This window comes from Taudactylus pleione, unplaced genomic scaffold (assembly GCF_031769625.1).
Source record: "Taudactylus pleione unplaced genomic scaffold, aTauple2 ptg001205l, whole genome shotgun sequence".
Taxonomy (NCBI): Eukaryota; Metazoa; Chordata; class Amphibia; order Anura; family Myobatrachidae; genus Taudactylus; species Taudactylus pleione.
Window position 1 is genome coordinate 287879 of NW_028285606.1, and position 144179 is coordinate 432057.

General features: G+C 44.3%; 1 protein-coding gene across 1 annotated transcript; it reads left to right on the forward strand.

Annotated features, from left to right (window-relative positions):
• Positions 1–42349: 42349 nt before the first annotated feature.
• Positions 42350–96499, forward strand: LOC148451033 (transcription factor LBX2-like). The gene is made up of 2 exons (XM_088462354.1): positions 42350–42620; positions 96045–96499. Exons 1-2 carry the CDS (start codon positions 42350–42352, stop codon positions 96497–96499), a joined length of 726 nt encoding a protein of 241 aa, XP_088318480.1.
• Positions 96500–144179: the final 47680 nt, after the last annotated feature.

A 144179-nucleotide genomic window follows, 5' to 3' on the forward strand; every position in this document is an offset into this window, starting at 1 on the left:
AGAATTATAAAAAGGGAAAATGCTGGATGGAAAATTCCTCTCATCCAAACCGCCTCATTTCAAACTCCATCAATTCCAAGTAGATAGATCACTTTTGTGCTTAAACATAACCAACCCCAATAGACCCGGAAGTTGGGAAGTGATGGGGAATAATCAGACGATGACCTTCTCACTAAGAGCTGATAATGAGCCTATGAATCATGATCTGTTACGCTCAATTAGACCTAATGGGAGACAGTTTAGGTATCGGTATACAGTAAGTTCCACCAAAGAAATGATTGGTAAGGTACCAGATGGTTATTGTGCTAAAAAAATATAGCCAGAAACTTGCATTTACCAGATGGAAGACCCAGAAATAGGATTGTTTGCAAGGGAAATGTGTTTAATGATAATGATGCATACTATTCCTTATGTTCTCCCCGATGATGTATATTTTATATGTGGAAGGAAAGCGTATAAGTGGCTCTCCCCAAGTTCCGAAGGTTTGTGTTACCTGGGAAGAGTAGTCCCAGAAGTTATGACCCTCACACATGTTGAAATGCTTGGTATTCCTAAAAACACACCATCACCATATCTTCACATGCAGTATGAACGCAGAGACAAAAGAAATATGATACCTGGTGACTTGCATAAAGCCACACAGTCAATTAGTGAGACAACTGGCTTTCAAGTTTTGTTAGCATTGGATCCAACCAGGATCACTCGGGGTACACTAAATTTTAGATATATCCAACATCTTGCTAAATTGATAGATAATATCACCGAGATGTATGATGACACATTCAGGTATACAGGTAGGGAATTGCAAGTGTACAAGAAAGAACTGGTGCAACACAGACTAGTGTTAAATTACTTAACAGCTGTCACTGGAGGGTATTGCGTAACTTTGGCCACCCAATTTGGAGTGAAGTGTTGCACTTATATTACAAATGATACCAGCAACCCCAAGGAGGTGATAGACCGGAAGATGGATGAAATTCTGCAGCTAAATGGGAATTTCAAAAGAACCATAACACTTCAGTGGCTGAAGTCGAGGAGAAGGTAGAGGAATGGGTTTCATGGTTGAACCCAGCAAAATGGTTCTCAGGTCTAGGAGAGTGGGTCCAGGAAATGATCACAAGCATAGGTAAACTCCTGATCCTCATACTTGTTGTCATCATAGTAATTGGCATATGTGTCAAGTGTGTGTTCCTACTGTGTTGAAGTGTGGAAGATGTAGAAATAAGGTAAACCGGAAGAACAAAATTATGATGGTGGTCAGTAATGACAATATGAATACTGAGGTAAATGTAGAACTGCATTACAACCCTGAACTAGGAAATACCATCATATAATGTATTATATTTAGACATGCATAAAATGTATTATTAAAATGTTTTCCTAAAAAACACCTCAAATAATGCAAGTCCCTATCTCCCCCACAAGACTTCCTTTATAGGATAGGTGCATCACCACACCTTTCCCATGATCCTCCAGGATCTGTGGTGTGCGTATAAAGGTAGTTTTATGTCCCCTCATAGAGACACATTATTGATGGATTAAGAACCACCGTGTGCCATCCCATACTATAACATTACAATGATATGTCAAAATGTAAGCCTAAAATAAATGTAAAACCAGTGTATGATAGCATGTTGGTTGCTACCAAAGGGTGGACTGTCTAAGCTGAATGATTGGCTGAGACAGAATCAGTTTAAAAATAGATTGGTACGATGCCATCTTGCGAAAGGCCACAAGACACCATCTTAGAAAATTAGATCTGCAAGACGCCATTTTGCAAATGGCCGCCCAGCGCCATTTTAGAGAAACTCACACTAAAGTACATACAGCGATGCTATTATTAGCATCATGTGATTGCATATTTCATCATACCCCATACACACATTAAATACACACAGTTGCGGTGTTAACATGACGCACATTAGCGAATGCATAAAATCCTGCAGGCGAATGCTGTTTATTAGCTTCATGCGTATGCATCCTCCCTAAGTTACATATAACTAACTAGCAGCTTTTCCCAAACCCCCTCATACTTACACACTGTACACTCACATAAAAGGTTCCATAGCTCCAAAGTGTAATATTCAAGGGTTATCCATTTATTACTAATGTTGTGAAATAAAACACTATTTTGATATCTAAGGTTAGTACATGATAAGTAAACTGTGTTTAGTGTTGTACTGATCTACTCTGTCTCAACAGCTTTCCGGTATCATCGGTGAGAAGATCGCAACATGCGTTCTCAACTTATGGACTGTAGAGAGTTAAAACACTAAAATGTACTGTAATGTTAGCAGCTTAGATTTGCTTGTGGTGGGAAAAAGGATACAAAGGGAGTTTGGAGACCGTTTGTAACCATTTGAAATTGTCCAATAAATGACCCTGTAACCAAGACAACTTTAAGAAGAACCAATGGAATCATGCCAAACTTATCTATAGTATTCCCAATCCCTGTAAGGGTATAAATGTGCGTACAGACTCCCATCTGGAGTCTTCTCGCTGATGCTGTTGACGGAGGTCTCTTGTTGATGCTGGTAACTGGTTGCAGTGTGCGTATGTATGTATAACTGTACCTTGGGTCTGTATAATTTCTTTGCGCTAAATTGTCTTTAGATCACAGCATGCAACCTACTGTTTTTATGTGGAATAATATACTTTGTGCATTGGAAACACATTTCAATGTCTGAAGGCTTTTATTTTACTGTATGACTGCGTACGCAAATAGCGTCAACCTAGAAGGTATAGGCAGGAGCGTATAAAGGTTTAGAAAGGTATAGGCAGGATTGTACAAGGTTTAATTACATTATAACACCTCCTATTACTCCATATATCCCCTCCCTATAACTCCTCCTATTACTCAATATATCCCCTCCCTATAACTCCTCTTATTACACCATATATCCTTTCCCTATAACTCCTATTACTCCTTATATGCCCTCTCTGTGACTCCTATTACTCTACACATAAATTCCTTATAACTTCTTTTATTAATCCATATATTCCCTCCCTATATCTCCTCCGATTACTCCATATATCCCCTACCTATAATTCCTTCTATAACACCATATATTCCCCTCCCTATAACTCCTCCTATTAAATCTTATATAGCCTGCGTATAACTCATCCTATTACTCCATATATCCCCTCCCTATAACTAATCCCATTACTCCATATATCCTTTCCCTATAAATCCTCCTCTTACTCCATATAACTCCCTCTTCTACTTAATATATCCCCTCCCTATAACTCCTCCCATTACTCCATATACATCCCATCCCTATAACTCCTCCTATTACTCCATATAACCCCTCCCTATAACTCATCCTTTTACTCCATATATCCCCTCCTTATAACTCCCCCTATTACTCCATGTATATCCCTTCCCTATAACTCCTCCTATTACTCCATATATCTCCTCCCTATAACTCCTCCTATTACTCCATATATCTCCTCCCTATAACTCCTCCTATTACTCCATATATCTCCTCCCTATAACTCCTCCTATTACTCCTTATATCCCATCCTTATAACTCCCCCTATTACTCCATGTATATCCCTTCCCTATAACTCCTCCTATTACTCCATATATCCCCACCTTATAACTCCTCCTTTGTGTCCCCTCCCTATAACTCCTCCTTTGTGTCCCCTCCCTATAACTCCTCCTATTACTGATTATATACTATCCCTATAACTCCTCCTATTACTCCATATATCCCCTCCCTATAACTCCTCCTATTACTCCATATATCCCCTCCATATATCTCCTCCTATTACTCCATGTATATCCCCTCCCTATATCTCCTCCTATTGCTCCATATATCCCCTCCCTATAACACCTCCTACTACTCCATATATCCCCTCCCTATTACTCCTCCTTTGTGTCCCCTCCCTACAACTCCATTTATTACTCCATATATCTCCTCCCTATAACTCCTCCTATTACTCCATATATCCCCACCTTATAACTCCTCCTTTGTGTCCCCTCCCTATAACTCCTCCTTTGTGTCCCCTCCCTATAACTCCTCCTATTACTGATTATATACTATCCCTATAACTCCTCCTATTACTCCATATATCCCCTCCCTATAACTCCTCCTATTACTCCATATATCCCCTCCATATATCTCCTCCTATTACTCCATGTATATCCCTTCCCTATAACTCCTCCTATTACTCCATATATTCCCATCCTATATCTCCTCCTATTGCTCCATATATCCCCTCCCAATAACACCTCCTACTACTCCATATATCCCCTTCCTATAACTCCTCCTTCGTGTCCCCTCCCTACAACTCCATTTATTACTCCATATATCCCCTCCCTATAACTCCTCCATTTTGTTCCCTCCATTAAGCATGCATCATGAACATTGGAAGTTACTGAGGGGGTCATTGTTCCCATTGCCCCCCCCCCACACATTGCAGTATACAGCGTCACACACAATATTATTTTTTTATTTTTGGGGGACGCAACACAGCACACCATATAAATACCCTTCCCTTTTGTCCTATATTTTGCCAGAAGAAAGGAGTCAACCCTAGCAGTTGCTTATCAAAACAAAGGTTTAGAAAGTCACAATAGTATCACTAGCAGCGAGCAAATTGAAAATCAAACATTTTTGCTTCATAATAAGGGAATATAGCAGCCTCAGGAACAGATACAGGAAAAGTCATAGGATAGTACACACTAAAAATGCAAAAAAAATTACTTCACTGTAACTAGCCTGGTGTGCAGATGAGTCCTCCCTCTCAGTAACTGTAACCAGCCTGGTGTACAGATGAGTCCTCCCTCTCAGTAACTGTAACCAGCCTGGTGTGCAGATGAGTCCTCCCTCTCAGTAACTGTAACTAGCCTGGTGTGCAGATGAGTCCTCCCTCTCAGTAACTGTAACTAGCCTGGTGTGCAGATGAGTCCTCCCTCTCAGTAACTGTAACCAGCCTGGTGTGCAGGTAACCTCCTCCACCACAGTAACTGTAACTAGCCTGGTGTGCAGATGGCCCCTCCCTCTCAGTAACTTTATACAGTCTGGTGTGCAGCTGACGCCTCCCCCATAGTAACTGTAATCTGCCTGATTTGCAGGTAACTTCTTCCCCATAACAACTGTAACTAGTCTGGTAAGCAGATGACCCCTCCCTCTCAGTAACTGTAACCAGCCTGGTGTGCAGATGAGTCCTCCCTCTCAGTAACTGTAACTAGCCTGGTGTGCAGATGAGTCCTCCCTCTCAGTAACTGTAACTAGCCTGGTGTGCAGATGAGTCCTCCCTCTCAGTAACTGTAACTAGCCTGGTGTGCAGATGAGTCCTCCCTCTCAGTAACTGTAACCAGCCTGGTGTGCAGGTAACCTCCTCCACCACAGTAACTGTAACTAGCCTGGTGTGCAGATAGCCCCTCCCTCTCAGTAACTTTATACAGTCTGGTGTGCAGCTGACGCCTCCCCCATAGTAACTGTAATCTGCCTGATTTGCAGGTAACTTCTTCCCCATAACAACTGTAACTAGTCTGGTAAGCAGATGACCCCTCCCTCTCAGTAACTGTAACCAGCCTGGTGTGCAGATGAGTCCTCCCTCTCAGTAACTGTAACTAGCCTGGTGTGCAGATGAGTCCTCCCTCTCAGTAACTGTAACTAGCCTGGTGTGCAGATGAGTCCTCCCTCTCAGTAACTGTAACTAGCCTGGTGTGCAGATGAGTCCTCCCTCTCAGTAACTGTAACCAGCCTGGTGTGCAGGTAACCTCCTCCACCACAGTAACTGTAACTAGCCTGGTGTGCAGATAGCCCCTCCCTCTCAGTAACTTTATACAGTCTGGTGTGCAGCTGACGCCTCCCCCATAGTAACTGTAATCTGCCTGATTTGCAGGTAACTTCTTCCCCATAACAACTGTAACTAGTCTGGTAAGCAGATGACCCCTCCCTCTCAGTAACTATAACCAGCCTGGGTTGTAGGTGACCCCTCCCCCACAGAGACAGAGGCGAACATCCCTGGTGAAAATGCGATGTGTTCGATATTTATTTATAAACCTCACTTATTATAAGAAGAAATGAAATACTTCAAACCAATACAGATTCTAAAATAAATGACAATGCTTTTACTCAAAGATGGCATAATTATACATGGATTTTGCCAGTACAGAGTTACAACAAAAACATAACACTTAGGTTATTTCAGCAGCAGTAGGAATACTTGTAAAATAAATCTGTGACACCCAGTGCAGCATATCAATCAGACAATTTCATACATACGTACAGCAATGGCACCAGCACCCCCGTTGTGTGCTCCCTCCTCCTTCCTCTAAATGTTCCCCAAATGCTCCCCCCCTCCCTGTCTCTCTGGGAAGTTTTATACATAATCATGGCTATACCTCCAATTAACCCAATATGGAATATTAATTTATTTAATATTCGTACGTGCGAGACCTTAATAGGTTATGTGTCTCTTAACCAAAATATTGACAATATAATATGTTATCTTCTTTTTCTCTGTTCCCATGTAGCTTCTAGCTGCTGCTTTTTGCAGGCCAAGGCTATCTTATTTATAAAGTCTGAGACTTGTAGTCTGCTGTTCTGCACACGCTGAAAACTGACATTTTAAACCCATAATTCCTACTGCTAGAACAAAATGGCTTCCAATTCTTATTGCTAACCACTAAACAAGATGGCTGCTGCATCAGACACAGGATTTGCCTACTTTAAAGGGAATAGACAAGGCCCTATCCACTCTAAGCTGAAGCCATTCAACAAATACAGTCTTCTGCAACTCAAACAACTAATTTATATATTCTCAATTATTTCTATACATTCTTCATTCCAATAAAAATAAAAGTGATGTACATAAGCATGCATATATTCCTGAATTGCTGACGAGACATGTACAGTCCGCATATTCCTGTGTTATCACTGAGAGAGAGACCATGCAATAAAGTCTGCAACAGAAAGTGCCTGTAACCAGCCTGGTGTGCAGGTAACCTCTACCCAACAGTAACTGTAACCAGTCTGATGTACCTAGGTCGCACTCCATCCCAGGTAGGTGGAGGTGATTTGGGAACACTAATAAAGTGTCTATGTCTGTGTCAGTGTGCCCCACTAAGCTGCAACCTGCCCTTAGTGCCAGTGAAGCAAAGAACTGGTAAAGTTGCAGCTATAACAAAGCCAGGATCCAGGCTGTGATCTGGAGATACTGACCACAAGGGAGCAGCAATGATGGCCTTTATGATTGGCAAAATACCACAGTCTTCTATACCTGTCTCTGGGCAGGATGTACTAAGCACATTCCGGTGCTTCATCCCAGTGGGTAACGCCATCTTTAGTAACCATCAGTCTAGTGTCACATACAGTAGCTGATCCCTTCTCCACCACCAACACCTGCATCATCATCAACATCCTCAATCGAGATAAGTAGTCCTGCATCCAAATTCAGAAGAATGACTGACTCCTCTCCTATCCGTGGTTCCTTAGAAGGATCCTTGAGTGCTATGCCTGCTGCTGCTATGAGTGAATCTTCATCCCAGAAGGGGACCAGGAAGAAGACTACTTTTAGTAGTTTAACAAAACAATTGGCTGTCAAACAATCCTTTGCAATGGGGAACAAGTATGACAACAGTCACCCAGTTGCACAGCTGATTACTGACGCCATAACAGCTATGCTGGTATTAGATGTGCATCCAGTATCCGCCATTAATGCAGTGGGTGTTAGACAGTTAATTGAAGTCCTGTGTCCCCGCTACCATGTCCTTTCTAGATTCCACTTCACTAGAATAGCATTCCCAATCTGTACAAGGACATTAAAAAACACCTTATTAGTGTCCACCGAAATGCCGTCGTGCCACTGTCCACTTAACCACAGATATGTGGACAAGTGGGACAGGGCAAACTAGAGATTACATGACACTGACAGCCCACTGGGTAGGTGCTTTGCCTCCAACAGTGCAAACAGCTGCAGCGGCAGCATCTAACAAATGCCAGTTCATTTAGAGGCAGACTACTCTGTGTATCACTGGTTTCAGTAAGAGGCATACCACTGAGAACCTATTAGAGAAACTCAGGGAAATCATTGCAAAATGGCTTACCCTCATTGCAAAATGACTCTCTTTGTGATTTGTGATTTCTGACAATGCCAGCAATATTGTGTGAGCATTACATCTGAGCAAATTCAGACTCGTCCCATGTTTTGCTCACACAATGAATATGGTGGTGCAACATTTTTTTTTAAAAAGACAGGGGCGTGCAGGAGATGCTCTTGGTGGTCCGAAAAATTTCGGGACATTTTCGACATTCAGCAAGAACTGTTGAATTTGCCCTGCCATCAGCTGAAGCAAGAGGTAGTAACTAGGTGGAATTCTACCCTCTATATGCTTCAGCGGATGAAGGAGCAGCAAAAGGCCATCCAAGGCTACACTGCGGCCTATGACATAGGGAAAGGAGCGGGAATGCACCTTAGTCGAGCGCAGTGGAGAATAATTTCTGTGCTGTGCAAGGTTCTCAAACCCTTTCAACTTGCCACATGTGAAGTTAGTTCAGACACTGCCAGCTTGAGTCAGGTCATTCCCCTCATCAGACTTTTGCAAAAGTGGCTGGAGAAACTGAAGGAGGAGCTGAAATAGAGTGATTCCGCTAAGTATGTCAGACTTGTAGATCAAGCCCTTCATTCGTTTCACCAGGATCCAAGGGTTGTCAATCTCTTGAAATCAGATCACTATATTTTGGCGACCATACTTGATCCTAGATTTAAGTCATACCTTGTGTCTTTCTTTCCGACAGACATAAATCTGAAAAGATGCAAAGAGCTGGTGGTGAAAAAATTGTCATCTCAAGCGGAATGTGACAAGGCAGCATCTCCTCCTTCAATTTCTACAGCTGCCAGGAAAAACTTAAATTTTCCTAAGAGACCCATTGCTGGTGGTGATGCAGATCAGTCAGCAAAAACTAATGTCACTCATTGTGGGCAGTTCTTTCAGAAACAACCAGATGTCATGTCTACCATGACTTTGTGTGATACGGTCACCATTCAGAGAATGGTGGATGACTATTTTAGAGATAGCATCCAAATAGGAATGTCAGACAGTCTGTTTCACTACTGGCAGGAAAAAGAGGCAATTTGGAGTCCCTTACACAAACTGGCTTTGCTGCACTTAAGTTGCCCACCCTCCAGTGTGTACTCTGAATATTCAGCGCAGCCGGGAACCTTGTCAGTGATCATCATAGGAGGTTACTACCACAAAATATGGAAAAGATGATGTTCATCAAAATGAATTACAGATTCCGTGAGGAAGACCTTTACCAGCACTTAAAGAAGCATCTGACTTTGTAATGATGGATTCCAGCGGGGACAAATTCATATTGTGTGAAGAAGAGGAGGATACACACATTGATGAGGATGACGATGACGATGATGACATCTAATGAATTGTAAAGCCAGTTTGTGTATGGGATCATTGCCACCAATGTCCACTGTGCATTGGCAGCTTGTTTTGTGGGAGGTCCAAACAAACCAATAATTTCAGCCACAAGTGTCAGTCCCTGTTGCCGAAGTGATTGGTTTGTTATACTGTGAATGTCCTGTTTCATATATACAACATGAGGGTGGGTGGGAGGTCCCAAGGACAATTGCATCTTGCTCCTTTTTTCTTTCCATTATGTGCTGTTGGGGCATTGCTGCCTGACATTTTTAATGTTATGGTTTATGAATGTCCAGAAATTGTAATGGCCACAGACAGCATCTCCTGCATGCCCCTTTCTTTTTTTTTTAAAGAAAATTCTGAACCAATGGCTGCTTGTTGTGTCAACCCGACGGCACAAGACACACAACGGTGACATTCAGCCAAGGGTTCTCAGCCTTTAAGGCTGCTACATGGCAAAAAGGCCACAATATACCTCATGGCCCAAAGGCCGCCTGTCATCACTCCTCACCAGCCCTCAAGGCTGTAATGGCCCCAACTTGCCAAGAGTTCTAGGCCTCAAGGCTGTTGAAGGACTAATCATAGCTCTGTATTCCACTACTACTCAGCCGGATGCTGCATCAACAATTAACTATCAACTATCAATTCTTCAGCCAGGGGCTGCACCAATTATCAATTCTTCAGCCAGGGGCTGCACCAATTAGCAATTCTTCAGCCAGGGGCTGCACCAATTATCAATTCTTCAGCCAGGGGCTGCACCAATTATCAATTCTTCAGCCATGGGCTGCACCAATTATCAATCTAGTCAGTGACTGCACCAATTATCAATTCTTCAGCCAGGGGCTGCACCAATTATCAATTCTTCAGCCATGGGCTGCACCAATTATCAATCTAGTCAGTGACTGCACCAATTATCAATTCTTCAGCCAGGGGCTGCACCAATTATCAATTCTTCAGCCAGGGGCTGCACCAATTATCAATTCTTCAGCCATGGGCTGCACCGATTATCAATCTAGTCAGTGACTGCACTAGTTATCAATTTTTCAGCCAGGGGCTGCGCCTACTATCAATTCTTCAGCCAGGGCTGCGACAATTTATCAATTATCAACTATTCTTACTTCAGTCAGTGGCTGCGCCAACTATCAATTCTTACTTCAGCCAGTGATTGTATCAATAATCAACTATCAATTCTTACTTCAGCCAGTGATTGTATCAATAATCAGCTATCAATTCTTCAATCCTCAAGGAAGGGGTACCCCAACCATCATCATTGCACAGTCCTCAACTCTATTTATCACTTAGTTTTGAGCCAGCTAGCTGGAATGCAACCTTTTGGCCCTTTAGATGAAAAAATCAATATTGTGAGGTGGTCAATATTTACTGGAAATTAATGTTATTGAGGTTAATAATACTGCAGGAACAGAAGCAGGCCCATTTTATGTGATTTTAGCTGTTTTTATGATTTTTTTTAAGAAAAAAATCCAGATCCAAAACCAAAAAACAAAATACGGATGTGAGGTTTTGGCAAAACCAATCCAGATCCAAAACCAGGGGAGATCCAGATCCAAAACCAAAACATGAAAACAAAACACGGATGTGAGGTTTTGGCAAAACCAATCCAGATCCAAAACCAGGGGAGATCCAGATCCAAAACATGAAAACAAAACACGGATGTGAGGTTTTGGCAAAACCAATCCAGATCCAAAACCAGGGGAGATCCAGATCAAAAACATGAAAACAAAACACGGATGTGAGGTTTTGGCAAAACCAATCTAGATCCAAAACCAGGGGAGTTCCAGATCCAAAACCAAAACATGAAAACAAAACAGGGATGTGAGGTTTTGGCAAAACCAATCTAGATCCAAAACCAGGGGAGTTCCAGATCCAAAACCAAAACATGAAAACAAAACACGGATGCGAGGTTTTGGCAAAACCAATCTAGATCCAAAACCAGGGGAGATCCAGATCCAAAACCAAAACATGAAAACAAAACAGGGATGTGAGGTTTTGGCAAAACCAATCTAGATCCAAAACCAAAACACGGGGTTCAGCGCACGTCTCTAATCCTAAAATCTGCACTATTCCCCGTGCACAATGTCCCAGAGGAAGAGGTGGATGGATAGACAGATAGAGGAAAGAGATTCACAGATGGAGCAGTTTAGGGATAATGTATCTCTGCTATCAGAGGGCTATTTGTACAGGATTTTATAGTGTGTAACTGAAACCTCTCTTCCCCTAATCACTCCCAGCCTCATCTGCTCTTACAGCTATGTACAAAGGGAGCGCCATAACTGTATGTGTAGCAGAACCTGCTGGAGCATGGGGGAGGTGGGACCCTGACTGACCTGAGCCTGTGTTCCCTATACAACCTGACAATAGCTGCTTTCCATCACCACTGAGCTCTTATGAGACTTTCATAAAAAAGAATGTTTAAAAGGAATTGATCTATAAAATGCATTGTATCCTGAGAGGTGGGAGAAATAAAAGTCAGGACAGGATAAGACGGAGAAATGGAACTTTGGATTCACTTATATAAAGAGATGGGACCCAGACATCAGAGGAATCACTGACCAAAAAACAATACAGACAGGTAATGTCCATAGACTTTACCTCAAACCCTGTGCTGGGAACAACATGGGAGGGAAGAAGTGTTATCTGCCTGCCATGTCTGTGTGCATAGCCAATAACAATTACACCAATTCAGGATTATATCAGGGATTAATAGCCAACGTGTGGGTAGCTCCAAGGCACAGTCAAGATAGTGCTAGCTATTGGGGCTAAGCTCCACTTACTGTAGGATATTGGAGGCTGCATAAGATATCTCTGATGGTAGCATGGTGGAGATTGGGATAAGAGAGGACTAAATAATGGTCTGCTGGAGATTACAGAGAGGTGAGAGGGCTGAATGGTAATGTACAGCAGATTACAGGGTAGTGAGAGGACTGAATGAAGGTTAGGGGGGTGATTACAGAGAGGTGAGAAGAATGGCGGTCAAGTGGAGATTAAAGGGTAGTGGGGGGCTGATTGATGGTCTGGTGATTACAAAAAGTGACAGGATTGAATTGCTTTCAGGTGGAGATTACAGGGAGGTGAGAGAACTAAATTATGGTTTTGTGGAGATTACAGGGTAGTGAGAGGACTGAATGATGGTCTGGTGATTACAAAAAGGCGACAGGACTGAATTGTGGTTGAGTGGAGATTACAGGGAGGTTAGAGGTCTGAATGGTGGCCTTGTGGAGATTACAGGAAGGTGAGTAGACAATCATGGCCTAGTGGAGATTGCATGGTGGGGAAAGGACCAAACGGTGGTCTGGTGGAGATTATAGGGAGCTAAGAGGTCTGAACAATGATCTAGTGGAGATTACAGGGAGGTGAGGATTGGATAATTGTATGGTGGCGATTACAGAGAGTTGAGAGGACTGAATGATGGTCTGGCGATTACAAAAAGGCAACAGGACTGAATTGTGGTTGAGTGTAGATTACAGGGAGGTCAGAGGTCTGAATGGTGGCCTTTTGGAGATTACAGGAAGGTGAGTAGACTGAATCATTGTCTGGTGAAGATTACAGGGTGGTGAAAGGACCGAACAGTTGTCTGGTGGAGATTACAGGGTGGTGAGAATTGGATAATGGTATGGTGGAGATTACAGGGAGTTGACAGGACTGAATGATGGTTTTGTGGAGATTACAGGGTAGTGAGAGGACTGAAAGATGGTCTGGTGATGACTACAGAGTGGTGAGTGGAGTTTAAATGGTGCTTTGATGGAGATTGTGGAGATAACAGAGAGGTGAGCGGACTGAATGGTAGTCTGGTGGAGATAACAGAGGTGAGAGGTCTGAACAATGGTCTAGTAGAGATTACAAGGAGGTGAGAGCATTGAATAATAGTTTTGCGAAGATTACAGGGAGGTAAGAGGACTGAACGATGGTCTGGTGGAGATTACAGGTAGTTTACAGAACTGAATGATGGTCTAATGGAGATTACAGGGAGGTGAGAGGACTGAACTGTCATCTGGTATAAATTACAGAGAGGTTAAATTACTAAATGCTGCTTTGTTAGAGATTACAGTGTAGTGAGAGGATTAAGCAGTGGTCTCATGAGGACTGGATGCTGCACTGGTGGAGATTACAGGGAGGTGAGAGGACTGAATAGTGGTCTGGTGGTTATTAATGGGAGGTTCGAAGACTTAACTGTGCTTTGGTGGAAATTACAGGGTAGTGAGAGGACTGAACAACGGTCTATCTTGTTGGTAGAGGTGTAGCATGGAGCCTCGACACCTGGATCATGTGCATCATATGGTCAACTAAGAGACATTACATCATTTTCAATCATAATGGATAAGCATTAAAACAATTTGCTGCTTATTCATTTTTATTGTAAATAAAATAATATGTGCATTATCTGCCTGCTTAGTTGGCGTACAGGATTAAATAAATGGTCTTTTTGCAAATAGCAGTTATTATAAGCAATATAAACTATAAAATACTATATATATATATATATATATATATACTGTGTGTGTGTATATATATATAGAGAGAGAGAGAGAGAGAAGTAGATATATATATATAGAGATATATATATATATATATATATATATATATATATATAGATATACAGTATATTATATAGTCTCCCTAATCCTTAAAGTGTATCATATACAGTGATTTTCAAGACAGCTATGATTTCATAATAGATCAACCTGGCAGTACAGTATGCACCTTGGGGCAGAGCAGAGGAAAGTAAAAGAAAGAAAGAAAAATACTGCAACCCCAGTGGTGCCCCTGGCTGGAGCAGGTGCATGGAGACGGCACTGGCTGGAACAGAGCATTACCAATCTGTATTCTTTCTACCATTGGGCCAGATTCAGAGGTGAATTCAATGCTGAGCTTCATGTCGTTTAGCGATTATATGCAACTACACATGTGTGAAACCACCTACAACACAGGTGTTACATGGATCTGAATAGGTGGCCATGCCTGGCTGGTGACTGGAAGGTTATCAGAATTAAATGCAAAAAAATACATCACATGGGCAGGTTATATGGAGTTTCATAGGTGTGTCAGTGACGATAGATGCACAGATACAGCCATAGGGTGCCAGGGCCACACAGAGAACCTCCTTCTAATACATGATCCTGTCTTCAGTTATACCACATGCCTGCTTCAGTTATACTAGTTCCCTGCTTCAGTTATACTAGTTCCCAGCTTCAGTTATACTAGTTCCCTGCTTCAGTTATACTAGTTCCCAGCTTCAGTTATACTAGTTCCCTGCTTCAGTTATACTAGTTCCCAGCTTCAGTTATACTAGTTCCCAGCTTCAGGTATACTAGTTCCCTGATTCAGTTATACTAGTTCCCTGCTTCAGTTATATTAGTTCCCAGCTTCAGTTATACTAGTTCCCAGCTTCAGTTATACTAGTTCCCTGCTTCAGTTATACTAGTTCCCAGCTTCAGTTATATTAGTTCCCTGCTTCAGTTATACTAGTTCCCTGCTTCAGTTATACTAGTTCCCAGCTTCAGTAATATTAGTTCCCTGCTTCAGTTATATTAGTTCCCAGCTTCAGTTATACTACTTCCCTGCTTCAGTTACACTAATTCCCAGCTTCAGTAATATTAGTTCCCTGCTTCAGTTATATTAGTTCCCAGCTTCAGTTATACTACTTCCCTGCTTCAGTTACACTAGTTCCCAGCTTCAGTTATATTAGTTCCCAGCTTCAGTTATACTAGTTCCCAGCTTCAGTTATACTAGTTCTCTGCTCAGTTATACTAGTTCCCAGCTTATACTAGTTCCCAGTTTCAGTTATACTAGTTCCCTGCTTCAGTTATACTAGTTCCCTGCTCAGTTATACTAGTTCCCTGCTTCAGTTATATGAGTTCCCACCTTTAGTTATACTTATTTCCAGCTTGTTTTACTTGTCCCCAGCTTGTTATACTAGTTCAAAGCTTTAGTTATACTTGATTCCAGCTTCAGTTATACTAGTTCTCAGCATCAGTTATGCTAGTTATCTGATTCAGTTATGCTAATTCCCAGCTTGTTATGCTAGTTCCCAGCTTCAGTTACACTAGTTCCCTACTTCAGTTATACTAGTTCCCTGCTTCAGTTATACTAGTTCTCTGCTTCAGTTATGCTAATTCCCAACGTCAGTTATACTAGTCCCCCGCTTCAGTTATACTAGTTCCCAGCTTCAGTTATAACAGTTCCCAGCTTCAGTTGTACTTGTTACCAGCTTCAGTTATACTTGTTCCCAGCTTCAGTTATACTAGTTCCCAGCTTCAGTTATACTAGTTCCCTGCTTCAGTTATACTAGTTCTCTGCTTCAGTTATGCTAATTCCCTGCTTCAGTTATACTAATTCCCTGCTTCAGTTATGCTAATTCCCAACGTCAGTTATACTAGTCCCCCGCTTCAGTTATACTAGTTCTTGCCTTCAGTTATACTAGTTCCCAGCTTCAGTTATACTAGTTCCCAGCTTCAGTTATACTAGTTCCCAGTTTCAGTTATACTAGTTCTCTGCTTCAGTTATACTAGTTCTCCGCTTCAGTTATAAATGTTTCCAGCTTCTGTTATACTAGTTCTCTGCTTCTGTTATACTAGTTCTCTGCTTCTGTTATACTAGTTCCCAGCTTCAGTTATACTTGTTTCCAGCTTCTGTTATACTAGTTCTCTGCTTCTGTTATACTAGTTCTCAGCTTCTGTTATACTAGTTCCCAGCTTCAGTTATACTTGTTTCCAGCTTCTGTTATACTAGTTCCCTGCTTCAGTTATACTAGTTCCCAGCTTCAGTTATACTAGTTCTCTGCTTTAGTTATACTAGTTCTCTGCTTCTGTTATACTAGTTCCCAGCTTCTGTTATACTAGTTCCCAGCTTCAGTTATACTTGTTCCCAGCTTCAGTTATACTTGTTCCCAGCTTCAGTTATACTTGTTCCCAGCTTCAGTTATACTAGTTCCCAGCTTCAGTTATTCTAGTTCCCAGCTTCAGTTATACTTGTTCCCAGCTTCAGTTATACTTGTTCCCAGCTTCAGTTATACTAGTTCTCTGTTTCAGTTATACTAGTTCCCAGCTTCAGTTATTCTAGTTCCCAGCTTCAGTTATACTAGTTCCCAGCTTCAGTTATACTAGTTCCCAGCTTCTGTTATACTAGTTCCCAGCTTCAGTTATACTAGTTCCCAGCTTCTGTTATACTAGTTCCCAGCTTCTGTTATACTAGTTCCCAGCTTCTGTTATACGTGTTTCCAGCTTCTGTTATACTTGATTCCAGCTTCAGTTATACTAGTTCCCAGCTTCTGTTATGCGTGTTTCCAGCTTCAGTTATACTAGTTCTCTGCTTCTGTTATACTAGTTCTCTGCTTCTGCTATACTTGTTCCCTGCTGTAGTTACCACCAGTCACGGCTGTACCTAATCTGCTCCTCTAATCACCTCGGTCTGCCTTAGCTAATAAACGAGACATTGTGGTCTGATTTAGAGGTGTACACAAATCCTGTCACAACTACAAATTCTGGCCCTGATTCAGAGCCGGACGCTCTGACAAAGCGCTCGCTCTGAATCAGGGCCGGCCCTCTGTTTATTTTGAGCAGCCTCCTGGCCGCTCGCATAGGTGTGGGTGACCACCCACAGCTATAGCGAGCGGCCATGAAGATAGTCGCAATGGTCTTGACCATCGCGACCATCGGGCTTGTGCCGAGACCCTTGTGGTAGGGTCTCGTTGCCGCAAGCCCTATAGTGCTTTCGGCTCTAACAGAGCCAAAAGAACTCCCACTGACATCACTTGTGATGTCAGTGGGGCCGGCCCCAGACGGTAGGCATTCCCATGGGAACGCCTCCGTCTGGCCAGCCACGCCCCTGGGCCGCCCACCAAAGGGGGCGTACTGTCACTAAACATCGACAGCAGGCCCCCTTTGGTACGAGACCCGGAGCGACGGCTTGCCAGTCGCTATCCGGATCTTGCGCATGCGCACGTCGGAGCCGGCTCCGTCATGCGCATGCGCACTGGGCCAACATTGACCCGCTTGCGAGTGCTCAGCGCTCACGAGCAGGTCTGAATCAGGCCCACTGTACGCAGTGAATATACGCTGATGACTTAGCTGAGCACAGGGACGTCCACCTCTGGCGCCTCACACCTGATGCTTGTGTACAATACACGAAACATTGGAATCACCGGTCGCACATAAGAAAACTGAGCACCCCATGCTGTCTCACAAAGCGCCCAATTCAAAGGTGGACGCAGATGCATTTCCAAGTGTGATTTTGGAAGTAGGGGGCCTGTGAATATATGCTAATTACTTAGCTGAAGTCTTGTGCACAGAGACGCCCTCCTCCAGCATCTCATATCCACCGCTAGCGTACATATTATGAAACATCGGCCGCACATCAAACGCACATAGAACATATAAGCAACCATACGCTGTCTCAGAATGTCTGTCTCTCCTAAGATGCCGGGGCCTCGCTAGCTGCTCATGAATTCACAGAGGCTCACTAGGGCTCGCCCAGAAAATGGTCCCAGCCCACCTGCGTTTTTGTTACCTGTCACTCACTGCGAATAAGTCCTCACTGTCAGGGGCGTAGCCAGACCCCATAGCAACATTTTGCAGGTGATCTCTCCCTAATACTTCCTGAGAGACACCTCTCTCCACATAGGTTGTTCATTTTATGCCCCATACAGTAGTAGTGCCCTAGTTCATTTTATGCCCCATACAGTAGTAGTGCCCTAGTTAATTTTATACCCCATACAGTAGTAGTGCCCTAGTTCATTTTGTACCCCATACAGTAATAGTGCCCTAGTTCATTTTATACCCCATACAGTAGTAGTGCCCTAGTTCATTTTATACCCCATGCAGTAGAAGTGCCCTAGTTCATTTTGTACCTCATACAGTAATAGTGCCCTAGTTAATTTTATACCCCATACAGTAGTAGTGCCCTAATTCATTTTATACACCATACGGTAATAGTGCCCTAGTTCATTTTATACCCCATACAGTAATAGTGCCCTAGTTCATTTTATACCCCATACAGTAATAGTGCCCTAGTTTATTTTGTACCCCATACAGTAGTAGTGCCCTATTCATTTTATACCCCATACAGTAATAGTGCCCTAGTTCATTTTATACCCCATACAGTAGAAGTGCCCTAGTTCATTTTGTACCCCATACAGTAATAGTGCCCTAGTTCATTTTATACCCCATACAGTAGTAGTGCCCTAATTCAGTTTATACCCCATACAGAAGTAGTGCCCTAGTTCATGTTAAACCCCATACATTAATAGTGCCCAAGTTCATTTTATACCCCATACAGTAGTAGTGCCCTAGTTCATTTTATACCCCATACAGTAATAGTACCCTAGTTCATTTTATACCCCATACAGTAATAGTACCCTAGTTCATTTTATACCCCATACAGTAGTAGTGCCCTAGTTAATTTTATACCCCATACAGTAGTAGTGCCCTAGTTAATTTTATACCCCATACAGTAGTAGTGCCCTAGTTCATTTTATAGCCCATACAGAAGTAGTTCCCTAGTTCATTTTATACCCCATACAGTAATAGTGCCCTAGTTCATTTTATACCCCATACAGTAATAGTGCCCTAATTCAGTTTATACCCCATACAGAAGTAGTGCCCTAGTTCATGTTAAACCCCATACATTAATAGTGCCCTAGTTCATTTATACCCCATACAGTAATAGTGCCCTAGTTCATTTTATACCCCATACAGTAATAGTGCCCTAGTTCATTTTATACCCCATACAGTAGTAGTGCCCTAGTTAATTTTATACCCCATACAGTAGTAGTGCCCTAGTTCATTTTATAGCCCATACAGAAGTAGTGCCCTAGTTCATTTTATAGCCCATACAGAAGTAGTGCCCTAGTTCATTTTATACCCCATACAGTAGTAGTACCCTAGTTCATTTTATACCCCATACAGTAGTAGTGCCCTAGTTCATTTTATACCCCATACAGTAGTAGTGCCCTAGTTCATTTTATACCCCATACAGTAGTAGTGCCCTAGTTCCTATATGAACCTTAATATTGTCCTAGTTCACATCATACCACACATTGCTCCCAGTTAATATTGTAGAACATTGTATTCCCCCAGTTCACAATAAGCCACATTGTAGAGCTGCCAGTATACATTATGCCACACAATGCCCTAGTTCACATTGTGACACACAGTGTCCCCAGTACATATAGTGCATATAAAAGTGCCCCAGTTCATAATGTGTGACATTGTACAGTCGTGCCCCAGTTCATAAAGTATTATGCCACACTGTAGTGATTTCAGTTCACATTGGGTAACATTATAGTGCCTTCAGTTCATTTTATACCAAATTAAAGTGCCCCATGTTCATATTATGCCACAGTACAGTGCCTCCAGTACATATGCCTCCAGTACATATTGTGCAACATATCAATGCCCTCCAATTCATAATATGCTACATTACAGTATCCTTATTCAGCTTATGCCTCATTAATGCCCAAGGTCATAATATGCCACTCTATTATGCAAGCTTTCAGTGCCCCAAGTTGACATTATGACACATTATAGTGCCCCAGTATAAAATCCATTACACACAGAAAGCACTGAAAATTGAATAGCGTTATTAGGCAGCATTATCTTACATAGACGTCTGATAAGAGATTATGGGCCTGATTCAGACCCACTCGCGAGCGGCTGTCCGCTCGCAAGTGGGTCGATGGTCTGCACTGAGCATGCGCACGACGGAGGGAGCTCCGTCGTGCGCATGCGCCAGACACGACGAGCGAAGGACTGTCCTTCGCTCGTTGTGTCCGATCAAAGGGGGCGTGCTGTCAATGTTGATTGACAGCACACCCCCTTTGGTGGGCGTGCCGGGGGCGTGCCTCCCTGACGGGGGCGTTCCCACGGGAACGCCTCCCGTCAGAAGCCGGCCCACTGACATCACTAGTGATGTCAGTGGGAGTGATTTTGGCTCTGATAGAGCCAAAATCACTCCGGAGCTTGCGGTTGAAAACCTCAACCGCAGGCTCCGGCTCGCAATTTCGATGGTCGCGATGGTCACGACCATCGCGGCCATCAAAATGCACGCTCGTATAGCCTGTGGGTGGTGACCCACAGCTATACGAGCGTCCAGGAGGACGCTCCATGAAAATGGAGCCCGGCCCTCATTCAGAGCGTGCGCTCTGCTCAGAGCGTACGGCTCTGAATGAGGGCCTATATCCCATTAAACTCTTATCACCTTATTTTAAGTGCTCCATCCCTTTAGGCCGCTACAGCCCCACATCGTCAGGGCCTTCAGTTAAAGAAAAGTTAGGGGATGAGGAGGGGGGCAACCAGGTCCTACCTGAGGGGGATGCTTCCTAATGCAGGAGATTCCACTGTCCCTTTCTCACTTTACAAGGGCTGTGTTCTGGGAGAAGCCTCCTCTCCGGCAGTGCCGGGCTCACTAATCAGCTCAGCTGGGCCTGTGAGGGTGAGACAGGAGTGTGGGAGATGGATCATATCAATGTGGAGCTTTACACCTGTATGAACTAGGGGTGAGCGGGTTCGGATTTCTGAAATCCGAACCCCCCCGAGCCTCCCCGATCCGAGTCCGATCCGAGTCAGGCTCGACTTTTCCCGCCTGACTCGGATTCTGAAATCGAGGCAAAACGTCATCTTCCCGCCTTCCGAGTCTCGCGGGTTTTGGATCCTATATAAGGTACCCGCGTCGGCGCCATTTTCTCACTCGGCTGTGGACAGTGAAGAGGGAGGGTGGGAGTTAGGGCTGGCTGGGCTGTGTAGTGTAGTGTAGTGTAGTGCAGAGTAGTGTTGTGCTGTGCTGTGCTGCGCTGTGCTGCTGTTGTCCACTACTTCAAAGTCCATAGGGGCTGGCTGTGTTGTGCTGTGCTGCTGTTGTTAATAGGGGCTGTGTCCACTACTTCAAAGTCCATAGGGGCTGGCTGGACTGTGTTGTGCAGTCAGTTCTCCATAGGGGCTGTGTCCACTCCAAAGTCCTGTGCAGTGTCCCAGTCCTAAAGGGGTGCTGTAGTGTTGTCCAGGGGGTGCTCTGTCCATCAGGGGTGCTCCCCCCAAGTGCTAAAAAAATAATATTTTTTGTGTGTTTGTGAATTGTGTGCGCAGTAGCCGCACGTGCATCAACAAAGTAGTGCCAAGCGTGCGCCTGTGTCATAAGTAAAGGGCTGGCTGGCTTGACCGTTAAAGGGTGCTGTAACCCCCAAAGTACATTCCAGTCCAAACCCAAAAAAAAATTATTTTCTGTGTTTGTGAATTGTGTGCGCAGTAGCCGCACGTGCATCAACAAAGTAGTGCCAAGCATGCGCCTGTGTCATAAGTAAAGGGCCGGCTGGCTTGACCATTAAAGGGTGCTGTAACCCCCAAAGTACACTCCAGTCCAAACCAAAAAAAAAATTATTTTCTGTGTTTGTGAATTGTGTGCGCAGTAGCCGCACGTGCATCAACAAAGTAGTGCCAAGCGTGCGCCTGTGTCATAAGTAAAGGGCCGGCTGGCTTGACCGTTAAAGGGTGCTGTAACCCCCAAAGTATACTCCAGTCCAAACCAAAAAAATATATATTTTCTGTGTTTGTGAATTTTGTGCGCAGTAGCCGCACGTGCATCAACAAAGTAGTGCCAAGCATGCGCCTGTGTCATAAGTAAAGGGCCGGCTGGCTTGACCATTAAAGGGTGCTGTAACCTCCAAAGTACACTCCAGTCCAAACCAAAAAAAAAATTATTTTCTGTGTTTGTGAATTGTGTGCGCAGTAGCCGCACGTGCATCAACAAAGTAGTGCCAAGCGTGCTCCTGTGTCATAAGTAAAGGGCCGGCTGGCTTGACCATTAAAGGGTGCTGTAACCCCCAAAGTACACTCCAGTCCAAACCAAAAAAATATATATTTTCTGTGTTTGTGAATTGTGTGCGCAGTAGCCGCACGTGCATCAACTAAGTAGTGCCAAGCGTGCGCCTGTGTCATAAGTAAAGGGCCGGCTGGCTTGACCATTAAAGGGTGCTGTAACCCCCAAAGTACATTCCAGTCCAAACCAAAAAAAAATAATTTTCTGTGTTTGTGAATTGTGTGCGCAGTAGCCGCACGTGCATCAACAAAGTAGTGCCAAGCGTGCGCCTGTGTCATAAGTAAAGGGCCGGCTGGCTTGACCATTAAAGGGTGCTGTAACCCCCAAAGTACATTCCAGTCCAAACCAAAAAAAAATAATATTCTGTGTTTGTGAATTGTGTGCGCAGTAGCCGCACGTGCATCAACAAAGGAGCAGCGCCAAGCGTGCGCCTGTGTCCCATAAGTAAAGAGCCGGCTGGCTCATTTCTTAAAGGGTGGTGTAACCCACAAAGTGCACTACTCTCCAGCAAAAATAAAAAAATATTTTCTGTTTGTGTGCGCTTTAGCCGCACGTATATATCAATATAACATAAATGGAGGACCAAACTTTCTCCGATAAAAATAAAATAGGGAAAGATCAAGAACCACTTCCTCCTAGTGCTGTTGCTGCTGCTGGGAGTTGGTCATCATCTCAGAGAGGAAGTAGGAACATCACTACTTTTACTAAACAATTGACCCTCCAACAGTCCCTAGCGATGAGGATGAAGTACGACAGCAGTCATCCTGAAGCAAAACGTATAACTGAGGCCTTGACTGCTATGTTGGTGTTAGACGTGCGTCCAGTATCCGCCATTAGTGCAGTGGGATTTAGACAATTGATGGAGGTAGTGTGTGCCCGGTTCCAAATCCCGTCTAGATTCCACCTGCATCCTCAAAGCAGCAGCGACAAGCGTGCGTCTGTCTGTTAAAGGGTGGTGTAACCCTCAAAGTGCGCTCCACAAACAATAAAAATATTCTTCTTTTTTTTCTGTCTTTGTGAAATGTGTGGGCTGTAGCCGCACCTGCATCCTTAAAGCAGCAGCGACAAGCGTGCGTCTGTCTGTTAAAGGGTGGTGTAACCCTCAAAGTGCTCCAAAAAATAAAAAACTATTTTTTTAATGTGTTTGTGACTTGTGTGCGATGTAGCCGCACTTGCATCCTCAAAGCAGCAGCGACAAGCGTGCGTCTGTCTGTTAAAGGGTGGTGACACCCTCAAAGTGTGCTACACAAACAATAAAAATAATCTTTTTTCTGTCTTTGTGAATTGTGTGGGCTGTAGCCGCACTTGCATCCTCAAAGCAGCAGCGACAAGCATGCGTCTGTCTGTTAAAGGGTGGTGACACCCTCAAAGTGTGCTACACAAACAATAAAAATATTGTTCTTTTTTTTTCTGTCTTTGTGAATTGTGTGGGCTGTAGCCGCACTTGCATCCTCAAAGCAGCAGCGACAAGCGTGCGTCTGTCTGTTAAAGAGTGGTGTAACTCTCAAAGTGCTCCAAAAAATAAAAAACTATTTTTTTAATGTGTTTGTGACTTGTGTGCGATGTAGCCGCACTTGCATCATCAAAGCAGCAGCGACAAGCGTGCGTCTGTCTGTTAAAGGGTGGTGACACCCTCAAAGTGTGCTACACAAACAATAAAAATATTCTTCTTTTTTCTGTCTTTGTGAATTGTGTGGGCTGTAGCCGCACTTGCATCCTCAAAGCAGCAGCGACAAGCATGCGTCTGTCTGTTAAAGGGTGGTGTAACCCTCTAAGTGTGCTCCACAAACAATAAAAATATTCTTCTTTTTTTTTCTGTCTTTGTGAATTGTGTGGGCTGTAGCCGCACTTGCATCCTCAAAGCAGTAGCGATAAGCGTGCGTCTGTCTGTTAAAGGATTACATCGGTGACAGCATCCAAGTAGGCATGTCAGACAGTCCGTACCTGTACTGGCAGGAAAAAGAAGCAATTTGGAGGTCCCTGTGCAAACTGGCTCTATTTTACATGAGTTGCCCCCCCTCCAGTGTGTACTCCGAAAGAGTGTTTAGTGCAGCCGGGAACCTTGTCAGCGAAAGGCGTAGGAGGTTGCTTCCACAAAATGTGGAGAAGATGATGCTCATAAAATGAATTATCAACTCTTCCAGGGAGACCAGCCTCCAGAACGTACAGAGGGACCTGTGGTTGTGGATTCCAGCGGGGACGAATTAATACTCTGTGAGGATGAGGATGTACACAACACTGAAGAGGGTGAGGAATCGGTGGATGAGGAGGATGAGGACGACATCTTGCCTCCGTAGAGCCAGTTTGTGCAGGGACAGATTAATTGCCAGCTTGTTTTGTGGGGGCCCAAACGAACCAATCATTTCAGCCACAGTCGTGTGGCAGACCCTGGCGCTGAAATGTTTGGTTTGTTAAAGTGTGCATGTCCTGTTTATACAACATAAGGGTGGGTGGGAGGGCCCAAGGACAATTCCATTTTGCACCTCTTTTTTTTCTTTGAATTATGTATAGTTTGGGGCCTAGTTTTTCAAACTGCCATCCTGTCTGCCACTGCAGTGTCACTCCTAGATGGGTCACGTGTTTGTGCCGCCCACTCGTATCTCTTAGCATAGTCATCCAGCTACCTCGGTGCAACCTTTTGGACATAAAAACACTATTGTGAGGTGTGAGGTGTTCAGAATAGACTGGAAATGAGTGGAAATTAAGGTTATTGAGGTTAATAATAGCATAGGAGCAGAAAAACCCACAAATTCTGTGATTTTAGCTGTTTTTATGCTTTTTTTCAAAAAAATACAGATCCAAAACACAAAACCCAGAACCCAAAACACGGAAGGGTGGTTTTGGCAAAACCAATCCAGATCCAAAACACGAAGAAAGATCCAGATCCAAAACCAAAACACAAAACACGAAAAGTGGCCGGTGCACACCCCTAGTATGAACACTGACCAGTCCCCTTTATCAGGCCGTGCAACTTGGGAGACAACTATATGAGCTGGGGCTCACAGCAACGGTGCCCCCTGCAGTACGGCCATACTCACTGCATCTGCTGACATTAATACATCGCCTTGTGCGTGCGCAGCAGCAAAACATTGCTCCACACCTAAGATGCGGGGGGGCTCTCAGGCTGTGCACAAATTCACAGCGACTCACTACGGTACACCCAGAAAATGGTCCTGGCCCATCAGCGTTTTTGTAGCCACCCTGTTACCTCCCCCAAACACTGAATACCTGTCACTCATTTTGCGAATGAATACTCATAGCGTCCGCCATTGCTCACCCATCATCACACATGCACAATGCCACCTTGGCACATGCACAGTAGCAAAACATCGCTCCGCTTCATCCAAGATTGCATCCACCTCTGAGTCAGGCCCTAAAGCTGGGTACACACTGACAGGTATATCGCCCGTTCCATTGAATGAGCGATATAAATCTATATTGCATCGCCGGGTAAAGAACAGTGGATATGTCTGTGAACGTCAACGGTCACATACAGATCCAGCCGATGACCGATATATCAGTCATCTGCTGGTGTGTATGGGTGACCCACCGATCGCCCGTACACATACTGCAGGGACCTGGCGGTGATTGACAGCTCAACTGGGAGGGCAATTTAAATGCCCAATTGTGACATCCGCCCTGACACATCGGGCAACAATTGTTAAGTGTGTATACACGTGCCAATCATCAGAGAGGGTGGCGGTTTACCTAGTATGTACCCAGCTTAAGTATTCCTTATCTGTTTTATTATGTTACCAATTCAGTGCACAAGCGATTACCTATGCAACGTTATAGGACTATTTCTCTATACCCACTCCAGAGGGGGATACTTCCTATAATACCATACCAGAGGGGGATACTTCTAATTACCACGCCAGAGGTGGATACTTCCTATAATACCATACCAGAGGAGGATACTTCTAATTACCATGCCAGAGGGGGATACTTCTAATTACCATACCAGAGGGGGATACTTCCTATAATACCATACCAGAGGAGGATACTTCTGATTACCATACCAGAGGGGGATACTTCCTATAATACCATACCAGAGGGGGATACTTCTAATTACCATACCAGAGGGGGATACTTCCCATAATACCATACCAGAGGGGGATACTTCTAATTACCATACCAGAGAGGGATACTTCTAATTACCATACCAGAGGGGGATACTTCCTATAATACCATACCAGAGGGGGATACTTCTAATTACCACGCCAGAGGGGGATACTTCTAATTACCATACCAAAGGGGGATACTTCTAATTACCATACCAGAGGGGGATACTTCTAATTACCACGCCAGAGGGGGATACTTCTAATTACCACGCCAGAGAGGGATACTTCTAATTACCATACCAGCGGGGGATACTTCTAATTACCACACCAGAGGAGGATAGTTCTAATTACCACGCCAGAGGGGGATACTTCTAATTACCATACCAGAGGGGGATACTTCTAATTACCATACCAGAGGGGGATACTTCTAATTACCATACCAGAGGGGGAAACTTCCTAATACCATACCAGAGGGGGATACTTCCTAATACCGTACCAGAGGGGGAAACTTCTAATTACCATACCAGAGGGGGATACTTCTAATTACCATACCATCATTATCATACCAGAGAGGATACTTCTAATTACCATACCAGAGGGGGATACTTCTAATTACCATACCAGAGGGGGAAACTTCTAATTACCATACCAGAGGGGGATACTTCCTAATACCATACCAGAGGGGGATACTTCCTAATACCGTACCAGAGGGGGAAACTTCTAATTACCATACCAGAGGGGGATACTTCTAATTACCATACCATCATTATCATACCAGAGAGGGATACTTCCTATAATACCATACCAAAGGGGATACTTCTAATTACCATACCAGAGGGGGATACATCTGATTACCATACCAGAGGGGGATATATCTATTACCATACCAGAGGGGGATACTTCCTAATACCATACCAGAGGGGGATACTTCCTAATACCATACCAGAGGGGGATACTTCCTAATACCATAACCAGAGGGGGATACTTCCTAATACCATACCAGAGGGGGATACTTCTAATTACCATACCAGAGGGGGATACTTCCTAATACCATACCAGAGGGGGATACTGCCTATAATACCATACCAGAGGAGGATACTTCTAATTACCATACCAGAGGGGGATACTTCCTAATACCATACCAGAGGGGGATACTTCTAATTACCATACCAGAGGGGGATACTTCCTAATACCATACCAGAGGGGAATACTTCATAATACCATACCAGAGGGGGATACTCTTAATTATCATACCAGAGGGGTATACTTCCTATAATACCATACCAGAGGGGATACTTCTAATTACCATACCAGAGGGGGATACTTCCGAATACCATACCAGAGGGGGATACTTCCTAATACCATACCTGAGGGGGATACATCTGATTACCATACCAGAGCGGGATACTGCCTAATAGCATACCAGAGGGGGATACTTCCTAATACCATACCAGAGGGGGGTGCATCTGATTACCATACCAGAGGGGGATACTGCCTAATACCATATCAGAGGGGGATACTTCCTAATACCATACCAGAGGGGGGTACTTCCTAATACCATACCAGAGGGGGATACTTCCTTATACCATACCAGAGGGGGATACTGCCTAATACCATACCAGAGGGGGATATTTCCTAATACCATACCAGATGGGGGATACTTCCTAATACCATACCAGAGGGGGATACTTCCTAATACCATACCAGAGGGGGATACTGCCTAATACCATACCAGAAGGGGATACTGCCTAATACCATACCAGAGAGGGATACTTCCTAATACCATACCAGAGGGGGATACATCTGATTACCATACCAGAGGGGGATACTGCCTAATACCATACCAGAGGGGAATACTGCCTAATACCATACCAGAGGGGGATATTGCCTAATACCATACCAGAGGGGGATAATTCCTAATACCATACCAGAGGGGGATACTTCTAATTACCATACCAGAGGGGGATACTGCCTATAATACCATACCAGAGGAGGATACTTCTAATTACCACGCCAGAGGGGGATACTTCCTAATACCATACCAGAGGGGGATACTTCTAATTACCATACCAGAGGGGGATACTTCCTAATACCATACCAGAGGGGGATACTTCTAATTACCTTACCAGAGGGGGATACTTCTAATTACCATACCAGAGGGGGATAATTCCTAATACCATACCAGAGGGGGATACTCCTAATTATCATACCAGAGGGGTATACTTCCTATAATACCATACCAAAGGGGATACTTCTAATTACCATACCAGAGGGGGATACTTCCGAATACCATACCAGAGGGGGTTACTTCCTAATACCATACCTGAGGGGGATTACCGTACCAGAGCGGGATACTGCCTAATAGCATACCAGAGGGGGATACTTCCTAATACCATACCAGAGGGGGATACTGCCTAATACCATACCAGAGGGGGATACTTCCCAATACCATACCAGAGGGGGTACTGCCTAATACCATACCAGAGGGGGATACTTCCTAATGCCATACCAGAGGGGGATACATCTGATTACCATACCAGAGGGGGATACTGCCTAATACCATACCAGAGGGGAATACTGCCTAATACCATACCAGAGGGGTATACATCGTAATACCATACCAAAGGGGAATACTGCCTAATACCATACCAGAGGGGGATACTGCCTAATACCATACCAGAGGGGGATATTTCCTAATACCATACCAGAGGGGGATACTTCCTAATGCCATACCAGAGGGGGATACTGCCTAATACCATACCAGAGGGTAATACTGCCTAATACCATACCAGAGGGGGATACTGCCTAATACCATACCAAATGGGGGATACTTCCTAATACCATACCAGAGGGGAATACTGCCTAATACCATACCAGAGGGGGATACTGCCTAATACCATACCAGAGGGGGATACTTCCTAATACCATACCAGAGGGGGATACTTCCTAATACCATTCCAGAGGGGAATACTGCCTAATACCATACCAGAGGGGGATATTTCCTAATACCATACCAGATGGGGGAAATTTCCTAATACCATACCAGAGGGGGATACTGCCTAATACCATACCAGAGGGGGATACTTCCTAATACCATACCAGAGGGGGATACTTCCTAATACCATATCAGAGGGGGATACTGCCTAATACCATACCAGAGGGGGATATTTCCTAATACCATACCAGTTTCCAAAGAAAAATCATTACACCGGCTCACTTCAGGTAACAATGAATCTGACACTAACAGGGCACAAGCCACCAACTAACTACAGAAGATGCCTTGCTAACTAATGCGGATGTAAGTAAAGGTAAGGGGCCGCCTTTATGTCGTGCTGGGCGTCTGCATCCAGTGCATCAGCGGCAGTGCGATCTCATTCATTTGCATAATTTTGAATCAGCTGGGTGCGTGCGATTGTAGGCTTGCAATCCGTGCTTCTCTTTTTTTAGAACGGCCTCCTGGCCGCTCGCATAGCTGTGGGTTACCACCCACAGCTATAGCAAGCGGCCAAAAAGATGGTCGCGATGGTCAAGAACATCGCGATCATCGGGACCGTCGGGCTTGCGACGAGACCCTTGCGGTAGGGTCTCGCTGCCGCAAGCCCTGGAGTGCTTTCTGCTCTATCACAGCCAAAGGCACTCCCACTGACATCACTTGTGATGTCAGTGGGGCCGGCCCCAGACGGTAGGCGTTCCCATAGAAACACCTCCGTCTGCGCAGCCACGCCCCCGGCACGCCCTCCAAGGGGGGCGTGCTGTCACTCACCATCGACAGCACGCCCACTTTGGCACGAGACCCATAGCGATGGCTTGGCCATCGCTATCCGGGTCGTGCGCATGTGCATGACGGAGACGGGTACGTCGTGCGCATGCGCACTAGGCCAACAACGACCCGCTTGCGAGCATTCAGCGCTCGCGAGCGAGTCTAAATTAGGCCCTCAGACCCATAGTAGAAAAGGCATCCAGTCCCTCCATATCACTATATACATAGTTCTCTCCCTCCATATCACTATATAGATAGTTCCCTCCCTCCATATCACTATATAGATAGTTCCCTCCCTCCATATCACTATATACCTAGTTCCCTCCCTCCATATCACTATATAGATAGTTCTCTCCCTCCATATCACTATATAGATAGTTCCCTCGCCCAATATCACTATATACATAGCTCCCTCCCTCCATATCACTATATACATAGTTCCCTCCCTCCATATCACCATATACATAGATCCCTCCCTCCATATCACTATATACATAGTTCCCTCCCTCCATATCACTATATAGATAGCTCCCTCCCTCCATATCACTATATACATAGTTCCGTCCCTCCATATCACTATATACATAGTTCTCTCCCTCCATATCACTATATACAGAGTTCCCTCCCTCCATATAACTATATAGATACTTCTCTCTCTCCATATCACTATATACATAGTTCCCTCCCTCCATATCACTATATAGATAGTTCTCTCCCTCCATATCACTATATAGATAGTTTCCTCCCTCCATATCACTATATAGATAGATCCCTCCCTACATATCACTATATAGATAGTTCCCTCCCTCCATATCACTATATACATAGTTCCCTCCCTCCATATCACTATATACATAGTTCCCTCCCTCCATATCACTATATACATAGTTCCCTCCCTCCATATCACTATATACATAGTTCCCTCCCTCCATATCACTATATACATAGTTCCCTCCCTCCATATCACTATATAGATAGTTCTCTCCCTCCATATCACTATATACATAGTTCCCTCCCTCCATATCACTATATAGATAGTTCCCTCCCTCCATATCACTATATACATAGTTCCCTCCCTCCATATCACTATATACATAGTTCCCTCCCTCCATATCACTATATACATAGTTCCCTCCCTCCATATCACTATATACATAGTTCCCTCCCTCCATATCACTATATACTTAGTTCCCTCCCTCCATATCACTATATAGATAGTTCCCTCCCTCCATATCACTATATACATAGTTCCCTCCCTCCATATCACTATATACATAGTTCCCTCCCTCCACATCACTATATAGATAGTTCCCTCCCTCCACATCACTATATACTTAGTTCCCTCCCTCCACATCACTATATACTTAGTTCCCTCCCTCCACATCACTATATACATAGTTCTCTCCCTCCATATCACTATGTACATAGTTCCCTCCCTCCATATCACTATATACATAGTTCCCTCCCTCCACATCACTATATACATAGTTCTGTCCCTCCATATCACTATATAGATAGTTCTCTCCCTCCATATCACTATATACATAGTTCCCTCCTTCCATATCACTATATACATAGTTCTCTCCCTCCATATCACTATATAGATAGTTCCCTCCCTCCATATCACTATATAGATAGTTCCCTCCCTCCATATCACTATATACATAGTTCCCTCCCTCCATATCACTAAATAGATAGTTCCCTCCCTCCATATCACTATATACATAGATCCCTCCCTCCATATCACTATATAGATAGTTCTCTCCCTCCATATCACTATATACATAGTTCCCTCCCTCCATATCACTATATAGATAGTTCCCTCCCTCCATATCACTATATAGATAGTTCTCTCCCTCCATATCACTATATAGATAGTTCCCTCCCTGCATATCACTATATACATAGTTCCCTCCCTCCATATCACTATATAGATAGTTCCCTCCCTCCATATCACTATATACATAGTTCCCTCCCTCCATATCACTATATACATATATACATAGTTCCCTCCCTCCATATCACTATATAGATAGTTCCCTCCCTCCATATCACTATATAGATAGTTCCCTCCCTCCATATCACTATATAGATAGTTCCCTCCCTCCATATCACTATATAGATAGTTCTCTCCCTCCATATCACTATATAGATAGTTCCATTCCTCCATATCACTATATAGATAGTTCCCTCCCTCCATATCACTATATAGATAGTTTCCTCCCTCCATATCACTATATAGATAGTTTCCTCCCTCCATATCACTATATAGATAGTTCCATTCCTCCATATCACTATATAGATAGTTCCGCCCCTCCATATCACTATATAGTTCCATTCCTCCATATCACTATATAGATAGTTCCCTCCCTCCATATCACTGTATAGATAGTTTCCTCCCTCCATATCACTATATAGATAGTTTCCTCCCTCCATATCACTATATAGATAGTTCCATTCCTCCATATCACTATATAGATAGTTCCGCCCCTCCATATCACTATATAGTTCCATCCCCCCATGTAACTATATAGATAGTTCCCTCCCTCCATATAACTATATAGATAGTTCTGTCCCTCCATATAACTATATAGATAGTTCTGTCCCTCCACATCACTATATAGATAGTTCCATTCCTCCACATCACTATATAGATAGTTCCGCCCCTCCACATCACTATATAGATAGTTCCACCCCTCCACATCACTATATAGTTCCATCCCTCCATATAACTATATAGATAGTTCTCTCCCTCCATATCACTATATAGATAGTTCAATCCCTCCAACTGGCTCCAGATATGTTTCTAGTTTCTATTCTTGCTCCTAAGGTAAATTCTGATAGTGTCTCAAGAAAGAGGGTTCCACCCTTCAACCTTCTTCTGTGTGGGCTCAGTCCCTCCTTCAAACTACAGAATGGGGCCCTTTCCCTATGCTTGTTTGCAAACAAGATTCTATGAAAAATCTAGTATCTATTAAGATTCTAAGATCTTAATATGTATAGTTTGCAACAGAGAAGGGAAAGGGGGGACATGGAAGGGACAGGAAGGAAGCATTCTTCATAGGAAGAGATGTACAAGAACACAAGGACATGCACTGACACTGGAGGAGGTAAGCTCAGAGGAAATTTGAGGAAACATTACTTCACAGAAAGGGTAGTGGATAAGTGGAAAAGCCCCCATCAGATGTGGTTGAAGCTAAAACGGTGGAACCATGTAAACATGCTTGGGATAGGCATAAATAAGAATATCCTTAAGAGAGACATAAGGAGCAAATAGGGTTGAAGTTTCCTAAAGGATACATGAAAATGGGCAGACTAGAGGGGCCAAGTGGTTCTTATCTGCCATCAAATTCTATGTTTCTAAGATTCTGTTTTTCTTTCAAGTCTTCAACTTTCAGTAAATGCCTTAAGTTCAGACTCTCTAAATTGTCTAGTGTTGAAGACCCTGGTGCTGCCCCTGGTGTTGATGGTTCAATTGTGCTCCCTAGTCCAAAGGTTCTTGTCACTACCCATTTGCTTGAGGAGTAAAAAATGACAGCTGCATTTGAGGTCTTCAAGATAAATACCCAGCCAAAAGGTTGAAGTTGCTACATTTCTGTCTGTGATGTTTGAGATGACAGCCATGCCTGTGGTCTCCAAGACCTTCATCCAGCCAGAGGTTATTAAAGTGACTTCTCAGTATGATGCCCCACAGATGACTACTAAGCATACAGATAGCCACTAAGCAAAATATATTGGAGATCACTGATCAGTCTGAGGTACCCAAGACAACTTGCCAGTCTGAGGTTTCAGAGGTTACTATCCAGCCTCTGGTTCCTAAAATGTCTTGGAAGTTTTAGATTCCAGGCAATGCCTCCTGTGATGAGGTTACAGGCAATGCCTCCTGAGATGAGGTTACAGGCAATGCCTCCTGTGAAGAGGTTACAGGCAATGCCTCCTGAGATGAGGTTACAGGCAATGCCTCCTGTGAAGAGGTTACAGGCAGTAACTCCTGTGATGAGGTTACAGGCAATGCCTCCTGAGATGAGCTTGCTAGTGTCATGGTGCTTGTTAGAGTTCCAAATCTTGGGATACAACACCAAATTCCTAGTGTTGAGGCTATCCAGTCCCTTTTGTATAGTTTAATTCTGCCCTTGCCTCCAGGTATGTGGTCAATCATCCTGCTTAATATGAACTATCAGTCATGATCTTCCAGCCTCCAGAGTCCCCAACTGCTAATCTGCCTCCAGAATGCCTGGCTGCTAATCTGCCTCCAGAATGTCTGGCTGTTAATCTGCCTCCAGAATGGTAGTGATTTGCAGGTATTGTGATGGTAATAGAATGTTATGAGATAAGGAGTCAAGTAAAGAGAATTGATGATGACCAAGGTAGTTGGAGTGGGTTACCATGGTAAGATTGTGGTATGAGGTAAGTATGTATGGAAGGGAGAGTGTGCTGACAGTAAGGAATGTGATAAGGAGACATGGCAAGGACAGTCAGGTAATGATTACAGTAGTTGAAGGGGTTGTGGTGATAAGAGAGTCGTATGGGTAAGTAAGCATAGATTATTGATCTGGTGATGGTAATCATAGTAACTGGAGGAGGAATTTGGTGAAGCATTAAGAGGAGAGATAGTAGAGGTAGTGGTTGGAGATGATTGTGTTGGAGAGAGCAGCTTGTAGAAGAGATGGTGGTTGTTGAGGGTTGTATAGTGGTATAGGGTAAGGAGGCATGGAGGGGGGAGTAGGTTGTGGAGATGGTGGCAGTAAGATCATGGTATGTGGTAAGGAGGCATGGAGGGTGGAGTAGGTTAGTGGAGATGGTGGTAGTAAGAGCATGATATGGTATAAGGAGGCATGGAGGGGGGAGTCTGGTGGTGGAGATGGTGGGATTAAGAGCATGGTATGGGATAAGGATGCATGGAGGGAGGAGTCTGGTTGTGGAGATGGTGGGAGTAAGAGCATGATATGGGATAAGGATGCATGGAGGGGGGAGTCGTGGTGGAGATGGTGGCAGTAAGAGCATGATATGGGATAAGGAGGAATGGAGGGAGGAGTCTGGTGGTGGAGATGGTGGCAGTAAGAGCATGATATGGGATAAGGAGGCATGGAGGGGGGAGTCTCGTGGTGGAGATGGTGGTAGTAAGAGCATGATATGGGGTAAGGAGGCATGGAGTGGGGAGTCTGGTTGTGGAGATGGTGACAGTAAGAGCATGATATGGGGTAAGGAGGCATGGAGGGTGGAGTCTGGTGGTGGAGATGGTGGTAGTAAGAGCATGATATGGGATAAGGAGGCATGGAGGGGGGATTCTCGTGGTGGAGATGGTGATAGTAAGAGCATGGAATGGGATAAGGAGGCATTGAGGGGGGAGTCTGGTGGTGGAGATGGTGACAGTAAGAGCATGATATGGGATAAGTAGGCATGGAGGGGGGAGTCTGGTTGTGGAGATGGTGACAGTAAGAGCATGGTATGGGGTAAGGAGGCATTGAGGGTGGAGTCTGGTGGTGGAGATGGTGGCAGTAAGAGCATGATATGGGATAAGGGGGCATGGAGGGTGGAGTCTGGTTGTGGACATGGTGGGAGTAAGAGCGTGATATATGGTAAGGAGGCATGCAGGGAGGAGTCTGGTGGAAGAGATGATAAAGGTAGTGGTTAGAGAGGATTGTAGTGAGGTGGAAAGGGGGGTATGGTTGGTGAGGTAGGTAGGAGTTAGTGCATGTTATGTGGTATGGAGGCACAGTGAGCAGTATGGTGGTAGATATGGTGGTTATTGAGGTTGGTGAGCGCAAGAACATGGTATGGGGTATGGAGGCACAGAGAGCAGTATGGTGATATGGTGGATGATATGGTTAGTTGGAATAAGAGCATGGTATAAAGCGTGGGAGCATGGAGATCAGAATGGTTGTAAATATGTTGATTGGTGAGGTAGGTGTATGTAGGATGTAGTGTGGGTATGGGAGCACAGAGAGCAGTATGGTGGAAGATATGGGGGTTGATATGGTAGGTGTGTATAAGGGCTTGGTATGCAATATAGTGAGGCAAGGAGAGCAGTATGGGGTATATATGGTGGTTGGTGGTGTAGGTGGGTGTAAGGACGTGGTATGGGATTTGATGACGAAGAGACCAGTATGTGGAAGATATGGTGGTTTGTGGGGTTATGGTTATAAGGAAGTGATATATGATATGGAGGCTTGGAGAGCAGTATTGTGGTAGATATGGCGGTTATTGGAGTTGTGGTGGCAAGGATGTAGTGTGCAGTTTGAAGGCATGGAGAGCAGTTTGGTGGAAGATATGTTGATTGGTGGATTGTGGGGGTTAAGACAAGGTATGGGGTATAAAGTCACGGACAGAAGTTAGGTGGTAGATATGGAGGTTGGTGGGATTGTGGGGGTAAGTACAAGGTATGGAATATGGAGGCATGGACAGCAGTATGGAGGTACATATGGAGGTTGGTGGGATTGTGGGGGGTAAAGACATAGTATGGGGTATGGAGGCACAGAGAGAAGTATGGAGGTAGGATTGTGGGATTGTTGGGGTAAGGACGTGGCATGAAGGGGATATATTGAATGGAGGTAGGATGGTGGGATTGTTGGGGTAAGAATGTGGTATGGAGGGGCTGTAATGAATGGAGGTAGGATGGTGGGATTATTGGGGTAAGGACGTGGGATGAAGGGGCTGTAATGAATTGAGGTAGGATGGTGGGATTATTGGGGAAAGGACGTGGTATGGAGGGGCTGTAATGAATTGAGGTAGGATGGTGGGATTGTTTGGGTAAGGACGTGGTATATAGGGGCTGTAATGAATGGAGCTAGGATGGTGGGATTGTTGGGGTAAGGATGTGGTATGGAGGGGCTGTAATGAATGGAGGTAGGATGGTGGGATTGTTGGGGTAAGGATGTGGTATGGAGAGGCTGTAATGAATGGAGGTAGGATGGTGGGATTGTTGGGGTAAGGATGTGCTATGGAGGGGCTGTAATGAATGGAGGTAGGATGGTGGGATTGTTGGGGTAAGGACGTGGTATGGAGGGGCTGTAATGAATGGAGGTAGGATGGTGGGATTGTTGGGGTAAGGACGTGGTATGGAAGGGCTGTAATGAATGGAGGTAGGATGGTGGGATAGTTGGGGTAAGGATGTGGTATGGAGGGGCTGTAATGAATGGAGGTAGGACGGTAGGATTGTTGGGTTAAGGATGTGCTATGGAGGGGCTGTAATGAATGGAGGTAGGATGGTGGGATTGTTGGGGTAAGGACGTGGTATGGAAGGGCTGTAATGAATGGAGGTAGGATGGTGGGATTGTTGGGGTAAGGACGTGGTATGGAGGGGCTGTAATGAATGGAGGTAGGATGGTAGGATTGTTGGGGTAAGGATGTGCTATGGAGGGGCTGTAATGAATGGAGGTAGGATGGTGGGATGGTGGGGTAAGGACGTGGTATGGAGGGGCTGTAATGAATGGAGGTAGGATGGTGGGATTTTGGGGGTAAGGACGTGCTAAGAAGGGGCTGTAATGAATGGAGGTAGGATGGTGGGATTGTTGGGGTAAGGACGTGCTATGGAGGGGCTGTAATGAATGGAGGTAGGATGGTGGGATTGTTGGGGTAAGGACGTGGTATGGAAGGGCTGTAATGAATGGAGGTAGGATGGTGGGATTGTTGGGGCAAGGACATGGTATGGAAGGGCTGTAATGAATGGAGGTAGGATGGTGGTATTGTTGGGGTAAGGATGTGCTATGCAGGGGCTGTAATGAATGGCGGTAGGATAGTGGGATTGTTGGGGTAAGGTTGTGCTATGGAGGGGCTGTAATGAATGGAGGTAGGATGGTGGGATTGTTGGGGTAAGGATGTGCTATGAAGGGGCTGTAATGAATGGAGCTAGGATGGTGGGATTGTTGGGGTAAGGACGTGCTATGGAGGGGCTGTAATGAATGGAGGTAGGATGGTGGGATTGTTGTGGTAAGGGCGTGCTATGGAGGGGCTGTAATGAATGGAGGTAGGATGGTGGGATTGTTGGGGTAAGGATGTGCTATGGAGGGGCTGTAATGAATGGAGGTAGGATGGTGGGATTGTTGGGGTAAGGATGTGCTATGGAGGGGCTATAATGAATGGGGGTAGGATGGTGGGATTGTTGGGGTAAGGATGTGCTATGGAGGGGCTCTAATGAATGGAGGTAGGATGGTGGGATTGTTGGGGTAAGGACGTGCTATGGAGGGGCTGTAATGAATGGAGGTAGGATGGTGGGATTGTTGGGGTAAGGACGTGGTATGGAGGGGCTGTAATGAATGGAGGTAGGATGGTGGGATTGTTGGGGTAAGGATGTGCTATGGAGGGGCTGTAATGAATGGTGGTAGGATGGTGGGATTGTTGGGGTAAGGATGTAGTATGGAGGGGCTGTAATTAATGGAGGTAGGATGGTGGGATTGTTGGGGTAAGGATGTGCTATGGAGGGACTGTAATGTATGGAGGTAGGATGGTGGGATTGTTGGGGTAAGGATGTAGTATGGCGGGCTGTAATGAATGGAGGTAGGATGGTGGGATTGTTGGGGTAAGAATGTAGTATGGAGGGGCTGTAATGAATGGGGGTAGGATGGTGGCATTGTTGGGGAAAGGACGTGCTATGGAGGGGCTGTTATGAATGGAGGTAGGATGGTGGGATTGTTGGGGTAAGGATGTGCTATGGAGGGCTGTAATGAATGGAGGTAGGATGGTGGGATTGTTGGGGTAAGGACGTGCTATGGAGGGCTGTAATGAATGGAGTTTGGATGGTAGGATTGTTGGGGTAAGGATGTGCTATGGAGGGGCTGTAATGAATGGAGGTAGGATGGTGGGATTGTTGGTGTAAGGATGTAGTATGGAGGGGCTGTAATGAATGGGGGTAGGATGGTGGCATTGTTGGGGAAAGGATGTGCTATGGAGGGGCTGTAATGAATGGAGGTAGGATGGTGGGATTGTTGGGGTAAGGACGTGGTATGGAGGGGCTTTAATGAATAGAGGTAGGATGGTGGGATTGTTGGGGTAAGGATGTGCTATGGAGGGCTGTAATGAATGGAGGTAGGATGGTGGGATTGTTGGGGTAAGGACGTGCTATGGAGGGCTGTAATGAATGGAGGTAGGATGGTGGGATTGTTGGGGTAATGACGTGGTATGGAGGGGCTGTAATGAATGGAGGTAGGATGGTGGGATTGTTGGGGTAAGGACGTGGTATGGAGGGGCTGTAATGAATGGAGGTAGGATGGTGGGTTTGTTGGGGTAAGGATGTGCTATGGAGGGGCTGTAATGAATGGTGGTAGGATGGTGGGATTGTTGGGGTAAGGATGTAGTATGGAGAGGCTGTAATGAATGGGGGTAGGATGGTGGGTTTGTTGGGGGTAAGGACGTGCTATGGAGGGGCTGTAATGAATTGAGGTAGGATGGTGGGATTGTTGGGGTAAGGACGTGCTATGGTGGGGCTGTAATGAATGGAGGTAGGATGGTGGGATTGTTAGGGAAAGGACGTGCTATGGAGGGGCTGTAATGAATGGAGGTAGGATGGTGGGATTGTTGGGGAAAGGACGTGCTATGGAGGGGCTGTAATGAAAGGAGGTTGGACGGTAGGATTGTTGGGGTAAGGATGTGCTATGGAGGGGCTGTAATGAATGGAGGTAGGATGGTGGGATTGTTGGGGTAAGGACGTGCTATGGAGGGCTGTTATGAATGGAGGTAGGATGGTAGGATTGTTGGGGTAAGGATGTGCTATGGAGGGGCTGTAATGAATGGAGGTAGGATGGTGGTATTGTTGGGGTAAGGATGTAGTATGGAGGGGCTGTAATGAATGGGGGTAGGATGGTGGCATTGTTGGGGAAAGGACCTGCTATGGAGGGGCTGTTATGAATGGAGGTAGGATGGTGGGATTGTTGGGGTAAAAATGTGCTATGGAGGGGCTGTAATGAATGGAGGTAGGATGGTGGGATTGTTGGGGTAAGGATGTAGTATGGAGGGGCTGTAATGAATGGGGGTAGGATGGTGGGATTGTTGGGGTAAGGATGTGGTATGGAGGGCTGTAATGAATGGAGGTAGGATGGTGGGATTGTTGGGGTAAGGATGTGGTATGGAGGGCTGTAATGAATGGAGGTAGGATGGTGGGTTTGTTGGGGTAAGGACGTGCTATGGAGGGGCTGTAATGAATGGAGGTAGGATGGTGGGATTGTTGGGGTAAGGACGTGCTATGGTGGGGCTGTAATGAATGGAGGTAGGATGGTGGGATTGTTGGGGAAAGGACGTGCTATGGAGGGGCTGTAATGAATGGAGGTAGGATGGTGGGATTGTTGGGGAAAGGACGTGCTATGGAGGGGCTGTAATGAATGGAGGTAGGACGGTAGGATTGTTGGGGTAAGGATGTGCTATGGAGGGGCTGTAATGAATGGAGGTAGGATGGTGGGATTGTTGGGGTAAGGACGTGCTATGGAGGGGCTGTAATGAATGGATGTAGGATGGTGGGATTGTTGGGGTAAGGACGTGCTATGGAGAGGCTGTAATGAATGGAGGTAGGATGGTGGGATTGTTGGGGTAAGGATGTGGTATGGAGGGGCTGTAATGAATGGAGGTAGGATGGTGGGATTGTTGGGGTATGGATGTAGTATGGAGGGGCTGTAATGAATGGGGGTAGGATGGTGGGATTGTTGGGGTAAGGACCTGCTATGGAGGGGCTGTAATGAATGGAGGTAGGATGGTGGGATTGTTGGGGTAAGGATGTAGTATGGAGGGGCTGTAATGAATGGGGATAGGATGGTGGGATTGTTGGGGTAAGGATGTGGTATGGAGGGCTGTAATGAATGGAGGTAGGATGGTGGGATTGTTGGGGTAAGGATGTGGTATGGAGGGCTGTAATGAATGGAGGTAGGATGGTGGGATTGTTGGGGTAAGGATGTGCTATGGAGGGGCTGTAATGAATGGAGGTAGGATGGTGGGATTGTTGGGGTAAGGATGTGCTATGGAGGGGCTGTAATGAATGGGGGTAGGATGGTGGGATTGTTGAGGAAAGGACGTGCTATGGAGGGGCTGTAATGAATGGAGGTAGGATGGTGGCATTGTTGCGGTAAGGATGTGCTATGGAGGGGCTGTAATGAAAGGTGATTTAAACTGATAGTAAGTTATACTGACTTAAACAACTGTTCCATTAAAATGTCGTTTATCTGTCCGGCTCCAGATGTTTCCTTGGCTTCAGCAGTCCAATTACTGGGGAGGGAATGATTGCTTCTTATCATCTGATTAACCCTTTCGCTGCACTCTCCCACCCTCTTTTCCCTTCCCACTTCAGAGGCTAGCAATACTCTTTCTTATAATGCTCAGTGTCACTCCAATCCAAATCCAGGGACTGATGAGTTCTTATTACTGTGGATGATTAGTAAGAGAGAGAGAGAGAGATCCCTATTCCACTGGGGATGGGGCACTGGGAGGGGAGTGAGGACCCCTTCAGGAGCCAGGGACCCCTTTACTGGGAAGAGAATGGAGTGAAGAACCCTCTAGGGTGCAGAGATAGGGCAGACCCCTTTAGTGGGCAGACAGCATTGAATCAGAGAACAGGGAGTGAGGACTGCTCCAAGGGACAGTGATGGGGAGACCCCTGTAGTGGGCAGAGCAGGGTGTAAGGACCCCTCTAGGGGGCAGGGATTAGGGGATAAGGGCCTCTCTATGGGTTAATAATAATGGAGACCCCTGTTGTGTTCAGAGCAGGGAGAGATGACCCTCTCCATGGAGACCCCTGTAGTATGAAAAGAGCAGGAAGTGAGGATCCTTTTAGGGGCATTGATAGGGGAGACCCTTCCAATGGGCAGAGAGCAGGGAGTGAGAAGACCTCTAGGGGGCACTGACAGGAGAGACCCCTATCATGGCAGAGCAGGGAGTAAAGACCCCTCTAGAGGGAAGGGATTATGGGAGACCTCTGTAGGGATAGAGGACCTCTCCGGTGGGCAGGTATAGAGGAGACCCCTGAAGTGGGTACAGCAGGGACCCCTCCAGGAGACAGGGATAGTGGAGACCCCTGTAGTGGGCACAGCAGGGACCCCCTCCAGGAGGTAGGGATAGGGGAGACCCCTGTAGTGGACACAGCAGGGACCCCCTCCAGGAGGCAGGGATAAGGGAGACCCCTGTAGTGGGCACAGCAGGAAAGGGAGTGAGCAGAGCCAGTGACACGCTGAGAGTGCAGGAGTGGGAGGGAGGGGATGAGGGGTCCTCAGATGAGAGGGTGAATGGTCTTTTTGGGAAGTTTGTAGTGAGCCGTGTGAGTGACTCCCAGCCTGGGTATGCTGCTGCCCTTCCAGTAGCAGTTGTGGGGGTCTCCCTGAGAGGGAGGGGGCAGCAATGAGCGCTGGAGGGGAGATGAAGGAGAGAAGGAGAGGGCTGATGGATCCCACCACTAAACCTCTCACACCCTTTAGCATTGAGGACATCCTGAGCAGGCCCTGTGTCAGGAGGACCCCGAATAGCCAGGGGACCCCCCAGCAACACAAGCTGCCCTGCGGAGGGGCCCAGCCTGGGGGGGCCCAGCTGTCCTCCCCTCTCTGCGCTCTGGAGGAGCTGGCCAGCAAGACCTTCCAGGGACTGGAGCTGACGGTGCTGCAGGCGGCTGAGGGTGGGTACCTACAGTATATATACACTGCACCTATAGGCAGCACACACTTATATATACACTGTGTCCTTATATATGCACCTATAGGCAGCACACACTTATATATACACTGTGTCCTTATATATGCACCTATAGGCGGTACACATTTATATACACAGTGCGCTTATATATGCACCTATAGGCGGCACACACTTATATATACATTGTGTCCTTATATATGCACCTATAGGCGACACACACATATATACACAGTGTCCGTATATATGCACCTATAGGCGGCACACACTCATATATACACTGTGTCCTTATATATGCACCTATAGGCGGCACACTCATATATACACTGTGTCCTTATATATGCACCTATAGGCGACACACACATATATACACAGTGTCCTTATATACGCACCTATAGGCGGCACACACTTATATATACACTGTGTCCTTATATATGCACCTATAGGCGGCACACACTTATATATACACTGTGTCCTTATATATGCACCTATAGGCGACACACACATATATACACAGTGTCCTTATATATGCACCTATAGGCGACACACACATATATACACAGTGTCCTTATATATGCACCTATAGGCGGCACACACTCATATATACACAGTGTCCTTATATATGCACCTATAGGCGACACACACATATACACTGTGTCCTTATATATGCACCTATAGGCGGCACACACTATGCTGTACACACACCTGTATTCTGTATACTCCTATATATGCTGAAAGTAGAGATATAATGTGAGTGTTATATAATATGTCACCATGTACAATGACCGGACTCCTGCGGGTTGCTATAAGACTGTAGATAGCTATGTGCAGGAGATTATACAGAGGGGAGAGTGGGGGTTATACTCCAAGCATCGGGAATATATATATCTATAAATATATATATATATATATATATATATAGATATATATATATATATATATATATATATGTGTGCGTGTGTGTGTGTTATATATTTCTAGCTTCAGAATTATATCATTCCATTCTTATTTAAAGCGACATAAAAACGTAATATCCTACAATGAATGTCTATTATTCTGAGCGCTGTAGTGATGATAATGGTAACACTGTAATAATAGTGATAATAATGGTAACACTGTAATAATAGTGATAATAATGGTAACACTGTAATAATAGTGATGATAATAATAATGGTAACACTGTAATAATAGTGATGATAATAATGGTAACACTGTAATAATAGTGATAATAATGGTAACACTGTAATAATAGTGATAATAATGGTAACACTGTAATAATAGTGATGATAATAATGGTAACACTGTAATAATAATGGTAACACTGTAATAATAGTGATAATAATGGTAACACTGTAATAATAATGGTAATAATGGTAACACTGTAATAGTGATGATAATGGTAACACTGTAATAATAATGGTAACACTGTAACAATAGTGATAATAATGGTAACACTGTAATAATAGTGATAATAATGGTAACACTGTAACAATACTGATAATAATGGTAACACTGTAATAATAGTGATAATAATGGTAACACTGTAACAATACTGATAATAATGGTAACACTGTATTAATACCAAAAAAATTGTTAGTGTAAAAATAACGATATTATAGCGATAATAATGGTAACTTTAAGAATAATGTAATAATAACGATAATAATAGTGACTGTAATAATAGCGATAATAGTGACTGTAATAATAGCGATAATAATAGTGACTGCAATAATAACGATAATAATGGTGACAGTGTAAATTATCCCTTTTAATGGCGATATTCAGTCTCCCTACAGTAACAGTTTATTATCCATCAGATGAACATTAGGCAGCCTCAGCCATTATTACAGTTATTAGACGTGTCCAGCTCCTTATATCATGTTACATACAGTACATCATACTAATCAGTCACACACAGACCTCTACACATGGGTTTATATAAATATACACACACACATATATATATATATGCACATTATAAACTGTAACTAAATAATTCTATTATCACACTATATAGAACGTGTATATTACATACGTCCGTACTTACAACTATTATATACCCACATTAAATAAACACATCACCTATAATATACTCTCTTTATTACTGTCATATCATTACTACATATAAAAACTGATTTACATTTATATTAAGCTATTTTATATTCAGATTTCTTATTATATCCAAGTTCTGTATCAAAATATATTTTATATTATACGTACTCTGTGTACGGTCATTATATAATTTAGATAATATGTACATGCTCTGTATACAGTTATTATACCATTTATATATTATGTACATGTTCTGTATACAGCTATTATATCATTTATATATTATGTACATGTTCTGTATACAGTTATTATACCATTTATATATTATGTACATGTTCTGTATACAGTTATTATATCATTTATATATTATGTACATGTTCTGTATACAGTTATTATATCATTTATATATTATGTACATGTTCTGTATACAGTTATTATATAATTTATATATTATGTACATGTTCTGTATACAGCTATTATATCATTTATATATTATGTACATGTTCTGTATACGGTCATTATATCATTAATATATTATGTACATGTTCTGTATACAGTTATTATATAATTTATATATTATGTACATGTTCTGTATACAGCTATTATATCATTTATATATTATGTACATGTTCTGTATACAGCTATTATATCATTTATATATTATGTACATGCTCTGTATATAGTCATTATATCATTAATATATTATGTACATGCTCTGTATATAGTCATTATACAGTACATTCATAATTATGTACATGCTCTGTATACGTTTATTAGATGATTTATATATAAAGTACATGCTTTGTATATGGTCATTATATAATTAATATATTAAGTACATGCTCTGTATACGTTTATTAGATAATTTATATATAAGGCTATTATATCATTTATATATTATGTACCTGATGTTCAGACGTTATTACATAATTTATATATAATGTACATGCTCTGAATAATATATCATTTATATATAATGTCTATAATCTGTATAGTGTTATTATATAATTTATATATAATGTCCATACATTGTATAGTGTTATTATATCATTTATATCGTACATGCTCTGTATACGGATATTATATAATGATATAATAACTCTGCAGAACATGTACATATATATATAAATATTATGTACACGCTCAGTGTACGGCTGTTTAATCATTTATATATTATGCACATGCTCTATATTCTGATATATAATTTATATATGATGCGCATGTTCTGTATACAGGTATTATATCATTTATATATTATGTACATGCTCTGTATACGATATTATAAAGTATCATTTATATATTATGCACATGCTCTGTATACGATATTATACAATATCATTTATATATAATGTACATGCTCTGTATACAGGTATTATATCATTTATATATTATGTACATGCTCTGTATACGGATATTATACAGTATCATTTATATATTTTGTACATGCTCTGTATACGATATTATATAGTATCATTTATATATTATGTACATGCTCTGTATACGATATTATACAATATCATTTATATATAATGTACATGCTCTGTATACAGATATTATACAGTATCATTTATATATTATGTACATGCTCTGTATACGGATATTATACAGTATCATTTATATATTATGTACATGCTCTGTATACGGATATTATACAGTATCATTTATATATTATGTACATGCCCTGTATACGGATATTATACAGTATCATTTATATATTATTGACATGCTCTGTATACGGATATTATACAGTATAATTTATATATTATGTACATCATGCTCTGTAAACAGATATTATACAGTATCATTTTTATATTATATACATGTTCTGTATACAGGTATTATATTATTTATATATAATGTACATGCTCTGTATACAGATATTATAGAGTATCATTTATATATTATGTACATGCTCTGTATAAGATATTATATAGTATAATTTATATATTGTGTACATGCTCTGTATACGGATATTATACAGTATCATTAATATATTATGTACATGCTCTGTATACGGATATTATACAGTATCATTTATATATTATGTACATACTCTGTATACGGATATTACACAGTATCATTTATATATTATGTACATGCTCTGTATACGGATATTACACAGTATCATTTATATATTATGCACATGCTCTGTATACGGATATTATACAGTATCATTTATATATTATGTACATGCTCTGTATACGGATATTACACAGTATCATTTATATATTATGCACATGCTCTGTATACGGATATTATACAGTATCATTTATATATTATGTACATGCTCTGTATACGGATATTATACAGTATCATTTATATATTATGTACATGCCCTGTATACGGATATTATACAGTATCATTTATATATTATGTACATGCTCTGTATACGGATATTATATAGTATCATTAATATATTCTGTAAATGCTCTGTATACAGATATTATACAGTATCATTTATATATTATGTACATGCTCTGTATACGGATATTATACAGTATCATTTTATATTATGTACATGCTCTGTATACGGATATTATACAGTATCATTTATATATTATGTACATGCTCTGTATACGGATATTATACAGTATCATTTAAATATTATGTACATGCTCTGTATACGGATATTACACAGTATCATTTATATATTATGCACATGCTCTGTATACGGATATTATACAGTATCATTTATATATTATGTACATGCTCTGTATACGGATATTATACAGTATCATTTATATATTATGTACATGCCCTGTATACGGATATTATACAGTATCATTTATATATTATGTACATGCCCTGTATACGGATATTATACAGTATCATTTATATATTATGTACATGCTCTGTATACGGATATTATATAGTATCATTAATATATTCTGTACATGCTCTGTATACAGATATTATACAGTATCATTTATATATTATGTACATGCTCTGTATACGGATATTATACAGTATCATTAATATATTTTGTACATGCTCTGTATACGGATATTATACAGTATCATTTATATATTATGTACATGCCCTGTATACGGATATTATACAGTATCATTTATATATTATGTACATGCTCTGCATACGGATATTATACAGTATCATTTATATATTATGTACATGCTCTGTATACGGATATTATACAGTATCATTTATATATTATGTACATGCTCTGCATACGGATATTATACAGTATCATTTATATATTATGTACATGCTCTGTATACGGATATTATACAGTATCATTAATATATTTTGTACATGCTCTGTATACGGATATTATACAGTATCATTTATATATTATGTACATGCCCTGTATACGGATATTATACAGTATCATTTATATATTATGTACATGCTCTGCATACGGATATTATACAGTATCATTTATATATTATGTACATGCTCTGTATACAGATATTATACAGTATCATTAATATATTTTGTACATGCTCTGTATACGGATATTATACAGTATCATTTATATATTATGTACATGCTCTGTATACGGATATTATACAGTATCATTAATATATTTTGTACATGCTCTGTATACGGATATTATACAGTATCATTTATATATTATGTACATGCTCTGCATACGGATATTATACAGTATCATTTATATATTATGTACATGCTCTGTATACGGATATTATACAGTATCATTAATATATTTTGTACATGCTCTGTATACGGATTTTATACATTATCATTTATATATTATGTACATGCTCTGTATACGGATATTATATAGTATCATTTATATATTATGTACATGCTCTGTATACGGATATTATACAGTATCATTTATATATTATGTACATGCTCTGTATACGGATATTATACAGTATCATTTATATATTATGTACATGCCCTGTATACGGATTTTATACATTATCATTTATATATAATGTACATGCTCTGTTTACAGATATTATATAGTATCATTTATATATTATGTACATGCTCTTTATACGGATATTATAGAGTATCATTTATATATTATGTACATGCTCTGTTTACAGATATTATACAGTATCATTTGTATATTATGTACATGCTCTTTATACGGATATTATAGAGTATCATTTATATATTATGTACATACTCTGTATACAGATATTATAGAGTATCATTTATATATTATGTACATACTCTGTATACGGATATTATAGAGTATCATTTATATATTATGTACATGCTCTGTATACGGATATTATACAGTATCATTAATATATTATGTACATGCTCTGTATACGGATTTTATACATTATCATTTATATATTATGTACATGCTCTGTATACAGATATTATAGAGTATCATTTATATATTATGTACATACTCTGTATACGGATATTATACAGTATCATTTATATATTATGTACATACTCTGTATACAGATATTATAGAGTATCATTTATATATTATGTACATGCTCTGTATACGGATATTATACATTATCATTTATATATTTTGTACATGCTCTGTATACGGATTTTATACATTATCATTTATATATTATGTACATGCTCTGTATACGGATATTATACAGTATCATTTATATATTTTGTACATGCTCTGTATACGGATTTTATACATTATCATTTATATATTATGTACATGCTCTGTATACAGATATTATAGAGTATCATTTATATATTATGTACATACTCTGTATACGGATATTATAGAGTATCATTTATATATTATGTACATGCTCTGTATACGGATATTATACAGTATCATTTATATATTATGTACATACTCTGTATACAGATATTATAGAGTATCATTTATATATTATGTACATGCTCTGTATACATTATATATATTATTATTATCGGCACATTGCAGGTGCTATATAATCGCTGTATACTGTATATAATAGTCAGATACATTACTGCGGAGTATTCCCTCTGCAGCAAATAATCATATGACTGGATATAATATAAAGTCTCGACATAGATATATATATAGGCTTTATATTTTATCTTTATATTATATATAAAAATACACGGCATTTACCAATTTACCAGACACGTCGAATATATACTGACCACCTATATACTGCGGGGTGCAGGGTGTTGTTTATTTTTTTTTCGAAGGGGGGGCTGAGACACTTACGGGGGTCAGTCAGTGAATTTGGGGGACACTGGGACCATTGTGAGGGGGCTCTAGGATCATTGCGGAAGGCTATCAGGGAATTTTGGGGGGAGGGTGCTCGGACAATTGCGGGGGGGGGCAGTTACGGAATTTTGGGGGACACTGGGACCATTGGGGGGTCATCAGGAAGTATTTTGTTGGACAATGAGACCACTGCAGGGAGAACAGCGGGCCGGGTTGTAGTCCCGAAGTCCCGACTATTCCCTGTGTCCGGGCACCGGGCGCTACCGGAGGATAAATAGGGTGAGAGAGGGCGAGTCAGCCTGTGATGTCACGGTGGGGTCACGTATCCTGAATGTGAGGCAGCATCGCTAACAAGGGGCTATTATCACACAAGATACAGTATATCACACACACTTCTTACCTATTATACCACACACACTATTATCACATACTATATATATATTATATCACACACACTATTATCACATACTATATATATATATTATATCATACACACTTCTTACCGACTATACATTATACCACACACACTATTATCACATACTATATATATATTATATCACACACACTATTATCACATACTATATATATATATTATATCATACACACTTCTTACCGACTATACATTATACCACACACACTATTATCGCATACTATATATATATTATATCATACACACTTATTACATACTATACATTATACCACACACACTATTATCGCATACTATATATATTATACCACACACACTATTATCACATACTATATATATATTATATCATACACACTTCTTACCTATTATACCACACACACTTTTATCACATACTATATATATTATACCACACACACTATTATCACATACTATATATATATTATATCATACACACTTCTTACATACTATACATTATACCACACACACTATTATCGCAAACTATATATATATATTATATCATACACACTTATTACATACTATACATTATACCACACACACTATTATCGCATACTATATATATAATATCACACACACTTATTACATACTATACATTATACCACACACACTATTATCGCATACTATATATATTATATCACACACACTTATTACATACTATACATTATACCACACACACTATTATCGCATACTATATATTATACCACACACACTAATATCGCATACTCTATATATTATATCATACACACTATTATCACATATTATATATATTATATCATACACACTATTATCACATACTGTATATATTATATCACACATACTTATTAAATACTATACATTATACCACACACACTATTATCACATACTATACATTATAGCGTACACACTTATTAACTACTATACATTATACCACACACACTATTATCGCATACTATATATATTATATCATACACACTTATTACATACTATACATTATACCACACACTATTATCGCATACTATATATATTATATCACACACACTTATTACATACTATACATTATACCACACACACAATTATCGCATACTATATATATTATATCACACACACTAATTACATACTATACATTATACCACACACACTATTATCGCATACTATATATTATACCACACACACCATTATCGCATACTCTATATATTATATCATACACACTATTATCACATACTATTTATATTATATCATACACACTATTATCACATACTATATATATTATATCACACATACTTATTACATACTATACATTATACCACCCACACTATTATCACATACTATATATTATATCACACATACTTATTACATACTATACATTATACCACACACTATTATCACATACTCTATATATTATACCACACACACTATTATCACATACTATATATATATTATATCATACACACTTCTTACCTACTATACATTATACCACACACACTATTATCGCATACTATATATATATTATGTCATACACACTTATTACATACTATACATTATACCACACACACTATTATCGCATACTATATATATTATATCACCCACACTTATTACCTACTATACATTATACCACACACACTATTATCGCATACTATATATTATACCACACACAATATTATCGCATACTCTATATATTATATCATACACACTATTATCACATACTATATATATTATATCATACACACTATTATCACATACTGTATATATTATATCACACATACTTATTACATACTATACATTATACCACACACACTATTATCACATACTATATATATATTATATCATACACACTTATTACATACTATACATTATACCACACACACTATTATCGCATACTATATATATTATATCACACACACTTATTACCTACTATACATTATACCACACACACTATTATCGCATACTATATATTATACCACACACACTATTATCGCATACTCTATATATTATATCATACACACTATTATCACATATTATATATATTATATCATACACACTATTATCACATACTGTATATATTATATCACACATACTTATTACATACTATACATTATACCACACACACTATTATCACATACTATACATTATAGCGTACACACTTATTACCTACTATACATTATACCACACACACTATTATCGCATACTATATATATTATATCATACACACTTATTACATACTATACATTATACCACACACACTATTATCGCATACTGTATATATTATATCACACACACTATTATCGCATACTATATATTATACCACACACACTATTATCGCATACTCTATATATTATATCATACACACTATTATCACATATTATATATATTATATCATACACACTATTATCACATACTGTATATATTATATCACACATACTTATTACATACTATACATTATACCACACACACTATTATCACATACTATACATTATAGCGTACACACTTATTACCTACTATACATTATACAACACACACTATTATCGCATACTATATATATTATATCATACACACTTATTACATACTATACATTATACCACACACACTATTATCGCATACTATATATATTATATCATACACACACTATTATCACATACTATTTATATTATATCATACACACTATTATCACATACTATATATATTATATCACACATACTTATTACATACTATACATTATACCACCCACACTATTATTACATACTATATATTATATCACACATACTTATTACATACTATACATTATACCACACACTATTATCACATACTCTATATATTATATCATACACATTATTATCACATACTCTGTATATTATATCATACACATGATTATCACATACTATATATATTATATCATACTCACTATTATCACATACTATATATATTATATCACACATACTTATTACATACTATACATTATACAACACACACTATCATCACATACTATATATATTATATCACACACACTATTATCACATACTATACATTATATCACACACACTTAATACATACTATACATTATACCACACACACTATTATCACATACTATATATTATATCACACACACTATTATCATATACTATATATTATATCACACAAACTTATTACATACTATATATTATATCGCACACTTATCACATACTATATAGTATAGCATGCACACTATTATCACATACTATATAGTATATCACACACACTTATCACATACTGTATATTATATCACACAAACTTATTACATACTATGCATTTCTTACACAGTACAGAAACAAATGAGCACACAAGACAAAAGTCATTAACAGTACAGACAGTGCAGGACAAGTACATGATATATACACAATGCTGCATGACACCTAAACAAGCAGCAGGGTGTCAGTAAGCAGTGTTAGATGCCATTGTGCATGAAAGTAAAAGTAAGGCAAGAAGAAGCATGTGAGGGAAGAGGGCCCTGCTCGTTAGAGCTTACATTCTGAGGGGAGGGTCAGACAAACAGGGGTGATGTAGTGTGGAGGTGATATTGATCTAGAGCAGGGGGATAAGGAGTGTGGGGGTATGTGGCTGGCTTCTGAATGAGGAAGGGTGACAGCAGGTGCTGGGTAAGGTGGAGCTTTAGTGTGGGGGGGGGGAGAGGGCAGGTAACTGGGAGAAAAGAGAGGGTGCAGGGATTAGTGGTGGTGTAGCAGGACCATGACCAAATTATTCTATTTGAGGCAAAAAGTCCGGATCCGCCATACTTTTTCACCGATGACGTCATCTTTGCCTGTTTGGACTTTACTCCGTATTCAATTTGGAAAAGTTTCGCCTATGAATAGCAGGCGGAAAAAAGTGCAGAATTGGGGTTTTGTGGTGCAATGTTTCGGGAACCCCCGTGCAGCCTTCAGACCATCCCCCAAAGGTAATCTGTGTCAAAAATAAAAAAAAAACACTTAACACCCCAAAAAATGACTTTGGGGGCGTTAAATAAAAAAGGTGGGGGACAAAGTTAAAAACTAGCGAACTTGACTCTGGGAGGGTCCCCACGTATGCCCCATGTATTTTTTTCATTGCAGGTGGGTTTTTCACGATTATTTAAACTTCACTTTAGCAGCTTTAAAATATGCTGACCCCCACTTTCAAGTACCCCAAATTTGCTGGGATAAGTTATTTTCTGCAAAAAATCCTCCTGAATACTATTCTGCATCATGTATAGAAAACGCTATTTAGCAGCTATTGAGCCAGTTTAAAAACACCAAATACCTTCAGCAAGCCAAATTGGGGGGTATCATAGGGAACCCCCATGTCAGAGCATCTTTTGGGGGTGTCAGGCTGATTTCCCCAAATCTGACAGTAGTTTCCGCCTGTTCAAGTTTCGCCGGGTCCTGTTTTCGCGTACTTTCAAATTGAATACGGGGTAAAACGGGCACGCGCGCGATAAATCTCCGCCTACAAAACAAAAGTATGGGAGGCGGAAAAGTATCGTGGCTCAGCTCAAGTTGAATACGTGTAGATGAGGCAGTTGGGGGGGAGGGTACAGTCAGTAGTAGTAATGAGTCTGAGATGTACAGTTCAAACGTCAAAATCAGATAACAGGAAGAACCGCGCTGGAAGATGTACAGTCACAACTACAATAGTATGTTATAAACAAAAGGAGTTTACAGCTGTTAAAGTTGCAGGACTTTAGAATTAGTATAAAGTATGATTAAAAAAAAAAAGTATGTGTGAAACAATGGTACAGGGCCGTAGCTAGGGTAGTGCGGCCGATGTCATCGCACAGGGCACCGCAGGATAAGGGGGGCTTTTCAGGACTATCAATTTTCTGTTTATTATCATTCTCACTTGTAGCTTCCTCTAATTTCATCCCCAGCATCTCCTGGCCTCCCCTATCTCTTCCCTGGCCCTTCCCCATGAGGCCATGGCCTTCTCTCAGGTGCACTATATTATGTCCCTATTTATCCCCGGCATCTCCTGGCCTCCCCTATCTCTTCCCTGGCCCTTCCCCATGAGGCCATGGCCCTCTCTCAGGTGCACTATATTATGTCCCTATTTATCCCCGGCATCTCCTGGCCTCCCCTATCTCTTTCCTGGCCCTTCCCCATGAGGCCACGGCCCTCTCTCAGGTGCACTATATTATGTCCCTATTTATCCCCAGCATTTCCTGGCCTCCCCTATCTCTTCCCTGGCCCTTCCCCATGAGGCCACGGCCCTCTCTCAGGTGCACTATATTATGTCCCTATTTATCCCCAGCATTTCCTGGCCTCCCCTATCTCTTCCCTGGCCCTTCCCCATGAGGCCATGGCACTCTCTCAGGTGCACTATATTATGTCCCTATTTATCCCCGGCATCTCCTGGCCTCCCCTATCTCTTTCCTGGCCCTTCCCCATGAGGCCACGGCCCTCTCTCAGGTGCACTATATTATGTCCCTATTTATCCCCGGCATCTCCTGGCCTCCCCTATCTCTTTCCTGGCCCTTCCCCATGAGGCCACGGCCCTCTCTCAGGTGCACTATATTATGTCCCTATTTATCCCCAGCATTTCCTGGCCTCCCCTATCTCTTCCCTGGCCCTTCCCCATGAGGCCACGGCCCTCTCTCAGGTGCACTATATTATGTCCCTATTTATCCCCAGCATTTCCTGGCCTCCCCTATCTCTTCCCTGGCCCTTCCCCATGAGGCCATGGCCCTCTCTCAGGTGCACTATATTATGTCCCTATTTATCCCCGGCATCTCCTGGCCTCCCCTATCTCTTCCCTGGCCCTTCCCCATGAGGCCATGGCCCTCTCTCAGGTGCACTATATTATGTCCCTATTTATCCCCGGCATCTCCTGGCCTCCCCTATCTCTTTCCTGGCCCTTCCCCATGAGGCCACGGCCCTCTCTCAGGTGCACTATATTATGTCCCTATTTATCCCCAGCATTTCCTGGCCTCCCCTATCTCTTCCCTGGCCCTTCCCCATGAGGCCACGGCCCTCTCTCAGGTGCACTATATTATGTCCCTATTTATCCCCAGCATTTCCTGGCCTCCCCTATCTCTTCCCTGGCCCTTCCCCATGAGGCCACGGCCCTCTCTCAGGTGCACTATATTATGTCCCTATTTATCCCCAGCATCTCCTGGCCTCTCCTATCTCTTCCCTGACCCTTCCCCATGAGGCCATGGCCCTCTCTCAGGTGCACTATATTATGTCCCTATTTATCCCCAGCATTTCCTGGCCTCCCCTATCTCTTCCCTGGCCCTTCCCCATGAGGCCATGGCCCTCTCTCAGGTGCACTATATTATGTCCCTATTTATCCCCAGCATTTCCTGGCCTCCCCTATCTCTTCCCTGGCCCTTCCCCATGAGGCCACGGCCCTCTCTCAGGTGCACTATATTATGTCCCTATTTATCCCCAGCATCTCCTGGCCTCTCCTATCTCTTCCCTGACCCTTCCCCATGAGGCCATGGCCCTCTCTCAGGTGCACTATATTATGTCCCTATTTATCCCCAGCATTTCCTGGCCTCCCCTATCTCTTCCCTGGCCCTTCCCCATGAGGCCATGGCCCTCTCTCAGGTGCACTATACTATGTCCCTATTTATCCCCAGCATCTCCTGGCCTCCCCTATCTCTTCCCTGGTCCTTCCCCATGAGGCCATGGCCCTCTCTCAGGTGCACTATATTATGTCCCTATTTATCCCCAGCATTTCCTGGCCTCCCCTATCTCTTCCCTGGCCCTTCCCCATGAGGCCATGGCCCTCTCTCAGGTGCACTATACTATGTCCCTATTTATCCCCAGCATCTCCTGGCCTCCCCTATCTCTTCCCTGGCCCTTCCCCATGAGGCCACGGCCCTCTCTCAGGTGCACTATATTATGTCCCTATTTATCCCCAGCATCTCCTGTCCTCCCCTATCTCTTCCCTGGCCCTTCCCCATGAGGCCATGGCCCTCTCTCAGGTGCACTATATTATGTCCCTATTTATCCCCAGCATCTCCTGGCCTCCCCTATCTCTTCCCTGGCCCTTCCCCATGAAGCCATGGCCCTCTCTCAGGTGCACTATATTATGTCCCTATTTATCCCCAGCGTCTCCTGGCCTCTCCTATCTCTTCCCTGGCCCTTCCCCATGAGGCCATGGCCCTCTCTCAGGTGCACTATATTATGTCCCTATTTATCCCCAGCGTCTCCTGGCCTCCCCTATCTCTTCCCTGGCCCTTCCCCATGAGGCCATGGTTCTAGTGACCGCTGGTGGTTGAGTGCAGGGTGTTGGATGAAGGTGTGTCCAGGTTATAGTGACAGCTGGTGGCTGAGTTTCAGGGTGTTGGATACAGGTGTGTCCAGGTTATAGTGACCGCTGGTGGCTGAGTGCTGGGTGTTGGATAAAGGTGTGTCCAGGTTATAGTGACAGCTGGTGGCTAAGTGCAGGGTGTTGGATAAAGGTGTGTCCAGGTTATAGTGACAGCTGGTGGCTGAGTGCAGGGTTTTGGATACAGGTGTGTCCAGGTTATAGTGACAGCTGGTGGCTGAGTGGAGGGTGTTGGATAAAGGTGTGTCCATGTTATAGTGACAGCTGGTGGCTAAGTGCAGGGTGTTGGATAAAGGTGTGTCCAGGTTATAGTGACAGCTGGTGGCTAAGTGCAGGGTGTTGGATAAAGGTGTGTCCAGGTTATAGTGACAGCTGGTGGCTGAGTGCAGGGTGTTGGATAAAGGTGTGTCCATGTTATAGTGACAGCTGGTGGCTGAGTGCAGGGTGTTGGATAAAGGTGTGTCCAGGTTATAGTGACAGCTGGTGGCTGAGTGCAGGGTGTTGGATAAAGGTGTGTCCAGGTTATAGTGACAGCTGGTGGCTAAGTGCAGGGTGTTGGATAAAGGTGTGTCCATGTTATAGTGACAGCTGGTGGCTAAGTGCAGGGTGTTGGATAAAGGTGTGTCCATGTTATAGTGACAGCTGGTGGCTGAGTGCAGGGTGTTGGATAAAGGTGTGTCCAGGTTATAGTGACAGCTGGTGGCTGAGTGCAGGGTGTTGGATACAGGTGTGTCCAGGTTATAGTGACAGCTGGTGGCTAAGTGCAGGGTGTTGGATAAAGGTGTGTCCAGGTTATAGTGACAGCTGGTGGCTAAGTGCAGGGTGTTGGATAAAGGTGTGTCCATGTTATAGTGACAGCTGGTGGCTGAGTGCAGGGTGTTGGATAAAGGTGTGTCCAGGTTATAGTGACAGCTGGTGGCTAAGTGCAGGGTGTTGGATAAAGGTGTGTCCATGTTATAGTGACAGCTGGTGGCTAAGTGCAGGGTGTTGGATAAAGGTGTGTCCAGGTTATAGTGACAGCTGGTGGATAGTATTATCACATACAGTATTATCACACAGGGTACATTATATCACACATAGTATTATCACATAGTGTACAGTGTTGTCACATACAGTATTATCACACAGGGTACATTTTATCAAACATAGGGCCTGATCCTGACCCGCTCGCAAGCGCATAGCACTTGCAAGCGGGTCTATGGTGGGCCAGTTTGCACGCACGGCGTGCTTGAGCCCCGGAGTGTGCGCAAAAACCACTCGCTCCGGCACTCGCATCTAAAAAGGACGGCTGTCGATGTTGGTCGACAGCTCGCCCCGTTTGGAAGGCGGGGTGGGGGGGGTGGCTGGGAAACGGAGGCGTTCTTGCAGGAATGCCAGCTGTTTGTGGGTGGCCCTACTGACATCACAAGTCAGTAGGTGGACTTCCTGCACTATTAGAGCAGGAATTCCACTGGGGCTTGCGGCCAAAAGACCCTACCGTAAGGGTCTTGTCGATGCCCGATGTTCGCATAAGCTGTGGGTGGTCACCCACATCTATGCGAGCGACCAGGAGGCCGCAACTTAGCAAAAAAGCGCCCACCCTGATCCAAAGCAAGCACTTGCTTTTTGCGAGCGGCTCTGAATGAGGCCCATAGGCCCTCATTCAGAGCCGCTCGCAATAAGCGAGCACTCACTCTGAATGAGGACGGCCACTTTTTTTCTTTAAAGCCGGCCTCCTGGCTGCTCGCTCCATCTCTGTTGTGCGCATGCGCGAGTCCCAGATAGCGACGGGTAATCCGATGTTGAGTGACAGCAAGCCCCCTTTGGTGGGCGGGTCGGGGGGGGGGTGGCTGCCCAGACGGAGGAGTTCCCATGGGAACGCCTACCGTTCGGGGGCGGCCCCACTGACATCACAAGTGATGTCAGTGGGAGAGCTTCCGGCTCTGTTAGAGCCAAAAGCTCTCTGGGGCTTGCGGCCACGAGACCCTACCACAAGGGTCTCGTCGCAAGCCCGATGGTCGCGAAGGTCTTGACCATTGCGTCCATCATCCTGGCCGACGCCCTGATTCAGAGTGAGCGCTCTATCAGAGCGTCCGGCTCTAAATCAGGGCCATAGTATTATCACACAGTGTACAGTATTGTCACATACAGTATTATCACACAGGATACATGATATCACATACAGTATTATCACACAGGATACATGATATCAGACATAGTATTATGACACAGTGTACAGTATTGTCACATACAGTATTATGACACAGGATACATTATATCACATACAGTATTATCACACAGGATACATGATATCAGACATAGTATTATCACACAGTGTACAGTATTGTCACATACAGTATTATCACACAGGATACATTATATCACATACAGTATTATGACACAGGATACATGATATCAGACATAGTATTATCACACAGTGTACAGTATTGTCACATACAGTATTATGACACAGGATACATTATATCACATACAGTATTATCACACAGGATACATGATATCAGACATAGTATTATCACACAGTGTACAGTATTGTCACATACAGTATTATGACACAGGATACATTATATCACATACAGTATTATGACACAGGATACATGATATCAGACATAGTATTATCACACAGTGTACAGTATTGTCACATACAGTATTATGACACAGGATACATTATATCACATACAGTATTATGACACAGGATACATTATATCACATACAGTATTATGACACAGGATACATGATATCAGACATAGTATTATCACACAGTGTACAGTATTGTCACATACAGTATTATGACACAGGATACATTATATCACATACAGTATTATGACACAGGATACATGATATCAGACATAGTATTATCACACAGTGTACAGTATTGTCACATACAGTATTAGGACACAGGATACATTATATCACATACAGTATTATGACACAGGATACATGATATCAGACATAGTATTATCACACAGTGTACAGTATTGTCACATACAGTATTATGACACAGGATACATTATATCACATACAGTATTATGACACAGGATACATGATATCAGACATAGGGCCATATTCAATATGGGGCGAAAAGTCCCATTTACGCCTATTTCCAATATCCCCACATTCAATTTCATTGACTTTTCGCCGGTGCGTTACACAGGGTATGTAATGTAATACCGGAAGTTACACAGGATATGTAATGTAATACCGGAAGTCACACAGGATATGTAATGTAATACCGGAAGTTACACAGGGTATGTAATGTAATACCGGAAGTTACACAGGGTATGTAATTTAATACCGGAAGTCACACAGGATATGTAATGTAATACCGGAAGTCACACAGGGTATGTAATGTAATACCGGAAGTCACACAGGGTATGTAATGTAATACCGGAAGTCACACAGGGTATGTAATGTAATACCGGAAGTCACACAGGGTATGTAATGTAATACCGGAAGTCACACAGGATATGTAATGTAATACCGGAAGTCTCACAGGATATGTAATGTAATACCGGAAGTCACACAGGGTATGTAAAGTAATACCGGAAGTCACACAGGGTATGTAAAGTAATACCGGAAGTCACACAGGGTATGTAATGTAATACCGGAAGTCACACAGGGTATGTAATGTAATACCGGAAGTCACACAGGATATGTAATGTAATACCGGAAGTCACACAGGATATGTAATGTAATACCGGAAGTCACACAGGGTATGTAAAGTAATACCGGAAGTCACACAGGGTATGTAATGTAATACCGGAAGTCACACAGGATATGTAATGTAATACCGGAAGTTACACAGGGTATGTAATGTAATACCGGAAGTTACACAGGGTATGTAATTTAATACCGGAAGTCACACAGGATATGTAATGTAATACCGGAAGTCACACAGGGTATGTAATGTAATACCGGAAGTCACACAGGGTATGTAATGTAATACCGGAAGTCACACAGGGTATGTAATGTAATACCGGAAGTCACACAGGGTATGTAATGTAATACCGGAAGTCACACAGGATATGTAATGTAATACCGGAAGTCTCACAGGATATGTAATGTAATACCGGAAGTCACACAGGGTATGTAAAGTAATACCGGAAGTCACACAGGGTATGTAAAGTAATACCGGAAGTCACACAGGGTATGTAATGTAATACCGGAAGTCACACAGGGTATGTAATGTAATACCGGAAGTCACACAGGATATGTAATGTAATACCGGAAGTCACACAGGATATGTAATGTAATACCGGAAGTCACACAGGGTATGTAAAGTAATACCGGAAGTCACACAGGGTATGTAATGTAATACCGGAAGTCACACAGGATATGCAATGTAATACCGGAAGTTACAAATTAAATAGTCTTTTGCTTATTTTGGTAGACTTTTTGTTCCAGGATAGTAACAAGATGTTAGAGGTGATCCCCTTTAGTGGTAACGCGGCGTGCGCATATTTCATATTGACACCATTATGGTCCCTGTGATGTTTCCACATTGGTAGACTCAATGGTAAATTTGGTGGGTGAAAATATTACACAACACAAACAGAAGATATATATTAATGGGCATTAACAACAGCTACAAAGGAGTAATTACATGATAAACGTTCTGGGTGACATACAAAACGAATGATGATAAATGCAATAAGAGGAGATAAACTAATGTAATACAACACTAAAATGACAACATATATGTAAAAGAAAAATTCTAGTTCAAAGTCACCATATGAACCTTTGGAGGTTAAAGTGTATAATATGTGAGTCCATCTCACTTCTGCGCGTGAGCGTCTAATATTCAAATCTGCGGCTTCTTCATGTCTGATGTAAAAAAGAAAAGGACCCAGATGCTGAGAAGATAATATATTATTATCAGATGTGATACACTGTGTGATAGAGTCACTGTCACCATTACACAAAGGTCTCTGTATAACAAGCGCAGCCGTCGTGTCTGAGGGTAATAAATGATATCACTCAGAGCAGTACTACCTGTAATTACATATATTACTATAATATCCCTATCAGATGTGATACACTGAGTGATAGAGTCACTGTCACCATTACACAAAGGTTTCTGTATTACAAGCGCAGCCGTCGTGTCTGAGGGTAATAAATGATATCACTCAGAGCAGTACTACCTGTAATTACATATATTACTATAATATCCCTATCAGATGTGATACACTGAGTGATAGAGTCACTGTCACCATTACACAAAGGTTTCTGTATAACAAACGCAGCCGTCGTGTCTGAGGGTAATAAATGATATCACTCAGACCAGTACTACCTGTAATTACATATATTACTATAATATCCCTATCAGATGTGATACACTGAGTGATAGAGTCACTGTCACCATTACACAAAGGTTTCTGTATAACAAACGCAGCCGTCGTGTCTGAGGGTAATAAATGATATCACTCAGACCAGTACTACCTGTAATTACAGCATTTATTACTAAAATAGAAACATAACAAAATGAATAATGAAAATAGCAGCTATGATAAATAAAATCCCCACAGATTGGGTTGATCACCGGAGCCAGCCATCCGTGGACGCGGTTTGCTGTACCGCTATTGCCAGATTCCCGCTCATTAATAAACTGGACAATTCTGTCATTCTTGCAGGTATTATCCAGCGCTGTGGACTATTCACACAAAATGCGCTTATCTGGAATTACATTGACTTAGTGCGTGCACCATGTATAATATACCCAATATGGATATGTTTTCCTAAATAAGGAACATTTATTATTGCCGTCCATTACTTAGCGGTCTGGACTCCAGGATTAATTGATTATTTACTACATGTTCAATTCTACATTGTTGCAGTTTTTTTATCATAGCCGCTATTCGTGTCTGATGTAATTGTTGGACACCCTGAAAGTTATTATTATTGCATTCTTTAGTGTGGAGGTTATTAATGAAATGTTCCAAACCCAAGTGGGATTCTGAACCTTTGCAAATACCGTAAACACGTTCGGCGAGACGGACTTTCAGATTGCGACTGGTCTGATCCGGTATATAAGTCCGAATTCGCATGTCTTTAGGATTACATGTAATGAAATCGTTAATCGGGTAACTTGTTCCATTTACTGTAAATTCCTTCATTTTGTTTACGGCCCTGCACATTAGGCGCATACCGCGAGGACGGTCGGCCTTTGTGCGTACACTCCATCTCTTCTCTTCTTCAATACTACTTACAAAACTATTCTGTGAAGATCTGAACTTTCTATTGATAAATTTTCAAGTAAATGATCCCCTAAAGTCGGATTTTTTTTCCGAAATGTCCAGTTCATGTTCAGTCTCTCTAAAGTTAGCAGCATAATGACTGGTAAGAGTCCATTGAAGAGAATCTTGTACAGCTGAGCTTTCTATGTTCCTGTCAGTTGTATTCAACTTATCTCTGGCTTTCTGCTCATTGCTGATCTCTTTTTCTGTAGAGTTTCTCTTGACCCCCGAAGACGATTCCCTACAGGCACTTTCTATCCATATAACTATTTGAGTCGGTTAATTTGCGCTAAATTTTAATTTCTTTGACTGTAACCCTACAGAGAAAGCCAGTTCTATAGGTGAAACGTAGGTGGGACAGCTTACAGCCATATGTAGTGCGCATACAGGGTCCCTCACCAACACCATGGAGAGAACCGAGTGCACCATTCCGGTATCACCTCTCACACTCTGGCCCTGATTCAGAGCCGGACGCTCTGACAGAGCGCTCGCTCTGAATCAGAGCTGCCCTTATCTTTTTTAAGAGCAGCCTCCAGGGCGCTCGCATAGCTGTGGGTGACCTGATTCAAAGGGGGCGTGCTGTCAATCACCATCGACAGCACGCCCCCTTTGGTGCGAGACCCATAACGACAACTTGGCCGTCGTTATTCGGGTCTCGCGCATGCGCACGACGGAGCTGGCTCCGTCGTTCGCATGCGCACTTGGGCAACATCGACCCACTTGCGAGCACTCAGCGCTCGCGAGCAGGTCTGAATCAGGCCCTCTCTCCCTTCAGGCTCTGTTATCGGTATACAGCACAGTGATAGCTGATACCCAGTTAGGAATATACTGACAGTAGAAACATACTGCGCTCTGGAATATTTGTTTCTGATACTGTCACTGACTGTTCACTGTGCTTGAGACAAACGACCAGAAGTAGAAGTTGCCATATTTGTACAGAGCTCTTTTTTACCTTTATTCCTGTCTAGGAACTTTGGGCCTGATTCAGAGCCGTTCGCTATTTGTGGTCGTTCGTTTAAAAACAAGGGGTGGCTATTCAAATGATCCGTACGCACATTGCAGTCTGTTCACACCTCTAAGTCTGAACGAGCGAGCAAAACATACGCTCGTTTATTTGTTAAAAACGCCCCCTGGCCGCTCGCACCATACGTCATGTCCGCTATTTATTAGATTAATCGAGTACATCGACCAGCGTATGAACTGCTCGCTATTCTTGTGGTTGGTGTTTGCTACCACAAATTTGCGAGCAGTTCTGGCTATAAAATAACCCAGTGACGTGGTCAATGACGCTGCTGTATTAATTATGCACACCCATAAAACGCCCGTTTTGACCTTTAAGCACGCCTGCGTTCGGATCTCCACTCCCCATTTTCAAGCTCCTTCCCCTGTTACCACCCACATACGCCTCATTCTGTCACTCAAAATAGCAGGCCCTCGCTATATTGCGTACCAACGATTTTCGGCCGCACTGACTGGTTCGTGCAAACATCGCTCGGAACGAGCGTACTGCTGCTAACGAGCGGCTCTGAATGAGGGCCTTTGTACGATTAACAGATTAATGCTCAAAACCCTATAGACATTGTGACATTATACATAAAAGGACATTGGAGAGGATATATAGTATCTGTACTGTTTATCACGTTATTTGTTTTTTAATATTTCACGGTCTTTTTTAAAAAAACTTTGTGTGAAATTCCTGCAGGTCTATCATAATATATGTATGATATAATTTTACCTGTACTTTCGTTAACCTGTGGTTTTACTGCACTTGGAATTACCCTGGTTAAAAGCAGACGCAGAGTTACTTCATACATATCATTGTGCGCCTATAGGGTGCTCTCATTGGCCGTCCAATATAATAGACAAATGGTTAATAGTAGAAGCATAGTATACATCATATTGCACTTTTTCCTTTACCTTCAAATTGGTGATACTCATTATTGCTGCATTAGTCTGTATGCTCATAAAAAGTGTAATTTGACTTGGTAATTTAGTGAGACGTGTTATTAAATACTTTCTCTAGTTATACACTAATACCCCTTTTACACCAGAGTAAAAACCTGGGCTATTGCTGGGCCTACCCGGGTCGCAGCTCAGTGTAAAAGGGTCCCTGAAAAATAACCCAGGTCAAGTAACCCAGCAATCCAACCCAGATAGCTACCAGGGTCTGACCCAGGATGGACCTGGGTAATGGTGCAGTGTAAACGGTGCAGCCCAGGTTATCTGACCTGGGTCATGCCTAAAATGAGCTGATTGGTGGCTGTGGAGCAGTCACCTCCCAGTTTTTATGACCTCACAAGTTTAGCAGGGCAGACCCAGGTTCAGTGTAAATGGGGCTGACCTGAGAATAACCCAGATCAATGGTGCTGTGTAAATGGTGTCTGACCTGGATTGGAACCATGGCCCTCATTCAGAGCCGTTCGCTATTTGCGGTCGTTCGTTTAAAAACAAGGGGTGGCTATTCAAATGATCCGTACGCACATTGCAGTCTGTTCACACCTCTAAGCCTGAACGAACGAGCAAAACATACGCTCGTTTATTTGTTAAAAACGCCCCCTGGCTGCTCGCACCATACGTCATGTCCGCTATTTATTAGATTAATCGAGTACATCGACCAGCGTATGAACTGCTCGCTATTCTTGTGGTTGGTGTTTGCTACCACAAATTTGCGAGCAGTTCTGGCTATAAAATAACCCAGTGACGTGGTCATTGACGCTGCTGTTTTAAATATACACACCCATAAAACGCCCGTTTTGACCTTTAAGCACGCCTGCGTTCGGATCTCCGCTCCCCATTTTCAAGCACCTTCCCCTGTTACCACCCACATACGCCTCATTCTGTCACTCAAATAGCAGGCACTCGCTATATAGCGTACAAACGATTTTCGGCCGCACTGACTGGTTCGCGCATGCGTACTAAAAAGCGTACGCATGCGCAGATGTGCAAACATCGCTCGGAACGAGCGTACTGCCGCTAACGAGCGGCTCTGAATGAGGGCCCATGTCTGAAAACTCAGGTTGGACCTGGGTTTTTGGTGGAAAAGAGGTATAAGTATACTCTGAATATACTTCATACGGGTAGCAGTCGGGAAGCCAACGGATGTAATCCCAACCGCCGGCTTCCCGACTGTCTAATCCCGGCAAGTGTCTAATGACAGGCATCGAAATTCTGACGCCTGTCATTAGACCTACGTCGGGAGCCTGACACCCGGCTTACCGATCAAAGGTAAGCCGGGCACTGACAGCCGTGTGGGTGGGGAGGGTTAGGTTTAGGACTCCTGGGGGGGATTTAGGGTTAGGTACCCACGGAGGAGGTTAGGGTTAGGCTAGGGGAAGGGAGGGTTAGGATTAGGTACCCCCGGGGGGAGGTTAGTGTTAGGCACCCCTCTGGGAGGGTTAGGCTAGGGGGAGGGAGGGTTAGGGTAAGGCACCTCCGGGGTAGGTTAGGGATAGGCACCCTCCCGGGGGACTTAGGTTTAGGCGGCAGGGAAGGGGGGGGTTAGGTTTAGGCACTTAGAGGGGGGATTAGGGTTAGGCACTTGGGGGGTTAGGGGGCAGAATAGGGTTAGGAAATACTTACCTTGGACGATCTGGATTTTCACCCCTGCCGGGCAGCCGCTGACGATATTTGAACCGCCGGCCATGCGGCTGGCGGTAAATTATACAGATTCCCTTCATACATGTATTTATTAGCTTATGATTAACGGTCTGTGATGTCTTCTTGTGCTCAGGAATTATCACTGATTGATGGAAATCATCTCCAATAGCTGAGACCACATGATATAACTTTTGCTCTGATTGCGGCTTGTGTGTAAATATAGTCACCCAGCTGGTAACGAGGTGCTAGATTGTTTACTTATTATTTAATTGTATCCACTTAATAGACACTGTTACCAAACAGATTGTGGTTTCCTCTGTCAGCATAAAGCTGCATACACACGTAAAGAGTATCTGGCCAACTAGCTGATTGGTTGGAATGAAGATCTGGTAACGTATGGGAGTAACTGATGATCAGTAATTTGCTCCGAAATGCCAGAAAACAGATGAAAATGGCATCAGACAAGTTTGTTAAATGTTTGATCTAAACTATTTGTTTAAAACGTTTTTTGTCTATTTTCCGGCGTTTGGGAGCAAATTGCTGATCATCAGTTACTCCCATACGTTACTAGATTGTCATTCCAACCAATCACCTAGTTGGCTGGTTGGACAGATGATCTTTAGATGTGTGGCCATCTTAAGGCAGAGCTTCCCAAACGCAGTCCTCAAGGCTCCCCAACAGTTCTGGTTTTGGAGAGATCCCTGGCTGAGCACAGATGATTTACTTAAGGCCCCCATACATCAGAGATTGATTGCAGCAATCGTGCAATTTGCAATCAATAGTGTATTAAAATCTTTCCCTTTTCAATCGATTGCAGATTGCAGAATTGCCACAATCGATTGAAAAAGGGAAAGATTTTTATACACAATCGATTGCAAATTGCACGATTGCTGCAATCAATCTCTGATGTATGGGGACCTTTAGTGCCTCATTCTATTTGATGTAACCACCTGTGTTCATCGATGTATATCTCTAACACCTGTACTGTTGGGGAGCCTTGGGGACCACGTTTGGAAACCTCAGGTAAAGGTGAGATACTTTGTAGCTAATAGGCTCATGATACATTAAACATAATTTTTCTGCGATAACAGGTTGTGCAGACCTTGGAGGGTTCCAGTAATATATTACTAATAGGAACCAGCCTTTACCGTGATTGTCATTTATTTAGAAGCTAAGTTTTAACGAATGTAAAGATTACCCCAACAGAGTCCTCTATATCCTGATCATTTCTATAAATGTGTAATTACTCTTGGGAGCTCTGCCGGTCTTCTCACACAGTATATATGTATGCATCTAGGCAATTACACCACAATATACTTTCTATGTGATACCCTGACACCGGTATACTGTAGGGTTATTGTTTTGTTGGAAGCCAATTAACCTACCAGTATATTTTTGGAATGTGGGAGGAAACTGGAGCACCCAGAGGAAATCCACGCAAGCATAGGGAGAACATACACACTCCACACAGATGGACCATGACCAGGAATTGAACTTGTGACCCCAGTGCTGTGAGGAAGTAATGCTAACCACTCTACCACAGCACTACCACTAATATGTATGATTAGTGCAAACATGAAACAATGTAACTATCAGTGCTGCTGTGGGGTCACTGTTCAGAAGTATTATCCTCAGTTTATTGGCCGATCCAGGAATTGTATGTACTAAGCCCGAGAGTACTCTGCGTGACCATATAGCTGATTCTTACAGAGGTCCTTATCGTGTTCTCCTTAATGTTCCATAATTAATTCTATACAGACGATTTGCTTCATACGATATTTGCAGGGTAAATGCTCCTATTGTTACCTATTACTACCCCACGTGTGTATAATGTACAGACACATTACTCAGTCTTCCTCTCCGATTGGCCCATGTGTTATGTTCTCCTTCCTGTGTACGTAGATAAATATCTCACAGAAGCAAATTGCTGGGGAGCGCAGAGCCCAGGGGCTGACTCAGAGATGGTCGGTAATACAGCCGCTCTCGCAGTACTGGTGGTGGGAATATGCGAACCGTCCCTTGTGCTCCGCGGTGCCATGGTGTGCGCGAGCGCTGAGATGCCCACTTCCAGCTTCCGTGGTCTGTGCATGTGCGAGGGAGATTAGAAACTCTTCAACATCCAATGCAACATCAGTTACACCATGGACATTTGCTGTAGCCCCCCACTACTCTAATCCAACTAACCATGGCCTCTAATCCAACTAACCATGGCCTCTAATCCAACTAACCATGGCCTCTAATCCAACTAACCATAACCTCTAATCCAACTAACCATGGCCTCTAATCTAACTAACCATGACCTCCAATCCAACTAACCATGGCCTCTAATCCAACTAACCATGGCCTCTAATCCAACTAACTATGACCTCCAATCCAACTAACCATGGCCTCTAATCCAACTAACCATGGCCTCTAATCCAACTAACCATGGCCTCTAATCCAACTAACCATGGCCTCTGGAGCTGTGGATGTGAGATTGGGAACACACCTGCGTTCCCAGACACACACATGACACGCCCCCTTTTTGTGATCACTTTAGGCCATCGCCCAGTCTACACCCTGATACGCCCAGGGGTCACAAACGCTTTTTAGCAATGAACAGTATCGCGCACATTGGTTGGGTGCATGCGCAGTGAGGGTTTTCTAGACATGACACGCATGCGCAGTGAGGGTTTTCTAGACTTGACACGCATGCGCAGTGAGGGTTTTCTAGACTTGACACGCATGCGCAGTGAGGGTTTTCTAGACTTGACACGCATGCGTAGTGAGGGTTTTCTAGACTTGACACGCATGCGCAGTGAGGGTTTTCTAGACATGACACGCATGCGCAGTGAGGGTTTTCTAGACATGACACGCATGCGCAGTGAGGGTTTTCTAGACATGACACGCATGCGCAGTGAGGGTTTTCTAGACATGACACGCATGCACAGTGAGGGTTTTCTAGACTTGACACGCATGCGTAGTGAGGGTTTTCTAGACTTGACACGCATGCGCAGTGAGGGTTTTCTAGACATGACACGCATGCGCAGTGAGGGTTTTCTAGACATGACACGCATGCGCAGTGAGGGTTTTCTAGACATGACACGCATGCGCAGTGAGGGTTTTCTAGACATGACACGCATGCACAGTGAGGGTTTTCTAGACATGACACGCATGCGCAGTGAGGGTTTTGTAGACTTGACACGCATGCGCAGTGGGGGTTTTCTAGATTTTGCACGCATGCGCAGGTGAAGGTGTTCTAGACTTTACATGCATGTGCAGTCGCACAACATTGTTCAGCCACATAAAGGGAGACCATGTGTCCCGTTACAGGGAGGCTGTGTGACCCGTTACAGGGAGGCCGTGTGTCCCGTTACAGGGAGGCCGTGTGTCCCGTTACAGGGAGGCAGTGTGTCCCGTTACAGGGAGGCCGTGTGACCCGTTACAGGGAGGCCGTGTGTCCCATTACAGGGAGGCCGTGTGTCCCGTTACAGGGAGGCCGTGTGTCCCGTTACAGGGAGGCCGTGTGTCCCGTTACAGGGAGGCTGTGTGACCCGTTACAGGGAGGCCGTGTGTCCCGTTACAGGGAGGCTGTGTCCTCAGAGCGTGTCCTCAGCATGTGCAGACCCCCAGCAATCAGACATGTACAGTATGTAACCATCGGGTGTATGTACATAGGGCCTAATTCAGAGATGGACGTAATGCTGATTTTTTTCTCAGTTGAGCGATTATCAGTAATCTGCGCATGTGTCAGCGTCATACTGGCCTACTTTTGAAAAAACATGTCCGGGAGAGCGTGAGAGCAGCGCCATCTATGAGCGCGGTGGTAAAGTGGGCGTGTACTGCTACATCTGAGGGGCGTGTCATACATCTGAGAGGCGTGTCATACATCTGAGAGGCGTGTCATACATCTGAGAGGCGTGTCATAATACTGACTTACTGTAAATCCAAATGTAAATGAGCCCCACAGCAGTTACTAAGAACTACTTGTTGATGAAAACACTCTGATACTTTTCAGAAAATACATGTAACCATAGGGATCACTGGGCCTTATACCCAATGCAGGGAAATTATACTAATACATGTACTGTAACCATAGGGATCACTGGGCCTTATACCCAATGCAGGAAAATGATACTAATACATGTACTGTAACCATAGGGATCACTGTGCCTTATACCCAATGCAGGAAAATGATACTAATACATGTACTGTAACCATAGGGATCACTGTGCCTTATACCCAATGCAGGAAAATGATACTAATACATGTACTGTAACCATAGGGGTCACTGTGCCTTATACCCAATGCAGGAAAATGATACTAATACATGTAGCCATAGGGATCACTGGGCCTTATACCCAATGCAGGAAAATGATACTAATACATGTACTGTAACCATAGGGATCACTGGGCCTTATACCCAATGCAGGAAAATGATACTAATACATGTACTGTAACCATAGGGATCACTGTGCCTTATACCCAATGCAGGAAAATGATACTAATACATGTACTGTAACCATAGGGATCACTGTGCCTTATACCCAATGCAGGAAAATGATACTAATACATGTAGCCATAGGGATCACTGGGCCTTATACCCAATGCAGGAAAATGATACTAATACATGTACTGTAGCCATAGGGATCACTGGGCCTTATACCCAATGCAGGAAAATGATACTAATACATGTAGCCATAGGGATCACTGGGCCTTATACCCAATGCAGGAAAATGATACTAATACATGTACTGTAATCATAGGGATCACTGGGCCTGATTCAGACCGATGCAGAGTCTGTGTACGCGGATGTTGGATTTGCACATTCTCAGTACATCCCCCAGCGACTGTGACATTGGCATATTTCCGAACAGCGCTAAGTTGCCATCAGCGTACATCTTGGAGTCGTGCTCATTGTGGGCATGTGAGACTGGCATCAGTAAAATAACCATTTGCAGCAGGGTGGCGCAGGGTCTCCGGGAGCGTTGTGATCAGACTGGCGCAGCTGCTGTCCCGGATGATGGATTCAGTCCCCGGCCACTATCTCTCACTGACAGGTATATAAATACCCATCCGGAGGGGAATCTCTAATCTATTACTGATCACGTTTCAGACATCATGGCAGAGGCACCTCTGTCCCGGGCACCCTCACTGTGCCAGCTCCTGCATGCCCCCGTCATGTGACACATCCGTGCGCACATGTTATTATGTATCAGGAAAGCCCAGCTCTGCTCAGATAGGACATAACAATAATAGAAAGTGAAACCCCTCATTGGCCAAAGGCTGTATATTTCCTTTTATCCTTGTTCCTTGGGACCAGCGATGTAACGGAGACCTCTCCCCCCTGGTCACAGGAATTCCAGGCAGAGGCGGAAACACTCGATCCCCTCTCAGGCATCTCTGCATGCTGGCTGTAATGAACGGCCGATCAACAGAAGCTTATGGAATTACCTAGAACACTGTCACACTGTGAGAACTCATGTAGCTGAAACCACAAGTATATTAATGAGCAACACATGGAGGATTTATTTTGAGTCCAGAAAATCACAAGATAATAATTTATCTCTATTTATTACTAAACTTTATTAACTCCCAACTAGCACAGTGCCTATAATCACCCACTGCCCAGAGCCAGGAGCTAGCACAGTGCCTATAATCACCCACTGCCCAGAGCCAGGAACTAGCACAGTGCCTATAATCACCCACTGCCCAGAGCCAGGAGCTAGCACAGTGCCTATAATCACCCACTGCCCAGAGCCAGGAACTAGCACAGTGTCTGTAATCACCCACTGCCCAGAGCCAGGAACTAGCACAGTGCCTGTATTCACCCACTGCCCAGAGCCAGGAACTAGCACAGTGTCTGTAATCACCCACTGCCCAGAGCCAGGAGCTAGCACAGTGCCTGTATTCACCCACTGCCCAGAGCCAAGAACTAGTACAGTGCCTGTAATTGCCCACTGCCAGGAACTAGCACAGTGCCTGTAATCACCCACTGCCCAGAGCGAGGAACTAGCACAGTGCCTGTAATCGCCCACTGCCCAGAGCCAGGAACTAGCACAGTGTCTGTAATCGCCCACTGCCCAGAGCCATAAACTAGCACAGTGCCTGTAATCGCCCACTGCCCAGAGCCAGGAACTAGCACAGTGCCTGTAATCGCCCACTGCCCAGAGCCAGGAACTAGCACAGTGCTTGTATTCACCCACTGCCCAGAGCGAGGAACTAGCACAGTGCCTGTAATCACCCACTGCCCAGAGCCAGGAACTAGCACAGTGCCTGTAATCGCCCACTGCCCAGAGCCATAAACTAGCACAGTGCCTGTAATCGCCCACTGCCCAGAGCCAGGAACTAGCACAGTGCCTGTAATCGCCCACTGCCCAGAGCCAGGAACTATCACAGTGCCTGTAATCACCCACTGCCCAGAGCCAGGAACTAGCACAGTGCCTGTAATCACTCACTGCCCAGAGCCAGGAACTAGCACAGTGCCTGTAATCACTCACTGCCCAGAGCCAGGAACTAGCACAGTGCCTGTAATCACTCACTGCCCAGAGCCAGGAACTAGCAAAGTGCCTGTAATCACCCACTTCCCAGAGCCAGGAACTAGCACAGTGCCTGTAATCACCCACTGCCCAGAGCCAGGAACTAGCACAGTGTCTGTAATCACCCACTGCCCAGAGCCAGGAGCTAGCACAGTGCCTGTATTCACCCACTGCCCAGAGCCAAGAACTAGTACAGTGCCTGTAATTGCCCACTGCCAGGAACTAGCACAGTGCCTGTAATCACCCACTGCCCAGAGCGAGGAACTAGCACAGTGCCTGTAATCGCCCACTGCCCAGAGCCAGGAACTAGCACAGTGTCTGTAATCGCCCACTGCCCAGAGCCATAAACTAGCACAGTGCCTGTAATCGCCCACTGCCCAGAGCCAGGAACTAGCACAGTGCCTGTAATCGCCCACTGCCCAGAGCCAGGAACTAGCACAGTGCTTGTATTCACCCACTGCCCAGAGCCAGGAACTAGCACAGTGCCTGTAATCACCCACTGCCCAGAGCCAGGAACTAGCACAGTGCCTGTAATCGCCCACTGCCCAGAGCCATAAACTAGCACAGTGCCTGTAATCGCCCACTGCCCAGAGCCAGGAACTAGCACAGTGCCTGTAATCGCCCACTGCCCAGAGCCAGGAACTATCACAGTGCCTGTAATCACCCACTGCCCAGAGCCAGGAACTAGCACAGTGCCTGTAATCACTCACTGCCCAGAGCCAGGAACTAGCACAGTGCCTGTAATCACTCACTGCCCAGAGCCAGGAACTAGCACAGTGCCTGTAATCACTCACTGCCCAGAGCCAGGAACTAGCAAAGTGCCTGTAATCACCCACTTCCCAGAGCCAGGAACTAGCACAGTGCCTGTAATCACCCACTGCCCAGAGCCAGGAACTAGCACAGTGCCTGTAATCACCCACTGCCCAGAGCCAGGAACTAGCACAGTGCCTGTAATCACCCACTGCCCAGAGCCAGGAACTAGCACAGTGCCTGTAATCACCCACTTCCCAGAGCCAGGAACTAGCACAGTGCCTGTAATCACTCACTGCCGAGAGCCAGGAACTAGCACAGTGCCTGTAATCATCCACTGCCCAGAACCAGGAACTAGCACAGTGCCTGTAATCACCCCCTGCCCAGAGCCAGGAACTAGCACAGTGCCTGTAATCACCCACTGCCCAGAGCCAGGAACTAGCACAGTGTCTGTAATCACCCACTGCCCAGAGCCAGGAACTAGCACAGTGCCTGTAATCGCCCACTGCCCAGAGCCAGGAACTAGCACAGTGCCTGTAATCGCCCACTGCCCAGAGCCAGGAACTAGCACAGTGCCTGTAATCACCCACTGCCCAGAGCCAGGAACTAGCACAGTGCCTGTAATCATCCACTGCCCAGAGCCAGGAACTAGCACAGTGCCTGTAATCACCCGCTTCCCAGAGCCAAGAACTAGCACAGTGCCTGTAATCATCCACTGCCCAGAGCCAGGAACTAGCACAGTGTCTGTAATCACCCACTGCCCAGTGCCAGGAACTAGCACAGTGCCTGTAATCGCCCACTGCCCAGAGCCAGGAACTAGCACAGTGCCTGTAATCGCCCACTGCCCAGAGCCAGGAACTAGCACAGTGCCTGTAATGATCCACTGCCCAGAGCCAGGAACTTGCACAGTGCCTGTAATCGCCCACTGCCCAGAGCCAGGAACTAGCACAGTGCCTGTAATCATCCACTGCCCAGAGCCAGGAACTAGCACAGTGCTTGTATTCACCCACTGCCCAGAGCCAGGAACTAGCACAGTGCCTGTAATCGCCCACTGCCCAGAGCCAGTGCATCTTGTTATACTGCTTCGGGCCCATCAGCCCCATTGTCCTCTCCTCAGGATCCATCCTCAGCTGCTTTTCCACAGGTGCTGGCAAAAATTGCAGAACACCTAGAGGTCCCTGTGGTAGCTCCCCCTATGGGATGGCCACAGCAGGTAACCACCCTCTAAATTATGGATACCTAATTAAAACCTCTATGCAATCCTGCCTATACCTTCTAAAATTGTCACTATTTAGCGTAATGAGACGCACAGGAAATAAATGCTTTCAGACTTTGAATGTGGTTCCAAAGCACAAAAAGTTGTTATTCAATATAAAAACAGATGGTTACACGCTGTGATCTAAAGACAATTAGCGCAAGTAAATCATACAGACCCAAGGTACAGTTGTTACATACGCACACGCTCTGGGCCCAGATACCGGCATCAGCAATAGAAACCTCCGTTAATAGAACAGCAAGAAGACTCAAGACTGGGGTCAGAGAGCGCACATATATACTCTTACAGGGATAGGCAATACAATAGACAAGTTTGGCATGATTCCATTGGTTCGAATCGGCGGTTCGATTCCCGGCAGCGCCTGGCTGACCAAAGCAGAGTTCCCGGCAGCAGAAGCCCGACAGCGCTGGAAATCCCGATCGTCGATAGGTAAGTATTGACTAACCTAACCCCCTAACCCTAATCCCTCCCTTCCCTGCTGCCTAAACCTAAGTCCCCCCCGGGGTTGCCTAACCCTAAGTCCCCCCCGGGTGCCCTAAAGCTAACCCTCCCATCCTGCGGCTGTCCACTCGCGGCGCCTGGCATACCTTCGGCATACCTTCGATCGGGATGCCGGGCGCCGGTCTCCCGGTGTAGGGGAAATGTCAGGCGTCTATATCTAGATGCCCGGCATTTCACCCTCGCTGGGATATGACAGTCGGGAAGCCGATTGGTGGTATTAAGGCAGCCAGCTTCCCGATTGTATACCCATTGGTTCTTCTTAAAGGTGCTTCTGTTACAGGATAGTTCATAGGTCAATTCAAATGGACACAAACAGCCTCCAACCGCCCTTTGTGTCCTTTTTCCCGCTGCATGCTACTCTAAGCTGGTAACATTACAGAGTACATTTTAATGTTTTAACTCTCTATAGTCCATAGTTTGCAGACGCATGTTGCGATCTTCTCACCGATGGTACCGGAAATCTGTTAAGACACAGTGGATCAGTACAACACCAAACACGGTCTGCTTACCATGTACTAAACCTTAGATATCTAATAACCTTTATTACACAACATTAATAATTACTGCATAAACCTTGAATATTACACTTCAATGCTAGGGAACCTTTTATGTGAGTGTGCAAGTATTGGGGAATTGGGAAAAGACGCTAGTTAGCGCTGTGTCGACTATGTGTTTTATGGAGTACACCATGGTACGTGTTTTGCAGGGATAATCAATTTATATGTATTAGTGACTGTCTGTATTTATGTGGTGGGGACTTTTAACTTCTTTCTATTGCGTGGGAATCGCACAACACTAAATAATAGCATCACCGTATGTACTTATAATGGCGAGTTTCACTAAAATGACGCTGGACGGCCAGTCGTAAAAAATGGCGTCTCATTGCCATTCGCAAAATGGCGTTGCCTCAATCTAATTTTAAACTGATCCTGTCTCAGCCAATTATCCGGCTTCGACAAAATGGAAAGTTCCCCCAGCAGTGGATTCCCACGTGACATGTCTGGTTAAGAATGCTACCTCATTGGAGTCTCTGCCTTATTCTGGGGATATCCTGTTTGGTCCAGAATTAGACAAAATTGTGAATATGGCTTATAATGCAAAGCCTCGGATGTCATCCTTTCATCCTCAAGGAAAAGCTAATGATCAGCCCTTTCCAAAGCATCAGGCGTCAACTAAGGCCTCCAAGCCTAGGACCAAACAGACCTGGGTGACCAGACATCCACCTACCAAATCTGAGGGCGGGCCTCTCCCTGGGGGCTCACAGGGTGGGAGGCCGACTTCTTCAATTCACTCAGTTCTGACATTAGACCACATCAGATGCCTGGGTAAGAGAAGTGGTTTCCCATGGATATGCCCTCTTATTCCTGAGGCGACCACCCCAGAAGTTCTTGTGCACTGGACCCCATTGGACCCAAGCAAGGCCCTGCAGCTCCTGAAGGCCATTCAGTCCTTACTGCTGTCAGGAGTAATAATTCCGGCCCCTTCCTCACAGCGAGGGAAAGGCTATTATTCGACCCTTTTCTTAGTTCAGAAGCCCAACGGCTCTCATCGGTCTATCCTCAACCTCAAGTTTATCAGGGTGCCCAGGTTTCGTATGGAAACCCTCCGCTATATCATCCTAGCTCTGGAGCCTGAGGACTTTATGGTGTCTCTGGACATTCAGGATGCTTACCTACATGTACCTATAATGCCTTCTCATCAACAATATCTCTGGTTTGCTATATGACAGCAACATTACCAATATCAGGCTCCGCCTTTTGGCCTTTCAATGACTCCTGTGGTCTTTAGCCAGATCATGGCAGTTATGGCGACCAATCTTTATCGTTAAGGGATCAGACTGCTCCCATACTTAAACAATCTCTTGCTGATGGCCAGCTCCCCAGAATGTATTCACCACCATCTACAGGTAACCATTGCCTTTCTACAAACGCATGGTTGGCTGATCAACTGGAAAAAGTCTTCCTTGACACTTTTTTAAAGAATGGTACATCTGGGAGCCCTCCTAGACTCTCAGGTTCAGAGAATCTTCCTAAAAGCAGACAAAATGTCGGTATTACAGCACCGGGTGCGAAGGCTGCTACACAGTCACTGAGTGTCAATTCACTCTAAAATGCAGACTCTGGAATCCATGATGTCCAACTTCGACATGTTGGAGTTTGCTCAGTTTCACTCCAGGCCCCTACAACACCTGATCCTCTCCAGGTAGAATGGGCTGCCCCATCTACTCAGATCCCAGACAATAGGCCTCTCTTTGGACGTTCGCCTGTCCCTAGCCTGGTGGCTACAGACGTGCCACTTAGACAAGGGATGCCCCTTTTGGATCCTAGACTGGGCACTCCTCACCACGGATGCAAGTCTCCTTGGGTGGGGAGTCCAAGGCTGCTGGACTCCAGTTGAGGCAATCTTACCAATCAATGTCCTGAAACTCTGAGCCATCTACAGAGTTCTCACTCTGGCTTAGGATATTCTTCTGGGCAGGCCAGTACAAGTACAATTCAACAACGCCATGGCAGTGGCCTAGGTCAATCACCAAGGAGGCACTTGAAGTTGGACAGCAATGGCAGAAGTGTCCCGCATTCTCACATGTGCGGAACACCATCTCCACAGTGTTCATCCCAGGAATTCTCAATTAGGAAGCGGATTTCCTCAGCTGTCACGATGTGCATGCAGGAGAGTGGCCTCTACATCCAGAAGTCTTTCAGCTTCTGGTGTACAAATGGGGTCTACCAGATGTGGACCTCAAGGCCTCAATACACATCCACAAACTTCCAGTGTATGGAGCCAGGACAAGGGATCCCAATGCGGCCTTTGTGAACATAGTATCTGTGAAGTGGACCTTCCATTTGGCATACCTCTTCCCTCCAATATCCCTTCTTCCTCAGGTTCTTTGGAAGTTCACACAGGAAGGGGGCACAGTCCTGTTGGAAGCTCCGGCTTGGCCCAGACGCCATTGGTACTCTGACCTTCAAAGTCTCTCCATAGACATTCCTCTTCAACTTCCTCTATGACTTTACCCGTTGTCTCAGGGTCCCTGTCTACATCTGGACCTGGCCCACCTGTCTTTAATGACTTGGCTCTTACATCCCTCCTAAGGTCTAAAGGGTTCTCCATTTCTGTAGTCCAGACCATGCTCAGAGCACATAAATCAACCTCAGAGAGAATTTATTACTGGATATGGCATACATATTTTCAGTAGTGTGCTCCTAGAAACTATGACCCTCGAGTTTTTAAGGTTTGTAGAATACTTGCCTTTCTTCAGACTGGACTGGATCTTGGACACTGCCTAGCATCTCTGAAAATGCGCGTCTCTGCTCTCTCCATCTGGTTCCAGCGCAAAATTGCTCCTTTACCAGGTGCTCCCCCCCTTCCTGCAAGGTGTTCTACGTATACAACCTCCCAGTATCTCTCCTGTGGCTCAGTGGGATTTGTCAGTCTTTGCAGTGAGCCTGAAGTGCACGGAGAACCACTGTTTCTTCTGACTGTAGCATCTGCCCATAGGGTATTGGATTTAGTGTCGCTTTCATGTTGCTCCCCCTTTTGGATCTTTCATCAGGAAAGGGCTGTTCTTAGAATGTGCCCGGGCTTCCTTCCCTAGGTGGTTTCTCGTTTCCACCTTAATGAGGAAATTGTGGTTCCATCCTTTCAGTCACCAGACCTCTCGGCATTCAGGCCTCTTTGTATGTGGTTCGTGCTTTGAAGATCTACGTGGACCGTACTAGTTCCTGTCACAAGCTGCCGAACTGCGTCTTCAGGACAAGGTGAATGCCGGACAAATTTTCACTGAAACTCCTCCATTGACCTTGATTGGTTCCTGTTTCTATTTCCTCCCTGTGTGAATGCTGCTCTAATGCCGGTGATAGCATTTACACGTTGTTTCCAGTCGAGTTACTGATATCCAGTCTGCCGTGTTTCTTGCCTGCCGTTGTTCCACCGAGACGGCACGGTCCGCTTAAACATCAGTTGTTTGCCGCTTGTGTCATCTAGGTGGCATGATTGCAGTAGGGAAATGGTACCACAAGAATCCGAGCAGTTCATACGCCTTTCGATGTACTTAATTAATCTAATAAATAGCGGAGATGACGTATGATGCGAGCGGCCAAGGGGCGTCTTTACAAAATAGCGAGCGCATGTTTCGTTCGCTCGCTCAGACATAGAGGCGTCAACAGACCGCAAAAAGCGAGCGCTCAATTTAAATAGCCAGCCCCTTTTTCTGAATGAGCGAGCGCAAATAGCGTCCGGCTCTGAATCAGGCCCTCAGTGTGCAATCCAGTGCACCAACGCTTGTGTCAACTCGGCCACTACCAGCCAAGACATACCAGCCCTCAAGGCTGCTACACGGCTCAAAGGCCACATCTTACTTGCAGCTCATTTGCCGCAGCTAGCCAAGAGTGCTACACTCAAGGTTGCTACATGGCTCAAAAGTCACACTGTGGTTACCGCCTACAGGTCACTCTTTTCCAAAAACTTCCTGACTAATCCTCTGATTCCTAACAGTTCCATCAGGAAATCAGACTCTCTGTTCATCCTCTATGGATTCCAGTAGAAGGGATGGCCAGCTAACAAACAGATGACTATCTCACATGCTTACAGACTGGCCTTCCTGTGCCGGCTTCAGTATCTGCTCAATCTATTCGCTCTGTGGGTCCCTCATGGGCAGCCCGATGTGGCGCCTCTGCTGAACAACTATGCAAGGCGGCCACGTGGTCCTCTATCTGTACCTTTCTTAGGTTCTATGCCTTTGATACATATGCCTCTCAGGATGCTTCCTTCGGGCGCCAGGTTCTCCTCTCAGCTCAGGAGCCTCCCCGCCCTTGAACAACTGCTTTTGGACATCCCCATTATCTCCCTGTGGAGCCCTATGGACCCTAAAGAATTGAAGGTGCATCAGGGCACCTGCCCTGATGCACCTGGCTTCTGTGAGTTTCTTCTCTTGGTCTCTTGTTTCTTTCTCTGTGTTTGAGTGTGATTCCTCAGTGTACCAGTCGTCCTTCACTCCTATCCTGCTCCTGCCTTGGGCTTCTTAACAAAACTGAGTTGCCCTCAGGTTGTGGGCGGGGTATAGGGGGAAGGAATGGAGCATTCCTGGGACTGAAAAGCTTTGCTGTTGGTGTACGGTCCTCCAAGTCCCACAATGTCTCCCTGTGGACCCTATGGACTTCGAAGAAAGAGAGTTAACAAGGATAAGTTTAGACCATAACTCCCTTTTTTATTTTTACTTCTTTGCCCTGAATTTTGCATCCAGCACCAAGCGACAGTTCTACCCGTCCATTTCAGCTCGGTACCGCCAATAACCTTTGAGGTGTAGCCCCTTAAACACCATGACCCTCCCCCTCAGGATTTTTCTATGAGAGAATTCAGTTTTTTTCTGATTCAGCCTTAATATAAGGGCACAACTCATATATATATATATATATTAGGGGTGTGCACCGGCCACCTTGTGTTTTGGTTTTGAATCTGGATCTTTCTTCGTGTTTTGGACCTGGATTGGTTTTGCCAAAACCACCCTTCCGTGTTTTGGGTTCTGGGTTTTGTGTTTTGGATCTGTATTTTTTTTTTTAAAAAGCATAAAAACAGCTAAAATCACAGAATTTGTGTGTTTTTCTGCTCCTATGCTATTATTAACCTCAATAACCTTAATTTCCACTCATTTCCAGTCTATTCTGACCACCTCACAGTAGTGTTTTTATATCCAAAAGGTTGCACCGAGGTAGCTGGATGACTATGCTAAGAGATACGAGTGGGCGGCACAAACACGTGACCCATCTAGGAGTGACAGACAGGATGGCAGTTTGAAAAACTAGGCCCCAAACAGTACATAATGCAAAGAAAAAAAAGAGGTGCAAGATGGAATTGTCCTTGGGCCCTCCCACCCACCCTTATGTTGTATAAACAGGACATGCACACTTTAACAAACCAAACATTTCAGCGCCAGGGTCTGCCACACGACTGTGGCTGAAATGATTGGTTTGTTTGGGCCCCCACAAAACAAGCTGGCAATTAATCTGTCCCTGCACAAACTGGCTCTACGGAGGCAAGATGTCGTCCTCATCCTCCTCATCCACCGATTCCTCACCCTCTTCAGTGTTGTGTACATCCTCATCCTCACAGAGTATTAACTCGTCCCCACTGGAATCCACCACCACAGGTCCCTCTGTACGTTCTGGAGGCTGGTCTCCCTGGAAGAGTTGATAATTCATTTTATGAACATCATCTTCTCCACATTTTGTGGAAGCAACCTCCTACGCCTTTCGCTGACAAGGTTCCCGGCTGCACTAAACACTCTTTTGGAGTACACACTGGAGGGGGGGCAACTCAGGAAAAATAGAGCCAGTTTGTACAGGAACCTCCAAATTGCTTCTTTTTCCTGTCAGTACAGGTACGGACAGTCTGACATGCCTACTTGGATGCTGTCACCGATGTAATCCTTTAACAGACAGACGCACGCTTGTCACTGCTGCTTTGAGGATGCAGGTGCGGCTACAGCCCACACAATTCACAAAGACAGGAAAAAAAAGAAGAATTTTTTTATTGTTTGTGGAGCGCACTTTGAGGGTTACACCACCCTTTAACAGACAGATGCACGCTTGTCACTGCTGCTTTAAGGATGCAGGTGCGGCTACAGCCCACACATTTCACAAAGAGAAAAAAAAAGAAGAATATTTTTATTGTTTGTGGAGCACACTTTGAGGGTGTCACCACCCTTTAACAGACAGACGCACACTTGTCGCTGCTGCTTTAAGGATGCAGGTGCGGCTACAGCCCACACATTTCACAAAGACAGAAAAAAAAAGAAGAATTTTTTTATTGTTTGTGGAGCGCACTTTGAGGGTTACACCACCCTTTAACAGACAGACGCACGCTTGTCGCTGCTGATTTAAGGATGCAGGTGCGGCTACAGCCCACACATTTCACAAAGAGAAAAAAAAAGAATTTTTTTATTGTTTGTGGAGCGCACTTTGAGGGTTACACCACCCTTTAACAGACAGACACACGCTTGTCGCTGCTGCTTTAAGGATGCAGGTGCGGCTACAGCCCACACATTTCACAAAGACAGAAATAAAAAAGAAGAATATTTTTATTGTTTGTGGAGCACACTTTGAGGGTGTCACCACCCTTTAACAGACAGACGTACGCTTGTCGCTGCTGCTTTAAGGATGCAGGTGCGGCTACAGCCCACACATTTCACAAAGACAGAAAAAAAAAGAATATTTTTATTGTTTGTGGAGCACACTTTGAGGGTGTCACCACCCTTTAACAGACAGACGCACGCTTGTCGCTGCTGCTTTGAGGATGCAGGTGGAATCTAGACGGGATTTGGAACCGGGGACACACTACCTCCATCAATTGTCTAAATCCCACTGCACTAATGGCGGATACCGGACGCACGTCTAACACCAACATAGCAGTCAAGGCCTCAGTTATACGTTTTGCTTCAGGATGACTGCTGTCGTACTTCATCCTCATCGCTAGGGACTGTTGGAGGGTCAATTGTTTAGTAAAAGTAGTGATGTTCCTACTTCCTCTCTGGGATGATGAACAACTCCCAGCAGCAGCAACAGCACTAGGAGGAAGTGGTTCTTGATCTTTCCCTATTTTATTTTTATCGGAGAAAGTTTGGTCCTCCATTTATGTTATATTGATATATAAGTGCGGCTAAGGCGCACACAAACACAGAAAATATTTTTTTATTTTTGCTGGAGAGTAGTGCACTTTGTGGGTTACACCACCCTTTAAGAAATGAGCCAGCCGGCCCTTTACTTATGGGACACAGGCGCATGCTTGGCGCTGCTCCTTTGTTGATGCACGTGCAGCCACAGTGCACACAATTCACAAACACAGAAAATATTTTTTTATTTTGTTTGGTGTGTACATTGTGGGTTACACCACCCTTTAAGAAATGAGCCAGCCGGCCCTTTACTTATGGGACACAGGCGCATGCTTGGCGCTGCTCCTTTGTTGATGCACGTGCAGCCACAGTGCACACAATTCACAAACACAGAAAATATTTTTTTATTTTGTTTGGTGTGTACATTGGGGGTTACAGCACCCTTTAACAGTCAAGCCAGCCGGCCCTTTACTTATGACACAGGCGCATGCTTGGCACTACTTTGTTGATGCAAGAGCGGCTACTGCGCACACAATTCACAAACACAGAAAATATTTTTTAATTTGGTTTGGAGTGTACTGTGGGGGTTACAGCACCCTTTAATGGTCAAGCCAGCCGGCCCTTTACTTATGACACAGGCGCACGCTTGGCACTACTTTGTTGATGCACGTGCGGCTACTGCGCACACAATTCACAAACACAGAATTTTTTTATTTTTTTTTAGCACTTGGGGGGAGCACCCCTGACGGACAGAACACCCCCTGGACAACACTACAGCACCCCTTTAGGACTGGGACACTGCGCAGGACTTTGGAGTGGACACAGTCCTTATGGAGAACTGACTGCACAACACAGTCCAGCCAGCCCCTATGGACTTTGAAGTAGTGGACACAGCCCCTATGGACAACAGCAGCACAGCACAGCACAGCCAGCCCCTATGGACAACAGCAGCGCAGCACAGCACAACACTACACTACATTACACTGCACTACACTACACTACACAGCCCAGCCAGCCCTAACTCCCACCCTCCCTCTTCACTGTCCAGAGCCGAGTGAGAAAATGGCGCCGATGCGGGTACCTTATATAGGATCCAAAACCCGCGAGACCCGGAAGGCGGGATGATGAAGTTTTGCCTCGATTTCAGATCCGAGTCAGGCGGGAAAAGTCGAGCCTGACTCGGATCGGCCTCAGATCGGGGGGGTTCGGATTTCAGAAATCCGAACCCACTCACCCCATATATATATATATATATATATATATATATGGATAGTACGGTTAGTCTGTGTATTTATTCGTGTATAATATATATATATATGGATACAGTAACCATAACACAATTTATGGACTAGTGGGGGAGTGCTGGTCATTCTGTCTGACCTGCGAACAACCCGATCTGCCCAATTTCTTATTCCCCATGTACAGCCAAACTGACCAGACTTACTTATCAGGCCACATGTTGCTGTATCGCTTAAACACACATTGGGCAGCACAGTGGCGTAGTGGTTAGCATTATTTGCCTCAAAGCACTGAGGTCTTGGGTTTGATTTTCACCACAGTGCTATCTGTGTAGAGTTTATATGTTGTCCCTGTGTTTTCTCCAGTTTCTTCCCACACTACAAAAATGTATCGGTAGGTTAATTGGCTTCTGCCAGAAAAATAACCCTAATGTAGGTATATGTACTTGAGGTAGGGAATATAGAGTGTAAGCTCCACTGGTGCAGGGACCGTGTGACTGACTGAAATACTCTCTGTGGAATATGTGTGCGCTATATAAATGACTGGTAATAATAAATGACATTTTAGCTATACTTAAGTTGTAAATATAGTTGTATAGTCTTCAGCGAAGGCACCATATACTAATGACACTCCTATGTGTAATGGTCCAGTCCCTCCGAGGTGACTGCTGGCCTAATAACATATATAGAGGAGAAGTTCATCTGGGACTTCAGTGTACTCTTGCTGAGTGTGGCCTCTGTGGGTGCTATGATGTTTAATGGGTCAGAATTAATCTACAGCAAAGTTGGAGATAAGGGCAGGACAAGATTATTATTTATAAACAGTTTATTATATAGTGCAGTATATTCCATTGCGCTTTACATTTGGAAACAACATTAATAGAACAAAACTGAGTAGTAACACACAGACATAAAGGTAAGAGGGCCCTGCTCGCAAGCTTACAATCTATAGGGAAATAGGTGTTGATACACACGGATAGGTGCTACACATTGCATATTGGTCCAGCCTGATTGCAGAGGTTCTTGGTGAGCTGTATGATCCAGGAATCCGTATGATTCGTTACACAGGAATGTTGGCCGAGGATCAGGAGGATGTGAAATTGAAGAAAGAGAGAATATGTGAGGTTATGTGTGGACTGTAAGAAGGGATGTAATTATATAGGGAAGCTATGAAGGTTATGTGGGTGGTTCTGGAATCTGATAAGCTTGTCTGAAGAGATGAGTTTTCAGGGAACGTTTGAATGTTTGGAGACTAGAGGAAAGTCTTATTATGCGTGGTAAGGCATTACACAGGGTGGGTGCAGCCTGAAAAAGTCCTGTAACCGTGAGTGGGAGCAAGTAATATGTGGGGATGAGAGACGCAGATCTTGTGCAGTGCGGAGAGGTCAGTTTGGAAGATATTTTGAGATAAGTGAAGAGATGTATGTTGGTGTGGATGTAGTTATGTGACCGGCAGCCGCTAGTCACAATCCCGACAGCAGAAATACCGACGCCTGTTATAATCCCGAATCCAGGACGATGCGTGCCCAAATGAGGTAAGTCCGGGGCGCCCTTCCTGTTGGCTGCCGGGGGGGGGCAAAGTAGGCTTAGGGCAGTTAAAGGGTTTTGGGGGGGATAGGGTTAGGCACCCCTAAGGGAGAGGGTTAGGATTAGGCAGCCCCAAGGACAGGTTAGGTTTAGGGATCAGAAAGGGGGGGTTATGGTTAGACACCCCCAGGCGGGAGGTTAGGGTTAGGCACCACTAAGGGAGGGTTAGGGTTAGGGGGGGGGGACAGGGGGGGTTAGCATACTTACCTGCCTCTGTCAGGTTTTTCATCCTGTCGGGCAGCCACTGTCAGGATTTGAACAGCCGCCGGCATTTCCGTCCCATAACATGTTGGTGTGGTTTAGTTAATAGCGTTATGTGTGAGTGTAAGTATATTGAATACGGTAGAAGACCGGCAGCCAATGGAGGGACTGACAGAGTGGATCAGCAGACGAAGAATGTTTGGTGAGAAAGATCAGCCTCGCAGCTGCATTTAGAATGGATTGTAGCAGCAAGACTCTGTTTTTGGGAAGACCAGTCAGGAGGCTATTGCAATAGTCAATGCGGGAAATAATAAGTGCATGGATTAGAGATTTTGCAGTCTCTTGTGTGAGATATGGCAGAATTTTGGATATGATTTTTAGATGTATGTAACCGGATTTAGAGACAGATTGAATGTGGGGAATAAAGGACAGTTCAGAGTCAAGGATGACACCAAGGCAGCGAGCTTGTGGGGTGGGGTTGATTGTCGAGTTGTCAACAGTGATAGAGATATCAGGTTAGTAACTACTATTGGCCGGTGGAAATATAATTAATTCTGTTTTGGATATATTAAGTTTGAGGTGGCGAGATGACATCCAAGATGAAATTGCAGAAAGACATTCAGTGACACGGACCAATACAGGTGGTGATAAATCTGGGGAGAATAGGTAGATTTGAGTATCACCACGTACAGATGATATTGAAATCCAAAAGAGCGGATTAGTTTGCCAAGAGAGGTGGTATAGATTGAGAATAGTAAAGTACCTAAGACAGAGCCTTGTGGTACTCCAACTGATAGAGGTAGCGAAGAGGAGGCAGAATCAGAAAAGCGAACAGTAAAAGAGCGATCAGACAGGTAGGAAGAGAACCAAGAAAGAGCTTTGTCCTTAAGACCTAGGGACTGTAGTATTTGTATGAGAAGAGAGTGGGCAACAGTGTCAAAGGCAGCAGAGAGATCTAGAAGAATTAGGAGTAATGGCCTTTAGCCTTGGCAGTAACCAGATCATTTACTACCTTAGTCAGTGCTGTCTCTGTGGAGTGTTGGGACCGGAAGCCAGACTGAAGTGGGTCCAATAAGTTGTGTGAGTTAAGAAAGTGTGTGAGAGCGAGTGTAGACATGTCTCTCCAGTACCTTGGAGGGGCAAGGGAGTAATTTGAGAGAGGGTCAGAATTTCAAAATGGGAGTGATCACTGCATGCTTAAAATGTGATGGAAAGATACCAGTAGAGAGAGAGAGAGAGAGAGAGAGAGAGAGAGAGAGAGAGATTACAGATTTTAGTTAGGGGTGGGTTGAGCTTAGGATACTGATTTGTGAGGGTATAGGATCAAGAGGAGAGGTAGTAGAGTAGGAGGATGAGAAGAGTGCAGATACTTCATCTTCATTAGTGGGATCAAATGAGGAGAATGTACCAGCGGGTTCAGGTAGGGAATTGAGCAGGTCACTGGCTGAGGAAGAGCATACCATTTCGTTTAGGATATTATCAATCTTGTCCTTGAAATAGGAAGCAAGATCTTGTGCACTGATAGTAGCAGGTGGTTTGGGTGAGGGAGGGGTAAGAAGTGATTTAAATGTATTAAAAAGTTACCTGGGGTTAGCGACTTGGACAGAGATGATAGATTGGAAATATGTTTGTTTGGCAGTATCCAGTGCATTACGATAAGAGTGGTAGATAGTCTTATATGTGAGGAAGTCACTTGGAGTACGAGATTTACACCAATGACGTTCTACTTTATGTGAGAGTTTACATAGGTGTCTTGTGAATTTGGAATGCCACGGGTTGACGTCTAAGTCTACGCGGAGTGTGATGGGTAGCTGGAGCTACTTCATCAAGGGCTAGTTCTAGGGTCTGGTTTAGGTGTGATGCAGCAGTCTCAGGAGAAGTGAGTGTAGAAATTTGGTAAGAGTAATTGTTGCAGAGAGATGGAAAGTTGTTGAAAATGACTAGCATTAATATCTCCGCGGGTATGAGGAGGTTTGGTTGATTTGATTGACATTGAGGTTGATGTAATGGAGGAGAGCGTGCAGGTGATCAAGTTATGATCTGAGAGAGGGAAAGGAGCATTAGCGACATCAGAAACTGTTGTCCTCATATACCTTTCCTATTTTTCTTCATTTGGCACAAGATGCCGTCACAGCTAAGATGCACCATGATGAGTAGCAATTAGATACAGTAGATCCCAAATTTTTTTTCCTGCAAAAGTATTCATATAAAGTATCAGATTAAAATAGCAAATTTTAAGAAAAATCACAAGGCATGGATAATACACAGATTCAAAGGCATGGCACATTTGGTGACACGGCTCGATTTTTGGAAAGGTGTATGTGGACACATCTTTAAAACAATGATAAGGTTTGGTGTCCTTTTGGAGTTGGTGTTGAGCTGCAGTTAAGGGGCCCTAGTTATTCCACCCTATCAACATATAGACACAAAAAAATGAAGTGGTTCACAAGCGCTGTTAGGATCTGATTTATGTAAAGGACCCTTGAATTCCTCTGTAGTGGGATTCCTATATGTTTCAACAAATCAGAGCAAAGCAGTGATTTATCAACATAAAACATTCTTTTTCCTCAATCGTTGATCTGTACTTCTGGACTCACCACAAATAAATGAAATGCGTACATCAAAAGGTATCTTTGATCCTCTATATAGGTACCAAATCTCACATAATACCCCCAATGGTAGGAAACTCACAGATAATTTAGCTGCTACATGCACATAAAGGTTTCTTTTTCCATCTGGATAGTATTATCTCCAATATATTCTTAATTTGTCCCAAAGAGACCAAAACTGAACCACATTCAAAAATATAAATTGATTCCTTAGTAGTCCAAAATGAAAATGTATTAATATATACAAAAATTAAAACCAGTAAATAGCATCCTCTATACAAATTGTGGTTTGTTCTCCCCTACACCACCATGACTGAGAACATATTCCTCTCACCGCTCATATCCCGGACATAGGAATGGGACATGGAACTGTTCTTTAGATGAAAAATCAGCCGATAATAGAGAAGAGTTGATCTTTAAACCAGGGGGATCCTCCAACTCACCAACGCGTTTCAGAATATGTTTTCCTTCCTCAGGGTGTGGAGGTGAACAATCCATACTGACTTTTTATACCCAAAAAAGGACCATGTGATCATCAATCATCCAGTCAAACAACATCCCCAACAAAAATTATGTTTTGAGGGAAATCACGGTCCCCAAAGTACATTAAAACAATCCATCTTATTAGTACTTCATATTTTCCTTCCTAGTACACAAAAAAGACCTATCTAAATGCATAAAAACCGCAAATCTGTGCAAATTGGCAACATTAAATATATGGGGTACATTCCGGTTAGGATTCCGCACTGTCTGCATATAGAATCTAAAGTCCATCATCCAAATCCAGTCCGGTATTCACCATGAATCGTCCTTATAGTCCCATTCTCCAATCACTGGCATTCTTAAATAGCTGCAGTTGTTATCACTCTATCGATTGGTAGGAAAGGATGCCTTACTTGCCAGGTAAGGAACCGCTGACATCACACAACGGGATGCTCGACTTCCTCGATCTCCGTCATCCGGAAGTCATCATCCCGGTCACTTCCGGTGAATGGCACGCAAACCGTTAGTGGACGGGAATAGCGGTGGAACGCAAATACCGTTGTATTTGTTCAGAGAATCCAATCCACATGCAATTTAAAATCAATAAATTAGTTATGTATCATGGATCAATAATACATTAAACATATAAACAGAATTGATGTGCAATAAATTATGAATCAATAAATACCTTTTTTTTAAAAGAATAAATAAATAATATCAAACAGATGTTCAATAAAAGAAATAAACGAGATAAATAATCCAATTGGCCATTAAGAGATGTATAATGAATTAAGAATCATATTTCATAAGAACCATTTTATTTCAAAATCTACATTTAGTCTCTTGGGTACAAGAGTCCTAAGTCCATAGATAGTTCTCATTTCAGTGGTTGCTAATTTTACCTCCTTCTCATCCCTTCTCCAACAAAACCTCACCACATTCTCAGTATTACATCGATGATGGTTCATGGATACATTGTGGTCCTCCAACCCTTTTTTTTCACATTTCCTATACGTTCTGCCAGTCTTATATTGAGCATTCGGGTAGTTTTCCCCATATATTGGGCTTTACACGAACACTCTGAAAGGTATATACAGTATTTAGTATGACAGGAGACCCTAATCTTCTATGTCTTGTATGTGTGACAGGATCTATATTCCACTATCTTGTTTTCCTTATTGTTACATGTGCGATACATCTGTAAAATCCCTGGGATAAAAGGACACCAAACCTTATCATTGTTTTAAAGATGTGTCCACATACACCTTTCCAAAAATCGAGCCGTGTCACCAAATGTGCCATGCCTTTGAATCTGTGTATTATCCATGCCTTGTGATTTTTCCTAAAATTTGCTATTTTAATCTGATACTTTATATGAATACTTTTGCAGGAAAAAAATTTGGGACTACTGTATCTAATTGCTACTCATCATGGTGCATCTTAGCTGTGACGGCATCTTGTGCCAAATGAAGAAAAATAGGAAAGGTATATGAGGACAACAGTTTCTGATGTCGCTAATGCTCCTTTCCCTCTCTCAGATCATAACTTGATCACCTGCACGCTCTCCTCCATTACATCAACCTCAATGTCAATCAAATCAACCAAACCTCCTCATACCCGCAGAGATATTAATGCTAGTCATTTTCAACAACTTTCCATCTCTCTGCAACAATTACTCTTACCAAATTTCTACACTCACTTCTCATGAGACTGCTGCATCACACCTAAACCAGACCCTAGAACTAGCCCTTGATGAAGTAGCTCCAGCTACCCATCACACTCCGCGTAGACTTAGACGTCAACCCGTGGCATTCCAAATTCACAAGACACCTATGTAAACTCTCACATAAAGTAGAAAGATGGTAAAAGAAACCTTTATGTGCACGTAGCAGCTAAATTATCGTTGAGTTTCCTACCATTGGGGGTATTATGTGAGATTTGGTACCTATATAGAAGATCAAAGATACCTTTTGATGTTTCATTTATTTGTGGTGAGTCCAGAAGTACAGATCAACGATAGAGAAAAGCAGTGATTTATCTACATAAAACGTTCTTTTTCCACAGATTTGTTGAAACATATAGGAATCCCACTACAGAGGAATTCAAGGGTCCTTTACATAAATCAGATCCTAACAGCGCTTGTGAACCACTTAATTTTTTTGTGTCTATGGACCTCATTCAGAGTCGGTCGTAAGTGGCCACTCGGTCGTACCCAGCAATGTTTGCAAAACAGCGCATGCGTAGGTTTCGCAATGCGCGTGCGCAAACTAGCTGTTGCAATCAGAAATTTCGCTCTCCTTCAACTTGGCCAGGTCGTTAGTTTGAGTGACAGGATGAGGCGTTTGTGGGTGGTAACAGGGGAAGGTGTTTGTGAATGGGGGAGTGGAGATCCGAACGCAGGCATGCCTGACTATGCAAACGGCGTTTTATGGGAGTGCATAATTAACTAAGTAGTGTAATAGCACATGTGACATGGGAGGTTTTTACACTGACTTGATCGTAGTGCTTAAGAGAGGGTATGGTCAACCTTAAGCTCTACGACTAGCTCTGATGGTTCCCGATGGCCTCGATTAATCCTTATATGCCCGGAGATGACGTGTATTGCAAACGAGAAGGGGGCATGTTTTTAGTCTTACGGCCGCATCCTCCCCTCGCTAATCCAGCTAACGATCCCATCTTAACAACGCAACTTGTGAGTGCTTCATTTGCATATCCGGACCCTTTTCCCTTATGACCGAGCAGCCGCAACGACTGACTCTGAATGAGGTCCAATATGTGGACACATCTGTAGATCAAGGCAGTTGCCATCCTGATGAGTAGAGGAGTCAGTCCATTGGGAAAGGCCAACAGAGGAGGTTAGAGAGAGAAGTTTGGAGGCATGAGGAGATTGTGGATTGTCAATAGGGATATTGAAATCACCCATAATGATGGTGGAGATGTCCGAGGATAGGAAGTGAGGGAGCCAGGCAGAAAAATGTTCCAGAAATTGATTGGGTGGTCCAGGTGGGCGATAGATAGCAGCAATGCGCAGAGAGAAAGGGGTGACAGTCCTGATAGAATGTACTTCAAATGCTGTAAATGTGAGTGAGGGTACCTGTGGGAGAACTGTGTATGTAAAAGATTGGTACAGTAGTATTCCTACTCCACCTCTTTTACTGGTACCAAGCCCTGGAGGTGTGTTTGAAGTGTAGGCCACCTTGTGAGAGTGCTGCAGGGGAGGAAGTGTCTGATTGTGTGAGCCATGTTTCTGTTATTGCCAGAAGGTTGAGATTATTTGAAATAAAGAGGTTATGACTGGATGTTAGCTTATTGCAGACAGAGCGTGCATTCCATAAGGCACATTTTAGTGTTTTGGAGGGTGATGGGAGGCATGTGATGGCTTCTGAGGTTTGCTGGGTTTATATTTTGCTGTGAGTGGGGCATGTGGGTACGGTCAGGATTTGGTGATATGTCACCAGCTAAAAGTAGTAGAAGGAGAGAGATATAAATATAGTTCTGGGTTTGATGATGAGTGCAGGGCAGGATGTTGGAGATGATGAGCGCAGGATGAGATGTTGGAGATGATGAGGGCAGGGTAAGTTGTTGGAGGTCATGAGTGCAGGGTGAGATGTTGGAGGTGATGAGCACAGGGTGAGATGTTGGAGGTGATGAGCACAGGGTGAGATGTTGGAGGTGATGAGCACAGGGTGAGATGTTGGAGGTGATGAGCGCAGGGTGAGATGTTGGAGATGATGAGTACAGGATGAGATGTTGTAGATGATGAGCACAGGCTGAGATGTTGGAGGTGAAGAGCGCAGGATGAATTGTTGGAGATGATGAGCGCAGGGCAAGATGTTGGAGGTGATGAGGGCAGGGTGAGATGTTGGAGGTGATGAGCGCAGGGTGAGATGTTGGAGATGATGAGTACAGGATGAGTTGTTGTAGATGATGAGCACAGGCTGAGATGTTGGAGGTGAAGAGCGCAGGATGAATTGTTGGAGATGATGAGGGCAGGGCGAGATGTTGGAAGTGATGAGGGCAGGGTGAGATGTTGGAGGTGATGAGGGCAGGGTGAGATGTTGGAGGTGATGAGCGCAGGGTGAGATGTTGGAGATGATGAGTACAGGATGAGTTGTTGTAGATGATGAGCACAGGGTGAGATGTTGGAGGTGAAGAGTGCAGGATGAATTGTTGGAGATGATGAGGGCAGGGTGAGATGTTGGAGGTGATGAGCGCAGGGTGAGATGTTGGAGATGATGAGTACTGGATGAGTTGTTTTAGATGATGAGCACAGGGTGAGATGTTGGAGGTGAAGAGCGCAGGATGAATTGTTGGAGATGATGAGGGCATGGCGAGATGTTGGAGGTGATGAGGGCAGGGTGAGATGTTGGAGGTGATGAGCGCAGGATGAGATGTTGGAGGTGATGAGCGCAGGGTGAGATGTTGGAGGTGATGAGTGCAGGATGAGATGTTGGAGATGATGAGTACAGGATGAGTTGTTGTAGATGATGAGCACAGGGTGAGATGTTGGAGGTGAAGAGCGCAGGATGAATTGTTGGAGATGATGAGGCCAGGGCGAGATGTTGGAGGTGATGATGGCAGGGTGAGATGTTGGAGGTGATGAGCGCAGGGTGAGATGTTGGAGGTGAGTACAGGATGAGTTGTTGTAGATGATGAGCACAGGGTGAGATGTTGGAGGTGATGAGGGAAGGGTGAGATGTTGGAGATGATGAGTACTGGATGAGTTGTTTTAGATGATGAGCACAGGGTGAGATGTTGGAGGTGAAGAGCGCAGGATGAATTGTTGGAGATGATGAGGGCATGGCGAGATGTTGGAGGTGATGAGGGCAGGGTGAGATGTTGGAGGTGATGAGCGCAGGGTGAGATGTTGGAGGTGATGAGCGCAGGGTGAGATGTTGGAGGTGATGAGCGCAGGGTGAGATGTTGGAGGTGATGAGTGCAGGGTGAGATGTTGGAGATGATGAGTACAGGATGAGTTGTTGTAGATGATGAGCACAGGGTGAGATGTTGGAGGTGAAGAGCGCAGGATGAATTGTTGAAGATGATGAGGCCAGGGCGAGATGTTGGAGGTGATGATGGCAGGGTGAGATGTTGGAGGTGATGAGCGCAGGGTGAGATGTTGGAGGTGAGTACAGGATGAGTTGTTGTAGATGATGAGCACAGGGTGAGATGTTGGAGGTGATGAGGGAAGGGTGAGATGTTGGAGGTGATGAGCTCAGGGTCAGATGTTGGAGATGATGAGTACAGGATGAGTTGTTGTAGATGATGAGCACAGGGTGAGATGTTGGAGGTGAAGAGCGAAGGTGAGTACAGGATGAGATGTTGGAGATGATGAGGGCAGGGTGAGATGTTGGAGGTGATGAGCTCAGGGTGAGATGTTGGAGGTGATGAGCTCAGGGTGAGATGTTGGAGATGATGAGTACAGGATGAGTTGTTGTAGATGATGAGCACAGGGTGAGATGTTGGAGGTGAAGAGCGCAGGATGAATTGTTGGAGATGATGAGGGCAGGGTGAGATGTTGGAGGTGATGAGGGTAGGGTGAGATGTTGGAGGTGATGAGCGCAGGGTGAGATGTTGGAGATGATGACTACAGGATGAGTTGTTGGAGATGAGGAGGGCAGGGCGAGATGTTGGAGATAATGTGCGAAGGGCGAGATGTTGGAGATGATGAGCGTAGGGTGAGTTGTTGTAGGTGATGAGTGCAGGGTGAGATGGATGATAAGTGCAGGATGAGTTGTTGGAGATGATGAGGGCAGGCTGTGATGTTGGAGCATATGGGGAAATGTCATATTCCGATGCTTAGACTGATGCCGAAGCATTTGATGGATGACTGACTAATCGTTTGTAATCTCTTCTCTTCCATGCACCTCTTCTTCATCCTCTGCTTTCACCACTCCATTTTGACTCATGTGTAAAGGCCGCGACCAAATCAGTTCCTATGGACACCGGCCCACTTCAAAGAAGAGACGGAAATCTCGCACAGCTTTCACCAACCACCAGATCTATGAGCTGGAGAAGCGCTTCCTCTACCAGAAGTACCTGTCACCCGCAGACCGGGACCACATTGCTCAGCAGCTGGGACTAAGTAATGCGCAAGTCATAACCTGGTTCCAGAATCGGAGAGCCAAGCTGAAGAGGGACCTGGAGGAGATGAAGGCTGATGTGGAGTCACTGAAGAAGCTGCCGCCGCATGATCTGGAGAAGTTGGTCTCCATGCCTGAGGTGGGTGTGGGAGAAGAGGACGAGGAAGCCATGGAGACAGGTTGCTCGCCAAACTCACAAGGACTATTTCTTCAGTCCCCCCGTGGCTCCTCCGTTGAGCGCACAGCCGATGAGTTCTCAGAAGAGGAGGAGATAGAGGTGGATGACTAAGTGGGGCTGATGGACCCTGATAATGCGCTTCTGGATCCCACCTCAGATTATGGTGCAATTACAGCTCTCTGATAAAGGGACATTATGTATAAATGGTATCACTTGGGTCTCCGGAGACATGTTCCTGCGTAACACTGCGTCAGATCAATTATAGCGCATTTACACAGGAAAATAACAGATCCTGAGAATTGCACACAGAAGCAGAGAAGTGATACTGTGCAGTCAGTCATAACAATAAAATAATAGAATGAGAATTGTACCCAGCATACGGAACCAGAGAAGTGATACTGTGCAGTCAGCTATAAGTATATCATACAGTGAAAATTACACCCAGCAAATAGAAGTGGTTCTGTGGAGCTGTTACATTATTGTTTGTATCTGCTGACATAGAGCCCCAGGGGTGCTGAGCATCTCCTGACATAGGACCCCAGGGGTGCTGAGCATGTCCTTACATAGGACCCCAGGGGTGCTGAGCATGTCCTGACATAGAGCCCCAGGGGTGCTGAGCATCTCCTGACATAGGACCCCAGGGGTGCTGAGCATCTCCTGACATAGGACCCCAGGGGTGCTGAGCATCTCCTGACATAGGACCCCAGGGGTGCTGAGCATGTCCTGACATAGGACCCCAGGGGTGCAGAGAATCTTCAGACATAGGACCCCAGGGGTGCTGAGCATGTCCTGACATAGAGCCCCAGGGGTGCTGAGCATGTCCTGACATAGGACCCCAGGGGTGCAGAGAATCTTCAGACATAGGACCCCAGGGGTGCTGAGCATGTCCTGACATAGGACCCCAGGGGTGCTGAGCATGTCCTGACATAGAACCCCAGGGATGCTGAGCATATCCTGACATAGGACCCCAGGGGTGCTGAGCATGTCCTGACATAGAACCCCAGGGGTGCTGAGCATATCCTGACATAGGACCCCGGGGTGCTGAGCATGTCCTTACATAGGACCCCAGGGGTGCTGAGCATGTCCTGACATAGAGCCCCAGGGGTGCTGAGCATCTCCTGACATAGGACCCCAGGGGTGCTGAGCATGTCCTGACATAGGACCCCAGGGTGCTGAGCATCTCCTGACATAGGACCCCAGGGGTGCTGAGCATGTCCTGACATAGGACCCCAGGGGTGCTGAGCATCTCCTGACATAGGACCCAAGGGGTGCTGAGCATGTCCTGACATAGGACCCCAGGGGTGCTGAGCATGTCCTGACATAGGACCCCAGGGGTGCTGAGCATGTCCTGACATAGGACCCCAGGGGTGCTGAGCATCTCCTGACATAGGACCCCAGGGGTGCTGAGCATCTCCTGACATAGGACCCCAGGGGTGCTGAGCATCTCCTGACATAGGACCCCAGGGGTGCTGAGCATGTCCTGACATAGGACCCCAGGGGTGCAGAGAATCTTCAGACATAGGACCCCAGGGGTGCTGAGCATGTCCTGACATAGAGCCCCAGGGGTGCTGAGCATGTCCTGACATAGGACCCCAGGGGTGCAGAGAATCTTCAGACATAGGACCCCAGGGGTGCTGAGCATGTCCTGACATAGGACCCCAGGGGTGCTGAGCATGTCCTGACATAGAACCCCAGGGGTGCTGAGCATATCCTGACATAGGACCCCAGGGGTGCTGAGCATGTCCTGACATAGGACCCCAGGGGTGCTGAGCATGTCCTGACATAGAACCCCAGGGGTGCTGAGCATGTCCTGACATAGGACCCCAGGGTGCTGAGCATCTCCTGACATAGGACCCCAGGGGTGCTGAGCATGTCCTGACATAGGACCCCAGGGGTGCTGAGCATCTCCTGACATAGGACCCCAGGGGTGCAGAGAATCTTCAGACATAGGACCCCAGGGGTGCTAAGCATGTCCTGACATAGGACCCCAGGGGTGCTGAGCATGTCCTGACATAGGACCCCAGGGGTGCTGAGAATCTCCTGACGTAGGACCCCAGGGGTGCTGAGCATGTCCTGACATAGGACCCCAGGGGTGCTGAGCATCTGCTGTACATAAGGCTCTAAGGGTGCAGAGTATTTCCTGAACCCTGGACACCTGCCCATGCGATTGCACTAGTTGGGGGATAAGTATTGATGGGTTGATCTATAATAAGTATGAGGGGAGCGATGTACCAGAATAATGCAGAAATAAATATTTTATTTGTGGGAAAAACAACAAATCATCTGTGGTCATCGTCATATCTAATGTTCACCACACACTATGACATGCTCACCTTACATGCCACACTCATACTATGACACGCTCACACTATGACACCCTCAACCTACATGCCACGCTCACACTATGACAATATGAGATGCTCACCTTACATGCCACACTCACACTATGACACGCTCACACTATGACACCCTCAACCTACATGCCACGCTCACACTATGACAATATGAGATGGTCACCTTACATGCCACACTTACACTATGACACGCACACACTATGACACCCTCAACCTACATGCCACGCTCACACTATGACAATATGAGATGCTCACCTTACATGCCGTGCTCACACTATTACACGCTCACACTATGACACCCTCAACAAACATACCACGCTCACACTATGACATGCTCATCTTACATGCCATGCTCACACTATGACACGCACACACTATGACACCCTCAACCTACATGCCATGCTCACACTATGACAATATGAGATGCTCACCTTACATGACACGCTCACCTTACATGCCGGTGCTCACACTATGACAATATAAGATGCTCACCTTACATGCCACACTTACACTATGACACGCTCACACTATGACACCCTCAACCAACATGCCACGCTCAAAATATGACAATATGAGATGCTCACCTTACATGCCACACTCACACTATGACAGGCTCACACTATGAAACCCTCAACCTACATGCCACGCTCACACTATGACAATATGAGATGGTCACCTTACATGCCACACTTACACTATGACACGCTCACACTATGACACCCTCAACCTACATGCCACGCTCACACTATGACAATATGAGATGGTCACCTTACATGCCACGCTCACACTATGACAATATGAGGTGCTCAACTTACATGCCGTGCTCACACTATTACACGCTCACACTATGACACCCTCAACAAACATGCCACGCTCACACTATGACACGCTCATCTTACATGCCATGCTCACACTATGACACGCTCACACTATGACACGCTCACACTATGACACCCTCAACCTACATGCCATGCTCACACTATGACAATATGAGATGCTCACCTTACATGCCATGCTCACACTATTACACGCTCACACTATGACACCCTCAACAAACATACCACGCTCACACTATGACACGCTCATCTTACATGCCATGCTCACACTATGACAATATGAGATGCTCACCTTACATGCCGTGCTCACACTAGGACACGCTCACCATACATGACATGCTCACACAATGACACACTCTCACTGTGACACGCTAACCTTACATGCCGTGCTCACACTATGACATGCTCACACTATGACACCCTCAACCTACATACCACGCTCACACTATGACAATATGAGATGCTCACCTTACATGCCGTGCTCACACTATTACACGCTCACACTATGACACCCTCAACAAACATACCACGCTCACACTATGACATGCTCATCTTACATGCCATGCTCACACTATGACAATATGAGATGCTCACCTTACATGACACGCTCACCTTACATGCCGTACTCACACTATGACAATATAAGATGCTCACCTTACATGCCACTCTTACACTATGACACGCTCACACTATGATACCCTCAACCTACATGCCACGCTCACACTATGACAATATGAGATGCTCACCTTACATGCCACACTCACACTATGACACGCTCACACTATGACACCCTCAACCTACATGCCACGCTCACACTATGACAATATGAGATGGTCACCTTACATGCCACACTTACACTATGACACGCTCACACTATGACACCCTCAACCTACATGCCACGCTCACACTATGACAATATGAGATGGTCACCTTACATGCCACGCTCACACTATTACACGCTCACACTATGACACCCTCAACAAACATACCACGCTCACACTATGACATGCTCATCTTACATGCCGTGCTCACACTAGGACACGCTCACCATACATGACATGCTCACACAATGATACACTCTCACTGTGACACGCTAACCTTACATGCCGTGCTCACACTATGACAAGCTCACACTATGACACCCTCAACCTACATGCCACGCTCACACTATGACATGCTCATCTTACATGCCACGCTCACATTATGACAATATGAGATGCTCAACTTACATGACACGCTCACCTTACATGCCGTGCTCACACTAGGACACGCTCACCGTACATGACATGCTCACACAATGACACACTCTCACTATGACACGCTCACCTTACATGACATGCTCACACTAAGACAAGCAGGGCCGGATTAAGGCTTGTGGGGGCCCCCGGGACCCACCAGGCAGTGGTGGCCACGCATGTGCAGTTAGCAGTACTATGACACACTATGACATGCTCACCTTACATTCCACAATCACACTATGACAAGCTCACCTTACATGACACGCTCACACTATGACATGCTCACCTTACATTCCACAATCACACTATGACAAGCTCACCTTACATTCCACAATCACACTATGACAAGCTCACCATACATTCCACAATCACACTATGACAAGCTCACGTTACATTCCACAATCACACTATGACAAGCTCACCTTACATTCCACAATCACACTATGAAAAGCTCACCTTACATGACACGCTCTTCTTAAATGCCAAACTCAAACTATAACATACTCACACTATAACATGCTCACCCTACATGCCATACTCACACTACTATGACACGCTCACCTTACATGGCACGCTCACACTATAATATACTCACGCTATGACAAAGTCACACTATGACATGCTCACCCTACATGTCATACTCACACTATGACATGCTTTCACTATGACATGCTCACCTTACATGACATGCTCCCTCTATGACACGCTCACACTATGCTCAACGTACATGCTACGCTCACACTATGACATGCCATGCTCACACGCTCACACTTTGAATGTGGCATGTAAGATGAGCAATTCATAGTGTGAGCTAGTCAAAGTGTGAGCGTGGCATGTAAGATGAGCAATTCATAGTGTGAGCTAGTCACACTATGCTCACCTTACATGACATGCTCACACAATGACACACTCACCTTACATGCCACACTCAGACTATGACACACTCACACTATGACATGCTAAACTTACATGCCACACTCAAACACTTTGACATGCTCACCTTATATGCCACACTATGTAGGAGCCAAATGTAGGGGGCGGGGCTTAATCACGGGCCGCGGAAGTCGGCTCCATCAAAATAAAAAAATATATTAATCTGGACCCTGGGTATGTGGCCGGGTGCTGGGGACAGTGTGTGGGGGCCCCGGCACGACCGCCCCTGTCGCCCTGCCTATAATCCGGCCCTGATGACACACTCACACTAAGACACACTCCCCTTACCTGACACGCTCACCTTACATGCTATGCTCACACTAAGACATGCTTACTTTACATGCCACGCTCACACTATAAAATGCTCTCTTTACATACCATGCTCACACTATAATATACTCACGCTATGACAAAGTCACACTGTGACATGCTCACCCTACATGCCATACTCACACTATGACATGCTTTCACTATGACATGCTCACCTTACATGACACACTCACACTATGACACGCTCACCTTACATGACACACTCACCTTACATGACACACTCACACTATGACATGCTCACCTTACATGCCATGCTCACACTATGACACGCTCACCTTACATGGCACACTCACACTATGACACGCTCCCCTTACATGACACAATCACACTATGACATGCTCACTCTATAACATGATCACCTTACTTATGAAGCTCACACTATCATATACTCACGCTATGACACACTCACACTATGATATGATCACCCTACATGCCATACTGACACTATGACAAGCTTTCACTATGACACGCTCACCTTACATGACAAACTCACCTTACATGACACACTCACACTATGACATGCTCACCTTACATGCCATGCTCACACTATGACATGCTCACCTTAAATGCCATGCTCACACTATGAGACGCTCACCTTACATGACACACTCACACTATGACATGCTCACACTATAATATACTCACGCTATGACACATTCACACTATGACATGATCACCCTACATGCCATACTCACACTATGACATGCTTTCACTATGACATGCTCACCTTACATGACACACTCAACTTACATGACACACTCACACTATGACATGCTCACCTTAAATGCCATGCTCACACTATGACACGCTCACCTTACATGACACACTCACACTATGACATGCTCACCCTACATGCCATGCTCACACTATGACATGCTCACCTTACATGACACAATCACACTATGACATGCTCACACTATAACATGATCACCTTACTTATGAAGCTCACACTATGACATGCTCGCCTTACATGACATGCTCACACTATAATATACTCACGCTATGACACACTCACACCATGACACACTCACCTACATGCCATACTCACACTATGACACACTCACCTTACATGACACACTGACACTATGACATGCTCACACTATAACATGATCACCCTACATGCCAAGCTCACACAATGACATGCTCACCTTACATGCCACGCTCACACAATGACATGCTCACCTTACATGCCACGCTCACACTATGACATGCTCACCTTACATGCTCACACTATAACTTGCTTACCTTACATTCCACGCTCACACTATGCTCACCTTACATGCCACGCTCAGACTATAACATGCTCACTCTATAACTTGCACACCTTACATTCCACGCTCACACTATGCTCACCTTACATGCCATGCTCACACTATAACTTGCTCACCTTACATTGCACGCTCACACTATGACACGATCACCTTACATGCCATGCACACAATATGACACTCTCACACTATGACACACTCACCTTACAAGCCACGCTCACTCTATGACACGCTCACTTTATAACATGCTCACACTAAGACATGATAAAACTATGAAACTCTCACCTTACATGCCACGCTCACACTATGACACGATCACCTTACATGCCATGCACACAATATGACACTCTCACTCTAGGACATGCTCACCTTACAAGCCACGCTCACTCTATGACACGCTCACTTTATAACATGCTCACACTATAACATGCTAAAACTATGACACTCTCACTCTAGGACATGCTCACCTTACATGCCACGCTCACACTATGACGCTCCTACTATGCTCACCTTACATGCCACTCTCACACTATGCTCACCTTACATGCCATGCTCACACAATGACAATCTCACCTTAGATGCCATGCTCACACTATGACAAGCTCACCTCATATGTCAAGCTTAAACTATGACATGCTCACACTAAGACACTCTCACACTACATTCCACGCTCACCTTACATGCCACGCTCACACTATGACGCTCCTACTATGCTCACCTTCCATGCCACGCTCACACAATGACAAGCTCACATTATGCTCACCTTACAAGCCACGCTTACACTATGACACGCTCACTTTATAGCATGCTCAAACTATGACACTCACCTTATATGACATGCTCACACTAACACACTCAACTTATATGACATGCTCACACTATGATATACTCGTACTATGACACACTCACACTACATGCCATACTCACACTAAGACCTGCTCACCTTACATGCCACGCTCACACCATGACATGCTCACCTTCCATACCACGCTCAATCTATGACACGCTCATCTTACATCTCACGCTCACACTATGGCCAGCTCACACTATGACACTCACCTTAGATGCCAAGCTTAAACTATGACATGCTCACACCAAGAGCATTCACACTACATTCCACGCTCACCTTACAAGCCACGCTCACACTATGACACGCTCACACTATGCTCACCTTACATGCCACGCTCACACTATGAAATGATCACCTTACATGCCACGCTCACACTATGAAATGATCACCTTAGATGCCATGCTCACACTATGACAAGCTCACTTTATAACATGCTAAAACTATGAAACTCTCACCTTACATACCATGCTCACACTATGACACGCTCACACTTTGAAATGCTCATACTATGCTCACCTTACATGCCACGCTCACGCTATGACACGCTCACACTATGCTCACCTTACATGCCATGCTCACACTATGACACGATCACCTTACATGCCATTCTCACACTATGACATGCTCACCTTACAAGCCAAGCTCACACAATGACATGCTCACCTTACATGCCACACTCACACAATGACATGCTCACCTTACATGCCACACTCACACTATGACATGCTCACCTTAAATGCCACGCTCACACTATAACTTGCTCACCTTACATGCCATGCTTACACTATGACATGCTCACCTTACATGCTATGCTCACACTATAACTTGCTCAACTTACATTGCACGCTCACACTATGAGTTGCTCACCTTACATGCCACGCTCACACTATGACACGCTCATACCCTATCATGCTAGGACATGCTCACTTTACATGCCACGCTCACACTATAACACGCTCACACTATGAAACTCTCACCTTACATGCCATGCTCACACTATGACAAAGCCCACCCTACTTATAATGCTCACACTAACACACTCACATTACATGACATGCTCACACTATGACACGCTCACACTAAGACACACTCACGTTACATGACATGCTCACACTATGACACTCTCATGTTACATGCCATGCTCACACTATGACACACTAAAACTATGACATACTCACCTTACATGCCACGCTCACACTATGAAATGCTCACCTTACATGCCACGCTAATTTTTCAGGCCACGCTCACACTATGACACGCTCACCTTAAATGCCACGCTCCCACTAAGACACACTCACCTTACATGCCACACTCACACTATGACATGCTCACCTTACATTCCACGCTCACACTATGACATGCTCACCTTATATGCCAAGCTTCCACTAAGACATGCTCACACTAAGAAACTCTCACACTACTTTCCACGCCCACCTTACATGCCACGCTTACACTATGACACGCTCACACTATGCTCACCTTACATGCCACTCTCACACTATGACACGATCACCTTACAAGCCATGCTCATACTATGACTTGCTCACCTTACAGGGCACACTCACACTATGACATGCTCACACTATGCTCAACTTACATGCCATGCTCACCATATGACATGCTCACCTTACATGCCATGCTCACATTATGAAAAGCTCACATTCCATCCAATGCTCACACTGCAACATGCTCACGCTATGACATGCTCACCTTACATGACATGCTCACACTATGACACGCTCACACTATGCTCACCTTACATGCCACGCTTACACTATGACATGCTCACACTATGCTTACCTTACATGCCATGCTCACACTGCTCACCTTACATGCCACTCTCACACTATGACATGATCACCTTACCAGCCACACTCACACTATGACATGCTCACACTATGACACGCTGACCTTACATGCCATGCTCACACTATAACACGCTTACCTTACATGTCACGCTCACACTATGCTCACCTTACTTGTCACATTCATACTATGCTCACCTTACATGTCACACTCATACTATGCTCACCTTACATGCCATGCTCACACTATGACATGCTTACCTTACATGTCACGCTCACACTATGGCATGCTTTCACTATGACACACACACTATGACATGCTCATCTTACATGACACACTCACACTATGATATGCTCACCTTACATGCCAAGCTCACACAATGACATGCTCAGCTTAAATACCACACTCATACAATGACAAGCTTACACTAAGACATGATCACCTTACATGCCATGCTCACACTATGACAAGCTCACCTTGCATGCCAGATTCACACTATGACACGCCATGCTCACACTATGACATGCTCACCTTACATGCCACACTTACACTATGATGCACTCCCCTTACATGACACGCTCACACTATGACAATCTCTCACTATGACATACTCACACTATGACACGCTCAATTAAATGACATGCTCACACTATGATACGCTCAAGTACATGACATGCTCACACTATGACACAGCTACACTATAACAATCTCACCATACATGCCATGCTCACATAATGACATGCTCACCATGTATGACACGCTCACATTATGACATGCTCACTTTACATGCCACGGTCACACTATGACACACTCACCTTAAATGCCATGCTCACAATATGGCATGTTCACCTTATATGCCACGCTCACACTATGACACGCTCACACTTTGACATGCTCACCTTACATGCCACGCTCACACTATGACATGCTCACCTTACATGCCACGCTCACACTATGACACGCTCACACTATGACATGATCACACTAGCAGTATGATATGCTCACCTTCCATGCAATGCTCATACTGTGACATGCTCACACTATGACACGCTCACACTATGACTTGGTCATCTTACATGCCACACTCATACTATGCTCACCTTACATGTCACACTCATACTATGCTCACCTTACTTGTCACATTCATACTATGCTCACCTTACATGTCACACTCATACTATGCTCACTTTACATGCCATGCTCACACTATGACATGCTTACCTTACATGCCATGCTCACACTATGACATGCTCACCTTACATGACACGCTCACACTATGACATGCTCACCTAACATTTCATGCTCACACGATGACACGCTCACCCTACATGCCATGCTCACACTAAGACATGCTTACTTTACATGCCACGCTCACACTATAACAGGCTCAACTTACATACCACGATCACACCATGACATGCTTTCACTATGACATGCTCAGCTTACATGACACGCTCACCTTACATGCCACGCTCACACTATAACATGCCACGCTCACACTATGACACTCACCTTACATGCCATGCTCACACTATGACATGCTTTTACTATGACACGCTCACCTTACATGCCACGCTCACAATATGATGCACTCACCTTACATGACACACTCACACTATGAGATGCTCACCTTATGTACCACGCTCACACTATGACATGATCACCTTACATGCCACGCTCACACTATGACACGCTCACCTTACATGACACGCTCACACTATAATATTCTCACTCGACATGCCATACTCACACTATGACACGCACACACTACGACATTCTCACCTTACATGCCACGCTCACAATATGACATGCTCACCTTACATGACATACTCACACAATGACACACTCACACTATGACTCACTCACCTTACATGCCAAGCTCACACAATGACATGCTCAGCTTAAATGCCACACTCATACAATGACAAGCTTACACTATGACATGATCACCTTACATGCCAGGTTCACACTATGACACGCCATGCTCGCACTATGACATACTCACCTTACATGCCACACTTACACTATGATGCACTCACCTTACATGACACACTCACACTATGACATGCGCACCTTACATTTCATGCTCACACTATGACACACTCACACTAAGACTCACTCCCCTTAGATGACATGATCACACTATGATACGCTCAATTACATGACATGCTCACACTATGACACAGCTACACTATAACATTCTCACCATACATGCCATGCTCACGTAATGACTCGCTCACCATGCATGACACGCTCACATTATGACATGCTCATCTTACATGCCATGGTCACACTATGACACAATCACCTTAAATGCCATGCTCACAATCTGACATGTTCACCTTATATGCCACGCTCACACTTTGACACGCTCACCTTACAAGACACGCTCACACTATGACATGCTCACCTTACATGCCACGCTCACACTATGACACGCTCATTTTTCAAGCCACGCTCACACTATGACACGCTCACCTTAAATGCCACACTTCCACTAAGACACACGCTCACCTTACAAGACACGCTCACACTATGACATGCTCACCTTATATGCCACGCTCACACTATAACATGCTCACACTATGACACGCTCACAGTATGAAAAGCTCACATTATATGCCAAACTTACACTATGACACTCTCACCTTACATGACATGCTGACACTATGACACGCTCACACTATGACATACTCACCTTATATGTCACGCTCACACTATGACATGTTCACACTATGACACGCTCACCTTAGATGCCAAACTTACACTATGACACTCTCACCTTACATGACATGCTGACACTATGACACGCTCACCTTACTTGCCACACTCACACTATGACACGCTCACCTTAAATGCCACACTCACACTGACACGCTCACCTTACATGCCACGCTCACACTATGACACGATCAACTTACATAAACGCTCACACTATGACACGCTCACCTTACATGCCATGCTCACACTATAATATGCTCAACTATAACATGCCATGCTCACACTATAACATGCTGACCTAATATGCCACGCTCACCTTACATGCCACGCTCAGACACTACTATGCTCAACTTACATGCCATGCTCACCTTATGAAAAGCTCACCTTCCATGGACTGCTCACACTGCGACATTCTCACACAATGACACGCTCACCTTACATGACATGCTCACACATTGATACGCCCACGCTATGACATGCTCACCCTACATGCCATGCTCACAATATGACATGCTCACACTATGCTCACCTTACATGACACACTCACACTATGACACGCTCGCCTTACATGCCATACTCACACTATAATTTGCTCAACTTACATTCCATGCTCACACTATAACATGCTGACCTAATATGCCACGCTCACACTATTACACGCTCACCTTACAAGCCACGCTAACGCTATGACACGATCAACTTACATGCAACGCTCACACTATGACATGCTCACCTTACATGCCACGCTCACACACTTTGACATGCTCACACTATGCTCAGCTTACATGCCATGCTCACATTAAACGCCAGGCTCACATTATGAAAAGCTCACCTTCCATGCAATGCTCACACAGCGACACGCTCACACTATGAAACGCTCACCTTACATGACATGCACACACTATGACATACTCACACTATTCTCACCTTACATGCAACACTCACACTATGACATGCTCGCCTTACATGCCATGCTCACACTATAACATGCTCAACTTACATTCCATGCTCACACTATAACACGCTACCCTAATATGCCACACTCACACTATGACACGCTCACAATATGACATGCTCACACTATGACACGCTCACCTTATATGCCAAATTTACACTAAGACACGCTCACATTAAGACATGCTCACAAGACATGTCATGCTGTCACTATGACACGCTCACCTTACATGACACTCTCACACTATGACATGCTCGGCTTACATGACACGCTCACACTATGACACGCACAACTTTCATTTCATGTTCACACTATGACACACTCACACTATAACACTCACCATACATGACATGCTCACACAATGACATGCTCACCTTACATGACACACTCACACTATGATATGATCACCTTCTATGCCATGCTCACACTATGACATTCTCACTCTACATGCAATGCTCACACTAATACATGCATACTTTACATGCCATGCTCACACTATAACACGCTCACCATACATACCACGCTCACACTATGACACTCACACTGTGATATGATCACCTTACATACCACATTCACACAATGACATGCTCACCTAACATGCCACGCTCACACTATGACACGCTCACCTTACATGACGTGCTAACACTATGAAATGATCACCCTACATAACAAGCTCATACAATGACATGCTCTCCTTACATGCCACACTCACACTATGACACACTCACCTTACATGACACGCTCACACTATGATACACTCACGGAATGACACACTCACAATATGACACGATCACCCTAAATGCCATGCTCACACTATGAAATGCTCACCTTACATGCCACGCTCACACTATGACGCACTCACCTTACATTTCTAGCTCACACTATGACACACTCACACTAAGACACACTCCCCTTACATGACACGGTCACACTATAACAATCTCTCACTATGACACACTCACCATACATGACATGCTCACACAATGACACACTTACCATACATGACATGCTCACACTATGACATGCTCACCTTACATGCCACACTCACACTATGACACACTCACACTATGACATGCCCACCTTACATGAGACACACACCATGACACGCTCACCTTACATGCCAAGCTCACACAATGACATACTCACTTTATATGTCACACTTATACAATGACAAGCTTACACTATGACATGATCACCTTACATGCCATGCTCACACTATGACACGCTCATACTATGACACGCTAACACTAAAACACACTCCCTTTGCATGAAATGCTCACACTATAACAATCTCTTACTATGACATGCTCACACTATGACACGCTCAATTACATGACATGCTCACACTATGATACGCTCACCATACATGACATGCTCACACAATGACACGCTCACACTATGACCACCTCACCTTATATGCCAAACTTACACTAAGACACACTCACACAAAGACACGCTCACCTTGCATGACATGGTGACACTATGACATGCTAACCTTACATTTCATGCTCACACAATGACATGCTTTCACTATGACACGCTCACCTTACATGCTACGCTCACACAATGACATATACACCTTACATGCCACGCTCACACAATGACATGCTCACACTATGACACTTACCTTACATGCCACCCTCACCGTACATGACACACTCACACTATGACATGCCCACCTTACATGAGACACACACCATGACACGCTCACCTTACATGCCAAGCTCACACAATGACATACTCACTTTATATGTCACACTTATACAATGACAAGCTTACACTATGACATGATCACCTTACATGCCATGCTCACACTATGACACGCTCATACTATGACACGCTAACACTAAAACACACTCCCTTTGCATGAAACGCTCACACTATAACAATCTCTTACTATGACATGCTCACACTATGACACGCTCAATTACATGACATGCTCACACTATGATACGCTCACCATACATGACATGCTCACACAATGACACGCTCACACTATGACCACCTCACCTTATATGCCAAACTTACACTAAGACACACTCACACAAAGACACGCTCGCCTTGCATGACATGGTGACACTATGACATGCTAACCTTACATTTCATGCTCACACAATGACATGCTTTCACTATGACACGCTCACCTTACATGCTACGCTCACACAATGACATATACACCTTACATGCCACGCTCACACAATGACATGCTCACACTATGACACTTACCTTACATGCCACCCTCACCGTACATGACACACTCACACTATGACACGCTCACCTTACATGCCATGCTCACACTATGACATGATCACCTTCTTAGCCAAGCTCACAAAAAGACATGCTCACCTTACATGCCATGCTCACTCTATGACATGCTCACCTTACATGACATGCTCACACTATGACAAGCTCACCTTACAGGACACGCTAATACTATGACACGCTCCCCTTACATGACACGCTCACACTATAACAATCTCTCACTATGACATACTCACACTATGACATGCTCAACTTACATGACATACACACACTGATATGCTCACACTATAACACGCTCACCATACATGACATGCTCACACAATGACACGCTCACACTATGACACGCTCCCCTTACATGCCATGCTCACACTAAGACATGCTCACTCTATATGCCACGCTCACACTATGACATGCTCACCTTACATGCCACGCTCACACTATGACATGATTTCACTATGACACACTCACAATATGACATGCTCACCTTACATGCCACGCTCACACAATGACATGCTCACCTAACATGCCAAGCTCACACAATGACATGCTCACCTTACATGCCACGCTCACACTATGCCATGTTCACCTTACATGACACACTCACACTATGAAATGCTCACCTTACATGACATACTCACAAAATGACATGCTCACCTTACATGCCACGCTCACACTATGACATGCTCACCTTAGATGCCACGCTCACACTATGATACACTGACACTATGACATGCTCACACTATGACACGCTCACACTACGACATGATCACCTTACATGACAAGCTCACACAATGACACACACCTTACAAACCACGCTCACACTATGACATGCCTTCACTATGACACGCTCACCTTACATTACACACTCACACTATGACACGCTCACACTATGACATGATCATTTTAGATACCAAGCACACACAATGACATTCTCAGCTTACATGCCATGCTCACACTATGACACGCTCACCTTAAATGCCACGCTCACATTACATGACACGTTCACAATATGACATGCTCACATTATAACACGCTCACACTATGGAGCTCATTCAGACCTGCTCGCAAGATGCGGCTGCTAGCTAGCAAAAAGTGGCCGGATATTGAAATTAAATGCTCGCACTTCGTGGCGTAAGTATGCCCTCTACGTCTTAGTGAGCTATCGCATTGAGCACTGGCAAGTGTATTAAGACGCCCCCTTTCCCTTCGCAACACACGTCATCTCGTAGAATTGTTTGGTTAATCGGTAACATCGAGAGGCATCGGAGATGATCAGAACCCTCGAGTTGGCCTTACCCCGCCGCAAGCACTGTGATCAGCGCTGGCTGAAATACATGCAGGTGACGTGTACAATGACGCTACTTTGCTAATTATGCACGCCCTTTAAATGTCGTTTTGTTGGCCTGACACCTCCCACAAGTGGCAATATCTGTCACTCAAAGTAGTGACCGGATAGTGGCTTACGAGCAACCAAAATGTGATCACAAAAATTGGCTTGCGCACTGTGAATTATATGCATTAGCGAACGGACGAAAATCGTTTAGAGCAAGCGAGCGCACCTTATCGACCGGGTCTGAATCAGGTCCTATGACATGCCATGCTCACACTATGACACTCACCTTACATGCCATGCCCACACTATGACATGCTCACACTATGACACTCACCTTACATGCCATGCTCACACTATGACATGCTCATAATATGACACGCTCACATTACATGCCATGCTCACACTATGACATGCTCACACTGACACTCACCTTACATACCATACTCACACTATGACAGTCACCTTACATGACATGCTCACACTATGACACTCACCTTACATGCCATGCTCACACTATGACATGCTCACCTTACATGCCATGCTCACACTATGACACTCACCTTACATGCCATGCTCACACTATGACATGCTCACCTTACATACCATGCTCATACTATGACATGCTCACACTATGACACTCACCTTACATGCCATGCTCATACTATGACATGCTCACACTGACTATCACCTTACATGCCATGCTCACACTATGACACTCACCTTAAATGCCATGCTCACACTATGACATGCTCACCTTACATGCCATGCTCACACTATGACACTCACCTTACATTCCATGCTCATACTATGACATGCTCACACTGACTATCACCTTACATGACATGCTCAACTATGACACTCACCTTACATACCATGCTCATACTATGACAAGCTCACACTATGACACTCACCTTACATACCATGCTCATACTATGACATGCTCACCCTGACTATCACCTTCCATGACATGCTCACACTATGACACTCACCATAAATGCCATGCTCACACTATGACATGCTCACCTTACATGCCATGCTCACACTATGACACTCACCTTACATACCATGTTCATACTATGCCATGCTCACACTATGACACTCACCTTACATACCATGCACACACTATGACACTCACCTTACATACCATGCTCACACTATGACATGCTCACCTTACATGCCATGCTCACACTATGACACTCACCTTACATGCCATGCACACACTATGACACTCACCTTACATGACATGCTCACACTATGACACTCACCTTACATGCCATGCTCACACTATGACACTCACCTTACATGCCATGCTCATACTATGACATGCTCACACTGACTATCACCTTACATGACATGCTCACACTATGACACTCACCTTGCATGTCATACTCACACTATGACACTCACCTTACATAACCATACTCACTCTATGACACTCACCTTACATGCCATGCTCACACTATGACACACTCACCTTACATGCCATGCTCACACTATGACACTCACCTTACATGCCATACTCACACTATGACATTCACCTTACATGCCATGCTCACACAATGACATGCTCACAATATGACACTCACCTTAAATGCCAAACTCACACTATGACATACTCATTCTATGACACACTCACCTTACATGACAGCTCACACTATGACACTCACCTTACATGCCATGCTCACACTATGACATGCGCATACTATGACACACTCACCTTACATACCGTGCTCACACTATGACATGCTCACACTATGACACTCACCTTACATGCCATGCTCACACTATGACACTCACCTTACATGCCATGCTCACACTATGACACTCACCTTACCTTCCATGCTCACACTATGACACTCACCTTACATGCCATGCTCACACTATGACACTCACCTTACATGCCATTCTCACATTATGACACTCACCTTACATGCCATGCTCACACTACGACATGCTCACACTATGACACGCTCACCTTACATGCCATGCTCACACTATGACACGCTCAGCTTACATGCCATACACCTTACATGCAATGCTCACACTATGACACTCACCTTACATGCCATGGTCACACTATGACACTCACCTTACATGCCATGCTCACACTATGACACTCACCTTACATGCCATACTCACACTATGACATTCTCACCTTACATGCCATGCTCACACTATGACATGCTCACACTGACTTTCACCTTACATGACATGCTCACACTATGACACTCACCTTACATGTCATGCTCACACTATGACATGCTCACCTTACATGCCATGCTCACATTATGACATGCTCACCTTACATGACATACTCACAAAATGACATGCTCACCTTACATGCCACACTTACACTATGACGCGCTCACCTTACTTGACACGTTCACCTTACATTTCATGCTCACACTATGACACGCTCACACTAAGACACGCTCAATTACATGACATACTCACACTATAACATGCTCACACTAAGACTCACTCCCCTTACATGATACGCTTACAGTATAACAAGTGCACACTATGACATGCTCACACTATGACACGCTCAATTACATGACATGCTCACACTATAACATGCTCACCATACATGACATGCTCTCACAATGACACGCTCACAATACATGACACGCTCACACTACGAAATGATCACCTTACATGCCGAGCTCAGACAATGACATGCTCACCTTACATGCCACGATCACACTATGACATGTTCACCTTACATGACACTTTCACAATATGACACGCTCACCTTGCATGACACTTTCACACTATGACACTCATACACTATGACACGCTCACACTATGACATGCTCACACTATGACACTCACCTTACATGCCATGCTCACACAATGACATTCTCACCTTACATGCCACGCTCACACTATGACATGCTCACCTTAGATGCCACGCTCACACTATGATACACTGACACTATGACATGCTCACACTATGACACGCTCACACTACGACATGATCACCTTACATGACAAGCTCACACAATGACACACACCTTACAAACCACGCTCACACTATGACATGCCTTCACTATGACACGCTCACCTTACATTACACACTCACACTATGACATGATCATTTTAGATACCAAGCACACACAATGACATTCTCAGCTTACATGCCACGCTCACATTACATGACACGTTCACAATATGACATGCTCACATTATAACACGCTCACACTATGGAGCTCATTCAGACCTGCTCGCAAGATGCGGCTGCTAGCTAGCAAAAAGTGGCCGGATTTTGAAATTAAATGCTCGCACTTCGTGGCGTAAGTATGCCCTCTACGTCTTAGTGAGCTATCGCATTGAGCACTGGCAAGTGTATTAAGACGCCCCCTTTCCCTTCGCAACACACGTCATCTCGTAGAATTGTTTGGTTAATCGGTAACATCGAGAGGCATCGGAGATGATCAGAACCCTCGAGTTGGCCTTACCCCGCCGCAAGCACTGTGATCAGCGCTGGCTGAAATACATGCAGGTGACGTGTACAATGACGCTACTTTGCTAATTATGCACGCCCTTTAAATGTCGTTTTGTTGGCCTGACACCTCCCACAAGTGGCAATATCTGTCACTCAAAGTAGTGACCGGATAGTGGCTTACGAGCAACCAAAATGTGATCACAAAAATTGGCATGCGCACTGTGAATTATATGCATTAGCGAACGGACGAAAATCGTTTAGAGCAAGCGAGCGCACCTTATCGACCGGGTCTGAATCAGGTCCTATGACATGCCATGCTCACACTATGACACTCACCTTACATGCCATGCCCACACTATGACATGCTCATAATATGACACGCTCACATTACATGCCATGCTCACACTATGACATGCTCACACTGACACTCACCTTACATACCATACTCACACTATGACAGTCACCTTACATACCATGCTCACACTATGACACTCACCTTACATGCCATGCTCATACTATGACATGCTCACACTGACTATCACCTTACATGACATGCTCACACTATGACACTCACCTTAAATGCCATGCTCACACTATGACATGCTCACCTTACATGCCATGCTCACACTATGACACTCACCTTACATGCCATGCTCACACTATGACATGCTCACCTTACATACCATGCTCATACTATGACATGCTCACACTATGACACTCACCTTACATTCCATGCTCATACTATGACATGCTCACACTGACTATCACCTTACATGACATGCTCAACTATGACACTCACCTTACATACCATGCTCATACTATGACAAGCTCACACTATGACACTCACCTTACATACCATGCTCATACTATGACATGCTCACACTGACTATCACCTTCCATGACATGCTCACACTATGACACTCACCATAAATGCCATGCTCACACTATGACATGCTCACCTTACATGCCATGCTCACACTATGACACTCACCTTACATACCATGTTCATACTATGCCATGCTCACACTATGACACTCACCTTACATACCATGCACACACTATGACACTCACCTTACATACCATGCTCACACTATGACATGCTCACCTTACATGCCATGCTCACACTATGACACTCACCTTACATGCCATGCACACACTATGACACTCACCTTACATGACATGCTCACACTATGACACTCACCTTACATGCCATGCTCACACTATGACACTCACCTTACATGCCATGCTCACACTATGACATACTCACACGATGACACTCACCTTACATACCATGCTCACACTATGACATGCTCATAATATGACACGCTCACATTACATGCCATGCTCAGACTATGACATGCTCACACTATGACACTCACCTTACATGCCATGCTCACACTATGACATGCTCACACTATGACACTCACCTTACATGCCATGCTCACACTATGACACTCACCTTACATGCCATGCTCACACTATGACATGCTCACACTATGACACTCACCTTACATGCCATGCTCACACTATGAAACTCATCTTACATGCCATGCTCACACTAGGACACTCACCTTACATGCCATGCTCACACTATGACACTCACCTTCAATGCCATGCTCACACTATGACATTCACCTTACATACCATGCTCATACTATGACATGCTCACACTATGACACTCACCTTACATACCATGCTCACACTATGACATGCTCACACTATGAAATACTCACATTACATGCCATGCTCACACTATGACATGCTCACACTGACTATCACCTTACATGACATGCTCACACTATGACACTCACCTTAAATGCCATGCTCACACTATGACACTCACTTTATATACCATGCTCATACTATGACACTCACCTTACATGCCATGCTCATACTATGACACTCAACTTACATACCATGCTCACACTATGACATGCTCACACTATGACACGCTCACCTTACATGCCATGCTCACACTATGACATGCTCACTCTATGACATGCTCACACTGACTTTCACCTTACATGACATGCTCACACTATGACATGCTCACCTTACATGCCATGCTCACACTATGACACTCACCTTACATACCATGCTCATACTATGACACTCACCTTACATGCCATGCTCATACTATGACACTCACCTTACATGCCATGCTCACACTATGACACTCACCTTACATGCCATGCTCACACTATGACACGCTCACCTTACATGCCATGCTCACACTATGACACTCACCTTACATGCCATGCTCATACAATGACATGCTCACACTATGACACGCTCACCTTACATGCTATGCTCATACTATGACATGCTCACACTACGACACTCACCTTACATGCCATGCTCAAAAAATGACACTCACCTTATATGCCATGCTCAGACTATGACACTCACCTTACATGCCATGCTCACACTATGACACTCACCTTACAAGCCATGCTCACACTATGACATGCTCCTTACATGCCATGCACACACTCACACTCACCTTACATACCATGCTCACACTATGACATGCTCACACTATGACACTCACCTTACATACCATGCTCACACTTTGACTCTCACCTTACATTCCATGCTCACACTATGACACTCACTTTACATGCCATTCTCACATTATGACACTCACCTTACATGCCATGCTCACACTATGACACTCAATTTACATGCCATTCTCACATTATGACACTCACCTTACATGCCATGCTCACACTATGACATGCTCACACTATGACATGCTCACACTATGACACTTAATTTACATGCCATTCTCACATTATGACACTCACCTTACATGCCATGCTCACACTATGACATGCTCACCTTACATACCATGCTCATACTATGACACTCACCTTACATGCCATGCTCATACTATGACACTCACCTTACATGCCATGCTCACACTATGACACTCACCTTACATGCCATGCTCACACTATGATACGCTCACCTTACATGCCATGCTCACACTATGACACTCACTTTACATACCATGCTCATACTATGACACTCACCTTACATGAGATGCTCACACTATGACACTCACCTTACATGCCATGCTCACAATATGACATGCTCACACTATGACACGCTCACCTTACATGCCATGCTCACACTATGACATGCTCACACTATGACATGCTCACACTGACTTTCACCTTACATGACATGCTCACACTATGACACTCACCTTACATACCATGCTCACACTATGACACTCACCTTACATACCATGCTCACACTGACATGCTCACCTTACATGCCATGCTCACACTATGACATGCTCACACTATGACATGCTCACACTGAATTTCACCTTACATGACATGCTCACACTGTGACAATCACCTTACATGCCATGCTCACACTATGACATGCTCACCTTACATGCCATGCTCACACTATGACACTCACCTTACATACCATGTTCATATTATGCCATGCTCACACTTTGACACTCACCTTACATACCATGCACACACTATGACACTCACCTTACATACCATGCTCACACTATGACATGCTCACCTTACATGCCATGCTCACACTATGACACTCACCTTACATGCCATGCACACACTATGACACTCACCTTACATGACATGCTCACACTATGACACTCACCTTACATGCCATGCTCACACTATGACACTCACCTTACATGCCATGCTCACACTATGACATGCTCACACTATGACACTCACCTTACATGCCATGCTCACACAATGACATTCTCACCTTACATGCCACGCTCACACTATGACATGCTCACCTTAGATGCCACGCTCACACTATGATACACTGACACTATGACATGCACACACTATGACACGCTCACACTACGACATGATCACCTTACATGACAAGCTCACACAATGACACACACCTTACAAACCACGCTCACACTATGACATGCCTTCACTATGACACGCTCACCTTACATTACACACTCACACTATGACATGATCATTTTAGATACCAAGCACACACAATGACATTCTCAGCTTACATGCCATGCTCACACTATGACACGCTCACCTTAAATGCCACGCTCACATTACATGACACGTTCACAATATGACATGCTCACATTATAACACGCTCACACTATGGAGCTCATTCAGACCTGCTCGCAAGATGCGGCTGCTAGCTAGCAAAAAGTGGCCGGATTTTGAAATTAAATGCTCGCACTTCGTGGCGTAAGTATGCCCTCTACGTCTTAGTGAGCTATCGCATTGAGCACTGGCAAGTGTATTAAGACGCCCCCTTTCCCTTCGCAACACACGTCATCTCGTAGAATTGTTTGGTTAATCGGTAACATCGAGAGGCATCGGAGATGATCAGAACCCTCGAGTTGGCCTTACCCCGCCGCAAGCACTGTGATCAGCGCTGGCTGAAATACATGCAGGTGACGTGTACAATGACGCTACTTTGCTAATTATGCACGCCCTTTAAATGTCGTTTTGTTGGCCTGACACCTCCCACAAGTGGCAATATCTGTCACTCAAAGTAGTGACCGGATAGTGGCTAACGAGCAACCAAAATGTGATCACAAAAATTGGCATGCGCACTGTGAATTATATGCATTAGCGAACGGACGAAAATCGTTTAGAGCAAGCGAGCGCACCTTATCGACCGGGTCTGAATCAGGTCCTATGACATGCCATGCTCACACTATGACACTCACCTTACATGCCATGCCCACACTATGACATGCTCATAATATGACACGCTCACATTACATGCCATGCTCACACTATGACATGCTCACACTGACACTCACCTTACATACCATACTCACACTATGACAGTCACCTTACATACCATGCTCACACTATGACACTCACCTTACATGCCATGCTCATACTATGACATGCTCACACTGACTATCACCTTACATGACATGCTCACACTATGACACTCACCTTAAATGCCATGCTCACACTATGACATGCTCACCTTACATGCCATGCTCACACTATGACACTCACCTTACATGCCATGCTCACACTATGACATGCTCACCTTACATACCATGCTCATACTATGACATGCTCACACTATGACACTCACCTTACATTCCATGCTCATACTATGACATGCTCACACTGACTATCACCTTACATGACATGCTCAACTATGACACTCACCTTACATACCATGCTCATACTATGACAAGCTCACACTATGACACTCACCTTACATACCATGCTCATACTATGACATGCTCACACTGACTATCACCTTCCATGACATGCTCACACTATGACACTCACCATAAATGCCATGCTCACACTATGACATGCTCACCTTACATGCCATGCTCACACTATGACACTCACCTTACACACCATGTTCATACTATGCCATGCTCACACTATGACACTCACCTTACATACCATGCACACACTATGACACTCACCTTACATACCATGCTCACACTATGACATGCTCACCTTACATGCCATGCTCACACTATGACACTCACCTTACATGCCATGCACACACTATGACACTCACCTTACATGACATGCTCACACTATGACACTCACCTTACATGCCATGCTCACACTATGACACTCACCTTACATGCCATGCTCACACTATGACATACTCACACGATGACACTCACCTTACATACCATGCTCACACTATGACATGCTCATAATATGACACGCTCACATTACATGCCATGCTCAGACTATGACATGCTCACACTATGACACTCACCTTACATGCCATGCTCACACTATGACATGCTCACACTATGACACTCACCTTACATGCCATGCTCACACTATGACACTCACCTTACATGCCATGCTCACACTATGACATGCTCACACTATGACACTCACCTTACATGCCATGCTCACACTATGACACTCATCTTACATGCCATGCTCACACTAGGACACTCACCTTACATGCCATGCTCACACTATGACACTCACCTTCAATGCCATGCTCACACTATGACATTCACCTTACATACCATGCTCATACTATGACATGCTCACACTATGACACTCACCTTACATACCATGCTCACACTATGACATGCTCACACTATGAAATACTCACATTACATGCCATGCTCACACTATGACATGCTCACACTGACTATCACCTTACATGACATGCTCACACTATGACACTCACCTTAAATGCCATGCTCACACTATGACACTCACTTTATATACCATGCTCATACTATGACACTCACCTTACATGCCATGCTCATACTATGACACTCAACTTACATACCATGCTCACACTATGACATGCTCACACTATGACACGCTCACCTTACATGCCATGCTCACACTATGACATGCTCACTCTATGACATGCTCACACTGACTTTCACCTTACATGACATGCTCACACTATGACATGCTCACCTTACATGCCATGCTCACACTATGACACTCACCTTACATACCATGCTCATACTATGACACTCACCTTACATGCCATGCTCATACTATGACACTCACCTTACATGCCATGCTCACACTATGACACTCACCTTACATGCCATGCTCACACTATGACACGCTCACCTTACATGCCATGCTCACACTATGACACTCACCTTACATGCCATGCTCATACAATGACATGCTCACACTATGACACGCTCACCTTACATGCTATGCTCATACTATGACATGCTCACACTACGACACTCACCTTACATGCCATGCTCAAAAAATGACACTCAACTTATATGCCATGCTCAGACTATGACACTCACCTTACATGCCATGCTCACACTATGACACTCACCTTACAAGCCATGCTCACACTATGACATGCTCCTTACATGCCATGCACACACTCACACTCACCTTACATACCATGCTCACACTATGACATGCTCACACTATGACACTCACCTTACATACCATGCTCACACTTTGACTCTCACCTTACATGCCATTCTCACATTATGACACTCACCTTACATGCCATGCTCACACTATGACACTCAATTTACATGCCATTCTCACATTATGACACTCACCTTACATGCCATGCTCACACTATGACACTCAATTTACATGCCATTCTCACATTATGACACTCACCTTACATGCCATGCTCACACTATGACATGCTCACACTATGACATGCTCACACTATGACACTTAATTTACATGCCATTCTCACATTATGACACTCACCTTACATGCCATGCTCACACTATGACATGCTCACCTTACATGCCATGCTCACACTATGACACTCACCTTACATACCATGCTCATACTATGATACTCACCTTACATGCCATGCTCATACTATGACACTCACCTTACATGCCATGCTCACATTATGACACTCACCTTACATGCCATGCTCACACTATGACATGCTCACCTTACATGCCATGCTCACACTATGACACTCACCTTACATACCATGCTCACACTATGACACTCACTTTACATACCATGCTCATACTATGACACTCACCTTACATGAGATGCTCACACTATGACACTCACCTTACATGCCATGCTCACAATATGACATGCTCACACTATGACACGCTCACCTTACATGCCATGCTCACACTATGACATGCTCACACTATGACATGCTCACACTGACTTTCACCTTACATGACATGCTCACACTATGACACTCACCTTACATACCATGCTCACACTATGACATCACCTTACATACCATGCTCACACTGACATGCTCACCTTACATGCCATGCTCACACTATGACATGCTCACACTATGACATGCTCACACTGAATTTCACCTTACATGACATGCTCACACTGTGACACTCACCTTACATGCCATGCTCACACTATGACATGCTCACCTTACATGCCATGCTCACACTATGACACTCACCTTACATGCCATGCACACACTATGACACTCACCTTACATGACATGCTCACACTATGACACTCACCTTACATGCCATGCTCACACTATGACACTCACCTTACATACCATGCACACACTATGACACTCACCTTACATACCATGCTCACACTATGACATGCTCACCTTACATGTCATGCTCACACTATGACACTCACCTTACATGCCATGCACACACTATGACACTCACCTTACATACCATGCTCACACTATGACATGCTCACCTTACATGTCATGCTCACACTATGACACTCACCTTACATGCCATGCACACACTATGACACTCACCTTACATGACATGCTCACACTATGACACTCACCTTACATGCCATACTCACACTATGACACTCACCTTACATGCCATGCTCACACTATGACATACTCACACTATGACACTCACCTTACATACCATGCTCACACTATGACATGCTCATAATATGACACGCTCACATTACATGCCATGCTCAGACTATGACATGCTCACACTATGACACTCACCTTACATGCCATGCTCACACTATGACATGCTCACACTATGACACTCACCTTACATGCCATGCTCACACTATGACACTCACCTTACATGCCATGCTCACACTATGACATGCTCACACTATGACACTCACCTTACATGCCATGCTCACACTATGACACTCATCTTACATGCCATGCTCACACTAGGACACTCACCTTACATGCCATGCTCACACTATGACACTCACCTTCCATGCCAGGCTCACACTATGACATTCACCTTACATACCATGCTCATACTATGACATGCTCACACTATGACACTCACCTTACATACCATGCTCACACTATGACATGCTCACACTATGAAATACTCACATTACATGCCATGCTCACACTATGACATGCTCACACTGACTATCACCTTACATGACATGCTCACACTATGACACTCACCTTAAATGCCATGCTCACACTATGACACTCACTTTACATACCATGCTCATACTATGACACTCACCTTACATGCCATGCTCATACTATGACACTCAACTTACATACCATGCTCACATTATGACATGCTCACACTATGACACGCTCACCTTACATGCCATGCTCACACTATGACATGCTCACACTATGACATGCTCACACTGACTTTCACCTTACATGACATGCTCACACTATGACATGCTCACCTTACATGCCATGCTCACTATGACACTCACCTTACATACCTTGCTCATACTATGACACTCACCTTACATGCCATGCTCATACTATGACACTCACCTTACATGCCATGCTCACACTATGACACTCACCTTACATGCCATGCTCACACTATGACACGCTCACCTTACATGCCATGCTCACACTATGACACTCACCTTACATGCCATGCTCATACAATGACATGCTCACACTATGACACGCTCACCTTACATGCTATGCTCATACTATGACATGCACACACTACGACACTCACCTTACATGCCATGCTCACAAAATGACACTCACCTTATATGCCATGCTCAGACTATGACACTCACCTTACATGCCATGCTCACACTATGACACTCACCTTACATGCCATGCTCACACTATGACATGCTCCTTACATGCCATGCACACACTCACTCTCACCTTACATACCATGCTCACACTATGACATGCTCACACTATGACACTCACCTTACATACCATGCTCACACTTTGACTCTCACCTTACATGCCATTCTCACATTATGACACTCACCTTACATGCCATGCTCACACTATGACACTCAATTTACATGCCATTCTCACATTATGACACTCACCTTACATGCCATGCTCACACTATGACTCTCACCTTACATGCCATTCTCACATTATGACACTCACCTTACATACCATGCTCACACTATGACACTCACTTTACATGCCATTCTCACATTATGACACTCACCTTACATGCCATGCTCACACTATGACACTCAATTTACATGCCATTCTCACATTATGACACTCACCTTACATGCCATGCTCACACTATGACATGCTCACACTATGACATGCTCACACTATGACACTTAATTTACATGCCATTCTCACATTATGACACTCACCTTACATGCCATGCTCACACTATGACACGCTCACCTTACAAGCCATGCTCACACTATTACACTCACTTTACATACCATGCTCAAACTATGACACTCACCTTACATGAGATGCTCACACTATGACACTCACCTTACATGCCATGCTCACAATATGACATGCTCACACTATGACACGCTCACCTTACATGCCATGCTCACACTATGACATGCTCACACTATGACATGCTCACACTTACTTTCACCTTACATACCATGCTCACACTATGACACTCACCTTACATACCATGCTCACACTGACATGCTCACCTTACATGCCATGCTCACACTATGACACTCACCTTACATGCCATGCTCATACTATGACACTCACCTTACATGACATGCTCACACTATGACACTCACCTTACATGCCATGCTCACACTATGACATGCTCACCTTACATGCCCTGCTCACACTATGACACTCACCTTACATGCCATGCTCATACTATGACATGCTCACACTGACTATCACCTTACATGACATGCTCACACTATGACACTCACCTTGCATGTCATACTCACACTATGACACTCACCTTACATAACCATACTCACTCTATGACACTCACCTTACATGCCATGCTCACACTATGACACACTCACCTTACATGCCATGCTCACACTATGACACTCACCTTACATGCCATACTCACACTATGACATTCACCTTACATGCCATGCTCACACAATGACATGCTCACAATATGACACTCACCTTAAATGCCAAACTCAAACTATGACACTCACCTTACATGCCATGCTCACACTATGACACTCACCTTACTTTCCATGCTCACACTATGACACTCACCTTACATGCCATGCTCACACTATGACACTCACCTTACGAGCCATTCTCATATTATGACACTCACCTTACATGCCATGCTCACACTACGACATGCGCATACTATGACACACTCACCTTACATACCGTGCTCACACTATGACATGCTCACACTATGACACTCACCTTACATGCCATGCTCACACTATGACACTCACCTTACATGCCATGCTCACACTATGACACTCACCTTACTTTCCATGCTCACACTATGACACTCACCTTACATGCCATGCTCACACTATGACACTCACCTTACGAGCCATTCTCATATTATGACACTCACCTTACATGCCATGCTCACACTACGACATGCTCACACTATGACACGCTCACCTTACATGCCATGCTCACACTATGACATGCTCACACTATGACACGCTCAGCTTACATGCCATACACCTTACATGCAATGCTCACACTATGACACTCACCTTACATGCCATGCTCACACTATGACACTCACCTTACATGCCATGCTCACACTATGACACTCACCTTACATGCCATACTCACACTATGACATTCTCACCTTACATGCCATGCTCACACTATGACATGCTCACACTGACTTTCACCTTACATGACATGCTCACACTATGACACTCACCTTACATGTCATGCTCACACTATGACATGCTCACCTTACATGCCATGCTCACATTATGACATGCTCACCTTACATGCCATGCTCACACTATGACACTCATCTTACATGCCATGCTCACACTATGACACTCACCTTACATGCCATGCTCACACTATGACACTCACCTTACATACCATGCTCATACCATGACATGCTCACACTATGACACACTCACCTTACATGACATGCTCACACTATGACACTCACCTTACATACCATGCTCACACTATGACATGCTCACCTTAAATGCCATGCTCACACTATGACACTCACCTTACATGCCATGCTCACACAATGACATGCTCACACTATGACACTCACCTTACATGCCATACTCACACTATGACACGCTCACCTTACATGCCATACTCACACTATGACACTCATCTTAAATGCCATGCTCACACTATGACATTCCCACACTATGACATGCTCACACTGACTTTCACCTTACATGACATGCTCACATTATGACACTCACCTTACATGCCATGCTCACACTATGACATGCTCACCTTACATGCCATGCTCACACTATGACACTCATCTTACATGCCATGCTCACACTATGACATGCTCACACTATGACACTCACCTTACATGCCATTCTCACACTATGACACGCTCACCTTACATGCCATGCCCACACTATGACACTCATCTTTCTTGCCATGCTCACACTATGACATGCTCACACTGACTTTCACCTTACATGACATGCTCACACTATGACACTCACCTTACATGCCATGCTCACACTATGACATGCTCACCTTACATGCCATGCTCACACTATGACACTCATCTTACATGCCATGCTCACACTATGACACTCACCTTACATGCCAGGCTCACACTATGACACTCACCTTACATGCTATGCTCACACTATGACACTCACCTTACATACCATGCTCATACTATGACATGCTCACACTATGAAAAGCTCACACTATGATGCTCACCGTACATGCCATGCTCACACTATGACATACTCACACTGACTATCACCTTAAATGCCATGCTCACACTATGACATGCTCACCTTACATGAGATGCTCACACTATGACACTCACCTTACATGCAATGCTCACACTATGACACTCACCTTACATACCATGCTCATACTATGACATGATCACACTATGACACTCACCTTACATGCCATGCTCACACTATGACACTCACCTTACATGCCATGCTCACACTATGACACTCACCTTACATGCCATACTCACACTATGACACGCTCACCTTACATGCCATGCTCACACTATGACACTCATCTTTCATGCCATGCTCACACTATGACATGCTCACACTATGACATGCTCACACTATGACACGCTCAGACTATGACACGCTCACATTACATGCCATGCTCATACTATGACATGCTCACACTATGACACTCACCTTACATGCCATGCTCACACTATGACACTCACCTTACATGCCATGCTCACACTGACTTTCACCTTACATGACATGCTCACACTATGACACTCACCTTACATGCCATGCTCACACTATGACATGCTCACCTTACATGCCATGCTCACACTATGACACTCATCTTACATGCCATGCTCACACTATGACACACCTTACATGCCAAGCTCACACTATGACACTCACCTTACATGCTATGCTCACACTATGACACTCACCTTACATACCATGCTCATACTATGACATGCTCACACTATGAAAAGCTCACACTATGATGCTCACCGTACATGCCATGCTCACACTATGACATACTCACACTGACTATCACCTTAAATGCCATGCTCACACTATGACATGCTCACCTTACATGAGATGCTCACACTATGACACTCACCTTACATGCCATGCTCACACTATGAAACTCACCTTACATACCATGCTCATACTATGACATGCTCATACTATGGCACTCACCTTACATGCCATGCTCACACTATGACACTCACCTTACATGCCATGCTCACACTATGACATACTCACACTATGACACTCACCTTACATGCCATACTCACACTATGACACGCTCACCTTACATGCCATGCTCACACTATGACACTCATCTTTCATGCCATGCTCACACTATGACATGCTCACACTATGACATGGTCACACTATGACACGCTCAGACTATGACACGCTCACATTACATGCCATGCTCATACTATGACATGCTCACACTATGACACTCACCTTACCTGCCATGCTCACACTATGACACTCACCTTACATACCATGCTCACACTATGACACTCACCTTACATACCATGCTCACACTATGACATGCTCACCTTACATGCCATGCTCACACTATGACACTCACCTTACATGCCATGCTCACACTATGACATGCTCACCTTACATGCCATGCTCACACTATGACACTCATCTTACATGCCATGCTCACACTATGACATGCTCACCTTACATGCCATGCTCACACTATGACACTCACCTTACATGCCATGCTCACACTATGACACTCACCTTACATACCATGCTCATACTATGACATGCTCACACTATGATACTCACCTTACATACCATGCTCATACTATGAAACTCACCTTACATACCATGCCCACACTATGACATGCTCACCTTACATGCCATGCTCACACTATGACACTCACCTTACATGCCATGCTCACACTATGACACTCAACTTACATTCCATGCTCACACTATGACAGTCTCCCACTATGGCACTCACCTTACATGCCATGCTCACACTACGACATGCTCACACTATGACACGCTCACCTTACATGCCATGCTCACACTATGACACTCACCTTACATGCCATACTCACACTATGACACTCACCTTACATGCCATGCTCACACTATGACACTCACCTTACATGCCATGCTCACAATATGACACTCACCTTACATGCCATGCTCACACTATGACACTCACCTTACATGCCATGCTCACACTATGACACTCACCTTACATACCATGCTCATACTATGACATGCTCACACTATGACACTCACCTTACATACCATGCTCATACTATGACACTCACCTTACATGCCATGCTCATACTATGACATGCTCACACTATGACACTCACCTTACATGCCATGCTCATACAATGACATGCTAACACTATGACACGCTAACCTTACATGCCATGCTCACACTATGACACTCACCTTACATACCATGCTCACACTATGACACTCACCTTACATACCATGCTCATACTATGACACTCACCTTACATGCCATGCTCATACTATGACACTCACCTTACATGTCATGCTCACACTATGACACTCACCTTACATACCATGCTCACACTATGACATGCTCACACTGACAGTCACCTTACATACCAAGCTCACACTATGACTCTCACCTTACATACCATGCTCACACTATGACACTCACTTTACATGCCATTCTCACATTATGACACTCACCTTACATGCCATGCTCACACTATGACACTCAATTTACATGCCATTCTCACATTATGACACTCACCTTACATGCCATGCTCACACTATGACACTCAATTTACATGCCATTCTCACATTATGACACTCACCTTACATGCCATGCTCACACTATGACATGCTCACACTATGACAAGCTCACCTTACGTGCCATGCTCACACTATGACACACTCACACTGACACTCACCTTACATACCATGCTCACACTATGACACTCACCTTACATACCATGCTCACACTATGACATGCTCACACTATGACACTCACCTTACATGCCATGCTTATACTACGACATGCTCACACTATGACACGCTCACCTTACATGCCATGTTCACACTATGACACGCTAACCTTACAAGCCATGCTCACATTATGACACTCACCTGAAATGCGATGCTCATACTATGACACTCACCTTACATGCCATGCTCACACTATGACACTCACCTTACATGCCATGCTCACACTATGACACGCTCACCTTACATGCCATGCTCACACTATGACACTCACTTTACATACCATGCTCATACTATGACACTCACCTTACATGAGATACTCACACTATGACACTCACATTACATGCCATGCTCACACTATGACACGCTTACATTACATGCCATGCTCACACTATGACATGCTCACACTATGACACGCTCACCTTACATGCCAAGCTCACACTATGACACTCACCTTACATACCATGCTCATACTAAGACATGCTCACACTATGACACTCACCTTACATACCATGCTCACACTATGACTCTCACCTTACATGCCATGCTGACACTATGACACACACCTTACATGAGATGCTCACACTATGACACTCACCTTACATGCCATGCTCACACTATGACACACTCACCTTTCATGCCATGCTCACACTATGACACACTCACCTTACATGCCATGCTCACACTATGACACTCACCTTACATGCCATACTCACACTATGACATGCTCACACTATGACACACTCACCTTACATGCCATGCTCACACTATGACACTCAACTTACATGCCATGCTCACACAATGACATGCTCATACTATGACACTCACCTTAAATGCCAAGCTCACACTATGAAATACTCACACTATGACACACTCACCTTACATGCCATGCTCACACTATGACACTCACCTTACATGCAATGCTCACACTAAGACATGCTCACACTATGACACACTCACCTTACATGCCATGCTCACACTATGACATGCTCACACTATGACACTCACCTTACATGCCATGCTCACACTATGACACGCTAACCTTACATGCCATGCTCACACTATGAGACTCACCTTACGTTCCATGCTCACACTATGACACTCACCTTACATGCCATGCTCACACTAAGACACTCACCTTACATGCCATGCTCATACTATGACACTCACCTTACATGCCATGCTCACACTATGACAGTCTCCCACTATGGCACTCACCTTACATGCCATGCTCACACTACGACATGCTCACACTATGACACGCTCACCTTACATGCCATGTTCACACTATGACACTCACCTTACATGCCATACTCAAACTATGACATTCTCCCACTACGACACGCTCACCTTACATGCCATACACCTTACGTGCAATGCTCACACTATGACATGCTCACCTTACATGCCATGCTCACACTATGACACTCACCTTACATGCCATGCTCACACTATGACACTCACCTTACATTCCAAGCTCACAAAATGACACTCCCCTTACATGCCAAGCTCACACTATGACATTCACCTTACATGCCATGCACACACTATGACATGCTCCCACTATGGCACTCACCTTACATACCATGCTCACACTATGACTTACTCACACTATGACATGCTCACTTTACATGACACACTCACACTGACACTCATACACTATGACATACTCACACTATGACACTCACCTTACATACCATGCTCACACTATGACACGCTCACCTTACATGCCATACACCTTACATGCAATGCTCACACTATGACACTCACCTTACATGCCATGCTCACACTATGACATGCTCACACTATGACACGCACAACTTACATGCCATGCTCACACTATGACATGCTAACTCTATGACACACACCTTACATCCCATGCTCACACTATGACACTCACCATACATACCATGCTCACACTATGACACGCACACCTTACATGACATGCTCACACTATGACATGCTCACACTATGACACACACCTTACATCCCATGCTCACACTATGACACTCACCTTACATACCATGCTCACACTATGACATGCTCACACTATGACACACACCTTACATCTCATGCTCACACTATGACACTCACCTTACATACCATGCTCACACTATGACATGCTCACACTATGACACTCACCTTACATACCATGCTCACACTATGACATGCTCACACTATGACACGCTCACCTTACATGAGATGCTCACACTATGACACTCACCTTACATGCCATGCTCACACTATGACATGCTCACACTATGACACCCTCACCTTACATGCCATACACCTTACATGCAATGCTCACACTATGACACTCACCTTACATGCCATGCTCACACTATGACACTCACCTTACATTCCATGCTCACAAAATGACACTCACCTTACATGCCATACTCACACTATGACACTCACCTTACATACCATGCTCACACTATGACACGCTCACCTTACATACAATGCTCACACTATGACACGCTCACACTATGACACTCAATTTACATGCCATTCTCACACTATGACACTCACCTTACATGCCATGCTCACACTATGACATGCTCACACTATGACACGCTCACCTTACATGCCATGCTCACACTATGACATGCTCACACTGACACTCACCTTACATACCATGCTCACACTATGACACTCACCTTACATACCATGCTCACACTATGACATGCTCACACTATGCCACACTCACCTTACATGCCATGCTCCCACTATGACATGCTCACACTATGACACACACCTTACATCCCATGCTCACACTAGGACATGCTCACACTATGACACTCACCTGAAATGCCATGCTCACACTATGACATGCTCACACTATGAAACGCTCACCTTACATGCCATGCTCACACAATGACACTCACCTTACATACCATGATCATACTATGACACTCACCTTACATGCCATGCTCATACTATGAAACTCACCTTACATGCCATGCTCATACTATGACACTCACCTTACATGCTATGCTCACACTATGACACTCACCTTACATGCCATGCTCACACTATGACATGCTCACACTATGACACGCTCACCTTACATGCCATGCTGACACTATGACACACACCTTACATGCCATGCTCACACTATGACATGCTCACACTACGACACTAACCTTACATACCATGCTCACACTATGACACACTCACCTTACATGCCATGCTCACACTATGACACTCACCTTACATGCCATGCTCACACTATGACACTCACCTTACATGCCATGCTCACACTCACCTTACATGCCATGCTCACACTATGACATGCTCACACTACGACACTCACCTTACATGCCATGCTCACAAAATGACACTCACCTTACATGCCATGCTCACACTATGACATTCACCTTACATGCCATGCTCACTCTATGACACTCACCTTACATGCCATGCTCACACTATGACACTCACCTTACATGCCATGCTCACACTATGACACTCACCTTACATGCCATGCTCACACTATGAGACGCACCTTACATGCCATGCTCACAGTATGACACTCACCTTACATGCCATGCTCACAATATGACCCTCACCTTACATGCCATGCTCACACTATGACCCTCACCTTAAATGCCATGCTCATACTATGACACTCACCTTTCATACCATGCTCACACTATGACATGGTCACACTATGACACGCACCTTACATGCCATGCTCACACTATGACACTCACCTTACATGCCATGCTCATACTATGACACTCACCTTACATGCCATGCTCACACTATGACAGTCTCCCACTATGGCACTCACCTTACATGCCATGCTCACACTACGACATGCTCACACTATGACACGCTCACCTTACATGCCATGCTCACACTATGACACTCACCTTACATGCCATACTCAAACTATGACATTCTCCCACTACGACACGCTCACCTTACATGCCATACACCTTACGTGCAATGCTCACACTATGACACTCACCTTACATGCCATGCTCACACTATGACACTCACCTTACATGCCATGCTCACACTATGACACTCACCTTACATGCCATGCTCACAAAATGACACTCCCCTTACATGCCAAGCTCACACTATGACACTCACCTTACATGCCATGCACACACTATGACATGCTCCCACTATGGCACTCACTTTACATACCATGCTCACACTATGACATACTCACACTATGACATGCTCACTTTACATGACACACTCACACTGACACTCATACACTATGACATACTCACACTATGACACTCACCTTACATACCATGCTCACACTATGACACGCTCACCTTACATGCCATACACCTTACATGCAATGCTCACACTATGACACTCACCTTACATGCCATGCTCACACTGTGACATGCTCACACTATGACACGCACAACTTACATGCCATGCTCACACTATGACATGCTAACTCTATGACACACACCTTACATCCCATGCTCACACTATGACACTCAACATACATACCATGCTCACACTATGACACGCACACCTTACATGACATGCTCACACTATGACATGCTCACACTATGACACACACCTTACATCCCATGCTCACACTATGACACTCACCTTACATACCATGCTCACACTATGACATGCTCACACTATGACACACACCTTACATCTCATGCTCACACTATGACACTCACCTTACATACCATGCTCACACTATGACATGCTCACACTATGACACTCACCTTACATACCATGCTCACACTATGACATGCTCACACTATGACACGCTCACCTTACATGAGATGCTCACACTATGACACTCACCTTACATGCCATGCTCACACTATGACATGCTCACACTATGACACCCTCACCTTACATGCCATACACCTTACATGCAATGCTCACACTATGACACTCACCTTACATGCCATGCTCACACTATGACACTCACCTAACATGCCATGCTCACACTATGACACTCACCTTACATTCCATGCTCACAAAATGACACTCACCTTACATGCCATGCTCACACTATGACACTCACCTGACATGCCATGCACACACTATGACATGCTCCCACTATAGCACTCACCTTACATACCATGCTCACACTATGACATACTCACAAAATGACATGCTCACTTTACATGACACACTCACACTGACACTCTTACACTATGACATACTCACACTATGACACTCACCTTACATACCATGCTCACACTATGACACGCTCACCTTACATACAATGCTCACACTATGACACGCTCACACTATGACACTCAATTTACATGCCATTCTCACACTATGACACTCACCTTACATGCCATGCTCACACTATGACATGCTCACACTATGACACGCTCACCTTACATGCCATGCTCACACTATGACATGCTCACACTGACACTCACCTTACATACCATGCTCACACTATGACACTCACCTTACATACCATGCTCACACTATGACATGCTCACACTATGACACACTCACCTTACATGCCATGCTCCCACTATAACATGCTCACACTATGACACACACCTTACATCCCATGCTCACACTATGACATGCTCACACTATGACACTCACCTGAAATGCCATGCTCACACTATGACATGCTCACACTATGAAACGCTCACCTTACATGCCATGCTCACACAATGACACTCACCTTACATACCATGATCATACTATGACACTCACCTTACATGCCAAGCTCATACTATGACACTCACCTTACATGCCATGCTCATACTATGACACTCACCTTACATGCCATGCTCACACTATGACACTCACCTTACATGCCATGCTCACACTATGACATGCTCACACTATGACACGCTCACCTTACATGCCATGCTGACACTATGACACACACCTTACATGCCATGCTCATACTATGACATGCTCACACTATGACATGCTCACACTACGACACTAACCTTACATACCATGCTCACACTATGACACACTCACCTTACATGCCATGCTCACACTATGACACTCACCTTACATGCCATGCTCACACTATGACACTCACCTTACATGCCATGCTCACACTCACCTTACATGCCATGCTCACACTATGACATGCTCACACTGCGACACTCACCTTACATGCCATGCTCACACTATGACATTCACCTTACATGCCATGCTCACACTATGAGATGCACCTTACATGCCATGCTCACACTATGACACTCACCTTACATGCCATGCTCACACTATGACACTCACCTTACATGCCATGCTCACACTATGAGATGCACCTTACATGCCATGCTCACAGTATGACACTGACCTTACATGCCATGCTCACAATATGACACTCACCTTACATGCCATGCTCATACTATGACACTCACCTTTCATACCATGCTCACACTATGACATGGTCACACTATGACACGCTCACCTTACATGCCATGCTGACACTATGACACACACCTTACATGCCATGCTCACACTATGACAATCACCTTACATGCCATGCTCACACTATGACACTCACCTTACATACCATGCTCATAGTATGACATGCTCACACTATGACACTCACCTTACATGCCATGCTCACACTATGACACTCACCTTACATGCCATGCTCACACTATGACATACTCACCTTACATACCATGCTCACACTATGACATGCTCACACTACGACACTCAAATTACATGCCATGCTCACAAAATGACACTCACCTTACATGCCATGCTGACACTATGACACACACCGTACATGCCATGCTCACACTATGACACTCACCTTACATGCCATGCTCACACTATGACACACTCACCTTACATGCCATGCTCACACTATGACACTCACCATACATGCCATGCTCACACTATGACATGCTCACACTATGACACACTCACCTTACATGCCATGCTCACACTATGACACTCACCTTACATGCCATGCTTGCACTATGACACTCACCTTACATGCCATGCTTACACTATGACATGCTCACACTATGACCCGCTCACCTTACATGCCATGCTCCCACTATGACATGCTCACACTATTACACACACCTTACATCCCATGCTCACACTATGACATGCTCACACTATGACACTGACCTGAAATGCCATGCTCACACTATGACACTCACCTTACATGCCATGCTCACACTATAACACTCACATTACATGCCATGCTCACACTATGACATGCTCACACTATGACACACTCACCTTACATGTCATGCCCACACTATGACATGCTCATACTATGACACTCACCTTACATGCCATGCTCACACTGTGACACTCACCTTACATACCATGCTCACACTATGACATGCTCACCTTACATACCATGCTCACACTATGACATGCTCCCACTATGGCACTCACCTTACATGCCATGCTCACACTATGACACTCACCTTACATACCATGCTCATAGTATGACATGCTCACACTACGACACTCACCTTACATGCCATGCTCACAAAATGACACTCACCTTACATGCCATGCTCATACTATGACACTCACCTTAAATGCCATGCTCACACTCACCTTACATGCCATGCTCACACTATGACATGCTCACACTACGACACTCACCTTACATGCCATGCTCACAAAATGACACTCACCTTACATGCCATGCTCACACCATGACATGCTCACTTTAAATGACACACTCATACTGACACTCATACACTATGACATACTCACACTATGACACTCACCTTTCATACCATGCTCACACTATGACATGGTCACACTATGACACGCTCACCTTACATGACATGCTGACACTATGACACACACCTTACATGCCATGCTCACACTATGACAATTACCTTACATGCCATGCTCACACTATGACACTCACCTTACATACCATGCTCATAGTATGACATGCTCACACTATAACACTCACCTTACATGCCATGCTCACACTATGACACTCACCTTACATGCCATGCTCACACTATGACACTCACCTTACATACCATGCTCACACTATGACATACTCACACTATGACACTCACCTTACATACCATGCTCACACTATGACATGGTCACACTATGACACGCTCACCTTACATGCCATGCTGACACTATGACACACACCTTACATGCCATGCTCACACTATGACAATCACCTTACATGCCATGCTCACACTATGACACTCATACACTATGTGCGCTATGACACACTCACACTATGACACTCATTTTACATGCCATGCTCACGCTATGACTCTCACCTTAAATGCCATGCTCACACTATGACATGCTCACACTATGACACGCTCACCTTACATGCCATGCTCACACTATGACACTCATCTTACATACCATGCTCATACTGTGACACTTACCTTACATACCATGCTCATACTATGACACTCACCTTACATGCCATGCTCACACTATGACATACTCACACTATGACGTGCTCACACTATGACACTCACCATACATACCATTTTCACACTATGACATGCTCAGACTATGACACTCACCTTACATGCCATGCTCACACTATGACACTCACCTTACATGCCATGCTCACACTATGACACTTACCTTACATACCATGCTCACACTATGACATGCTCACACTATGACACTTACCTTACATGCCTTGCTCACACTATGACATGCTCACACTACGACATGCTCACACTACGACACTCACCTTACATGCCATGCTCACAAAATGACATGCACCTTACATACCATGCTCATACTATGACACCCACCTTACATACCATGCTCACACTATGACACTCACCTAACATACCATGCTCACTCTATGACATACTCACTCTATGACATGCTCACTTTACATGAGACACTCACACTGACACTCATACACTATGACATACTCACACTATGACACTCACCTTACATACCATGCTCACACTATGACATGGTCACACTATGACATGCTCACACAGCACTACGACACTCACCTTACATGCCATGCTCACACTATGACACTCACGTTACATGCCATGCTCACAATATGACATGCTCACACTATGACACTCACCTTACATTCCATTTTCCCACTATGACATGCTCAGACTATGACACTCACCTTACATGCCATGCTCACACTATGACATGCTCACACTATGACACTCACCTTACATGCCATGCTCACACTATGACACTCACCTTACATGCCGTGCTCACACTATGACACTCACCTTACATACCATGCTCACACTATGACATACTCACACTCTGACACTCACACATTACATGCCTTGCTCACACTATGACACTCACCTTACATGCCATGCTCACACTATGACACTCACCTTACATGCCATGTTTACACTATGCCATGCTCACACTATGACACTCACCTTACATACCATGCTCACACTATGACACTCACCTTACATACCATTTTCACACTACGACATGCTCAGACTATGACACTCACCTTACATACCATGCTCACACTATGACATGCTCACACTATGACACTCACCTTACATGCCATGCTCACTCTATGACTCTCACGTTACATGCCATGCTCACACTATGACACTCACCTTACATGCCATGCTCACACTATGACAAGCTACCACTATGACACTCACCTTACATGCCATGCTCACACTATGACACTCACCTTACATGCCATTCTCACACTATGACATGCTCACACTATGACACTCACCTTACATGCCATGCTCACTCTATGACACTCACCTTACATGCCATGCTCACACTATGACACTCACCTTACATGCCATGCTCACACTATGACACTCACCTTACATACCATGCTCACACTATGACATGCTCACACTACGACATGCTCACACTACGACACTCACCTTACATGCCATGCTCACAAAATGACAAGCACCTTACATACCATGCTCACACTATGACACTCACCATACATGCCATGCTCACACGATGACACTCACCTTACATGCCATGCTCACACTATGACACTCACCTTACATGCCATGCTCACACTATGACATGCTCACTTTACATGACACACTCACACTGACATTTATATACTATGACATACTCACACTATGACACTCACCTTACATACCATGCTCACACTATGACATGCTCACAATATGACATGCTCACACTGACACTCACCTTACATACCATGCTCACACTATGACACTCACCTTACATACCATGCTCACACTATGACATACTCACACTCTGACACTCACACATTACATGCCTTGCTCACACTATGACACTCACCTTACATGCCATGCTCACACTATGACACTCACCTTACATGCCATGTTTACACTATGACATGCTCACACTATGACACTCACCTTACATACCATGCTCACACTATGACACTCACCTTACATACCATTTTCACACTATGACCTGCTCAGACTATGACACTCACCTTACATACCATGCTCACACTATGACATGCTCACACTGAGACACTCACCTTACATGCCATGCTTACTCTATGACACTTACCTTACATGCCATGCTCACACTATGACACTCACCTTACATGCCATGCTCACACTATGACAAGCTACCACTATGACACTCACCTTACATGCCATGCTCACACTATGACACTCACCTTCCATGCCATGCTTACACTATGACACTCACCTTACATACCATGCTCACACTATGACATGCTCACACTACGACACTCACCTTACATGCCATGCTCACAAAATGACACGCACCTTACATACCATGCTCACACTATGACACTCACCATACATGCCATGCTCACACTATGACACTCACCTTACATGCCATGCTCACACTATGACACTCACCTTACATGCCATGCTCACACTATGACATGCTCACACTATGACACGCTCACCTTACATGCCATGCTCACACTATGACTCTCACCTTACATACCATCCTCATACTATGACACTCACCTTACATACCATGCTCATACTATGACACTCACCTTACATACCATGCTCACACTATGACACTCACCTTACATGCCATGTTTACACTATGACATGCTCACACTATGACACTCACCTTACATGCCATGCTCACACTATGACATGCTCACACTAAGACACTCACCTTACTTGCCATGCTCACACTATGACATGCTCAGACTATGACTCTCACCATACATGCCATGCTCACACTATGACACTTACCTTACATACCATGCGCACACTATGACATACTCACACTATGACATGCTCACTTTACATGACACACTCACACTGACACTCATACACTATGACATACTCACACTATGACACTCACCTTACATACCATGCTCACACTATGACATGGTCACACTATGACACTCACACATTACATGCCTTGCTCACACTATGACACTCACCTTACATGCCATGCTCACACTATGACACTCACCTTACATGCCATGTTTACACTATGACATGCTCACACTATGACACTCACCTTACGTACCATGCTCACACTATGACATACTCACACTATGACACGCTCATTTTACATGACACACTCACACTGACACTCATACACTATGACATACTCACACTATGACACTCACCTTACATACCATGCTCACACTATGACATGGTCACACTATGACACGCTCAACTTACATGCCATGCTGACACTATGACACACACCTTACATGCCATGCTCACATTATGACAATCACCTTACATGCCATGCTCACACTATGACACTCTCCTTACATGCCATGCTCACACTATGACAATCACCTTACATACCATGCTCACACTATGACATGCTCACACTATGACACTCACCTTACATACCATGCTCACACTATGACATACTCACACCTTACATGCCATGCTCACACTATGACACTCATACACTATGTGCGCTATGACACACTCACACTATGACACTCAATTTACATGCCATGCTCACACTATGACCCTCACCTTACATGCCATGTTTACACTATGAAATGCTCACACTATGACACTCACCTTACATACCATGCTCACACTATGACACTCACCTTACATACCATTTTCACACTATGACATGCTCAGACTATGACACTCACCTTACATACCATGCTCACACTATGACATGCTCACACTATGACACTCACCTTACATGCCATGCTTACTCTATGACACTTACCTTACATGCCATGCTCACACTATGACACTCACCTTACATGCCATGCTCACACTATGACAAGCTACCACTATGACACT

What these genes read in the sequence shown, in the direction of transcription:
- LOC148451033 (XM_088462354.1), top strand. Translation starts at nt 42,350, where the DNA reads ATGAGCGCTGGAGGGGAGATGAAGGAGAGAAGGAGAGGGCTGATGGAT. An exon ending in GGTGCTGCAGGCGGCTGAGG is followed by an intron (nt 42,621 to 96,044) that starts GTGGGTACCTAC and finishes TCATGTGTAAAG; the next exon opens with GCCGCGACCAAATCAGTTCC.